The sequence below is a fragment of the Thermobia domestica genome, chromosome 4, assembly GCF_964235325.1.
Source record: "Thermobia domestica chromosome 4, izTheDome1.hap1.1, whole genome shotgun sequence".
NCBI lineage: Eukaryota > Metazoa > Arthropoda > Insecta > Zygentoma > Lepismatidae > Thermobia > Thermobia domestica.
Genome location: NC_137457.1, coordinates 218,918,427 through 219,062,605, shown reverse-complemented (window position 1 = coordinate 219,062,605; position 144,179 = coordinate 218,918,427). Strand labels below are relative to the sequence as shown.

Here is a 144,179-nt window from a genome sequence, read left to right as displayed (position 1 = left end):
ATTTTGCATGTCCGCCAAATCGGATTGTAATGTTTCATTAGGACCACTAACATAATGTTGTTTCCGTGGAAATGTTTTTCGTATTGGAGCGTGTATTGTATATGCATCTTGTGACGCTAACCATTCTTTAATTTTCTTTCGGGATAATTTTGTTTTACGTTCTAATGTACTAACACTGGATAAATATGCAGGATCTGAATACTTGTAATAGATTTTTGATAATTTTGTCATTTCTTATTTACATTTTATAATTTTTCCAATACCGAAACACGTTAGCTGCAATTGCGGGAGATACTGCAGTCGAAGAAGAATGCCGTTTTCGAATTTTACTGCCAGTCACTTTTGGGGTTGTAAAAGCAGGTGAAGACGGTCCTGGTGTACGTGAACTAATAAACTCCCGAGGAACATTAATATCATCCAATAACGTTTTAAACGACTGTAATCCTACTGGTTGTGTTGAATATTTCCGTGTACGAACGACATCATTTACTAAATCGATAATATTGGAACCGGGAATGATATTTCCATCGATAGCCACTGTACCTGTTTGATCCCACGAGATTTTCTGTGAATTAATGAGTTGTTTAAGTAATAAATCCGTTTTCGTTCGAAGTGTTTTTGGTACTGATTGTAATATGTCGGGTACAAGAGTTAAAATACCACTATCTGTACGACTACTTGCATTTTCTGAGTCAACAATGGGTAAGGCAATAGGATTTTCCGGTGTGGGACCCGATTTATAATGTAAATATTGATGTAATACTAGCTGATACAATTTCCATTTTTGTTCTCTACTCAAATCTGTACGATGTAAGATTTCGCTCATATCTTTATCTAGTCTTGATTGATGTGCTTCATGCGTCTTTAAATTAGATTGTGTTCTATGAAGTGCATTTTCTGGAACTAATAGCATTTTACGTAATTCCGACATGCTATCTTCCAAAAATTGTTGAGGCTAAGGCACCAATGAGTGGCCCGAGAATTAATGGAAGTAATGCACCACCTTTCTGTAGTAATAATTTCTTTTTCTTTTTAAGAGAAAGTTTTGAGGAGAGAGAACGTAAGATCTTCTTATGTCTACGGAGCCTTTGCTTCTGAATTAATGATATGGGGATATTTCCTTTTATAGTATTTTTTGCTACTTGTGATATGGTACGAATCAAATCACCCGGTGCGTTTTGAAGAATAACTTTCCGATCGGATGGCATGCATTTCGCAAGCGTGCAGAGCGTATTATAATGATGTTTTACCTTCAACATCTTGATGCCAACTAAACATAAAACGGTGTGGCCGCGTTTTTAACACTGCTGTACACATGCATTATTTCTCCGGGAAATATATTTGTTCTCAGTCGTAGGGCATCATGTGTTTGTTGTGTAAGATCAAACAATAAATACGTGTGTGGTTTTTGTGTTATTTCTTCAAAGACATTCACGAGTTGTTTGCTTTCACGAGGCATAATTTGTCTTGCTAAATATTCAATTTGTAACTTATCACGTGGATTCTTAAATACTACTATATAATGTGCATTTAAACTAATATCTCGAGCATGCCGGTTTTTTTGGAAATAAATTTTGAACAATAAATATTACGGTTAATTTCTTGTGGTGAGCGTACTTGGTAAATAATTTGGCCACATCGTCATTTGTTTCTGACATTAAATCATCTAATATGAGTAATGAATTTTCACTTATATCAAAAGTATTTATATCGGGGATTCCTTCCAGAAATCTTATTTTTGCATCAACGTCCAAGTTTGGTATAACTGCGCCATACCACTATACAATTTCTTTAAAGGAAACATTAAACATATCATTTCTTTCTTTGATTAATCGATTCACAAAGTGAATTTTACCAGCACGGGAAGGACCGGCTATGAGAATAGTGGACGGATGTTCAAAACGTAACATCTTCGTTGCATATGACACAATGTGATAGAAACTCTGCTTTTTATTCCCCAAAAAACGAGTCTCTGGCCAATCATTTATGAGATCTATAGCCATACGGAACAGTAACACTTTTTGGTACGTCAGTCACAATGTTAGCGTCTATTCGTCTGCGTTTACTGGTTACCATTCGATGTGTCTTTAGTTCTCTTCGAGAAAAGATGCGCAAATCTGGTTTCCGAACAATTTTGGATGGCATTTCGATTGGAGTTGCCTCCCGATTCCCCGTCACTAAATCATAAAAACTATCAAAATTAATTTTATCACTTGTTCTGTGATTTAATGTTATTCCACGTATTTTATATACATATTTCATTCCCCCACTAGCATTGCGTAAAGCGTAGGCGTAATTCTTTGCACCTAATGCTATTACTGTACGTATTTCCCAACCTTCGGGAACTTCATTTGTTAACCCACCCAAATACGAACTTAATTTTAATGGGAGTTGCTCATCTTTTCTTTGTATAAACATGATACTGTCCGTATCGCAATAGATTACATTCTGTTCTCCAACACTTGTTAGTAGATCATACAACCACACTTGTGCCCATGAGATTATAAATGCTGCCAGCACAACATTTGAAAATGCTAATGGAATATTTTCACTCTCACAGTCTCTATATTGCACAATTAAATGAGTTTCACCAACTGGTGTTACAGCTTGAATCTCATATTTAGGACCTATTAAATTTTTTAAAAAATCCTTTGCTGTATCAACCATTGTGCACTGTGAAAGGTCTGTTCTTTGTCCCCATTTCCCGTACAGCGAATTCAAAAACAGTTTCGCTGTAGTGCGCAGGCCTGGATGTTCTCATAATTTAACTGTATTCCCTCATGTCTGAAATATTCTTGAATGTACTTTTCCTGCTCTTCTTTTGTACTGCATTCTGCAGAAAAAGCCTGAAGCTTCTTGTTTCATTTGTAAAAAGGATTTCACATATGACCCAAATAATCCTTCACAAACATCTTTTTCCGGGACTAATAAATCAAACTCCCATATTTCATGAATTTCAATTACCTCATACCCATTGTCTAATGCTTTGTGCAGTTCGGGGGTACAGAACGTACCGGTAATGATACGTTCAAGATCTATGTGCGTACATTCATCATCATTTTGTTCATCCATGCACGATTTACACAATCCAAAGATTAATCTTCCTCCCGTAACATAAGGGAGGATTGGAAAATATACATCGGAGGGTGGAAGAACACTGCATTTTACAAGTCCATGAATGTTTCGCACATTGGGGAAATTGGGGCCATTGTGTACTTTAGGTACATTCACAGGCATGCCTCGTTTACACATTGTTGCGGGGTAAAGGGAAGTGACATCTACGTAAACTACGTATTCGTCCTCGGCACAGTCTACATATAACTTAAAATTTTCTGTTCTACCTCCTTGATAGGCAGATTTCGGAATGAGAGGATCACGAATATGTTTGCACCGTTGTTCGAGGATCTTCTGTATACGTTTATCACGTTTTAACATTGCATCCCATTCACATTCCCAAATTTCTATTAAATTATAACCTAGTTTTTTCAAATAGTTGCGGCAGTGCACTGTTTGTTCGTATCTCTTTTCAAAACTGTTGTACGCACCATTTTCTTTGCATAAAATGCTATTTCTATTATCTTTATAACAGCTTTTTACAACCGTGCCAGAAATATCCCATGAACTGATATATAGTGTTTGTTTTAGCGTCAAAACCATCGACTTTATATCTGCCAAACCGTTCCTCCAACGCATTATTCGAAGTAACAATAGATCTCTTTGTTACGTGTTCCATATACTTCAACCATTTTAATGCTTTAATACTCTGTTGTTGAGTAAGTTGGAACCCGTTTGGAGGAATAACTGGAATTGTGTTTTCAATCATGTGATGACACCGGTACGTCAACATTGCTAGACTAGCGATTGTTGTGCTGGAAATAAAACATTGAATACCATTTGTTTTCTCTTCAATCGTGGAGGTAAATTTAATTACTGCCTCCGCCAATATACGCACATCGTTCCGGCAGTACTCCATCAATTCTTTCTGAAAATCAAAAATATCACCATTCCGTACTCGCTCTTCATGCCACAGCATAAGTTCTGCCCGGTCTGCCGTACTACGTGAGTCCGGGTCATAATAATGCAATGCCGGCCATTCTCCAACATAATTTTGATGTTCCTCTGTATTAAAGAGATATGGAAAATCTCCTTTTTTCAATTCAACATTCAATCCTAAGGTTTTCGGTAATTTGGATAATTTTACACCAAGATAAAGAAAAGTATCCCGAAAATAAAAACGATTACTAATAGTAATTTGAAATATCTTTTGGCCGTGCATAAGAACATGTGGAGTTATTTTTTGTTTTTCAATAAGTGTCCGCACACAAAATAGGCCATCATATCGCGAATTATTGTGAGCAAGTGCCACAATGATCTGATACTTTGGCCTTTCCATAAGCACATGTTCAATAAACGCCTCCATGGTTGTAAAAGAAAACATACGGTTCCCTGATATTTTATCTCCGCACTTGAAACACAAAATATCTACTCTAGTATTTATGCAGTGAAAACATACATTCAAACAACAACACAAATTTACGGCATGCTCCCGTTCACCTATCTCATTGGTGCTAATAGCATGGTTTCCACATCAAATATAATGTACAAAAACCGTTCAGTGCGTTTTAGTTTACACTTATGAACGAAACATCGATCGCCAACAGTTACGTGCACTTTACAAAGACTACAATAGTAGTCGCCGCATACATGAGCTGATTTTCTTTTTCTCAATCGTAAATTACACCACATGCGTTACACAATTTCACGTAATCACATGTGGATTTTTTTACTTTATTTAGTGTTAAATGGTTATTAAAGCAAGTGCCTTCAGCAAAGTTTCTATTACATTGTGTACAATGTACCAATTTCGCGTTAGTTTCTTTACTATGAAAATGTTCACAGTACGAACATCTAATCTGACATTGGTGAGCCGCACGTGTTTCATAAAATCCTTCCAAACACGAAAAGCAAAACTTCTTCTTACCCATAAACGAAGTAATATTCTTAATGGGTTGGAAATGACCCACAGTATCCCCTCTCTGATACAAAATAAATATCTTTTTCTCCGCATTTATTCCTGGGTAGCGTACCACAGGTGTTCTGGAATTTTCCGGTAATTCATATACTACAATTTGATAATTCTTTTTCACTAAATAATTTTGAAATGCAACTACATCTTCCAAATCAAATCCCTGTTTCCGTTCAACGTACATTTTTGCATCATTACACAATTTTTCTGCTTTATTTTGCCAAGTTTTGCGTGTAGGCAAGGTCATAGTGTATAATGCATCCTTACTCTCTTCATGTTTTGTAATCCAATATACTATGGATTTTGGCAGACAAAGAAAATCACTAGCCTTTGTGGCCACCACATGATCCTTGAGAAAAATACTCATTTCTGCATATTTTCTTACCGCTGCGCGTTTAGGTATACCCTGTCCGTGTAATCCATCAACGATGTCAAACGGGAATTCTAATTGATTCCCTAAAAGATATGATTCATTGCTATTTAGTACGTTCTCCACCGTTCTAAGAGCCACATCGGTATTCAAATTTTGACGTTTTCGCCATGGAACAAACACTTCTTTATTCAGGAGATCTCTGTCGGAATTTATTCTTAAACCGACAAAATCGTTGGGACGTGTATCCCTCAGAACTGTAGAGAGCGCATAATCCATCATGGACGTAATATAATCCATGGGATTTGTAATTACATGTTGTACAGTTGGTTTTACAATAATTTCCGTCCACATTTCTCCCCACAATTTCAAACATATTACAGTCTCTTTCATTCCCTCCATACCCTCGCAATGGAGGGTGCTGAGAAGTTGTGGGTCGCATATCTTCTGAATAATGTGCATTATTCAGACGATTTACACGCGCATTTTCTTCCTCAATTTCTTGTAATTTTTGCCACAACATCTCTGTAAAGTCAGTTTCGGAATTTTGAATTTCTAATGGTTCATCCAAATTAATTTCATTTAATAGTGCCCAATCAATATGTAATGAATCATCATCATCATTATTATGTTCTGATTGAACATTTTCACGATTTCCCGTAAATGAAAAGAACGCGGATACACTTTTGTCATTCACTCGCTCTAACTGCCCCTTCTCAGTGGCCATATAATTTAAATATGACATAAATGCCGCATCATACAGTCGATCTTCACGGAAAAATCCGTGGTCAAAAAGCTCTATAATGTCCGCTGCTGAGCGAACATTATTCAGTATGATATATTGATTATTTTTATAATATAGATACAAAAGCGATAGTAGATCACTTACAATTTCAGACGATCCATTATACCCTGCTGCTTGCAGGTCCACTACCTGCTGCCACGTATGTAAAACACGTTCAGCAGTATCCAAGCCTCTCAATCTTCCCTGGAAATGGTTTCATCAATAACGTTAAATTACTCGAAGTAAAACTCCATTTTTTCTGTAAAATACAAGACAAAAAAAGTGCAATCAATATATGTATACAATGACTAAAAACCTGAAAACAAACAAAATTTTGAAAATAACAACAACAACAACAACAACAATAATAATAATAATAATAATAATAATAATAATAATAATAATAATAATAATAATAATAATAATAATAATAATAATAATACTTACCGAATCCCTGTTTAAGTGATGATCCAATTGAAATCCACGTCGCTCTCTGCTTTTTCTCGTTTCTATCACTTATTTGCTTCAGCACCTAAAACAGAAAAGAAAAAAATGCAATTAGTTACCGTATTACGACTTTTCAAATTACAAAATATGATATTCAACGTAGCACTAACGTTCTCAACCATATTGGCTTTGCATGTAAAAGAGCCATGGTTCGATTCGCGGTGCAGATTTTGTTAACTACATATCCAATATAAGTTTGTTCATACACAGTGAAATATACCATTTATAACTGACAAAAGTCTACAATGCAAGCAAGCGTGTGGTTTTCCATGTGGAACAACCCTGGTTCGAGTTCCGGCAGTGTTATGGCTCCCTGCTCAATAAAACTTCCTTCTTACAATATACTTTCTAAATACCTGTTATATCTTACACAATTCATAGCTACATATAAGTAACAACATCTGCTAAGCAAAATGTTTGTCGTACGGCTTTTCACGTGGAAGAGCTCTGGTTCGATTCCCGGGAGCGCATTCTGCTAACTTTCTGTACAATATAATTTATATATACCTGTTATGGCATACACAATTCATAGCTACATATAAGTAATAAGTTCACACTGCAAGCATAAAATTTAGCGTACGGTTCTCCACCTGGGAGAATACTCATTCTATTCCCGTTGCAATAAAAATGTTGATTCCCTCTACCCTCCATATTACATTATACTATATCTTAGTCAAGTTATAATTCCATAAAAGTACACCGAGTCATATCATTTTCAATGCCGGAAATTCCGCAATCAATTGCAGATAAAACAAAACAGTTCCGTCCCCCTTATACTCCCAATAATTACAATATGTCCCTTTCCCATATAAAAAATGAACAAGTATAATACAAGAAAACTACAACGTTAGTACTTACCAATCTTCCAATCTCTCCTAGTAGTAAAATATCTTATTCGCAAAGTTAACACTTGTTCTTGGTGGACTCTTCTTTCTAAATGTACAGATCATGCAAATGCATCAGTATTTATATGCCCTTCAATCTTTCCTCAACATCTACATGGAAATCACCAATAGACGGCGGAAGATATCAGATAAACTACGTTATGATTCAGGACAGGTATCGGAATAGCTTAAAGAACGCGAACACCCTTCCCGGGGCTGATATTTTCTCTGATCATAATCTTGTGCTGGCCGAAGTAGATATTCAACTGAAAAATGTAGGCAGAAGAAAAGTAGGTAACAAAGTGTTGAATACTGAAAAGTTGAAAAACGAGGAAATTAGAAATCTTTTCGCTGAAAAATTCGAAGAAAAATGTTCAAACGAGGAAAGGATAGGCGCAGGTAGTAACGCACGGTGGGAACATATTAAACGTTGCTTACAACAGGCTGCAGAAGAAACAGTAGGTTACCGCGAACACAAAACTGCTAAGAAACCATGGGTTACAGAGCAGATGTTGCAGAAAATGAGGGAGAGGAAGATGTGGAAACAGGTTGATACAGAAGAGGGCAGAAAGATGTACAGAAAGTTAAATAATGATTTACGAAGAGAAACAGACAAAGCGAGGGAAGAGTTTTACAAAAGAAAATGCGAGGACATAGAAGAATTAGAAAGAGTTGGGAAATATGAGGAAATGTACAAGGAGGTGAAATCTATGGAATTTCGGAGGAAACAAGGGAGTATCATGATGGCAGTAGAAAATAAGAATGGGAAGGTAGTCAGCGAGAGAAATGAGGTCATAGGAAGGTGGAAAGAATACGTTGAAGACTTATATGAGAGTAGGGATAGACCGTGTAGCCTAAATGTTGAAGTGGAAAATGAAGTAGGCGAGGATGATAAAGGATTTAGTATTCTTCGGGATGAGTTTGAAAAGGCTATATCTGAGATTAGGAATGGAAAGGCAACAGGAATAGATAACATACCAATTGAATTCATTAAAAATATAGGAGACAAGGGAAAGAAAGAATTGTGGCGACTATGCAATGAAATATATGAAACAGGAGAATGGCCAAGAGACTTTCTGAAAACGATCATGATACCGATGGCTAAGAAATCGAACCCAAAGAGATGTGAGGATTATAGAACTATTAGTCTCATATCTCATGCAGCTAAAATTCTGCTCCGAATACTGAACAGAAGGTTATATGGAAGAACAAATAAAGATGTTGAGGAAGAGCAGTTCGGGTTCAGAAGAGGCAAGGGCACAAGAGATGCTATTGGATTATTAAGGGTGATCGGTGAAAGATTTATAGAAAAAGGGAAAGAGGTGTATGTTGTATTTATTGATCTAGAAAAGGCTTTTGACCGCGTGAATTGGGAATTGTTGTTGGGAGTTCTAACAAAGATAGGGTTGGAATGGAAAGATAGAAGACTCATAAGAAACTTATACATGAACCAACAAGTAAGTGTTAGGATAGGGGAAGAACTGACGGAAGAGAGTACAATTGGAAGGGGAGTTCGACAAGGATGCTGCCTCTCGCCAACACTATTTAATGTCTATCTAGAAGAGATAGTAAAAAAGAGCCTACATGATGATGATGGCATTTCGGTAGGAGGTAGAATGATTAGATGCATAAGATTTGCAGACGATATGGCCCTTGTTGCAGAATCATAAAAGAAAATCAATAAAATGTTAGAAAAAATGAGAAGGGGCTTTGAAGAATATGGGATGAAAATAAATGTTAGGAAGACAAAAGCCATGGTGATTGGAACGAAGGGGTCTGTGTCAAATATAAAAATAGGAGGGGAGAAAATAGAACAAGTGAACAGTTTTCGATACCTGGGTAGTGTTCTTAGTAATGACATGAAATGCGAACGTGAAATAAAAGCAAGGATAGGAATGGCGAAAGAAGCCTTTAAAAGAAAGAAAAGTCTGTTTTGTGGGACCTTGAACAAAGAGTTGAGAAAAAGACTCATAAAATGCTTCGTGTGGAGTGTTGTGCTGTATGGGGTGGAAACGTGGACATTGCGTAAGGGTGACGAAAATCGACTGGAAGCCTTCGAAATGTGGGTGTGGAGAAGAATGGAAAGAGTTAGTTGGGTCGAGCGGAAAACGAATGAGAGAGTGTTAGAAATGGTGGATGAGAAAAGAACACTTTTAGATATTATTAGGAAGAGGAAGAGAAACTGGTTGGGACATTGCCTAAGAAGAGATTGTATCATGAGGGACGTCCTAGAGGGTATGGTGGCGGGAAAGAGAGGGAGGGGGCGAAGGAGACTACAATTAATGGATGATATTAAAACAGAAAGATCATACGCGAAGACGAAAAGGTTAGCGGAGGATCGTGGAGCATGGAAGCTTCTCAGCTGCGGCAAGTGACCTGCCAATAAAGGCAGAATACCTATGATGATGATGATGATGATGATCAATCTTTCCAGAAGTTTCGAGTGTGTTCTTTCCCCTATTCCAACAATAATAAATTTAAAAAAGATCTCTAAGTTTCCAGTACTTTCTTTCACTCATTCCAAGATTAAAATTCCAGAATATTCTCCAGCAGCGTTACATGTGATGCATATTAATGAGTCCAACAATCTATTACCTTATTCTACGTGTGTGATCTGCATATTTTATTTCCAAAAGGTCTTTTCTGTTTTCTGCTTGTCCAATTAGCATTTCTTTTTCACCGGAAACCATTTATTATGTGTCATGTTCTCTATACAACCTCCGACCGCACTTGCATACATTATGTGTCATTAGTATGCGGGAAAAAGTTGTATCCATTTTTCACACTGTCAACCAACTGTGTACTAGGAAGTGCTAAAATGTCAGAAAAGTTCTCACTCATGAATATTCATGAGTGACGAAAAGATGGTAACAAACTACTGGGCCAAGGTACCCCTGCCAAAATCTAGAGGGGCTGGTCCTAAGTACCCCTAGGTCATTGACCTCAGCCAAGGTCATTGACCTTTGACTTATGACGTCACAAAGGTCGGGGTCAAAGTCCAAACTTCGATCAAGTTGGGCCCATACTACTGCTAGAGATTGCGGCGCCCGGGGCGAAGTAAAATTCGGCGCCACCCACATACTTATCACATCAACCTTTTCCTTCATTTTTTTACTTATAAGAAAAGCAACAGCACTGTTATACTACACTGAATTTTTATTAAGCTGCTTTCGCAGACCATTGCAACAGCTGAAAGGGAGTTTTCAAGAGGCGTATTTTGGACTTTTTGTTAAACTTGACTAAACTACCTTTGGTTGTACACAAATCCATTTGGATAACACTTACGCAAATTTACAATACAACTATTCATACTATATTATCATACTATAGATAAGAAATGAAATGTCAGTACATTAGAAATCATACATTTAAAATGTTCAAAATGGGTGACAGCATTAATTTCTACTAATAATTGTAAACTTTTGTAATTTATTCTGTATGTGACCACACAAATAGCATTTTAATTTCGATTCTTTTAATATCAGCAATTAAACGGGTTCAACTTGTTAATGATAGACTTTCTTACCCTCATGGGTCGGTGGTGTGATACTACCGGTATTGTTTTAGATGTATATGCCCCAACAGAAGATAAGGATGCCGATATAAAAGACACGTTTTAAGATAGTATGACGGGTACTCGACCAATTCCCGCAATACTATATATAATTATGCTATTAGAGAATTTCAATGCGAAGGTAGGACTAAAGGGTGTTTTCAAACCGGTTATAGGGAAAGAAAGTCTGCATAAGAAAAGTTTTGACAACAGGGTTATTTTCGTGAACTTTGGAATATCCAAAAACTTTATCGTGAAGAGAACAGAATTCCCACATCACGACGTTCATAAATAGGCTACACATGAACCTCACCAGATGGAAGAATACACAATCAAATTGATCACGTTTTAGTAGATAGAAGAAGGCAGTCTAGCATAATTGATGTTCGCTCGTTCAGAGAACCCGAATGTGAAACTGATCACTATCTGGTAGCAGGTCATAACAAGAGAGTGAGATTATCGTTGAATAAAGAGAATATTCAACATCTGAAAACGGAGAGGTTTAGTTTAAAGAAATTAGAGGAGATCTAGGCGAGAGAGGAATGCCAGGTTGAAGTGTAACAGATTCTCGATTTTAGAATGCTTTGAGAGCTCTAATGTTGAGAATACTTGGGTTGAGAATACTTGGGAGAATACTTGGAAGAATACAGGAATGCACGAAAGTAACGGAGAAGAAAAATAGGCGAAGCTGCGTTGGCTACAAAATCCGAACGATATAACTACAGTAAATTTCGTTGATATCAGACAGGAAACTTCCAAAATGTTTAAAAGAGAGAAACGCGATTTTTTTGAAAGCTTACATTAATGAAGTCGAAGATAATAGTTAAAGAAAAAATTGAGACACATTCAAGGGCATCAACGAATTTAAGAAAGGGTATCAACCTCGCGCGTATATATTAAAGAGAGAGGACGGAATAATTCTTACTGATACAGATAGCACGTTGCATAGATGGAAATATTTCTTTATGACGATTTGCTTAACATACTGCCAAAAGCTAACGTTCGTGGGGCAAGGAAAATGCACAGCAGAACCATAAATTTCAGAATCTAGCCGAACAGAAGCAGAAATTGCAATAAAGAAATTAAAGAAACACAAATCTCCGGGTGTAGGCGAAACTCTGGCTGAGTTAATTGTAGCTATAGGGGGAAATTGTGGAACAAGATACACAAACTCATTCTCCTTATTTGCAACAAGGAGGAATTACCAGAAGAGTAAAAAAATGAATCATTGTTCCAATTAAAACAAAGGCAACAAAGCGGATTGTAATAATTTTTAAGGCATTTCTCTTGTTTCCAGATCCTATAAAATCCTCTCAAATATTTTATTAAGAAGATTAATCACATACGCAAATGAAATTATTGGAGATTATCAGTGTGGATTTAGATGAAATCAATCAACTATGGACCAGATATTTACCATTCGACAATTACTCGAAACGAAATGGGAATACATTACCTCGATACATCAATTATTTATTGATTTTAGAAAGGCTTAGGATTCTATTAGAAATTAAATATTATATAACATTCTTGCAGAATTTGGAATACCGAAAAAAAGCTAGTTAGATTAATTTAGATGTGTTTTAACGAATCCCAAAATAAAGTCAGAGTGGAAAATTCCTGTCCACGACCTTCGTCAAAAATGTCCTGAAACAACGAAATGCGTTGTCGACATTATTATTCAACTTTATTCTAGACTACGCTATAAGGAAAGGTCAGCAATCAGGGTCTAGAACTGTATGGTATTCACCAGATTTAGTGTTGCTACGAGACGAGACTTCAGGCTGTCTCGTCTCGTCTCGTGCAAAGCGTGTCCCGTCTCGAAAAAAATGTGCTCGTCCCGTCTCGTGTCTCGTCTCGAGAGGTTCTGTCCCGTCCCGTCTCGTCTCGTCTCGTCTCGTTTGTCTCGTTTTGTCTCGTCTTGTCTCGTAAAAAATATAGCAGCATACCATGGGAACGAAAGTAAAATGTAGCAGACTGTACTATGCTAATCAAGATACAACTAAGTTACAAGTATTACCCAGACCACACAAGACAAGAAATGTCACGCCTTCACCTCTGGTCTATGTGGTAGTCGGTTCGATCTCGGTTAGTGCCATGTCAGCTTTGTGATGGACAAACATTGAATGTGTGTGGGGACCGCGGGGGCTCAGTGGTAGAGCGTTCACCTCTGGTGCTTGGGGTCTCGGGTTTGATCCCAGCCCCGCCAAGTGAACTTTGTGGTGGATAAACACCGTGTGCGTGGGTTTTCTCGGGGTTCTCCCGTTTCCTCCCACTTTCTTCATTCCACCATTTCATTCATTACTCATCATCACTGTCTCCTTTAGCCTAACCGGCATAACCGTGGGACGTAAAACTCAAATATTTCATTTCATTTCATTTTTCGAATGTGTGTGTTTTCTCGAAGTTACCTAGTATCCTACCACTTTCTTCATTCCACTAATTTCCCCATCATCATCCATTCGGCCAAAGTTGCCTAAAGGTCTTAAAAATAAATTCAAATAAGCTCACAAGGCAAGGACAAATAGTTTACAAGATAATACATCTCTGCTGTTAGTTGTCTGAGGCTTCTCGATCCTGGCTTTTTTTTTAACCATTCTGAAACATTGAAATTTGTTTCACCAGTTTCAATACACGAATATACAGCAAATTGCTCATAAGTACGTCGAAGATGAAGACACTAATGTCAAATAATGTTTACACGACAAGGAAAGTTCGATGTAAAAGTGTCACTATCCCCGACACTATCGTATACTATCAGCCCACTTGCTTTATAGTATATATATATATATATATATATATATATATATATATATATATATATATATATATATATATATATATATATATAGAGAGAGAGAGAGAGAGAGAGAGAGAGAGATGGAAATATGTGTGTACACTTTGATTTCATATATTCCAGCCTTTAGGTTTCACAGTGTTAACCCATAACAATCCAAAAACTACTTTCCATTTTAGCATGTTTAGATTTGTTGCAATTATTTTTTTTTAAAAAAAAGCTCGGAACCAAATAATTTTATTGAGTAATGGAAAGTATTTGATTGAAATTTTATATGTTACTGCACAGTAACCTCTACTTAAAGTGCCATAGTAATGGGAGCTGAACGACACATCGGACAAAACAATGCTTGGGGCCAGTCTTCACCTCCATGGTTCAAATCTGTTCCCATAACCGCTTTGTGTGTGCTACTATGTGGTGGTTGTCCCGTTTGTGTAACAAACTCATGACAGTACACCCAGATTAGCTAGTGGCTAAAAAAAGTTGATTTTTGGTTGGCCATTTTGGATTAAAGTTTCTTATATTGTCGTGATCTATTCGCAATCATACAACGTACCTCTTCATACCAAGCCGAGCGGTCTGCGGCGATAGACCATGGCTTGAAGGCCCCGGGTTGAGTCCTGGAAGGGTCATGTGTATGGATTTTAACAGCATTTGTTTTTTCGTATTGTGTCAGGGGGCGAAATCGTACGGAATAAAAGGATTTCAGCCTGAAAAAATTGGAGAGAATATCGTCCCCAGGATACTTTCATGGGAGTAAGGAATTAGTAAAAATATAGGATATACATGTTATAGCAGGTTTAAAAATATGGTTTGGGTATCCTATTTCTTTTCTGTTAATTATGTTCTCCAATGTTCGAATTTTGATCATTCTCATGATATTTTCTGCTTTCAACGGAGTTCCATGAATATTATACCAAATGTTCTTTAAACTTATCAAGTTCGACAGGTTTTATATGCCTGTAAGAAACAATTTCTGAAGATAATTCAGGTCCTAATGATTATTATTCACTAGGAAAGGGAAGTATTCCCCTCCTCTCAACATGGAAGCAGAGGACAATTTCGCACTCTGGTCAGATCAAACATTTCCGCGTGACAAAACGAAGGTCCCCCTGTAAAACCTCTTCACCTAAAGTGTTATTGTTAGTATCATAAATTTGCTGAAAGCAAACAATTTGAAGGGTTCGTAGATAATATCTTTGCTTTCTTTGTCCTTCGCCTGCAAACGAAGAGTGAACGTGAATTTTACATGACTGCTGTATAATAAGCGAGCGATTGGAAAAATGGTAAAAGTATGTTTTATGTGTATGTGTGTGTGTGAGTGTGAGTGTGTGTGTGTGTGTGTGTGAGAGAGAGAGAGAGAGAGAAGACAAAATTTTAGTTGCAAGATGACATACTTCAATTGCCGTTTTCGGTTCATATAGGAAAAAGAATACCGCCACCAGAGAATAAAGACAAATGCAGTCTGTTCTGTTATCTTCCACCATCTCAGCCAGAACTTTCAACTACAGCCTGTAATGAGTGTAGACCTTACCCAGTTTTCAAATTGAATAGATGGTGGTGGTAGTTCGGTTTCTTGACCTTGTAAACATCTTCCCTGTCTTTGATTTTGTTTGTCATCATTCCAGCCAGAAATAAAAAAAAGAGAATTCCTCAGTTTACAACAAGGGGAATTGGGGACAAGACATTAAGGATGATATCCCTGGAAGCTCATGTATCACGATTGTTTCATTCAATAGACAGAGGACGCTTTTCTATGAAGGCTTTTCAACATGTTTTCTCACAAAGGGGATTTTCTTTTTGCAATCTACAGGTATATGACCACTGGCAATTTTAATCTTGGCCATTTCCGCCAGCGTTTTCATTTTCGAGACACGAGACGAGACGATACATTTCACGAGACGTCCCGTCTCGTCTCGTTTTCGAGACGGGACAAGTAGTCTGTCTCGTCTCGAGTCTCGTCTAAAAGGGTTCTGTCCCGTCTGGTGTCTCGTCTCGTAGCAACACTAACCAGATTATGGCATATGCTGATTATGTAAATCTGGTAGGAAAAGATAGGAGAACGTTAGAAAGAAATGCAGAGATCTTATTAAATGCTTGCAGGGACATGGGTTTAGAAGTAAATGCAGAGAAAACTAAATATTTACATGGAAGTTCACTGGAATTATAGTACTGCAAATTATGGATGTGTCAAAGTTTCATATAATATTTTCGATAAAGTAGATGCTTTCAAGTATCTAGGATCAATATTAATAGACCAAAATCATATCCACGAAGAAATTAAATGTCAACCGAAAGCAGGGAATTCGTGTTATTATTCAGGTCAAAATCTTTTGTCGTCGCGAATTCTGTCGAGGAATTTGAAGATCAAAATATATAGAACGATAATCATGCCTGTTGCTCTGTATTGTGCGAAACATGGTCGCTTACTTTAAGGGGAGAATGCAAACTGAAAATATTTGAGAATTAAATCCTGACACAAATATTCGGACCCAAGAGGACCGCCAATCGGGAATGGGGGAAACTTCATAACGGGAAACTGCATAATTTACACTCTTTACCAACCATTGTTAGGGTCATCAAATCTAGGAGGCCCAGGTGGGCAGGTCGTGTAGCGATAATGGAAGAAAGCAGAAGCGCTTTCAAAGTTTTGACAGGAAATCCAATTGAAAAACGTGCATTAGGAAGACGACGTAGATGCAGATGGAAGGACAGTATTAAGATGAACCTCGCAGAAATAGGAATACAAAGTAGAAACTGGATTCAGTGGAGTAAGGACAGAAGTCATTGGAGAGGTTTTATGAACCATCAGTTTCTATAGGCCATGGAGTTGGTTCTTTCACGATAAAAAAAAAAAAAAATAGTTTTTGAAATGCAACGGAAATTCAGAAGGTTTACGTATTGTCTGTATGTAGAAAGATGAAAGAAAGCACAACTGATACGTGTGCACAGAAAACATATAAGTAGTTGATGGAGAAATAATCCCAATAAATTCCTTCAAATTGGATGCATTTCATGTCAATGGAGAAAAAAAACACTGGTAGTGATTAGTCTTTGAAAAATACGAAATTCGTTGGGTTAAGTTCTGACCCTTTTAGCCCCTACTCTACAATTTCGAATATGTTATTATTCCCCTCATTTACCTTCATTTTTAATATTCCCGCGCAAACAGCAGCTTGCGTGTGTCTCTTCACTCCTCTAATGTTCATACTTTCATTCTCACCATTGTGATTAATCCGATTAAGTACAAAAGCGTGATTAACTAAGCAAACTGATCACCATCACAACGCTGAACACGTATTTCAGACTGACCGTTTCCAATTTTGAAAACACACCTGTGTACACTATACTCGATACCTTGTATACCACATCGTCATTAACAAATCATATACAATAACTTTTTTTAAGTAAGAAGTAAAAACTTGTTGTGACTCTTATTAAAATGTTTGGGTTGCGAGCGGAGCGAGCAAGAAAATTTTTAACAAGTGTATTTCTTTGCAAATCGACAACAATATTTATTTAATAGGGCGCCAATTCTTTTAGAGGGCGCGGCGTTTTTTACTTTTTTTCCGACACCTTTTCTTTCTTTCCCCCTCGCTATCAGCGCCCGGGGCAACCGCCCCGCTCACCCCACCCTTAGTTACGGCTCTGCACACCAGCGAACGTTTGTTCTGCAACTTCGAATGTGGCGTACAGTAGGATTGCAACAGGTCAAGCTCTTCAACAGAAATATCGGTTGAGTGGAACATGACGTGTCAGTGCTACATCGATGGTGTACCCAAAGCAGCAAGAAAGTTACCGCAGTAGACGTGCTTCCTGAGTGTGCTCACGATGCACAGAGGGCTGGGGGAACTCCTGGACAAAAGGATCTTTTGGGCCTTACTTACAAGACTACCTCTACAATCATACACAGTACTACTTTGGTTCCTATGTGAGAGAACTAAATAATCGTCTGTGGAAATGGATTTAAAGTATTTTCCGGCGTTTCTCTCCCACCATTGCTCAAGCCACCATTTCATTACAGAGAAACTCTTCGATGGTTTCATGGAAGACATGAGTGGTGATTCGAGTGGAATGTGGTGTTATTTAGCGATAAAAAGTTTTCTTTTTGTCTTGGATACAGTAAGAACAGTTTGCGTATCAGTATTTGTGTAGGTGACGTGTGCTTATACTCTCCATACTGGATCTATCTGAAATGGGCTAAAAGCCCACTCTAATAAGACATATAAGCCCATACCAAACTACAATTCATCCGACAAGTAACATTTATTTTACCTTACGTACTCTCCGTGATATTTTTTGCTTATTTTCAAACCAGACAAATAAGCATTGACTCTCTTACCATTGATTTCGAAAAGGCCTATGATGTCCTTGACCACCGTTATTTATTTCAATTATTGGAGAGATGATTTCCCTCTCTCCTGTGCTTTGACTCAACGTCTTCACACATCAGTTACATTGCACCTTCACATTAAGAGACATTTATGGTGTTATTCCTCTTCATCGAGAAATGCTCCAAGTATCTGCCCTTTCTATCTTCCTCCTTGTTCTTCACCCACTTTTGTATTCTCCAAATTTTGTAGCGACCTTATCTACAGTGTCCCGCACCTCTTTCCTTCTCTTAACACTTTTGCACGTGCAGATGATATTACAATACGCTCTGTACATTCATCTCTCACGTCACCAAGTTTTAGAAATTACGTCAGTTTCCGCAATATTCTGGCTTGTTTTATATCTCACATTCAGGCCCGTATCGTAGTGGAGCAGTGGCAGCCTAGATCCACAATTAGTCAAAGTTTTAATTTGCATAAATATGTAGCTGTAATGATTTGTATACGCCTCCTTTTAGTATATCAAGAATATATATCCACTTTACTTTGTAGTGGTGCATATCATGGAGCGGTCCTTCTTGCAACCGAGCTTAACATCAACTGCCTTGGGTTTTCTGACAAATCTTTTTTTTGTTTGAGCGTTCGGTCTTCTAAACTAGCCGACTCGCTCCAGAGATAGCGAATTTCAATTGAGTAATATACTTCCATCCCCAACAACGTGTAAAATATGTGGGCAATGACCTCTGCGAAAACCAAAGGAGCATGCTACAGAAAATACACAATTATTTCTATTACTAATTTATCTGAACACATTTGCATACAAAACAGTACATTTTGATTCTCTGGCTACCGGTAGATATGTTCCAATGTGCACGAAAAAATTAAATATACCAGATACAGTATATTTGATTACAGAAAAGAATAGCACTTCAAACATGAAAGTACAGCTCTTCACCTATGGATTGCATAATGCTTCGTCCTAGCGTAAATATAAAGAACGACCTAAGAGCTTGAAAAGACGACAGCTCAGATAACAACAAACAAGTTAACAATAACTCATAAAAAGAACTTGAATAGACATCAGATTACAGAGAAAACCTATATACATTCTGATATTATAACAATTAAGCATCATATACCTATAAGTATCAAAACATTATGGTTATGTATGTACAATTAAGCATCCTCTTCCTGTTCCAGAAGGAGAAACTCCATTGGACACTCTCACCTCAGAATGCGCTGTCTGAGATTTTAAGGTTATTAATTTCGAAATAAAGAAAATAAAAAAGAATATAAGAGTAGGGCGCGTTAAAAACAAAATAGTAGTTATTAGAGCAGGTTGCAAGCTTATTAAATACAGATATCTGCAAATATTTGATAATGATAGGGGAGCTGTTAGTAACAAGTATAAGAGAGTAGCAGTTTACTTCAAAATTAGAGTCCAGTCATTAGAAACCGATGTTTTGTCCAAAAATTGTGCGAAATTTTTTTCAAGCTTGTGAGAGGCATTGTATTGCTTTGATATTTTACCGTATATCTGCTATCTATTGAGATTAGTTGAATACAAAAGGACACATAACAACAACCTGACGACTTGTACTAGTAGTACAATCTGCTCGCTAGTTACTCGAAGTTGCAGCCCATGCATATTGTTAATGATAAAAACTTCTTCATACTTATATCAGAAGCGAGTTGGCACCAAACCTATCTCTATGTGTTTTACATCCTAGCTCACTTCAGGGAAAAGGAAAAAATTGTGTTTGCAGTTCAGTTAGTTCTTTCTATCAACTGACAATATTTTAATATATTTCACTAAAATTTCTGCGTCTTCTTCTCTTAATATTCTTATGTAAAATTTAATTGCCGTTGCAGGCTGCTTCACATACCGGTAATATTAAGAAAGTTCTTACGTAATTCATAACTAATTCCACTATAAATACAAAATACATATAATAAGATAGGGCAATGAGGTATATTTGCAGATATGCGTACCTGAGCATATAATAGGTGTCTATAACATTAAAACATATAAAAATTAATAATAAAATATGTAAATAAACTCTCGTATATAAAACTTATATATAGATATGGAAGTTATAGCTATATTTACATATGCGTATGTTAATATTTAGAGGAAACACTTTCAAACTTGAACGACCAACTGAAAAAAAAAACATGCAAAATGAAGATAAGTAAGAAGAAAACCAAAGTGATAAAGTATACAAGAAAAGGACAAGGAGGGGCAGACGTATGACTAGAAGGAGAGAAAATCGAAGACGTTAAGACATTCCCCTATTTAGGAAATCTAACATCCTCGGACGGAAGAAGCAAAAAAGAAATAACTTCCAGAATAGCGCAGGTTAAACAAGCATTCAATAGATAAAGAGGACTGCTAACATCAAGAAATGTTCGAAAACGATTTATTAAAACTCTGGTATGGAGTATGACGCTTTACGGATCAGAGACATGGGCATTGAGAAAAGTTGAAATATCTAAGCTGGGAGCATTTGAAAAGTGCTGTTGGCGCAGAATACTGCACATATCATGGACCTAAAGGAAAAGGAATGAAGACGTACTAAAGGAAGCTAATGAAAGACGACAGATAATAAAGATAATAGAAAAAAGGACAAACAGCATGCTTGGCCATCTTATTCGACACTCCGATTGGATTACCGTGTTCATAGAGGACAGGCAGAAGAAAAACCAGGAAGAGGAAGACCAAGGATGGAATATCTAGATGCAGTTACGAAGAAGAGACCTTATAAAAACATAAAACAGCTGTCCTAAGTGAGCGAAAAGTTTAAAATTTCAATGTTGCCCACCAACCTATGGTTGAGGTGAACAAGAAGAATATTTATAGTATCAATCCTGACATTCAAGTACCAGAAGACTAATTTATGAACAAGTGGTAATAAATTTGATTCGGCATCTTTGCAGTTTGTATATGGAATAAATAGTGGTTACAGTGAGGAGGTTCAGTAACTGGAATAGTAACATAAGACTGCCTAAGTAATCGTAAAATTAGGAAAGCATATTCTATATAACTCGCCCAATTCAGCCGTGAGAACTATAATTAAGATTTGCTGAGTGTCAGCTTTTACGTTGGTGATACAAAGCAAAATTTTTATATTGCGCAGTTTTACAGTATGTCCTCATTTTTTTTTCTTAAATCCTCTATTCGTTCTATATCCAGATAACCGCTTCCAGTAGACTTTTGGGAACTACTTACGTCATTTTTACAGAAATATGATGCAGAGTCTTTTCAATGAGCGAATTTAAAGAACTTTTAGAGTTCGTTTACTTCGTTAATATTGGATAAACAATATATGCTATTAATTATAACATATATATAGATATAGATCTATCTATCTATCTATCTATCTATCTATATCTATATCTATATATATATATATATATATATATATATATATATATATATATATATATATATATATATATATATATATATATATATATATATGTATATGTATATATGTATAAATATATTGTTGTGTGTGTTTTATGTTCTAATTATAATATTTAAAGACAGGCTTGCGTTCAAATTAATGTTAAGATATGTTATAATTATCTATTTAGTTTAAGAAATTTCATAATTGTATTGTAAAATATTGTATATGATTTAGAGACTAACCCCCATTAGGTCTAATATTCAATATGTAAATTCAATTCTAGAAGTTGGTTGTAGCTTTAAGTTTTATCCTCTGATTTTTTTTTTTTTTACTTGAGAGTCTGGTTAGAGGCTACGAATAGAATTTTCCCTTTTTTTGTCGTTTATTCCTTTCCCTCATAGTAGTTTCAGCTATCTAATTTTTTTCATGTTGCTGCGTAGAGAATTTTTAATTTTTTTTTTTTTGCAGATCAGGGAGCGTATAAAAGAGACCTGCGATGGCGCAAGGGTCTGTGTTAGGAGGGACCGATTGAAGTAAAGTTGGTCTCCTCGCCAGGGACAGGTTACTCTTCTTGCGACTCATGACAAAAAAGGAGCCCTGTTGCCAGAAATATTCCCGGTAATTTTGATACTGGAATGCCTCTGGATATTCAAGTCCGAAGCATGTCCAGTCTTCTGCTAAAGCTAAGAGAGCTCTGGCCTAAGATATGTTATTCCTATATATTATTTGGATATTTAAATTAATTTAGTATGATAGATCCTACGTCTATGAAGCAGACAAATGGGTCTAATTATTTCTTAGAAGAAATAGGTAGTGAGCTGTTATAACACAATTGGATTGTGTTGGGTTCGGTTCCGGTTTGTGTCTTGTTCGGTACGCCTGTATTAGGATTTCGCTAAGTATGATTATTTTATTTAGACACTGAGAATTTCCATTTGTAATGAATGTGAATGATGGAACGGAGTATAAGATTCTTTTTTGTGTAGTAGTGGTTAGAGATTGTGGGATGAATTGCACATAGTCATTAATTAAGGTGGGTTCGATCCAAGTCAATATATGCGCGTACCCACGCTCAGTGACACGCCCGATACACATCCGTACAATTTCTACACCAACCAAATATTCTTACCGTTCCAGTAGTGGTTTGCGTGAGAAACTGGTATGGAGCAACTGAAACATAATACATGTATGATATTGATTTACTTAAACACAAGAATTATACATACAGCATACATACTTACTTCAACGTTTTAGTTTGATACCTCTGTAATTTTTATATTTTAGGATTTTCTTTTGTCATTTACCATATTGAATACAAGCCCATGAATTTTATTGGAAAAATAAAAAGAATAAAAAAAAGGTATTTTGAACACTTGAATTTGAATTTTGAACTATAACGACGATGCCGGCAAATTACTTAACAAATCACCAATTCACACACGCACTGGGGTTTTGGAGATTTTGACAAAAGGGAGGGGGAGGCCAATAGATGTATTGGGAGGCTGTTTTCTAGAATCTTCTTTCCATTTTTCTTCAAAGGGATGTCCTGTTTTCCAAGTTAGTTTCTATTTTCATTATTCAGCTGTGTAGTTGGCAATGTACTTGCCTATGTTTCCACTGATTGACAATTTACAAAATATTTTGATCTCTTGTTTTACCTATGTTCCTTTATCATAAACATGAGTGAAACTCAACATTAGACTTGTTATTTAGAGCTGAACAACAACGCCGTCACAAAACTGAAAAGGTGTGCTCGTACTTAGTTTGAGCTGATTTGAGGCATTTTGTATTATTTTCGTAGAACTTCACTTTAACTTACGTGAATTATAAAATAACACAATTTCTGCAGTTCACTCCGACTTATATTGGTGCGATTTCACAAAGGATTAGTAAATTGACTTAGGATTTTGATGCTGTGCCATGTACCTCTTCTATTCATCACGGCATCCATTTTCGCGCACACTTCCCGCCTTCTTCCTCTAGCGTCGGTTAGCTTACTCCAATCACACCAAAGAATTATTTTAAAAAAAAAATATCCATAAGCAGTATTGTTAACAAGAAATATGGATCACGGGTGTTAAATAATCTTGCCATTAACATATAATACTTAAAATTCTGAAATCAATAAAAACAACTTAGGATGGCTTTTGAAACTGCGGTACTATTTTTTGGAACATCACCATATCACGTCCTTTTTGTTCGGTCAACCGGAAATACAAGTTACTGCTCACAGCACTGCCAACTCATAAAAAGGATGAAACTAACACAAAGTTTGCGTCGACGTATAATCCATGCAGCCTCATTCCAATTCAGCCAAGGAAAACTGGGAGAATTTAAAATGGAATGGGAGTGAGGGGGGCCACACGCTCACAAATGGCGTGCGACATGGACGATGATCTTCTTTGAAGATTATCGGAACCCTGGGACCTTGGGTTTCCTCTTCTTAGAGTTATTTTTCCGGTTATTATTCCTCTTCTTTCTTCCGTTATTAATATTTGATCCATTATGGTTCACTAACATTTTACACAAACGTAGATGGGCTTTTATTTCATGGGCTATATACTTTAAATGGGCTTTCCTTTTGTATGTGTAAATATAAGATTACATGTGTTTTCATAATATAATATTTTTATACAAGTTGAATAATATTGATTATCTATTACATTTTCATTTTATATTATATCTTATTCATATTTTATTTATTAACATCAAACCAATATATTTCTTACACTATTACTTAAATCAAAATTTTCAATTTTTTTTTTTTTTGTAAGTATCTGACTCGTATTTTAACATCTTACACTAAATATTCTTATCGTACTAAACACATGAAATTTTCAATATTTTGAGAAAAATGACACATGAAATGCAAAAATAACCTTTTTCATTAATATATACTTCCTTATAACTAATTCTCAAAATAACTCCTAATAATATAATATTTCCATTCTTCAAACCTTTAAAATACAACATTTAAACAGCACTACTAATTAGTTAGTTAACTTCAAACACAATACAATAATACAGTAACACGAATATATGAAATGAAATCTTTCATTCGTAAACAAATTTTTAGAACATATTACATATTAAAAACTTTATTTCACACACTATTGAGTAATATACGTTTTGTCGAGATTTAATAAAATTTATCGGCGCCTTAAAGATTCACAGCTAAATTTTTACAACGTAATAATTTAGTTATGACTCTCTCTGATCACTCGACGGGATCTGCCTGGCTAAATTTCGAAGGAACCTACCCACAATGAATTATTTGTTCTACCTTCCCGAGATGAGGCCGAATTAAAGAATACAAGGTTAAAAACTTAAAATAATAAAGAATGGGATTTACCAAAATAGCTTACTCCGAGCGTTAAAAACATGTTACATTACCCAACACACATATAAGGGGGGGGGGGGAACCTCATCTCCATGACTTGGCATATTTCTTTGCTGGTTTTTCCATTGCTTTGGAAAAGAAAATATCAACGGCCATCTGGAAGTCGCATAGCTGGTCACAGATGCCTGCATATATCATATGAAACAACTTTTTTTTTTATATTCCTTGTACTTGTTTATTTTGTGCCACATAAGGATTCTGTAGATTTACTAACGCGAATTCCAGCACATCAGATGAACACAAATTTTTACAGTACAGAAAATTCAAATACTTATCAATATCTAGCAATTTCTCCAATATTTTATGTATTCGTTAGTTATTACTTCTGGATTGAACACTCTGAGACAAACATACTGGTGTTGTAGTTAATGCATTGCAAAGAACAGTTTTAACACTGCTTTCTAGATCTGAATTTTTAAATTCGCTTGAAATTACATCATGGTATTTCTCAGAACTATGTTTTACTGCGAGATTTAACCAGATTTTACGAGTTTGTTTCGTAGGTTTTTACACCTTAAGTCTATCCACTGAATGTGAACCAATTGATTTACCAGTTAAACGATCTAACAATTCGCCAATCTTTTCAATTTCTAATTTCTTTACATTTTAAAAACAAAATATTTAATTTTGCATTCATCTTTTTTTTTTTTTTGTCATATTCAAGAATCTTAAACATTGCTACGGTCAAATTTCCAAAATATACACAGTCCAGTTTTCTCGCAAGCATATCTTTATCCAATTCCTACTCTTGGTTTCTCAAGTACAACAAGAATTTTGAATTTTATTCCAAAACGTTTAATAAACACGTCTTCATAATTACCTGTGTGTTTTCTGCAACAAATATTTACTTTGGTAAACACTGGCTTTCCATACGCGTATGATTTTTCACGATCAGCAGCAACAACAAATCGTATATTGGCAGAAATTTTGACTTTCGACTTACCACATTGCTTCACTAACATGCAATTTCCACATATTTTGTAATTATGTTTACTGCACTTATTTTCGTTCAAAATTTTGTTGCGTGAACTTTTCTGCCTAATTATGTATGAAGCATTGAATTTGCTTTTATGATCAACCCAGTTTTTCATTTTCCCTGTATGCTTACGCGTAGGTGCAGTTACTGAATGCTCGTGCCACCTAGCACAAGTTCGTTGGACTAACCTAACTTTTGCCTTTTTCCCGCATTTGTTTTGAATTTTCGACGCCTGGCTATGACACGGTTTTCTCATCTGATTTCCACATTTTTCACGGACAGCATCATAATTTTTAACGACTAATTCCTGCATGTCGTTTCCTTTTACATTGACTTTTAACCTTTTGAACAACTTACAACGCTTACTAGGTTTCAAGTTTTCATTTTGCTTTTCACTTACATTTTCTGATTGTGCTTTTTCTGGAGTGACTACATTGCTTTTTTCATTACTACTTACCACCATACAATTGCCTTTGTGCTTACATTGGGTTTTCTTAAAATTCCTACGGACAAACTTTGACATTCTTTCAAAAGATCGCAATATTTTGTGCATTCCTTTTATTTTTCGTTTCAATTTACACAACTTTCGTTTCTTATCGGACGCGTGCTTACTACGTTGTGACCAATATTTATACTTGCTGACGGATTTACTCAAAATGTACTGCAGCTTACTAAAATTATTTCGACAACTTTCAACTTGTTTGTGCCATGACATTCCACTAACATTATTCTCTTTGATGCTACTAGTGCCTGAACTGATTTCATCATTCATTACACATATTTGGGTGCATAGAAAACAATAAAACCTTATGCGCTTGAAATTTACAACATACATATTTATCACCACCAAGTGAGAACTGTTACCACTGTTTTCCTTCTTGTCAATCTGAACCCTAACTATGTTCACGAAGTACGAACATATGTCATTACTTGGAATACATGCTAACTTATCTGTTTGTAACGTGCTTTGGACGCATCTTAGCTCCATTAAATTCAACATATGACTAATGAGTAAAGAGCGCATTCTCTTGCCTCCATTCATTAATATTACTACATTAGTACAATTACACGTACAAAACCTATCAGTGCACTTTCCTCCGTAACATGACAAATATTTTCTGTTCAACGCATTTACTTTCTGTTTAAACTTCGAACGAACACTAGGCCTACATGACGTAACAGTTTGGCTGACTAAACCTTTACATTTGTATGACACTGGCTGACTACTTGTTTCTTTACCATTGCAAGCGCTAACAAAAACTGACTCATTTACTACCTTTTGGCACCCTTGTTCTACATCTGCACAACTAGCCTTTTCAATTGGAGCTTCAATTGATTCAATTTTTTCAAGTGCTTGGACCCCCTTTTCTTCACTTTTACCCCAGATTTCTTTCTTTGCAACTTCTATTTGTGCCTGGAGTTTATCGTTGATCTGCTGTTTTGTTGCCTCTGAAATTTTTAACATCTTGTTTTCTAAGGAATCATTGATCTCAACAATTTTGCTTTCTAAAGACTCATTAACTTTTTCAATTTTGTTTTCTAAAGATTCACGTAAATTTTGCATTTCTTTATTAGTTTGTTCAATGAGTTCCTCTTTGTTGGCTTTAAGTGCGTCCAGCACTAACTTAACATTACTTTCATCCATTTCTCGCAATTACAGAAAATTTCTAAGTACGAGTCAGATACTTTATACCTTTACGTTTCTACACATAAATCACTACTTTTTACATGTACGGTGAAGGAGTTCTGTTCCTGTTTCGGAGCGCCATTTTTGTAACACAATGGGTTCGATTCTCGTTGGTCCCTGTTCGGGATAAGCCATTTTTATAACACAATTGGATTGTGTTGGGTTCGGTTCCGGTTCGTGTCTTGTTCGGTACGCCTGTATTAGGATTTCGCTAAGTATGATTATTTTATTTAGACACTGAGAATTTCCATTTGTAATGAATGTGAATGATGGAACGGAGTATAAGATTCTTTTTTGTGTAGTAGTGGTTAGAGATTGTGGGATGAATTGCACATAGTCATTAATTAAGGTGGGTTCGATCCAAGTCAATATATGCGCGTACCCACGCTCAGTGACACGCCCGATACACATCCGTACAATTTCTACACCAACCAAATATTCTTACCGTTCCAGTAGTGGTTTGCGTGAGAAACTGGTATGGAGCAACTGAAACATAATACATGTATGATATTGATTTACTTAAACACAAGAATTATACATACAGCATACATACTTACTTCAACGTTTTAGTTTGATACCTCTGTAATTTTTATATTTTAGGATTTTCTTTTGTCATTTACCATATTGAATACAAGCCCATGAATTTTATTGGAAAAATAAAAAGAATAAAAAAAAGGTATTTTGAACACTTGAATTTGAATTTTGAACTATAACGACGATGCCGGCAAATTACTTAACAAATCACCAATTCACACACGCACTGGGGTTTTGGAGATTTTGACAAAAGGGAGGGGGAGGCCAATAGATGTATTGGGAGGCTGTTTTCTAGAATCTTCTTTCCATTTTTCTTCAAAGGGATGTCCTGTTTTCCAAGTTAGTTTCTATTTTCATTATTCAGCTGTGTAGTTGGCAATGTACTTGCCTATGTTTCCACTGATTGACAATTTACAAAATATTTTGATCTCTTGTTTTACCTATGTTCCTTTATCATAAACATGAGTGAAACTCAACATTAGACTTGTTATTTAGAGCTGAACAACAACGCCGTCACAAAACTGAAAAGGTGTGCTCGTACTTAGTTTGAGCTGATTTGAGGCATTTTGTATTATTTTCGTAGAACTTCACTTTAACTTACGTGAATTATAAAATAACACAATTTCTGCAGTTCACTCCGACTTATATTGGTGCGATTTCACAAAGGATTAGTAAATTGACTTAGGATTTTGATGCTGTGCCATGTACCTCTTCTATTCATCACGGCATCCATTTTCGCGCACACTTCCCGCCTTCTTCCTCTAGCGTCGGTTAGCTTACTCCAATCACACCAAAGAATTATTTTAAAAAAAAATATCCATAAGCAGTATTGTTAACAAGAAATATGGATCACGGGTGTTAAATAATCTTGCCATTAACATATAATACTTAAAATTCTGAAATCAATAAAAACAACTTAGGATGGCTTTTGAAACTGCGGTACTATTTTTTGGAACATCACCATATCACGTCCTTTTTGTTCGGTCAACCGGAAATACAAGTTACTGCTCACAGCACTGCCAACTCATAAAAAGGATGAAACTAACACAAAGTTTGCGTCGACGTATAATCCATGCAGCCTCATTCCAATTCAGCCAAGGAAAACTGGGAGAATTTAAAATGGAATGGGAGTGAGGGGGGCCACACGCTCACACTGTCTCGAGGGTTCAGTCACGACGAGTGTGAATCGCTGTCTAAAATGTTTGTAATCGCTCCTTAGTGAAGAGGATTAATTTTAGGAATCCAGTTGCGATTGGGTTCAGTTCCCTGATCAGATGCCTGTCTTTGGAAGTTAGAGATTTAACACTGCAACTTCCATTAAGGGAAGTAATAGAGTGTTTTTACTCTACCTTGATCCTTAACCTTGACTTTAAGGTGAATTATAAACTGGGCTAGGAGAGATGGCTGTTTTCCTATCGTAATACCAAACCTATCCTTGATTTTTAGTTAGATCCTTATTCTCGAGTTCTCTATGTACAGAGTTTCCAACGCAGGAGTAGGCCGGATTGTTCCCTGAATCGAGGCAACGGTCTTGAAAGTGAATGAATACGGAGTCAGAAAGAGTACTGGCCTTCATATCTCCGTAGACCCACAGAATTAAGGGAAAGCTTATATGGACAAAATAGGATCACTGAGAATGAAACATAGCTCCTCTCTTAAATTATTGGGGAAGATGAGCAAAAATTTTTAAAGTTTAACGAGAAATAAATAACGTTCCCTATGATATTTCTAGTCTAAATCACTAAACCAAAATTAGATAAATTTATTTATTAATAAATCAGTTAATTTTCCAGTCTAAAGCCCTCACTTTTATTTACTCTCTATGAACAAAAACTCCTTGAGATAAACGAGTGTAGCCGGAAGATTTATTAGTGGTAAGATATGCGAATCGATTAGAGAATCTGCATATCCAAATAAATTTTACCTGGAACAAATTACTTCACACACAAATAAACCTACATATATATAAATATTTTATCTTATATATTTTTTCCAACCTGTAGAGAAATTTGAGAGGCTGAAAAGAACAGTGGTGTAAATGACTCTGTGGAACAAAATGGGGTTTCACCTTTGATCAGTCGTTGGCACCCTGATGCATTTCAGAAACAGAAGTGTAAGTCATATCTGAATTCTACTGCCCTCTATACAGAATTGTGTTAACTGAAATTCACAGAAAACGTGGTTTCTGTCAGAGCAAAAGTGGTGTAAGTTACACAGTGATCGCTGTGAAAGTTTGAGTGTTGTAGTGCTGGATGTAAATCTTGTATTAACAGAAGATGAAATTGATGTAGCTTTAGACGAGAGCCTGGAAGGTACTGATAATGATCCAGAGTATGATCCTAATGCAGAAGGTAAGATATTAGATGCATAGTGAGCCAATAACGCATGTTGTCCATGTAGACCATTGTTTTATTAGCCATTGGCATGTTGGCCCATATTAGTAAAGCGCGTCGACAGCAGTTTAATGTTGTCAAGATGAAGTTGGAATATCTTGTGTCAACAAATGCTCTGGATACCGTGATATGTGAGCGGAAGAGTGACACAGATGGAACTAAGCTAGAGTGACTGAATATTCTGTGAATGAAATTTGAAAAACACCCTCCTCACACCTTTTTGTTCAAGTATTCAATGAATGAATTTGTGGGCTTTCACACAGTGAGCTGGAAGCTGAACATTCGTGGACGGCCAGCAAATCCATCCAAGAAAGTAATGTAGCTTCAAAACACCAGTTTTTCCATTAGTGCAGAAGAATTCCAAAACCTTATGTCTCTCTTGACATATTCCTGCAGGCCACCATGCATTTTACAGGCATTTGCAACACGGTAACGTCGAAAACCCAGATTCAAGCGAGGCATCAGAAAATGAATGAAAGTATTAAGCAGGCAAGTGCTTTCTTTGTATTGTATTTTTGAGGAATAAATTATGTTTCTTACAATTCCTTGGCAATTGTTCTCTTTCACCAGGTTCTGGTATTTAAGCTGCAATGATAGCAGAACGTTTATTACTTTACCATCAAAGTTCAAGAAACAATCATGGAAGCGTAAATACTCATGTTTATTGAACAACAATGAGCGGAAAACCTTGCGGAACAATGGTGTAAGTAACGCGGAAAACAATTACATTGCATATATGTTTGAACACTATGCAAGTAAACACATTTTGTTTTTAGAATATAATAGCAAACTATTGTAGCTATTCAATTGTATTTGTTTAAACAGAATATGTGATTCTCCTGAATTCTGAAGGGGTCTCAAAGTATACAACTGCTTATATCAAAAGTATAACAATGTCACGTATATTACTGTTTCAGCCCCTCATTTATCCTCCCTCCATTGTACCAAATACATCGACTTGAGCAGGACTCGTAGCAGCTCGAAGAGTGGTAAAACAAAAAGAATATATCAATATATTAGATAAATATAGCACTGTTACAATAGCAATTGTATCAAGTGACTCATGGGGCTGAGAGGTTAATTTTTCGCCAACACATACAGTATACTAAAACCGAGAGGATCTTGCATCGTTTGGCCTAATCCTGGTTTCGCCTAACAAATTATCTGACACTTTTATGACAGATAAGTGATAAGATTTGTGTCCGCCATTTTAGGCGAAATAAGGATCCTCGTTTTGCCTAATCCTCGTTTTGCCTAAAACGATGGACTATAAAGAAATCGCGAAAATACAACTGGAGGGAAATTTCGAAAGAATGTTCCCTACTATGTGAACAACTGAGAAATATTTGATTTAATCATAACTAATTTGTAATTTAGAAAATGATTTGAGAGTTGCGTTAGGTTATTTTTCCTTTCCATTTTGAGAACAGCTTATTAGATATACCTCTCATTTAAATTTAATGCTACCACAGTGTGTATAGTGGCTATATTTGAGATGAGAGAAAAATAAAAAGTTACACGTAGTTTATTCCCTGTTATTAATTTCGTTTAAACATGAGTGTTTAAGTTTGTAGTTAGTTTCAAAATATCTGATATTGTTAAATAATACTTAATAATAATCATCTAGAAATGAATTCGCAGAAGGATTTCTTAGAAGAGAGAGACTGGGTGAGGGAAGGTGATTAGGATATTGATAGGAATACCTTCAATTCGACGTATGGGCTCAAAAGTTGACACTCCTCGATTATCAAGACTGATGTCCACAGGCTCGGCTCCTTGCTCTCTCAATGACTCTGGTGGTCCGCTAGTGTTGATATAAAATCAATTAATCAATAATCCGAGACTAAGAAAGGCGGTGATGATGATAATGAACGAAAATGATGGGATGAGCAAAGTGGAAGGAAACGCATGAAGCCCAAGATAAACCTTAAATAGTTTTGTAAGGTGCACTTGAGCGTGGTTTCAAATGTATCTATTTCGTCTTCCTTAGCCTGAAGGGCATAATTGTGGGACGTTAAACTCAAAGATTTTTTTCAAATGTATATATTATTTGTGTAGTTATTTAGTCACATAATCTACTGTAAAGGCTTTTTTAGCAAGTATATTTCACATGACATTGGACTATTTTTTAGTATTTACTGAAATTTCAGAAACTCAAATGTAGGAAATGATTTCAAAGCTCTTTCACTACCAGGAGCGTCATTTCAGACTTCGCTTGAGGGGGGCAAGAGCACCACAGACATACGACTTTCACGTTTTCTACTAAGACTAGCAGCGTTCACCCCGCTTCGCTGCGGTCACCCCGGAACGCAATAAACTTTGTTACTTAGATAATTTTTACTTTTTCGCTTTCAAGTGATATGATAAAAACCATAGAAGATTGCAGTAAATGTTAACATTATATCGCCTGTCATTTATGTTAACCCGCCCCGCTTCGCTGCGGTCACCCCCGAACGCAATAAACTTTGTTACTTAGATAATTTTTACTTTTTCGCTTTCAAGTGATATGATAAAAACCATTATAACGCCTGTCATTTATGTTAACCCGCCGAGTGACACGGTCATGCGGGTTGCATATAAATACGTTTATTTTTATACCTATGATGAACTAACAAAGGATTTGTACGTAATGGACACCTGAATGGTCAATTATCTCAAGACACTGGTAATTGAAAATTAAAGTGATATGATAAAAACCATCTAGGGTCCAAATCCTAATAACCCCCCAAAAATAAAAGAAATTGGTTCAGCCGTATTAGCGTGATGAGCGGACAAAGGATTTGTACGTTCTCTTTTATATATATAGATAGATCTATTCCAGGCAACCTGATAGGAAACTCCCCTTCCTCCCACCACTGTCCAGTACGGAGGGGAAATCAAGCCGTTGACCTTCACAGGGAGGGAAGCTGTTCTAATAAACAAAATCGTGTACACACTAAATTCGTACGTCAATTCGCTCGCACCTGATGGTGAGAAAGCACTGACTGCTGTTTTTACCTGTCAACCCCGAAAAACAAATAATTACTGTTTTTAATTGTTGTCTTTAAGAAAAGTATTTTTTACTATTTATGTATTAAAGTTTTGGCTTTAGTCCTATTTATTAAATTGCATTTCTAGAAATAAGAACTAATTCGTTATAAAGTTAATTTCCATCATTGTTTCACTTAAGAATCGGGAGAGAAAGCAAACCAATCCTGTCGACATTCTGTCTTTATTTACAATTTCAAGAAAGGTAATCTTCTGGCTGTCTGAGTATCGAGTGCGCAGACTATCGACCTGTGCAAATATTGTATGAATTTAGCGTGTGTGGTAACTATATTATATATAGTGTCGTGTGAAATTAGTTTATATTAAATTGTATTCTGTATCCATTATGTTTTGTATAGTTTATATTATCTGAAACAAATTTTAGTGCATATTAAATTGTAAATAATTGCGTATTTAGTGCTTTGTGAAGCGACAATTCATGATGCTTGCAGTAGTTCTGCGATAAAACATGAGCCCGGGACAGCGTTACGAAGTGGTGAGAAGCGTTGCATTTTGAATATCTTCCATGCTTTAAGAGAACAACTGTTGAAGAATTCGCCAACATGACTGGGAAACAGACAAGTGTAGGAAAGGCAACTGTTTATAGAAGTAGGCGGGAGGCTAAATTTAATGAAAATAAATTAAGAAGTCCCAAAAATACGCGTACAAGTATTTCCCCTCTCGGAAAACTATGACGACTTCACGAAATCGGCAATTCGATCAAAGGTTCATCAGGTCTTTTCCCGTAATGAATTGCCAACGTTAAATAAAATTCTGATAGCTATAAATACCGATGATGAACTGCCCTGCTTTTCTCACTCAACTCTCCATAGACTGTTGAAAATAATGAAATTCAAGTATGTATAGCACCCATTAATTGCATTGACCTCCAGACAAGAGTTCTGTGAGAACTAAAAAGTTTTGTTGGGGCCGTGGTGGCTTTGTGGTAGAGCGTTCACCTCTGGGGCATAAGGCCCTGGTTCGATCCCAGCTCGTGCTTAGTGGGCTTTGTGGTGGACAAGCACTGTTTTTGCAGATTTTCTCGGAGTTCTCCTGTTTCCTCCTACTTTTTTCTTTGCACTGTTTCATTCATTCTCATCACAGTCTCCTTTAGCCTACCCGGCATAACTGCGATACGTAAAACTCAAAGATTTAATTTCATTTCCAAACATCTGTTACTCTCCCTCCCCCTCAACGGTCGTCAGGACTGTTGACAACTCCGTTTTTATTAAAATAGTCAAGTAACAATTCAAAAGTCAGTTTCCTCTATTATCAATTGGCTAAACTCAAGGCCAACGAAAGGGCCGGGTGAGGATTGCAACCACACAAGGCGCCAAATTTTAGGGGCGTCAAATTCACTATGATGGTTAAGCTCCAATATTATAATTTTGCTTGAAACGACAGACTCAGACATGGGCCTGTTCAAATTACGTAGCATCTGTAGTTACTATTTCGTGTCAGGCTTCAATCAATCTGGGATTGTTTTTCTAAGTCCACCATAGCAAATTTTCCCCCTTAATAAACACAGAAGACTTCAATGTTGATGAATCTTGTATGTATGATGCTTTACCGTAAATTTATCGCCGCGTATTAATAAACAACAAACAAAAAAGGATACTTTGCCACCATCACATCAGGTGTACGTACGAAGAGAAAAACGTAGGAAAATGATTTCATTGAAAAATAATCAATAGAAACCAGGGCATTTGCCTGAGTTGAGGCGCCCGGGGCGAGACGCATTTATTCACTATTATCAGTGTGTATACATATGGTTATTTTTCTTCTGGTTCTTTTTAATGTAAGAACACATATATATAAGAGAGGAAACAAGAAGTGTATTATTATTATTATTATTATTATTATTATTATTATTATTATTATTATTATTATTATTATTATTATTTCAGGTTCTATTGTTATTATCTTAACGCACTGATAATTTACCCATACATACGTATTGTACTTGGTTTCCGATTTTATATTATGAAATTCATGTATCAAAGCAGTAAATACCAATTCAATTACCAACCCTGACATCCCTTGCCATTCCAACATTATGTCATAAATCCGACTGCCAAAAAAGAAGGAAAATAAACAATACAACTGTTCAATAAAATTTCCATTAAAATGACACATGTGCTACTTACTCACTAATACAGGTAAATGTCATTAAGTGTTTTAAAATACTCAATGTTATTATGAAAGTTGTAATTTATTATTTAGGCCTAGACATATTTAAATACACTCTATACCTCCGTGTGCGGGGGCTGATGGTGGAAGACGGAACACCAACATTCACCTGCACTTGAGCGTGGTGGGGGAAAAAACTTCTTCTTTTTCCTATCCTTTTATGTGAAACAGAGAATAGTATATTAGTAGAAAAGGATTGAAGTATATGTACTGCTCAAACTCTTAGGGGAAGGGGAATTTCCCCCTCCTGCCCCTCCTAAATGACGCCCCTGTTCACTACTTTCAGTATTTGTGTTTTCTTTATTGCAAAATGTTCTGAAGTACATTAAAGTCAGCTGTGCACGAACACATAGGAAAGGAGCTCCAGATAAACAAGTATTCTTCATATTCTAGTAGTTTTTTTTATACGTCTCTGCTTCACTTATGCTTTTGTCGTCCCAATGCATTAATTTTGAATTTTCTTAATCAACTACTTTTTATTTTCATTGGTGAAACTATATATTTCGCATTTCTTAATACTTCTAGGGAATTTTCTCTTGTAATTTCCCTCTAATTGAATTTCCACGATTTTTTTCATTGTCCACCATTTTAGGTGTAACGAGGATTAGGCCAAACGAGGATTCTTTTTTCGCCTAAAATGGCGGACGCAAATCTTATCATTTATCTGTCGTGAAAGTGTCAGATAATTGGTTAGGCGAAACGAGTATTAGGCCAAACGTGGCGACACGAACCGAGAGATACCCGAGCTAGAGCATTTCTTATACAGCACATTAGTATTGCCATTCACGAGGGAATGTGCCTGCTATTTTAGAAACTTTACCGACTAGAAAAGAAATAGAGGAGGTTTTCCTTTTGTAGGCAATTTACGAACTATTCGGGAGAATATTTATTCAATACAGAGCAACGTTCATTTAACTACAATGTTTTAGAAGTTTATTTACGAATAAATGATTTGTAAATTTACTGAGAAATCGTAGTGTAATAACAGTATTTATATTTGAAATTTATATGGAAGGTTAACACTCACAGATTTTGATGAAAACAGGAAGTGATCAGGGTCAATTCCAAGTGGGAGCACATGTTCGGATTCACTCTCACATAACCTCGCTGCTGAAAGGGACGCTAAATTCAAATCAAATCAATTCGAAAACAAGTGGTAAGAAGATCTCTAATAATCACGAATTAGATGTGTAGAAAACAGAAAAATAAAAACAAAACTAAATACTATATGAAGTCCAGAAGAAAAGGAAAACATGTATTTTTGAGGTAAAATTGTGAATAAATAATGACATCTAAAAGACATATATATATATATATATATATATATATATATATATATATATATATATATATATAATCTGTATGCATTATATTAAATTGGAACAAACAAAAGAGATAGTTGAAATGTCTATTTTCTCTTCATTGAATGACAGTATCCGCCTTATGCAGAATCGTTTTGACGTTATGATTAGCGTCATTCTAAAAGCCTGACTACTGCAGGGGACATATGTTAGTCGAACTCTTTAGTATGCCACTAATCAAACATCAAAACGACTCTGCATAAGGCCCTATATTTCTAAAATCAATAGTATGTTCTACTATAACTTAGGAAATTTATAGTGTTTCATCTGGTATCAATGTATGGTGCTATGTTGTCAACACAGTATAGAATCTGGCCAGACAGTGCTTGCTGTGGAATGTTTGCGATTATTTTTTATTCAAGTATATTGAGTAAAATAAATGTATCGTATAGTGAATATATTTTAAATATATGAAGACGCTACATTACACATTAAAATTGAATTGACAATAAAATTCTGAAGTAAATAAATATAAACTACATAACATTATCTTGCTGACTAAATACAAATACTGTCTGAATTTCATACTGTGTCGTGGTCAACATGGTGCGGTGGGCAGTTTTGTTTTGTGTTTTGATGGTGACATTTAGTGAGATACTAGCGAAAACATACAATGATGGAGATCCGGTTTGTATATAAGAATACATATATTAAAGAAATAGAAGATGTTCGGTATACATGTTAAAAATCGTAGTGTTATCTGTTAAAGTAATGTGTAGTGTTGAGGTAACCCGTCTGCTATCTATAAAGCTAACGCGACAAAAAGCATAAGAATATACCGACTGGGAAGTTTATGCTTGTTATGTGTGAACAGTTGTCTGATTAATAGTTTTATCGCATATGTGCTTAAAAGCTTATCAAATATGATATGAGGTCATTAAACTTACATACATAAACAACCGTGCAGGTCAAGTTCAGGCACATCACTCGAAATAACTGTTGAGAAATTATAATTTCCTTACTGTCCTGCAGAAGATTTGCAGTGGGCGACGTGACAATACCCTACTTAGCATAGATGAAGTTCAACGGGGCTACGACAAATAATTGTTGAAGCATTAAAATTATTTCATGATTTGGGGGGGGGCGGTGGCTCAGCGGTAGAGCGTTCACCTCCGGTGCTTGGGGTCCCTGGTTCGATCCCAGCTCGCGCCGTGTAGACTGTGTGGACAAACACCGTGTTCGTGTGTTTTCTCGGTGTTCACCCGTTTTCTCCCACTTTCTTCATTTCACTCATTTCTCACCACCGTCTCGTTTAGCCTAACCGGCATGATCGTGGGACGTAAAACTTAAAGATTTCATTTTATTTTCTTTCATGATTTGCTTATAAGTATAGAATCCTAGTATGTACTATCAAACTACAATGCAAAAGACAAATCAATCCTGCTAAGTGACTACTAAAAAGCACGAATGTCTCTAACCAAATCGGGGCAGGACATAGCCGTTGGGTTCTGCTTTGTACACTGCAGAACTACTACGCCGCCGGAGAAGGGATCTACTACAGTATCCGGTAATTGTTTAGTAATGGTGACCAACACTAACGAAGACAGAAAACAAGGTGCCCCGCGGTGCTCTAACCAGCCTTCACTCGCTCACGCTCGCTCGGCAATACTGTCTGATTTAAATGTTATTAACCTATCCTAACCGAGTGTGAATAAAATATCGCAAAAAAAGTGAGTTAAAAACCCGGCCCCCCAAAGCTAAACAATAACCCAGTAACCTTTCGTATGCACTCACTTATTTTAACAGTCGTAAAGCACTGGTAATGATTTTACACCAGTAACGCTACGTTGTAAACATAAAATACGGGTGTATTACTTACTGTATAATTATGCCACCTGCGGAAATTCGTTTCGGCAAAAGTGCATTTTGAGCACAACATTCATAGGAACCGATTCACAATAAATGGCAATACGAGAAATAACACTATTAATTTTAACAAAATTGGTCCAAACTTCTCCAACACCAAGCTAACTCGACCCTATCTTATCTTGCCACATCCTGTGACCAAATCGCATGTTCTACCTAGAATGCACTCTTACAATTTGTTTCTTACAAATATATATTTTTATGCAGAGTACTAAATTTTACCTGTAAATGTTGTAGTTTTTTTTAAGGGGCTGTATATTTGACAGTGAAATAATGATGATTTAATTATATTTCTGAAAGAAAATGTCAAAAATTAAAAGGAAAAAGTAAAATATCTATAAAAAAGAAATGAACTAATTCCAACTAGCACAATGTAAAGGATTGTAAAACAGCAATGACAGCTCTTCCTATTTTCATTTTCATCGATTTCCGTCCCAAAATCCCGGCATCGTGATGTGGTGCCCCCATCACTCAGATCTTCGGAATTACATTCAGCTCCTCGTCCTCCAGGTTGGGGGTTGTACCGGGCCGATCACCCAGCATTTCAAACCTGCGATCGAGCGAAGTAGTACAAAGGTAAACCTCGGATGTGGACTGCTTTCTCTGGACGCCACCCTCTCTATTATCTGTTTCTGGTAATGACGGAGGAGTGAAGCGCATGCACACCCTGCAGTACCGGATAGAGTAGTGCCCGAAATGCAGGGTTTGAAAAAAACGGTTATTTTTGAAATAAACCAACCCACCTGGGCCCTTATGGGTTTTTTCGAAATATTTCAATGCCTTTGGGGTAAAAGTGTTAAAATGTGATTTATATTTGCAATAATTTGCAACAATACAATTGCAACAATTTTCTGTTCACTACTGTTTTGACAAAATGGCCGCCATTTTGAAATTTTATATTGAATCGCCAAGAAAATCTATACAGCAAATTTAAAACGTCTCTTGCTTCTACCCTCAAAATTCCAACTGTAAAGTTCGAAGTTCTGGATACACTAGGGTTGCCAATTCTGGAAAATAAAAAACCGGCACCCCTTCAAAATATCCTATGCTATAAGTCTAAGTGTGAAAGTATCTCTGTTCGTATCCATCTATGGGAAGGAAATGTACTATCTTGAAAAAAAAAAAAAAAAAAAAGCGTATTAGCACCTGTATTCTGCATATCCTTAGTACATTCACTAATAAGTTTAATAAATTTAGATACATTATGCTATAAATGAGAAACTGAAATCGGCGTTATGGTTAGTGGAAGTCTTGGGAAGTGAATGGTCTGTGAAGTTTTCCTCCATATGGAATGAACGTGCACCCACCTCGGACTGCTGTTATGTGCGACCAGTGTTCGTGCTTTCTGACGTCCAAGTTTGTGAAAATATAAAAAATAATAATAAAAAATATTAAAACATAAGAGCAAGTAAAAAATAATAAAAGGACCTAAAGTTTTAAAAATCTCAACATTTTCTTCTCCTGTGGGCTGGTAAAGTCTTTTTTTATTGTTGTTCGACAGGTTGTTTCTTTTAGCTCCAATTCTTCTTTTCCCGGGGCCATGCGTTTCTGTCGACGAGAATGGTGTTCTTGCACGCCATTTCCCTTGACAACGTCGGGCCCACGCTGATCCTACTAGGATAGCCAGGAAAGTAGCATAAATTCTTCTCGTAAGTGCCCCGATATGAAGTTACAGCGTTCACACACTTTTTTAAAATATATATTTAATACCAACTTTTTATAAGTACTAAAAATGTATACTCGAGTCTGAGCTCACCCTCTCGCAAAAAGCTCAAACCAAACGAAAATGAGACATATTCTCATGTTTTAGATAGTGTGGAAAATACAAGTTTCGTGATGCCAGTAGTCCATACGTATCTTGTTTTTAATGATAAAGATGCTGATAGTGTCAGTGCTAAAGCAAATTGTACAAGTGCATTAAGGTCTTGTCCCCTGTCCTTATTAATAAGGTTATAACTTATAAGTTCTTGATATCTTTAACGTCGGACAGATTAAAGACATCAAGAAATTACAGAATGACACTTTATTGGTGGAAACGGTCGACGAAGAACAAACAGCATTGACTATCATTGGACCAATTAACGTGACCCCACTGTCTACTGAACGTCTCTCGCGGTGTAATATCATGTTGGAACCTTCTAAATGACACCGAGGAAGAGATTAAATCGGAGCTGGCTGACCAACATGGTGTAGATGTAGCTCACATCAAAAGTAAGAAGTCAAGTGTTTTTTGCTACTCAGTCACTAATTCTTACTTTCAGTTTGTCTACATTTCCGAACTACGTGAAGACTGGTTATTATCGATTTACGATCCGTCCCTATATTTCCAATGCCCTGCGATGTTTCAAATGTCAACACTTCGGGCACACGAACATGTCGTGTAATGCTAGTGCTGCTTTTTGTGCGAATTATAGCCAGGACAGTCACGGTGTGGAACCCTGTACAGCAGCCAAACCCTTTTGTGTCAACTGCAAGGGAGAGCATTCTGCTTGGTCTCGGGACTGTTCAACCTTCCAACGTGGGAAACGTTTCCGAGAGCTAATGATTGTTGAGAAGATATCTGCTGCTGATGCTAATCGTCACGTAAAAGAAAGCATCCTTTCCTCGCTTTCTGTGCCATTTGCTACTGTTGCAGCTACCCCTTGTAAATCTGTGGAAATCCAGACGTTCGACGTTTCCACCCAAACTGATCTTGTTCCCGTTTCGACCCCAATCACTAACCAACCTTACGTGTTTCTATTAGTGGTGCTCTTGGCGAACATCAACTCATCGCTGCCCACCTTTTGTCGCCGGTCTAAATGTTAGGCAGCATATACGCCGACTCAGTGATACAGTTCTTTCGCCGAAAAGAAAAAGATCTACACATGTTCGTAAGCAACTGCAGTTTCTTTCAAAATCTGACATGGTGGAAGATGAACTAATGGACACTGAGTGGACGATATTTGGCCCACGTGGAAATATTCGCCTCAAACGCTAGTCTCTCCAATTGTGGCTCTTCTTTAGTGGAACCTGAATGGCTTTAGTAGTCACCTTGAGGAATTGACACAACTTCTCTCAGAGCACTCACCAGTCCGTGCATGTTTGCAGGAAACTCATTTCAGGCCTACCGAGTCTTCTCTTGTTTCTGACCATACTGTTTATACATGTGATGAGCTTAGTGCTGGTCGCGCTGCTGGCAATGTAGCCACATGTGTCACCGATTCTCGACAGATTCAGATAATTTCCCGACTGCAAGCTGTTGCGGTGCGAGTTTTCTTCTCTCGCTCGCCTTACACATTCCTTAATTTGAATCCTTTACGATCGCCGATCTGCTCCGGCTCTATCATCAGCTTAAACCGCCACTCTTGCTTGTTAGAGATCTTATTGCCTATCACCGTCTCTGTCCGCACTGACGATCGTGGACGCCAGCTAACAAACAGACTTTCTTAAAGAGAGCGAATTGCTCATTCTGTATGATGGCAGTCAGACTAATATCTCCACTGCCCATGATACATATTCCTATATCGATCTCTCGATGTGCAGTACTGGTCTGCCTGACCTCATTGATGTGGAGACTGCATCCTGATCTTTGTGGCAGTGATCACTTTCCGTTATTCGTCGAAGAACTCCCTGTTTTTTCTCAGTTTCCTCTCCGACGATTCAATCTGAAGCAGCTGACTGGTCTAACTTTCGTGCTCTCAGTGAGTTCCATTGCTGTCATTATCTCTCTGTAGCTGCTGTAGCAAAGCCTTTCTAGCAGACTCTTCTCAATGCTGCTCGTGGTTTCATTTCAGAATGCGGTGGCGACAGCCCCTGTTGGCCAGTTCCTTGATGGTTTGCAGAAATCAATGGGACTGTCTTGGTTCGTCGGCGGGCTCTTGATACTTTTAATCATCATCCAACTGACGAAAATCTTTAGCATTTCGCGTTCTGCATGCTCGGGCTCAACGCCTTCTAAAACTCTCGAAGCGCCAAAGTTGGAAAAATTAGGTTTCATCCCTCACTTGTTAAACACCTGTATGGGGTACCAGTATGAAGACCTACTGGGGTAAGGAGGATGAATTTCATTCGCTAGATTTCCTCGGAAACGTTCAGAAATTTTGTTCCTGTGTTTTTATAGATCAATGCATCATTAATGGTTATTCAATATTCAAATAATATAAATTATTTGAAACAAATTCAGAAAATTTAGTTTTTGTAATAACAAACAGATATTTACGTTTCGGCACTCTCAGTTGACATTAGTGTGATCATACGTTTCTCTTATTTAAAACTTTATCTTGTAAAGTTTCGTTAAAAGATAAATGCTTTAGAGAGAATCTTGGATTAAGAATATTTAAATAATGATGTGTTTTCTCTGCTTTCTTTTATAGGTGACGTTATATGTAAATAAAGTTGGTCCATACTTCAATCCACATGAAACATACCATTACTACAAGTTACCAGTATGCAGACCTACTAAGGTATTTTGTAATTAATTTATTGAAACAAAGGAATAGTCTTAAGTCTTAACTTTGTAGCGGGGCCGCGGTGGCTCAGTGGTAGAGCGTTCACCTCTGGTGCATGGGGTCCTTGGTTCGATCCCAGCTCGCGCCAAGTGAACTTTGTGGTGGACAAACACCGTATGCGTGGGTTTTCTCGGGGTTCTCCCGTTTCCTCCTACTTCTTCATTCCACCACTTCACTCATTTCTCATCATCATCGTCTCCTTTAGCCTAGCCGGCATAACCGTCGACGTAAAACTGAAAGATTTCATTTCATTTCATTTAACTTTGTATCTTGAAATTTTACGTGTCAACATATATATATTGTCTTTGCTGGTTAATGTATATTAATTTCTGCAAGTAATATAAAAGTAAATTTACAGTTATCTAGAATTTTATTCCAATTTTCGCGCACAAGATGGGCAAAGATTTTAAATTCAGTGATTAGCATGTAAGTTGTGCAGCATATTTTTTCCTAAGAAACATTTTTCGTTTGAATTATGGAAAGTGATCAACGGCTATGTGGAACTCCGTTGCTGTTTTACTCACAGGATGGATAAGGATCTAAGATTAGTAACAAACATTTTTAATTGTACAATACATCTTTTTCCGAAAAGCAAAAAGAATTTACTATAGGTTTGCCAATTGATTTTTTTTTTTTTTTTTTTGGAGAGTTCCACAGGAAGGGAGGGCTTGAGCAATTTTGAAACGCTACTGTACAAAGTTTCAAAGAACACTGAGATTGTGTTAGTCAATCACAAAAATGCGAGATAAAAGCTAAGACTGTTCTTATTTGAGGTGAGTATCCTATAGCGTATATCTGCGAGTAATTGATAGATTTACAGCTATTGAGACGAATTTTGTTAAGTTGTGGAGTATCAGAAATATAATTCAGTTTCTTTCCGTATCTTCATTTCTGAATTAACTGCTTCTGTTAAATAAAATTTACCATTTAAAGGTGCATTTTCCTATCGCAATGCAGACAGAATCAAAGATCAAACAAGACGATTGCGCGAATAGTTTCACCGATTGCAAGTTATTTTTTGCATTTTTGACAAAATATCACAATCCTTAATTTTATTGTATATGCAAATTGGTATTCGCAGATAAGAATAGGATGTATTACCTAGCTTTGTGTATCTCTCTCGTAGCTTTCGTGTCTTTTATACGGGAGACCGAAGTTGATTCCCGGTGGTAGCTCATATGGTTTAGCTCCTACTTTAAGCTGTAGGTCTACGTCTCATATAGCCTCGGTGCTGAAAGGGAGGCTAAACCCCATTCTAACCAAGGAGCGTTGTGTACAGTTAAATGAACAAATAATATACATATAACCAGAAAAGTATATCTGTTCTCTGTAATGATAGCTGAATGAAGTGTTCATTCTTTGTTCCGTAACATATGAAGCTAATGATGATTATTTTGTGAGATATAGACACTCTGGCTTCTGACTCAAAAACCTTGCTTACGTCAGTTTAAATTCAATGGAGTTGAGAATCGCTCACCTCTGGTGTGGAGGATCACTGGTTCTTATTCAAGGCATGCGTGTCCGTGAAATTCTCGCGGTTCTTTCGTTTTCTTGTACATTTTTGGTCCATCAGTTCTTCGTTAATAATTCTCTTGTATTTATCTATGTCTCATTTACCCAAGAAAGCATATTTGTTGGAAATTAAACAGATATTCATTTCGTAGAAATCAGTAAGCACCCAAAAGAGTCGAACAGATATTGAAAATATAATTCTGTTTTCGCACACCCCGTTCCACTTTTATGCCCTTGACCAGCTCCCTAAAACCTCTGGGTAGTGAAGCTAACATACAACAATAAGATTAAGTTATATACACCACGAACTAGAGCCGTTAGAGTTTTATTATATTATTGTTCAGTGGCGATTCTCGAAGGAAGTCACATGGGTAAAATTTAAATTTTATCGCTATAAGCGAAAGACATAAAACTTCAGGAAGCTGTAGTTATTACATTAGATAAGCTTTCTTCCCTTAATAATTACTTAATGACCTAATAGGGTGTATATTAATGATAGGTCACATACTAAAACAACACTGAATACGTTTTAATTTAACGTATGCTTCCGCTAGTTTGTTCTGTTCGAAAACCTAAGAGGAGGAGGAAGGTAAAAATACATCTTTATTGACATTAGTATCGAACCACGATAAATTATAAAAGGCTAACAATTGCAAATTTACACTGACTCAGGACAACATTAAGATTTTTCTGTACAATTGGAGATTACCGGTAGAAATACTGTATATAGTTCCACAAGCAGCTTATTTTCTTCCTAATAAATCACGCATAATGAAGTGAAATGTAGCGGCGGTACTCCGTCTTTACAATTAAGTGCTTCAGTGAGTACAAACATTTTTCAAACAACATGCAAACATGCTCAGAATTTTAATAATTATCTTAATTACAACTGTGATTCATGAAAATCTTTGCTCATTTTATCTTTGGCTCTCCTGTAGATCTTTGTTCACGGAGGATAAAATGCAGTTGTCTTGAGGGTTATATAAAATAAATGGGTACCTTTTATTGAGTTGGTGTGATCAGATTAAAAGGAATACACGTTTCGACAGACCTGAAACCGAGAACATTGACAAAAACTGAGTCGGACTACGTATGTTCCCCAGATTGACAACGGCATTAGTTAAAATTTTAACTCAGTAACCCCCAAAAAATTTGGACAAGAATATCACCCCCTTTAAAAGCTATTTCAACGGTCTTAATGAAAAATCAGGAGTTCGTACGAGATAAAGTGCAGTTGTCTGAAGAGTTACATACACATGACAAACTTAAAAGCGCGGATAAAGCAAGATCTTAGGGATGCTAAGGTACAATACCTGGTTTCAGGCCTCTCCAGACATTTAGAAAAAACAACACAACATTATTGATTCAAAAATTTTATTTGGAGTCAAAAATGAAATAGAGAGACTTGTTTTTGGCAATGTCTTTATTTTCTTAAAAAATCAAAATCTTAACATAGATGAAAGTGGTTAAACAGGGAGTGAGAGACAGTAATTAAAAAGTACATACAATATTGGCACACACACACACACAAAATATGAACCGGCAATCTTTCTTACATGAGCAAAAGAATGTTTATATTGAGCCCGCCGTTCCACGGTGTGCTGAACCACAATTTGACGTATGACTAACAGCCAAGACAATGTATTCTTCGTGCGGCTCTAACCTGGTGAGTCCGCTCTTTTGTATTTTGTCGATGTTTTTATTCATTTTCATCCTGTTTTACCCTTCGTGAACAAGACCCTAGAGGAGAGCCGAAAGCTAGGAAGTACAAAAGATTCTTAGAAATCACAAATTGTAAGTAATTAAAAATAAATACTTTTATTATATTCGTCCCTTAGGTTAGCGATAAAATTCAGTTTTTGTCAGTGCCTTACTTCAAGAGCCCCCCACTGTTGTTATTATTATAGATTACCTAAATTGCTTATATTTTGTGTATAGGTATTGGACAACATAATATTCATGATTACCTTATTTGATAGAAACTATAGAGGCAAAAGTGTGTTACAAAGAAGGCACGGTAACTCAGTAGTAGAGTGCTGACCTCTGGTGCGTCATTACATCATATCATTCACGCATGTCTCCCTTAGCCTTGGTTTGCGGGACGTTAAGAAGAAGAAGAAAAACCGCTTAAACCACTCAAATATTTTTATTTATCTTAAATCTTACTCACCAAAAGCTTCCTTGAGCGTTAGGTGGGTTTTAGCAGCAGTTCTCTTTAGCCTGAAACAAAACTTAACTTAAATCCTGTGCTTCTTGATATCAGTCATTTCGAAAATTGCAGACACAGGAAAACACAATATAATGAAACCATTAAACTGCTAGCTACAATATGTACTAAGAGCCAACTAGTGGCAGAAGTTCGCACTGCCACTAGTTCGGCGAAATATTATAGTTCTTAGAAATTTTGGGTAGCCCTTTATATATAGATACATTAAGTGCACTGATAATGAAATAAAATCGGAAAACCAGTTGGAAACTTGTATATGTTGATTCTTATGGAATAATTTTTGTTAGCTACTGAATAATAATAATAATAATGTATGGAAAGCCTGGATAATATTAAAGTGCTAACTGTTAATTTCAATACAAGTGGTGAAAGTATATCTCAGGTTATATATTGTAAAACTTCAGTGAACTCTTGCAGTGCCCTTAATTGTAATATTACTAGCTAACCTCAAACGTGATCTATTTAGCAGATTTTTTTTTCCAGTACATTCAGTTTATTCCGCGTATAATTTTATTTGTTCTTCTATAGCAAACATTCTGACACTTTTATACTCTTGTATTGGATATATTTGATCATTTGAAAAGTGGACTTGTCTCATTAGCAAATTTTTGCTTTTAAATGATATTTCTATAGAAACAGAGGGTCAAGAATCATAGTCATAAATTTATTAAAATTTACCAATTTTACAAATCTATTATAAAGCAAAAACTTATATTGTGAGTGATGCTAATATTTAAAGTTCAAAACATTTAAGAGTTATAGGTTACATAAACATTTAGGAAAATATTTAGATATTTTTAATCTTTAATAAACACAAGATACCTCTCATTCTTGCTAACTGTGCTGCCTCTTTCATGACGTCAAGAGATTTCACTAGCGTGCAGATGAGTCACAGGCTTGAGGACAGCAATTAGTGCCGGTAAACACGAATGTATTACCAACATATTATTTCAGCTTACTTTTGCAGAAAAAGATAATATCCATTTGGATTCGAATGCCAGTGGTGTTCTTCAAGATTAAAGATAGAGGAAAGAGGTAAAAATTTAGGTATAAATCGAAGAAAGAATCCGTTGTTTGGGAGTGCCTACTTAAAAACTCGATGTTTAAATAATAATAGTAATAATATATTGTTCTTTCGCTTTTTACTTAAAATTTACCGAATTACTTACTCTTTATTAGTAATTCTAATGAAAGACACTTGCCGTTCATGTGCACAGGGAATAATTTTTATCACGAAAAATGCGTTTGTATTTTTGAAACTAAAGACGTGTCATTACTTATATTGTCTACAATGGACAGTATAACTAAGTTTTTGTTTCTTTTCCAGATTGAACATCGCAGTTTGACGCTCGGAGAAGTGTTGGATGGCGATCGAATGGCAAAGTCAATGTACAGCATTAAATTCAAAGGTGGGTAGGATTGTAATAGACCTTTTTCAATAAAATCTTCGTTGAATGTACATTTATACGTGTGAATGAGTAAGTAAGAAATGTTTGTATTTTAATGCACTAATTTATATAAACGAGCAAAATATTGATACTTGCTTCGGTGGGTTGTAGAGTTCATATTTTGTTGTTATATTTCACAAACCTCAGTGTTTGCTTTTTCCAGCCAGTTTTTTTCTGTGGATTACTTCTGAAACCACTATACATACATATGTTTATATTTAATTTTGACTTTAAGTGCTGAAGTTATTCTTTTTACCGTATACAAGAGTTACGACGTGTATACAAGAAAGTACAGATTTATATGTACCTAGTTTTTGAAAAGAGTACTGTAACTTTTAGATTATACCTAGTTTCTTGCAATTCTTGACTTTTTAAAGTAGTCAGCTGTCGTATGGCGTGTGTTGAGTTATTCATAATTTTTTTTTAATTTTAAATAATGTAATATTTACAATAATACGTATGAATAATCATATCATTGGGAAATACAGCCTGGAGCTTTGTGGAATTGATAATGGTGAAAGAAAACTGCCCTTTATTCACTGTTGTGATGAATGTATACCGACTTGCGAAAGTCTGTGCTTCGAAACATATAACAAAAACATAGAGTCTACAAACAAAATTGTGGCAATATAAGTAAAGTACTCACCGTTGTATTCCGTAAAGCAAAGGAATAAATTTCGTATTTTTCGGATACATACTCGAATATCCTTTCTTGAGAGTAAGGTTTAATATATTTTGTATCTGGAGTTCTTCACATAATTGTAGTTTATGTATCAGTGGATATTTTGAATTGTAAATCTACTAGTGTGTTTTATATACAGTAAATTCAAACACTTGGCTCTCATAAATTAGTGATTTGTGAGTACACACTTAGTTAACGTATTCCAAATGTTATTTCTATTTTTCAGACTAATAGAAGTACTGTGTCCTCCACTTATCTTAATTTAACTTTACTACCAATTTGGAAACAAAAGCTAACAACAATGAACTGCAGTCGGAAGTCATATCCAAAGGTGTCCAAACTCATGAGGTTGGCGCTCACGAGTTCGGAACTCACGCTTACTCGACCTCAGCCTCAGGAAGTGAGCGTGAGGTCAGACTGGTTATGTGAACGTGAGGTCAGACTGGTGAGGTTAGCGTGAGGTTGAGTGAGCATGAGGTCAGACCGGTGAGGTGAGCGTGAGGTCGAAATGAGTTTGTGAGCGTGAGGTTGGATCGAAGTAGACACCTGATTCTTCTAATAGCAGGGAGAAGTATATTGTAATTCGAAAACACTGTAGATTTTTTGTTCCCTATACAAAAGCTTCTTTTTTTCTATCTGAAGATAATACCTGCTCTGAAACGACCATAGGTAAGCAGGGAGTATCTTTGGTCCGCTACCTTTTCTTTTTTTCATTTCATTGGTCAACTTGGGATAGAAGTTTTAGTGTTTTTGTCATCAGGTGTTTCTTAGAAGCAAGTAGGAAATAATCATGGAATGTCTTGATGTTTTGTCAGGCACACTGGAGTATTTGGCCTCGAAATCCGGTCAAGAATATTTATCATTTAGTATTGTAATATAACCGATTAAATTAAATTTTATTTACCTACATTTTTATTTACCTACATTTTTAAAGATACATTACCGCCAAAACTAATTTGAATATTTTCCTTTGTCTCTTTAACTACTATAGTTTTCTCTTGTGATCTCGCTTGCCATTGTTTAATAGGGATTTTGTAGGCTAAGTCAGTGTTTTATTTACGAATTTTCTAGAGGGGAAGGGAATCTTGAATCTTGGGCTGTCAGTTAACCACATAAGAATTGCAGCCCATCTCTCCAACTACTTGAACGCAATTTCCCCCCGAATATACTATTCGCCCCCAAAACAGAATGCTTAAAATCTTAGCGAGATTCCCCCTCCCCAATGAGTTTCCACACTGGTTCGCATGTCGAATACATTGCAGGCTACATCACTTAGTAGCCTTTGTCCACTCTTTCTAAACAGGATCAATCTATACAGTATTTTCTTCCACCTTCCGTCATAATTTTATCCTTTCAAGCCACAGAAAACACATTCATTCACCTTCACAGTTGCCGTTCTTAAAAGGAAAATTATAGTATAATTAAAAGCGCGATTCTGTCATTTTGAAAGAAAATATGCCTTCCCCCCCCCCAAAAAAAAAGTCTAACGGGTGCAACCAACGCTCTAAAACCAGCCTGTGGGTACTCCTGCCTGCTCCAAATAGAAAATAGAATTTACATATTTTCTAAGCGAGTGTTTGAGAGACGTTATTACATCTTGATAAGAATATAGAATTTCATATATACCGACTATTTACTTGGAAATAAAATTCATATAGTTAGCAAGTAATTGCTTTTGTATAAATATAACTACGCAGAACAGCCATAAATACATGTTTTGTATTACTGGAGTAAATGTGCCAGTCCTCGACCACGTAACTCATTTTCCTATAATCCTTTAATCGTTGCACAGAGAGCAGAACAACTTAGGAGGATGCAACTAGCTCACGTGTGTTCCTAAAGCTATATTTCATCTATATTTTATCCAAAACGGAGATAACTTATACCATTTATGTAATATTAGTCGGACAAACACAGATGATTGAATTATTTTTAGTGTTCGACCAGGGCCGGATTTAATGTTTTGCCGCCCCTAGGTCCAAAAGCGTTTGGCGCTCCCCTCCCCTCGTCTATGAACAAAATTTACATAACAATACAAAATAATCATATAGAAAAAACTTATTTTATAAATATCTTAGTTTTTGTACAAAATTTAATGCATTTTCACTTTGTATCCTGTAAAGAAAGATTTGAAATGTAACAACTTCATTTCTTTAAAGTAAATTTACAGAGAATGATTAATTTGAGTTTTACAATACAAGCTAGTTCAATAATGCAAGAAATTCGTTTCGAATTTTCGACTGCACGTAATAGTTTTAATATTGAAACTACCGAGAGTGTCTCTAAAATGACCAGAATAACTGTTTGGACTGTTGAAATTTATCTAGATAGAGATTAGTAAGGTGGCAGATGTCGAGGATCACATGCGAAAGAGAACTTAGGGGAGGGGGCGAAGCGTATCATACGGACCGGCCTCTTTGCAAATGTACTGCAAGTATAAGGTTAAAATTTCACTTAACTTCGACCAATGATTCAAGCCATAGATTTGCAAAATCAATTATTTCTTGGAAAGCTTCATTTTTACTTTTATTATTATTATTATTATTATTATTATTATTATTATTATTATTATTATTATTATTATTATTATTATTATTAAACTTTGACTCTTTTGGCGGCCGCTGTGGCTCAGTGGTAGAGCGTTCACCTCTGGTGCGTAGGGACCCGGGTTCGATCCCATCCCCAGCCAAGTGAACTTTGTAGTGGACAAACACCGTGTGCGTGGGTTTTCTCATGGTTCTTCCGTTTCCTCCCACTTTATTAATTCCACCATTCATTCATTCTTTCATCATCATCGTTTCCTTAGCCTAACCGGCATAACCGTTGGACGGAAAACTCAAAGATTTCATTTCGTGGGCTATTCCCGAAATAAGAATGTGATGTGTTTTCTCCTTTCGACTTCACAGTATGATATACTTTATAGGTAGATTTCTTTTCTTATTACTGCTGCAACACAGCATAACATGTTTATTAATACGCAATCGAACAATATCCTGCAGCAATAGAATTAGTGAATGTGTAAGCAGTGCTGCCCAGAGAGAATATTGATCTCCAGAAAGGGAGAAGTTACAAGACGACTATTTCCTAGGTAGCCATGTCATTTTTACTACTAATGATAAATAATTTCCATATGTACTAAAAGTACATAAGGTATATTTTTAATATTTTTAAGGGAACAGGATAATTCAATCAGAATAGTCAGTTATGGAATTCTGTTCATGGCTATTTTTGATCTCCTTCCTTTGTTCACAGGTCATTAATGAATGTTTTAGTAAAAAAAAATCTACGATTGCTCTCTTTAGATAAACATTGGTAATTTGTTGAAATGATAATGGGAGAAAAGAGGAAAACTCACGGACATAAAGTTGTTTGTGAAGGCTTAAACAAGGAAGAATCCGGGAAAATGTCGGATGGACGCGGCGAAACCGACGACTGAATATGGGTGGCGAAGCCACTAGTCAGTGATCAATAGGATTAGAATATTTGTTAAGCCTTGGTCCGAAAAAAAAGATTTAAAAAACAAAATTCAGTTCTATTTCATCCTTCTGGTCTCGGAAAGGGGATAAAGCGACCACCTCTAGTGTGGTTATACTTAGTCTGTACTACAAGTTGGCTTTGATTAGATTTTCGTTTGGCATCGTTCTTCGGCAGCGAGGCTATATGAGACATGGACCTACAGTTTAAGCGAAATCCGAATCACCATCGTTCAATGCTCTCGCACCAGGAATAGAACATTGGATCCCGTGCACCAAAGGCACGCGTGCTAGCCACTAGACCAGCTGGGAGGGCTACAAGTTGTATTTGCTGAGACGACGATAATAAGTGAATATCGTTTCACAGTGTGAAACTATAGTAGACTTCCGAACATTACAAATTCAATCTAAAACTAGATATACAACCTTCTGTTGCAATAGAGGGATAAGATCAGACAAAAAACTTATTCTTGAAGCGATTTTTGAACACCGCTTTTCGACATCTCTTACCGTTTACCATCTATGGAAATCAATATTGAAACCAGAACTAGCAGGAATTTACACCATTTCCAATTCTGATAAAGAGATAGGTGGAAATGGTATATTTCTTCGAGACCCCGAATAGATTTCCGAAAACTTTTTGTCGCTGGTTACTACAATTTTTGTGCTATGACCATTACTGATGAAACCATAAAACAGTTCATTTCAACCCAGGGTGCGAAATCGTTTGAAAATGGTGAGGGGAAGGAAGTTCGACTTATTTGTCTGAAAATTTTCATTACAGTTATATTTTCATATTAAGGTATACCCGCATGCATAAAATTTTTGGTGGGGGAAATTCCCTCCGCCCTCCCCCCCCTCCGGATTTCGCACCCTGTTTCAACCAGTTCCGGTTCACGCAGAAGATTGTCGCACGAGATTGAATCTGTTCTTGGAATGCTGAATTGATTCCTGGAAACTGTTTGTCGTCCCCGGAAACCAACGGAAACCGAAAAAAATAGGGGGGGGGGGTCGACATCGTCCGTCTGATCATTATCGAAAACGATTGAATTGTTTGAAATGACCTTTCAAATATGGTTAGCTTTGGACTCAACCTAGGATTTTATCATACGAGTTTCTTTAAAATGTGTATCGTAATGTAGTGGGTTAAAATATGATAAAATTAAGCAAAGTCAAGAAGATTAAACTAGGCAGGAGCGCACACACGGGAGTGGTGCACCGGGTCCGGACACCCCCAAAAAATCGTAACTCAACAGACATGTACACAGTTTCGTAGTAAAACTATGGTTGCTTAGAAGAAAAGATTGATATAGCCTAAAAATGTAGTCATACATTTCCTTTTCTTATAAGAACAGTCCAGTTCTATCAGTTTTCGTCAGAATGTAGGTCTGCACTTAAAAATTACTTGTTTTTTTTTTTTAAGGGGGGGAGGTGTAGAATAACATCAGTTCAATACTACATAGACGTAATATCTTGTAGTATTAGACCCACTTCAAAACTTGGACCCCTTCAACAATAATTTCTGTGCGCGCGCCTGAAACTAGGTAATATATATATATATATATACCCGTTATTTTAAATAAGTGACCATGCGCCCAAGCGTTTTCGAAAATTCCACTTATAAAGGTGTCAGAGGGTATATTTCTAAAACAATTTAAGTTCCCATTTTATATTCTTAAAATATCCAGAGTTTGGAAACATTTGAACCGTTTAAAATGAATTTTTGAACATGATTAGCACTTGGGTCGACTTTTTGTTATCAACTCACTTTGAGTGAAAAATGGATCCTAGGCGCGGTAACAGAGACTATATTTCTTGAAAAGAATGAGGGCTTCTTTGTAGGAAACGAATTTTTTAACATGGGTCGGAGTCGGACTGAGGTTTTCCTTTTTCACTTTCATCGAAAGGAGTTTCAAATGTACGTTACACATTCCTCACAAACCTATTCTTTCCGTGTGGAAAATGGGCTTTCAGCTAATAATAATAACAATAATATTCATATTCTCATAATTTATGTTTATTCCCAGCAAGGCTTCTCTATACCGTTGTAGTGTAGTGCAATATTATATTTTACTAACTTTGTTCTTAACAAAATCATAGTTCTTGCTAAACAGATACTTCGTACTTGTAAGGTATTTAATTTAACGCCTGTTTGCTACAACATTCGTAATGAACTTGAATTGATTGATTAGTTTGAGTTTAGCGTTCCATTTAGCATTGAGGTTATATGAAGCGTGGACCTACAGCTTAACGTGGGATCCGAACCACATGACCTCCCATCGGGATCGTAATGAACTTACTTCTAATTTTGAATGTAGATTAGTTCTGTTAGAAGTTCGTGCCCCCTTGCTTGCTCTTCAAGCCCCCAGGTTGGGAACCACCACTCTAATGGAACCGATCGTTTTATTATTGAATTTGCATAGAGTGAAAGTCTAATTTCGATTCATACTGTGAAATGGAATTCACTTGTTTCTATTTCGTTATTATCAAGTAAATAAATTACAATTCTATTTCATTTCAGAGTCATAACATTTAATTCTGTCTACTTATGGCGAGTTATGGCCATCAGATTATTCGTTGACATGGGTAATACACATCAGCATGCTTTGCCATATATGGCACGTATTTTTGTTCCACCTCAGCTCCGATTTGAGTTATCAAAAGCGACTAATTTTTGTTTCATGTGTTGGGTGAGATGTTGATATCTATAAACAATATATTTTGCTGCCGTATGGTGTTTTCTTTGTTACTATATTAGGTAAGGAAGTGGTCACATGCGGTTTTTGAGAAGTATTTTTTTTTTCAGCACCAAAAAATCATGCAGTAAGAGTTTAAATACAAATTACGTTAAATATTGAGCGTTTACACGCTTTATGGTAGGTTTCGATTTTACTAATACAGTCCTTCGATGCCCTGTACATTATACACCTTGGTGATTCTTGCTGAATTTGCTTCAATGAAATTTATTGCATTTCGGCATCTACGGTCTTAAGCCCTTCACGTTAAAGGCATGACGTCCCTCGGCTCTGAGGAAGCGAGAGCTTGGCTGGCACACTCCCATATGCCTTGATATATCACCGTCCCAGAAAAAAAAAAAAAAAAAAAAAAACTTCTTGTTACATCTCTAAATGAGAGTGCGCTCGTGTAGGCGCTAGCCCTTCAAGGGGATGGCGGGCCACCACCCCAATATTTTTTCTCGCCCCCTCCTTCACCCCTCCTTCTCCCCCCCCCAATTTTTCTACGTATAACTGGTGAACTCATGATCAAAAAACTGCTGGTGTAGAATTTGCCATTGAAATCTATATGACCTCGCCATCCCAAAATTTTTCTTGCCTCCCCTCTTGCCCCCCCCTGCTATTACGAGCCTAGCGCCGCCACTGGTTCAAGCCAGCACGGATAAAATTAAATTTTTTGTTGCTTCAAACTAAAAGAAGAAAACTTTCCTACTATATTAATTGTCGTATACAACAATCAGGGCCGGACTTAAGCGGCTTGGACCGATTGCTCCCAGTCGGGTCCCGCGTTAGAGTGTAATGTATTGTACTATCTAGTACTGCCTTAGCAGCATAATGAGCCCCTGTGAAAACCAGTGTGGCTCCTATGACTAAATTCTGCAAGTAATACATGTAATCAGTGGCGTATTTACGATTTTGTTTCGGGGGGGGGGGGGGGCTTTGCCTGAAAATGTGAAAATTCTGCAAGATATTTCATATACTTTACTATAGTGAGATTTCGGGGGACTTAAAACCCCCTTAATACGCCACTGAATGTAATTAATACATTCTGCTTGCGGGACCCTCGGCCAAGTGATCATCAGACTGTTAGATGGCTCTCTTACTCTTGGCTTGTGAAGTGCTCACAATAACATATTGCAATACATGTACATCCATAAATATAAACAAGGGAGTGTATAGCCTGTTGGTGTCTATCTAGAATTTGAGGGATTGAATAGTTTGTATTAAGTTTCTGGAAACAAGCAATATTTTCTAAAGTTAATTCTGTAGTAGTTTCTTTATTTCTTTACGTTTCCAACTTCTGATAAAAAAAAAGGCCTATTAAGTGATATGACACCTCCATGAATACCGGGATGGTATAGTCTCAATGCGATTTCTTTACATGTTTTTCTGGAACCTCGAGGCCCATAATAGTGTTCTCAATTGAGCTTGCATCTTCTAAATCCATTAGATTACTTTTTCCCCTTACTTTGAAGCATTAAAACTTTAATTGTTTAACGGTGTGACTTCCTTCAGGAGCAGCCTCTACTTTTAATTATGCATTTGAAGGCATATTGTTCGGCTAAAACACATTAAATATGAACATTTCTTAATTTAGACCAAGTTTAAGAGTATTAAAACTGAAAATTTGAAAGTATGCGTTGATTATAGCCTGTATTTTGTTAAAACAACACCAAAGAAAATTAAAAGTTAATGAAAGCTCAATAAAGATGTTTATGAATGAAATTTACGTCATAACATCAGTTTTAGTCGAGAAGTTATGTGTAATACTTTTGAAAATGGTAAGCATAGTGTGGTTCTAGTTTTCAATTCATCTTTACATTTCCTTATGTCTATTAAAAGCCAGTTCTTTAATGGCGTAACATAACGGATAGGGATGCGCACGAGACGAGTCGAGACAGAATTTTCCTGACAGAATTCGAGTCGAGACATCACTTTCACAGCACATTTTCGAGACGAGACAGCCTCAAATCTTGTCTCGTGCGCATCCCTAATAACGGAAAAATAGTACGTTATATAAAATGAGGTAATATTAAGGACTGCGTTAAAAGAGGAAATGTAATTATGTCAATTTACAAAGCTATCGTGAAATTTAGAGTGTTTTGTTTGTTTGTTTGGAGCTTAATATTCTTTTTCATCAGTGAGTTTATATGAGATCTCGCTCGTCTGGAAGATGAGAATACTTACCACTTATTCACAGTGAATCAATATGAATAAGTGCCTTGCAACCCTTAGCTGTTTCGTCAGGTATGTGCTAATATTCAGGGTAATTAGATATGATAAATCCGCAATGAAAATATTGTGTCAAACAACATCAAAATCGAGTTGTAACCAGGAGTAAAAATGGATCTGAAAAGATTGGGGAACGCATGACGTCATGCCATCCCCTGTGCTTATCTTTGCCCACTATATTTTTTAGGAAGTGGAGAGACGCCATAGATATTTTTGGAAGTGGGAGATGACGTCCCCCATGTTTTCCTTCACTTTTATCTCTGGTTGTAACAAACGACACGCCATCGTTTCAGGGTAGCTTTCGAAAAAAGACTTTAATGAAACGATGTGTGTGTGCCGTATTTTTTTTTTTTTTTTAATGTTGAATTGCTATCTTTCTTTTTTTTAAAAAAAAAACATTGATTTATATGAGGAAGTATTTTTCTTTTAAATAAACGAGATTTTAATCATTCAATTTTACTAATTTCTCCCTCTGGCCTATTTAAGAGTTCAATGTAATATTGTATTTATTTTTTATTTATATATATTAAAATTACATAATACAGTCTTTAAATTTTGCATGGAATACATTTAAAGATCTCAAGAAGAAGTAGTCAGTAAAATTAACTGACTAAAATTCTTTTTATTTCAAAAAATTAAAACAATGTTTCCTCATATAAATTAATGGCCTGAATAACCATGATGGTGCAAGTTATCAGCATTCTTAAGAGCTACTCTTGTTTATTGGGATTTAAAGAAGCTACGATTAAATAATACATAATTATTTCGCTCGACTTTTCTATGAACGCACAGCTTCATTAGTTGCTAGTAAATAAATTTCCTACTTCGCAAGATAGTTGAGTTGAGTTGATTGTAGTTTAGCGTCCCTTTCAGCAGCGAGGCTATATGAGACGTGGACCTACTGATTAACGTGGAATCAGAACCACATGAGCTCCCTCCGGGAATCGAACCCGGGTCTCCCACGCCAAAGGCGCGTACGCTAATCGCTTAGCCACGGAGGAGCTCTACTTCACAAGGTAGTTTCCTTACTCTATGATCTCACCAAAAAAAAAAGTCATGGAAGTTGTTACTAAAACAACAAAAACAAATACCTGCCTCAAAGAAATACGATGCACTCATAATAACCATGAAAGAGTCGGTTCTCTATCGAAATATGTTTGAAGTCCTCTGAACAATAAAATGACAGCTCAGACCTCAAGAAAGTGCTTTTTCTTTTTGTAAAGTTGTTTCAGTCTTCCTTTACAATTCTGCACATGGAATGAGTTTCCTATCTTTTTGACTCTAAAGCAAGTGAGTCCACGTGAGTGTGAAGTGGGCGCGGGCTCGCACTCAATTTAACTCGCGCTCGCTCGGGCTAACGCTCACTTCTCTCAACTGAGCTTGCGCTCACTTCGCTCAACTGGGCTCGCGATCAGTTCTCCCAACTGGACTCGCGATCATTTCTGTTGACTGGGCTCGCACTCACTTCTCTCGATTGGGTTCGCGCTCACTTATTTCATTAGAGCTCGGGCTTAATGGGGTTCGCACTCAATTATTGAGCCCGAGCCCGGTTGAGCGTGAGTGCCGAGCTCACGAGCGTCGGGCTCGCGAGTTTGGACACCTCTGCTACCCACTAGACCAAACGAGGGTCTAAGTTACTATCACTTCCCTTTTTAGTAGATATATAAGAATGGAATTCTATCGTATATACTTGAGATGCTCAATTGCTTGCATGAAACCCCTTTCTTGATGTCTATTACCATTTTTCATATTTGGTTGCATTAGATAGTAATCCTGTGGAACAGATAACGTTGAAGTATTGAAAATCTAGGTCGTATTATATGAATAGTTTTCGTTATGTTGAGAAAGTGGTATCGGTATACCTTGATATGGAAAACAAGAAAACATCGGAAACTATCCAAATACTGAAAAACGTCGAAAAATCCCGACATTTCAAATTATCGATCGATACATCGAAATATCGCAAGGCCTACCCACGACCGTGTGCACCAAAGGTGCGCGTGCTAGCCAATAGGCTAGCGGGAAGAACTGCGTCGAAACTCACGAAATCGGCGCTCAACAATTCGGAACTCATGTTCACTCGACCTCAACCTCATGAAGTGAGGGTGAGGTTGAGTGAGTGTGAGGACAGACTAGTGAGATTAGAATGATTTGAGCGTGAGGTCAGACTGGTGATGTGAGCGTGAGGTCAGACTGATGTGAGCGCGAGGCCAGGCTGGTTATGTGACCGTGAGGTCAGACTGGTTATGTGAGCGTGAGGTCCGACTGATTATGTGAGCCTGAGATCAGGCTGGTGATGTGAGCCTGAGATCAGGCTGGTGATGTGAGCGTGAGGTCAGACTGGTGATGTGAGCATGAGGTTGTGTGAGCGTGAGGTCGAAATGAGTTTGTGAGCGTGAGGTTGAGTGAGGTTAGGTCAAAGTGGTCACCTCTGGTCATATCAATAGTGTTTAGGAGACGTGAAGTTAAATCAAGAACGTTTAGGACTTAATATTTCTTTTGGCCTAAAATATAGAAGTAACATTTGGTATACATCTTGGCCTAAAATATAGAAGTAACATTTGGTATACATCAAGTGGGAGAGCACTCTTTCACAAATCGTTAATTTAGAGGCCAGGTGGAAAACGTGTACATAAAATACGTTACTAGGTTTATGGGTCAAAATATCCACTGATACAGAAACAACAATCATGTGAAGAACTCAAAGAGAAAAGATGTAAGCCTTATCATTCCTTGTCAAAAGATACCCGAGCATGTGTCCAAAATATATGAAATTTATTACTGCTTTAAGGAATACAAGGATTAATACTTTAGTTATTTTGAAACATGTATGTACTATCAATCATGAAAACTTAGGCACTTAACATTTAGGTTTCCAAGTTGTTCAGAATTTACTACAATGCTGCTTTTGACGGTTGGATAATGCAACATCCCTGAAGGAACATGTTCTATTTGCAATATTGCAGGACCGGCAAAGATATCAAATGCTATGTGAATCGAAGAAGCATTATAGCTGTCTTTCATAAGTGAGGAATTCTTCCACAAGGTAGAAAATCAATGAATAGACCTCGTACTCCGTACTAAACTGTAGTAGTCTGTTACATTCACTGTTGCTAGCTAAAAGTATGTGATAAACGCACTTATATGTAGAATTAAGCTGAACCTTTGAAGATGTCCGCACGGGAATAGTTGGACGAAATATATAAGAATCAGTGCAACATGAAGGTAGAAAGATTTTATTCGTTATGTGTATAAGTTGCGTACAACTGAAATATGTAATAAATATTCTTGAAACTCAGCTTACTATTTCTCAAGAACGCATTTCACATACCGCAAGAACAACGGTTGTACCTATTAAAAAAGAAAAAAAATCGCCATCTGACCTTTGGGACGTCCTGTACTAGGTTTGAAAGATCCGGAAGCCGTCTGTTCTCAGAACATGAAGGGTTGCTCGATAAGCATTTCTTGACTGTGCTAATCCATTGTATGCATCAATGGAAGATGTAGTCTTCTGTTTGAGAACTCGTTTTTTTTTTTTTTTTTTTTTTTTTTTTTTTTTTTTTTTTTTTTTAATCTTCTTTTAGATACAAGTCAGATCGGTTTCGTTTTGTTTGTGTTTGTGATGTGAAATATAAAAATGAGTTTCCTCTACACAGTTGCGTTGGACACCAAAAAGCCTCCAGAGGAAGTGAATAGGTTTTAAGGACCACTTAGTGTTTCTGCAGCTGATATTACAAAAGTTGGAGACAACCTTGAATAGTTTTACAGACCCCGCCACGCGAAAGATAGGAAAGAGGAAGAGGCTGCTAAGACTAAAGAGTTATTCCGAATTCCATTATAGAAACAGTAATTCCACTTACCACATTGACAACTAAACAGGAGATCGATATGCATTATATGCAGTTGAATACCAAGCCATTAGTTACGTCACTAGCACCTGTGCCAGTTTTTAACATATTAAAAGGCCACAACGAAATTAGAAATGTTAATAAAGGAGAATAAGAAAAAACTTGATTTTACCTTCATGAATATTTATTTTTGTTATACAGAATGTTTACGTATTCGGTTACAGTAGTAGTTCCCAACCTGAGGGATGTGACGCACGAGTAAGGGGGCGCAAGCTAGTGACAGAAATAAACTACGTTCGTAATTACAAATATTACAAATGTATTAGTTCCATTAAGAACAAAACTGCTAAATCAGGGATGTAAATAACCACTCGCCCGGGTCGAGTGATTCATCGGTGCTGGCGAGTATTTAATATCATACCGAAGGTGAGGAATGATTTCTATTGTGGGATGTGGACCAGTAGCTTTTTTCCTTGGGCTAGTAAAATTTACTTGCTTATTTGCATCCCTGTGCTAAATAGTATGCTGAAGTTTTGCAGGAAACAAGTATGAATTGGTGAGAGGTATTATTATTATTAGTATTAGTGTTGATTTGAAAATTCAATGGTCATCTGATATCGCAAAAGAAGTCAGGCCAAACAAGATTGGGTATCATTGTGTTACAATATATCGCCTACTTGACAAGAGAGCACGTTGGTTCAGTGTTAGAGCTCTCAAATCTAGTGCTAAGGATCTCTGGTTTGATTCCGGTTGTGTGGGTTTGTGACTGAAAATATCATTTTCTTCGGTTTCCTTACGGTTCTTGGATCTCTTCTCAGATTCGCATACCACTCATTATGATTCACTTGCGGTGATCATTCGTTCCTTTAGCCTAGAAGGTTAGCCATGGTTTAAATTAGAGATTTCGTTTCATTTCGGCTAGCCTAACCAATGCGTACTGCTTTACTTATAGTATCATCAAATAAGTATCTATGTACAACGAAATATTCATGATGTTTTTAAGTGAATAACTTGTACTGATAAAAATATGCTGTTAATAGTATTATTATCGATGTAAGGTATGCTTGCGAGCCACTTACCACAAATTTAGCAAAATAATAGCCTTCATGCATTATAAAATAATATGAAATTCCTAGTTTTACATCGCATGGTTATGCTTTTTAGGCTAAAGGAGACAGGTGATTAATTACATTGAAAGATTATGAAATAACTGGTGCAATGTGAATATGGGAGGAAACAGGAATCTCGAGAAAATCCACGGACTTGATATCCTCCACAAACTTGCGTAGCCTGGTATCAAACCAGGGATCTACTACTGAGGCACCTTGCCACAATTTCTCATACATGATGTCTTATGCTGCTCTTTTCGTTCTTCTAGAATCAGTGACTATTTATAATTACTTAAAGAATGTAAAGAACATTTACCGCCGTATTCTCTGAGGATAGATGTTATGAATAATCTACAATATTTCAAAGTCTAATCTGACATCTCCTCACAGCAACAGGTTGAGTATTTTTAACTACTTACGTTTTGAGTTCGGTGAAAATCCTTAGAACTTTTACGGAACAGATTTATAAACTTGGGGGAAAGTTAACGTAAATAACTTTATAGAATAAACTTACTAATTTGATGTTCCCAGCTAGCTAGCTTATAAATGCAGATTATTATTTTTAGGTGCACCTAAATACGAGAATGGGAAATTTTTATAGTGGAAACACTTCTGCAAGTTGGAAATGAAACGGAACTAATTATCTTATCTAGCCAGGGGCACACCTATGGGGAGAGGGAAACATTGGGTCTGGAGACCCGTAAAATTTTCATAACTCTTTTTGAATAATATATTTGTGTTTTGTCTGCACCATGGGCGGAGAAGAACTTGTGTTTCACGGAGTTCCATTGGGTGGAGTACACTTTGGACTTTGGAAACCCGTGTGGGTTATAGGTTTCAAGGAGGGCAGTGCAAGTATGGCAGACACGGTACGGTCAGTCCTCCTTGAAAACGTTATGAGCAGTACCCTCCTTGAAAGCTTTAACACATCTCGCCACTCCTCTGTGTGGTAACGCCGCACGCAAAATCATCATGACATTGCTTGCTGTGCGTCCGGGACTACATTCAATTTTTTACCAACTTCACTGTTGTATTTTATTAGCATGGTGAATGCACAGCACACAACTCTTTAGACCGCCACTTCACATATTATTATAGTCGTCTTGTCATAGTATCTGCGCGTTGCGTCGGAAGGTCGATTCTATTCGCTGTGAAATAGTTAAGGCATTGACTAACGTGTGGTAGAGGTGACAATATCTAGTTACGTTTTATTTCACATTTTCAGCAGTGTTGCCATTGTTGAATTTCTAATCCTAGTAAGTAACCACTTTCCACAAAGCACAAGTAACTTATTAGGTACCAAATCTGCTGTTTGAACTAATTTGTGGTTTCGTTTATATATATCGACACTATTAAAATTATAAAGAACGTAGTTATGTAGTATAATATACTTATATCCTACCATTCTTGTTTCCTGGTCTTTTTCATTTACATCAGTGGAGTTTATCTTATTTGGTGATTTTTGTCAGTCAAAAGAAGAATATTAATTCTGTAGGCTTCTGTCCAATTAGGCTTTAAAACATTGCAGTTATTTTTCATAATAATTGTACTCAGAGAACAAGGAGATGAACGTTATAAGTAGATTATGTACAAGTCTAATTTTAAAAATTCCGTTATTTCAGAGGCAGTAGATCATCGTGAACTATGCACAGTGAAGCTTAGCAGCAGCGATCTGGAGCAGTTAAGATCAGCCATTGAAGATCTCTTCTATTTTGAATTTGTTCTGGATGATCTTCCCATTCGAGGATTTGTAGGCCATTTGGAGGAAAGTGGATTTGTGCCACATAGGCACAAAGTCTTCCTTTGGACCCACATACATTTTCTTATAGAGTACAATAAGAACCAGGTATGTTACTATTTAAAACTTTTTTTTTCATATTTATTTTCCTGTAAATAATCATTTCGTATGAGTTTTTAATACTAAAACATAATTACTGTAATAGTAATAATAAATACAAAAATAAACAATATTGTTGTTGAGTTGTAATCAGTTGGCGTATGTATTGTGCTCCCCAACTTTCACATAAAAAATTGTTTGGTTTCCGAATTTCTCTGGAGAATTGTACTAAGAATGGAAAGGCTACCATTTGGTTCTTCCCAGCAATAATTCTAGATTCAGATATTGTGTCTTTATATGAAGATTGGAGGCATACCAGGTAAGCAGTGATTACGATTTGACCACTGTCCCACCGTTCTCTTATTTCTAGAAGTATTTTTGCTGATAAGTTCGTAAGGATTCTGTTGTTTTTGCATGAGAAGCTAATCGAGTAATCAAGTGTAATTGTAGTGTAAACATCTAAAAATAAAAAGTGACACATACTATAATTTTTCTACATTACAGTCTGGCAAATTCACTTACCACCAGTAGATTAGAATCTTTTACTGGAGAATCATCTCACATCTCAAAATGAAATATCGTTGCACTTTTGTCCGCGCATTTGAAGAGGGGTAAGATCTTCTAATTAATTTTTATTTCTTAATTCTTACTAATTCTCAACTTAATTCTAATTTGAACACAGAAGTCTTTTTCTTCAGAAACTTTTCAAGTTGGGTACGATTTCCTGTCTCGAAACTACTCTTCTTTGATATTCACAAAATGGAATATAGCTTTCTAATACATTGCACACTCCCTGCCGTAAATTTCATTTCAGCAAAATTTTTAAATCAGTGATGACTTGAGACAACATAGTGCACTAAATTCTAGGTTTATTAGATCAGGGTGCTCGATAAGTTCATTTGCTTTGATTTTTAGGTATAGGCGGACAGTGGTATGTTGGTAAGTAATCACGTACGCGTGTTCTCTTGCTGAGACCTAATATAACTGAACTCAACAAGTATACCCCAATGGACGTCAATGCACTTCCGGACGCTTACGACCACATGTTGCGCTTCATATCACAATGCATCTTGATGTACTCTCGTGCGAGATCTCGTTTTCTGAATATCAACTTCCTGTTTCAAATACTTCTTATACCGGAGTGCATGTGGGTAAGGTCAGATGATCGAGGAGACCAAAGACTTACATGGAACATCCGTAAAGTGTTGCACGCCGATTTCAACAAAATTTTGCAGGCAAATACTACACACAAAATAAAGTGACCATATTTTTTTGTTTCTGCGGAAAAACGGTTTGAAGGGGCCTAAACCCCTCCCGAAGTATTTTCAAAAAAGCTTGAAATCTCCAAAAAGAACATGAGTAATTTGCAGAAAAAGGCTATACACGTACTCGACAGAAAATAAAGGAATACGGGTTTTTTGTTTTGTGTGAAAAAACGGTTGCAGGGGGAACAGCAGCCCCCATTTAAATATCTCCAAAAATAATGACAAAGGCCAAATTCGACAAAAGGGTACAAGCGATTCCGAGGAAACTATGCGTGCAGATACTAGACTTAAAAGAAAGAAATACGTATTTTTTCGTTTCTGCGGAAAAACGGTATGAAGGGCCTAAACCCCTCCCGAAATATTTTCAAAAAAGCTTGAAATTTCCAAAAGAACATGATAAATTTGCAGAAAAAGGCGTATACACATACTAGATAAAAAATTAAGGAATACGGGATTTTTCCTTTGTGTGAGGAAATGGTTGCAGTGGAAGGAACGGCCTTTATTCAAATATCTTCAAAAGTAATGACAAAGGCCAAAATCGAAAAAGGGCACAAGCAATTCCAAGGAAACTACGCTTGCAGGTACTAGACTTAAAAGTAAGAAATGCGTATTTTTCATTTCTGCGGAAAAACGGTTTGAAAGGGCCTAAGCCCCTCCCGGAATATCTTCAAAAAAGTTCGAAATCTCCAAAAGGACAGGAATAATTTGCAGAAAAAGGCGTATGTGCATACTAGATATATAAGTAAAATATACGTATTTGCTATTTCCTGCGGAAAAACTGTTGCAAGGAGAGCCACATCTCCACCAAATTCATTCAAATAGTTTAGAAAGGTCACGATCCACAAATGATCACAAACAATTCGGATGAAAGTATAAATGCATATGTTAGACGTGCAATGAAGAAATACATATTCCAAGTACTATCCACCACTTTATAACACAGACCAACAGTTTTTTTAAGCACAATATCTTACGCAACAAATGTGTCACAATAATGATATCCAAAAAAAAAAAAAAAAAAAAAAACTATAAACAAAGTGATCTCTTACACCAACTACAACGAATCACAGCAATATGTCCACAAATGTCACATCTCGGGATATGATTCGTGGAAAAGGAGAACTCTGCTGGGTCTGAAATTGTGCCGGTTTGTCTGTTGTATAGCCAATGTGATACCACGCGTATTTGATGACATCTTTGTATCTTGGAGAGGAGAATTGATTATGTGTCAGAGACTGTAGTTTGATTATGTTATCCCGTAGATGCAAATTAATATCAGACTGTTGTAAGATAACATTGTCCGAAAAGCGGCGCACAAATGTCTTCCACAAGCGAAAAAGGTACACATCTAGTGGTTGCAGCTTCCAAGTTAAACCTTGAGGTATTGTAAGTAGCACAGTATTTTTCTCTTCCGGTTCAATGGAGCGTAGGGTATTTTCATAATGTCCACTCCAAGCGTCCAATAGAAGAACTGTTTGACGCTGTGGTGTAGAAAAATAAAGGAACGACGATAAAGTTCCTTTGTGAGTTTTCCTGATTTTGAGGCGGCAAGATATACGTTACGCGGGCGAAACACAGTGTTGTGCACGCGTGGGCCGAACTCACCAGTTAGCTCCTTCAGAACAATGAGTAATGGTGCTAGCAAAGCACCATCGGCAGAGATGATCGGTTATATTGTATAACTGTGTGTTGTCGCACTCACGGATTGGACAACTGTTTCCACTTTCTTCATTCCCTCAGCAGCCAAGGTTCGACCGCCATGCATTTCTAGTTGGAAACCACTTTGATCGGAGTTGTACACATTACCTGGGCCGAATTGGATAATATGATGTTTTACATTGTCAATAAAGACATTTACGGTTCTCAATATTTCCTCTTTAGCTTCAGACGTATGTGTCGTAAATATAAATTTCACCTTTCGCGATACTATTTTGTGTGTTGTTTTAAACTCCCACAGCCAGGTATTTGATGCCTTAAATGATGGAAGGTGAAATCTATTGCTGACCTGCAGAGCCCATCGTCGTAGATCAACATCGTGTACTGGAAAGTGTGCCTCACGAGCGTCTTGGAATTGCCGAAGAACGTATCGAGATACCTGCGATATCTTATCCTTCCGTGTTCCTCCACCAATGACTTGCTTTTCCCAGCGTTCTAGGTGCTGCCTTGAGGTTACCTTTCTAAATTTTGCTTGTACGGATCGAAGGGATAGCGGTCTTTTAATACCACTTCTCCAGTAGTTGACAGCCTTTTGTTTGTATGCAAAGGTGATGTCTGCTTGACCATGTACGGTTGTTCCGCCATCGCACTCTTCTACGTCGTCATCCACAGGAGAATATTGGGTGGTATCCTCTTCCCTGTCGTCCTTCTCAAATGCTAGGTATCCTCTTCTCTGTCGTCCTTCTCAAATGCTAATGTTAATATTTCTTCTGTGTCCAACGTAACCATATCGTCCATCCAGTATTCCAGCAAGCATTGTAATATGCGTGCTGTATCCCTGTCCTGTGTTGTTATTAGCGACTCTGGTCGATGTATCACTTCAAAAGCAACAAACAGTAAATGCAGAATGTTAACGGGATTCATGCTGGATTTCTTTTCTTTAACACGCTGATGGAACAACAAATTTATATCATACACATATGAGTATCTGACGCAATGTACTTAACTTCTTGATTACATATTATGTACACAAGATAGATATTGATATCTCATTTTGCACGTGTGGCTCATTATCTTGAAGTGTTCTTTTGTGGCATTCATGTATCATTATCACAAGTAAACAAGTTATTGCACAAGCCAAGGGCCAGTTGCACACCGCCTTGTCAATTATCGGTCATATGTTTTGCACACACAGATAAAATTACTATCGCTCGAACTTATCATATGCAGCGATGAGCATGACCACCTCGTAGGCTTGCTACTGCAAGATAACATTATACACATTTAATAATACAGCTTGATATCTTCTGCTGCCCAATTATATGCACTCAGCCTTTGAAACGGTTCTTCAGAATACACATCTCTCGCATTGTTTGTTCAGTAAATGACACTTTAACAGCTTCCTGACTGTGAGACGTAAGATATTCGTATGTCGTTTCGGAAGTTCTTTCTTTTACGTGTAGTTTCTCCATGAGTGGGACATATACATTGGCTCGTAATAGAAAGATATACGGGCCCCAGAAATATATGTTGGGTATGTGAAATATATGCTGGAAATTTCTGCAAATTGCTTGTGAGGTTTTGGAGATTTAGAGCTTTTTTGAAAATATTTCGGAAGGGGCTTTCTCCACTTCAAAGAATCTTTCCGCACAAAAGAAAAATACGGATTTCTTTCTTTTAAGTCTAGTATCTGCATGCATAGTATCCTCGGAATAGCTTGTACCCTTTTGTCGAATTTGGCCTTTGTAATAATTTTTGGAGATATTTAAATGAGGATCGCTGCTCCCCCTGCAACCGTTTTTTCACACAAAAGAAAAAACCCGTATTCCTTAATTTTCTATCTAGTATGTGTATACGCCCTTTTCTGCAAATTAATCATGTTCTTTTGGAGATTTCAAGCTTTTTTGAAAATACTTCGGGAGGGGCTTATGACCCTTCAAACCGTTTTTCTGCAGAAACGAAAAAATACGGGTCACTTTATTTTGTGTCTAGTATCTACCTGCAACATTTCGTTGAAATCGGCGTGCAGCACTTTACGGATGTTCCATGTTAGTCCAACTCGACAAATCTATCGATGTGGAAACACACAGTTGGGATGTTGCACATTCCTGATACAATGTGCCGAAGCTCCCTCATGACGTGTGTATGGCCAAAGGAACGTCATCAACGATAGTTGTCTGCGAGAAGTGGAGATTTGTGTCACCAGTCAAAAATAGGAGACCAATCAGTATATCATGGATAAAGCCACACAACACATTAATTGCAAATTATTATCCTGCAAATGAAACGTAACCGTATCATGGGGATAGTTCTCTGATAAATTATTGTAGCAGTAACGATGATTTTTTATGTGTATGGATGAATACTTAATACTAATGCAACCCATACTATTGCAATGCATTACAGTTATTATGGCATGCTACTACAGTATTGAGAGTAGAGAAATCGCAACTGCCACGATGACGAAAATTCTACGTACAAAGTTATTAACGTTTAAAGGGAAAAATTGTCCTGAAATGAGGCATGTACCTCCATTATATGGGTATATTTCAGTATCAGATCCATTATAAAATGAGCACGAAAACAATACATAATACGTTAAATGAGATATAGCCTAAAAGTATAATTAACTTTTAAATTTTAATCTCTCTTTAACTAAATTACTGTCTTAAGATAAGACACATATATCAGTCGATAGAACACATTTAGCTGAACAAGATAACATGCTTGTTGGCCTACTCTTATGTGCAATTGTCGAGGAAGATCGAAAAAAATGTTTTAATGGCACTAAAAAGTATGTCGTTCGTTGGCAATAATAAATGGCAGTTATTATTTGTGAAGAAATTGTCATTTACAATATACTGGGTGATCCTGAAATATATGTACAAACTCCGGGAGGTGATTTATGACATCAAAAGAAGACAAAAAGGCCTCTTGCATGTTGTTGAATTCCGCTTCGTGTACGAGTGACAGGGGTGCCAACCTGGAATTGACAATTGGAACGGAAGAGAAAGTGTACACAAGCTATCTCTATGTGTGCAACTGCCTACTGTGCTAGTTGGCTGATGTTAATAACCACATTTAACTAGTTTTGATGTCACGAATCACTTCCCGCAATTTGTGCATATCTTTCTGTTCCGTTCCAATTGTCAGGATTCGATTATCGATTCCAAGTTGGCACCCCCTGTCACTCGTACACGACGGGAAATTCGACAACATGCAAGAGTACTTTTTGTCTTCTTTTGATGTCTCGAATCGCTCTCGGAGTTTGTTCACATTTTTTAGGTTCACCTTGTATATAGCAAATTACACTGTTAACTAACAGATTGTATCTATTGGCATTTGCTTTCCTAATGGTGACACATATATTCCTTTTCGTACATGGGGCCGCGGTGGCTCAGTGGTAGAGCGTTCACCTCTGATGCATAGAGTCCCGGGTTTAAACTCTGCTCTCACCAAGTGAACTTTGTGGTGGACAAACACCGTGTGCGTGGGTTTCCTCGGGGTTCTCCCGTTTCCTCCCACTTTCTTCATTCCACCATTTCATTCGTTTCTCATCATCACAGTCTCCTTTAACCTAGCCGGCATAACCGTGAGACGTAAAATTCAAAATTTCATTTTCCTTTTCGCACATACTACTGTAATATATTTTGTAAGCGCTGAAGTGTACCACAGTTAAACTTTTGTCGAAAGAAGGGCAAATTTTGCGACGGGGTGAGGGCGGCAGAGTCAAAAGGTCCAGTTCACCATAAGTGGGATATGCAAGTTGAGTGGTCTGCGGTAGACAATGTTGGAACGCGTGAGAATGGCTTTTTCAGTTTCTAATGATTTGTAAGTACATCTAAAGCAAGCACATGAGTTTCTGCAAAGAATGAAATGAAATGAAATGAAATCTGTAAGTTTTACGTCCCACGGTTATGCCGGTTAGGCTAAAGGAGACGGTGATTATGAGAGATGAGTGAAATGGTGGAATGAAGAAAGTGGGAGGAAACGGGAGAACCCCGAGAAAACCCACGAGCACGGTGTTTGTCCACCACAAAGTTCACTTGGCGGGGGCTGGGATCGAACCCGGGACCCCAAGCACCAGAGGTGAACGCTCTACCACTGAGCCACCGCGCCCCCTTCTGCAAAGAATGTAGGCTAAGTTCTTAATGTGTAAAATTAGGAATGAAATCACACACACTCACTCACTCAATCACACACACACACACCTACTCCACTTTGTGTACACTTTATGATACCCCAGATCTTTCACAATTTTCTGAGCAGTACCATAACTCATGTTTAACCCGTTCGCTACGGATTGAATACTAATGCGTCTATCCGCAGCTATAGCCGCATTCACCTTTTCACGCGTGTCTTCTATGGCAGCAACATGGGCTTGACCAGGACAGGGTCGAGGATAATCAGTGGTTTGTTGACGCCCCTTCCGAAACATTCTGGCCCAGTTCACCACTGTTGTTTTGGAGACGCATGCATCACCATACACGTCTTTCATACGCTGGAACACGTCAGCTGGTTGACAACCTTCGACACTCAGAAACTGAATGACGGCACGCTGGTCCTGTTCGGACGGATGGGGATCTTGAACGCCATCTTTCACTCGTTATATGCAAAACAGAAACACGTATCAACAACATTCCTACACCCAACACACAGGGGCATTAGCCGTTACACACTATTAAACAAACAATATCCTCCTGCACACTATACCAATAATACATGAAACGAACGGGTTTCAGTTCATCACCCCTTATATATATATATATATATATATATATATATATATATATCCAGGACGAAGAAAAAAATGACTCATTAGTCCCAGAACCTGTCAAAAGGTCGAATTATTTACTTAATTGATTACTGTCTACCTACCTACCTACCTAACTAACACTAACAACAACAACAACTACTACTACTACTAATAATAATAATATACTTTATAATTGCATATAATATTTGATTCTGGTCAGTTAGAAGCTGAATCACAATGAATAGTGATTCTCGTGATATTTCATTGGCGTGTTTTCCCGTTTTAGATTTTGGGTTTACATACTTTAGCTTGACTCTCACCTGAACATACCTGTAGAATAGTTACGCGATGACCTGAAACGATGTGTTCATACATGTTGGTTTTTGAATGGTGATTATTATGATTATTACTGTAAATATGTAATTATTTGTACCAATTACCGGTCACGTTTTTACAGATTGTTGCTGTAAATATGACTACAAAAGATCATAATCCTGTAAATATTGATAACGTTGAATCTCCGTTCGCTGTGAAGCATACTTACAGTGTAACCTGGTATCCAACAGAGTAAGTGTTCAATTTCTACTACTGATATATAGTGTTTTTAAAAAATGATATGTAATCTTTAAATTTAGTTTATTTAAGCTTAACAATTTTACGACGGAAATGTCTTTATATTTAATATTAGTATAATACATTTAAAACCATGTATTAGTTTGAAGTATCTTAAATTGATACATTATATTTTGACAGAGATAAAATCTGGTATATTTTGGTTGATTTGATCGAAGTTTAGCGTTTCTTTTTAGCACTGAAGCTATATGAGACGTTGACCTACAGTTTAAGGTGAAATCCGAACTACTATAATGTGTTCAAATTTCAATGCTCGTACACCGAGAATCGAACCCGAACTTCGGGCACCAAAAGCATGTACATTAGCCACTAGACGAGAGAAGAAGGCTGGGCACGTTTTCGTTAAGATTAACATCCACTAACATTTTTATATGCCTTGTGATTCTTATTCTGGTGACTACTTTACTGAAATTATTTCAACAACCAATCCTGTTTCTATCACAGGTGACGATTGAAAATTTTTTGGTTCTAAAGATGGTTATGTTTTCAGATTTTTGTGTTTTTCTTTTTTAAGAAAACAATAATACCAAAGGCACTTCCAACTATTGGTGATTGCTTATGTACGCTCGCTGAAAACTTGAAAGTGCCGGTTATATACAAATAAAACAATTGATTGCTTGATTAATTGCTTAATATTAGTTAATCATCAGAATAGGAGTAATAGATCACATATAAAGGATAGTGGTAGTTAATCTTGGGACGGTGTTTGTTTACTTATCCAATTATTCTTTCCATAAGAAAAAAGCTGAGTCATGAAATAATAGAAAAATGTATCCGGAATTCGAACGACGATATCAGGGCAGTTCTAGCAACTAAGCTACCAGTGATATGACAAGTTTCTTAGTACCTTCAGCATCTCATTCCTCAAAACTCTGCAAACCAACCATTGTCGGCAGTTTGTTGAAATAAACCAACTCAGTAGATATTTTAATTATTGAAGCTTTGCCGTGCTGCATTCAGTGCATAAAAATAATTTAAATTATTTTATTGAAATATCGATTTAAAGAGAAAAATTAATGCATCTTATTGAAAATTGAAAATGATTAACTAATATTAAGCTTACACTTATTCCGTAACAAGAAGTTAATTCTAAACTATTTCAGTAGTTTTCGCTACTACCTTTGTAAACAGAGTGGGTTCCTCACCAGTACATTGATATTTCATATGAAACATTTTGAACTTTTATAATGCAAATCTGGATAATGTTGAATTCACCAATCTTTAAAACCTGGTTTCTAGTTCAGAATTAACTTCTCGTAACGCAATAATGGTAAGTGATCATTTTTATTTTTCAAAATATCTAAATGTTTAAATAAGGTAGAAGTCTCAGTTACCAATATCGTTCAGAAATACAACTCATTTTAATGTTGACAAGCAAACTACTGAATACCTGAGTAGAATACTGAAGTAAAGAAGAACCAATCAATTTTCGCATGGCTTCCCTATAGTTTATGCCCCTGTCGCTAAGCTGTGTTAAAGTCTCAGCGCTGTGTCTGCTACAAATATGAGGAAATTATTTTATGTTATGATATTGCGTTTTGAGGTCCGTAATCACCATGCAACATTCAGTGAACCCCCAAAGTAGCAGTTCAGTTCTTGTGTGATACACAGTTTATTTACGGAAGTGTGTTATTTCGGCAGTGAATACTATCGAGCATTCGTGATGTAAACATTGAAGATTTGCATGTGTAGAAAAACAAAAATATTGATTTTTTTTTCTTTTTTCCGTTTCAAGAAAGACAGCCATTGATATCACCAAAGAAGTGCAGTACTTTACTTGTAATAATCTTCTTAAGCCTTGGAGAATATTTTGGAACGTGGTGTGTAATTTTATTTAGTTGCATGACACGGAAAATAAGACGACTGTTTCTAGGACGATAACATAAACAGAAGGGTTTTTGGGAGATTCAAGTCCAATGGTTTCTTGAATATTTGAAGTATATTCATAATATAAATATATAAAATAAGTATATATATATATATATATATATATATATATATATATATATATATATATTTGTACCATCGATCACATAATCTTTATTATTGAATAAATATTCTTTACTTACTACTTGATTAATTGTATTGGCAACATTTTGTAGGGCTTTCCAGTGATCAATAACAAAAGAAAGAAAGAAAGAAAATACTATATATCACAAGAATTTCTTCTCAGTTCACATCTGATGGTCGAGCCTTCTGGTTTTTCTTCTCATTCTCAGGCTTATCTTTAGAAGGTAAGCCTCGTCAGTACTACTTGTCGCCTTTTGAGAACGAACAGCCTTCTTAGATGAATTTTCATTCCTATCCGTCTCCCTTGGAAATATTTTCCTTTGATGCAATTGTAGGACGAACAGAAGTCAAAAGATGGAAGGTGTGGTAAACGTTGATGAGAAGGGTCTTCAAAGAAGTAGTCCAAGCATGTTGGACTTCGAACGTAGGTTAAGGGGAAAATTACTGAATGAAGCTTGAAAGGGCGTTTACTGGAAGAAAGCCGACAGCAACTAGAACAAACACTATTTAGCAAACATGAAACAGAGAAAAATTTAGATAAGGAGAAGCAACTCTTCTAACTCAGCTGAAATAGGCTCTCGCAGCTGCTGGAAGATACGAAAGGATCTGAGAGAAGTAAGGAACACAATTACAACAAATAAACTTCAGTTGGAAACTGTAGTCAGGGAAAGGAAAGGATCGGGCAAGACATGTCCAGATGAGGAATTAAGGTTTAAAATTCAAAAGTTGGAAGGCCAGTTAAAATATCATTCGTCCTATCAAGATAGTAGAGTGCTCTTCAGGCGAAAGTCAAAGATGCATTGGAGGAAATCAGAGCGAAAATTCGGACACTGAGGTCAAAGACTCTCCTGAAGTCAGATGAAGCTGGTACATACTTAATACCTCACCTAAAACAACTCACCACTTCAGTTGTGTTCAGCAGAATACAGGATAAAAAACAACGGTGAACTTGAACAGATCAATGTTAGGCGTAGAAGTGGACATTTGTTGGCAAATGCTGGAAGAAGAATTTGAAAGGACATGAATTATCGCAACATAAAGAAGAGTAAAAGACATCCCTTCCAGAGAGAGAAATCTGTCATCAGGGAGAAGGTGAAGATTCGGCCCATGTCAGAGGCTCTTCAGAATGTTCTTCATGTCCAGCTGTAAAGTCCGATAAAACACCATTCGCTTCTCTGTTTATAGACCTTTTTTACCTTAAGTAATTTAAGAATGATCCGATATGCTGTATCTTAGATACTAGTTTCCATTGTTGTAAAAATGTTATCAAGTTATTTCTGTAGAAATATAGTCGATATGGTTGAAGAGCTGCGACTTTTAAATCCTAAATATCTCAATCAGGGTGGATTGATTTAAATCAGTCTGATTTAAATCACGATATAAATCAAGATTTAAATCACTTGATTTTTTTAAATAAAAATCGTTGATTTAAATCGAATTCCGTAATACAGTGAAACCTCTACTAACGGACACCTCTATAAAGCGGACACCTCCCTTAACGGACATATTTTGTAATCCCCAAACATTGGAATAGGAAAAAACATATTGGCAAACCTCTCTAAAGCGGACACTCTCTAGTACGGACACGGACAGTCTTTTCTGTCTTTTATAGGTATTACTTACCTCCGTATTACGGACACTTTCTCTAGAAATAAGTCGAAAAGTGTAGTAAAAATACATTTTTAGTAATTCATACATGTGTCACCAAGGAAGCATTGTGACAACATTTTGCCCCCTCAACTGTCTGCTCAGCAACCCAGACGAAGCGTCTCTGTTTAACAACACTCTTATGTCCTTTGCTTGCATCCCAATCCCACCCAAGCTGTTTTAGACACAAAAGTGATTGACAGTTGCCCGCCGTTAGGGATGACACGTTATGCTACTGTCCCGTTGGAGTCTAACCAACCAGAAGACAAGTTTAATAATTTTTGCACTCAGGTATGTATATTGTCTCAAAAAAGGACACTTCAGGACTGCAATTACCCCACAAATTAAAGCGCCATACTGAAAACGAAGGAAGTACTGATAAGTGTAAAATGCAGAGAACTATAACATGTTATTCCCATGTTGTGCTTCGAACACAGAGTATTTGATGACAGAGGATAATGCATGTAATATTCGTAAATACGTGATTCATGCAAACTTTTTTTTTTTTTTTTTTTTTGTAATTGTATATTACCTTGCTCACTAATTTACATAACAAAATACTGAAACCTCTTGAAGGCGGACACCTCTCTATAGCGGACAATTTTTTATTCCCCACGGCTGTCCGCTTTAGAGAGGTTTCACTGTAAATGAATTTAAAGTGAAAATAAATAAAATCCCGTTTCTGTTCTGTTATTTCGATTATGCAAGTTAATAATCATAATACAATGAGACTCAAATGTACAGTATAGTATGAAAACAAGTGCCATGCAGAGGATGATTAGGGAAAATTCCGTTTTGAACAGATAACGGAGCAATTCTACTTTCTTCTTTTCGTAACATTGGATTTGGGTTTTAAAATCGTTAACTATTCCAACGAGGAAATCACCACCGACATTTAAGACGAAAATTCTTTTTTGTGCGTGTCTTTGTTTGTTCCCAGATAATAGGGCGTATTTAGAGGGGTCCTATCCCCTTTCCATTTTTTTTTATTTATTTTATAATTTTAGGCGAAATTTATGTATTTCATGCCGCAAGCTAGTTCTGAGTTTTTAAAAATAGGCCCGTAACAAATATCAGTAACTTTTGTGATAAAACGTGTCATTTTGATAAACGTTGTTATTTTTTCCTTAATGCTTAACCTTTTAAATTATATCACCTATTTTTAGGTGATAGGGCAGAGTCTTCATTCGATTAAAAAAGTACCAATAAGGCTTTTTACTTCGTTTTCTTTAAGACTGGAGGTATTTTAGAACACGTTACATATGCTTTCATGCCTTTCTGCGTTAAGGCATAGTGTGTGATGACGTCATAAATTTAAAAAGATATTTTTTGTTATGCGTATTATTATTATTTTTTTGGCGGGTTACATTTTGCATTCAGAAGACTGAAATTTTACACACTCGTTCAGTGCACCCCTTAAGAATTTTCAGATGTTTTCAGATCTCTGTATAGAGACAGCAGGGTCCAGAGGGGCAAAAATGTTTTTAAAAAAAAGGATATTTTTAACAAAAAATAGCTTTTTTCGTGATTTTCCCGTCTCAGATGGAGACATATGAATGGTACCGTTTGAAAGGTTGTTCTGTTCTGAAGAAAATAATGTACGTACTATGCTGCTAGTATACATAGTGATGTCTCAGGAAATTGTTACCTGAGATCCTGTTTTGTACGGGAATCTGGGGGTATTTGGGGAATATTATTTTTCGCGGGCTTACTTTTGCACCTACAAGATTGAAATTTTGCACATTTACTCATGTACCTCTCAGTATTTTTCAGATTTGTTTCAGATCTCTGCCTTAAAACAGGGGGAGGGGTCCACAGAGTTAAAAAAAAAAAAAATAACAGAAAATTCCTTATTTTCGTGATTTACCCGCCCCAGGTACATGGAGACATTTGAAGGGTACCGTTTGAAAATTTGTTTTATTCTGAAGAGAATAATGTACAAACCATGATCCTAGGATAAATAGGGATGTCTGAGGAAATTTTTATATTACATCCAGGTCATCTGAGGCATTGTGGGATGTTCTTAGCTCATTGTTAAATAGTTTCCTCACCCTTACTACTCAAGATAGAAGCTTGAAATTTTGTACACACATTTAGTACACCCCGTAGTATTTCCCAGTTGATTTTGAGATCTGTGCGTTAACACTGGGAAATCCAGAGGGGATAATTTTTTTTTTAAAGTAAAAAAAAAAATGACGATTACTCACAAAATTTCCCGCTTCAGCGACATGATAGGGAAATGTGAATGTTACCGTTTCAAATGCTGTTCTTTTCTAAAGAGAGTGATGTATGTACCATGATCCTAGGATAAATAGGGATGATGCTGTAGCTGCTTGACTGAAAATCTATAATTTACCTTTAAAAAGGGCCATAATTTAAAACGGTTAAGAAACAGTGTTTGGGATTGTTATAGGTTAACGATTGGAGATAATTCAAAATTCAACCCCAATACTTTCACTTAAATGGCATAATTGGCATTTAATACTAATTCCTAATGCTTTTTCTTCAGTTCGCGACTTGTATTATACGAGGAGAAAGATTTGATTTAAATCAAAAAAATCGATTTAAATAAAAAAAAAATCATGATTTTTTTCCCATCCTGATTTCAATTGACCTTCAAGAAAAAGAAGAATAAATATTATTATAATTGAAATATGAATACCAAGTACCTTACACAAAGCCGAGCACTGAGACATCACGATATGTTGGGTGGGAAGACGGAAGGAACAATTAATCATAATGTAAAATAACATTAAAAGAAAGAAAAAAAAATAGAGAAAATTTGTTAACAACCGTATGTTTAAAAATGAGACAGGGTCCATCTTCAACGAAACCATTGTTAGCATTGAATAATGATAAAAATCAAAATGTAATTTGTGCTATATTTACAAACCAGTAATGTAAGAATGTAAGAAAAAGTATGTATATATATAATTGCCTGGAAAGAAAGAGAGAAAAGAAAAGTACAATATTTACAATAATTCAGGAAAAAAATACAATATGCATTAAAATCAAGAAGGAAAAGGAAAAAATGAATTATTAAAAAAACAAATAGTATTAGTGTATATGTCGCCACGAAACAGTGTGTCGCGTCAAAATACAGAAGGTCGATCCGCGTATATGTGTCCAATTTTACACCCGTACCCCTGACCACAGAAGCGATCGAACCAAATGGTTAAACGCGTGTGCTATACCTGGAAGTCCATTCTATCGTCTGCCAAGCGAAACTGTGTATCGTGTGCATCATGGCTCCAAAGGTGAACCGTTTTTGGAAGGGCTACGTAATTGGACTTTTCCACGCCAAATATTCGGTTTCTAAAATTCAAAAGCAGTGCGAAGAAAATGGTTGTGCATTGGGTTCGACGACTATCAAGAACATAATCAAGCAGTATAAAAAAGAATACATACCAGGTAAGCATTCACCCACTAAGGGGACGAGGAAGCGAGCGTGTACCACAGTGACTCCACAAGTAGCTCAGAAGTTGCGGCGAATGGCCTTACAAGAAAATCCCCCTCCGCAACGTGTGATGGAAGCTCGAATCCACATACCACAGTCAACTGTTAACCGCGCCCTGAGTGGGAAATTAAACCTCTGGAGGGACTTTAAAAGTCATGGACATTACTTAAGTGCGGCCCATCGCCGTGAGAGAAAGACCAACAGCAGGCGCCTCTATGAACGCCATCTATCTGGGGAAAAATGGAAGTTTGTGGCCACACTAGAAGAAGCATGGGTGTATCTATCAGATTGTGGCAAAATTCGCTCGATAACTTACACTTCGCGAGATGCAAAAAGCCATCCTGCGTTCATCCGTCATTGCAAAGCAACTTTCTCAAAAGGATTTATGGTTGTCGCCGGTTACTCTTATCAGGGCAAGTTAACAATTCGTCAAGTCCCTAAAAACTGTAAAATCAACTCTGCATTCTTTCAGCAACATATACTGACCCCAATTTATACAGAAGATCTGCCTCGTTTGTATGGGCATGCCATAAAGCAAGTGTCTGTGCATATGGATAAGGCCTCCTCACATACATTTCGTTCTACCCAGAACTTTCTGAAGCAAATGGAGACAGACACCGGTATTCGTGCTATTCCATTTCATGATATACCAGTGAAATCACCAGATGCCAGTCCCATGGATTTCTGCGGGTTTGGTCTACTGAAAAGGGCACTTTCTTCTCGTCGTGTCACTACTCTCGGGGGCCTGTGGAAAGCCTGGCGGGAGGAATGGGAGAAGATTCCCTTCCTGTACTTCGTCGTAGTCTTCTGCAGTGGAAGTTACGGTGCAGGGATATTGCGAGAACACATGGCCATCACATTGAGGCCAACCGATGGTGGTCCCAGGGATTTTCATAAGGTTAGTGCTATTTCAAAATTGGACACATATACGCGGATCGACTTTCTGTAAAAGGTTTTTTTTTTTTTTTTCTCCCTATAGACAGATAAGAACTGAACTGGAATTAGAACTATTGTTTAATTACGGAATTAAAATGCTCGTTAATTGCCACTAGTAATAGAGTGTTCACAGAAATAGTTGTTCAGTCTTACATAATTATAACAAAGGAATTTCAAAATGGGAGTTATGATTAATTACAATGATTTCCCCCATACACTTCTCATTCATCTTATTTCCCATTATTGTATAATTATATATTTATTTATTATTATCTTATTAGTATTTACTAGCTGAAATACCCGTCTTCACAGCGGGAGAATCTGTTTATGAAAGTATTTGAACCCCTTTCCCCCTTTGGATACTCATTTCAATAGAAGTGTGAGGATAAGAACCTGTAATGTCTCCTTCTCCTTATACCCACACTCACTCCATGCCTTGAGCATTACCGTTCCCACGCCTTTGAAAACAAAGGAATGAGTGAATAAATAACGGAGAGCAGCGCCTTCGGCGTTGCCACCCATGTCGATTTCCAGCCCAGCTGACATTCATGGGAATAATAAAGTTTATACAATTTTTCATAATAAAGAAACGAATGAAATATATAACGAAGGGCAACGCCTTCGGAGCTGCTGCCCTTACACTTTCGTTGAAAGGAAGTAAATAGGTGAAATAACAATTCTTTCGTTAATAGTAAAAAGATGTCTTAATTAATTATTAGTGAAAAGGAACGTCTTTGGCGTTGCCGTCCGTGTTGATTCCCAGTCCAGCTAACATGCATGGGAAGTATAAGGTTAAAAGCAACGACTTTGGCGATTACCATTCCTATGCTTTCGTTGAAAATAAAGAAATAAGTGAAATAACGATTGGGTGTTGACCCTGTCAATTCTCAGGCCATTTGATACACTTCTTCTTGCCTAAACTTGGACTTAACTGTCATCAATCATCTCAGCAACCCCGAAAACTGTGGATTGGCCACTAATATCGGTTGTTTTCGATTGCTTTTTACATGTCACCTCTTCTACTCCAACCCCTAACTTCTATGTCGATTATGGATAAATTTAGACTTGAACGTCATTGTGGGTGTCACCATTCATTTCAGCGACCCCCAAAACTATGGATTGGGTAGTAATATCAGTATTTTACATGTCACCACTTAACTTTTTGCTTAAATTATGACCTCTCCCCGCTTAAAACAGTAATTAAAAAAAAAAAAAAAAAAAAAAAAAAAAAGCTTGAACATGGGTCTGTATTATCATTGGAGAGTTTACATACCGGCTTTCATCTTCTACTTGACGAGGTTCATGAGATAATCAGTTTTTGCGTAAATTATAAAACCCTCATTCTTTGCCTTAGGATATGGATTTTCATAAATTTAATATAATCCTTGGTAGACCTAAGGTTGATAATCATACCAAGTATCATTTAAATTGATTTAGTAGTTATTATGTGATACGATCAGACAGGAACTCACATTCACTTTTACGTATATTTTCTTTTAATTTATTCGTGTTTTCTCGAGGTGCTCCCGTTTCATTCCACCAATTCTTCCATCATCATTCACTTGCCTTAGTCATTCGTCTTCCTTAGCCTAAAGGGCATAATCATTTACTATTCCTGCACTCTTACCGATCTACCTTCCCCAATAGTTTTACATTCTTTCCCTAAAGCTCGATGAGATAGGAAATAAAAGATTTCAAAATTGGCTGTAGTAATTGACGTAATCTAGATGAGCGCTGTTCGATGAAGTTCACGGTTAGATTTCAATATCTCCAAACTCTGTGCTCATTTCTACATGCAAATGGTAATTATCCGGTAAAGGTACTCGCATTTTATCTTAATTACCTTGGTCGGAGTTCATTGGATTTAACATTGTTTTTCATCTCGCGATATTATTAAAATGCAGAGTCCTATGTAGAACCTAAACGACTTCGTAAAATTTGATAAATGATGTGTCTTCATAGATATATCATGACTTCAGTGTGACTGAGTATATGGCGTTAATTCAATACGATGGACAATAAACTCAGATTCTAATGTTGGACCTAAACAGTTGATTAATTGTTATTTAAGAATATGAATTGAGGCATATTTATTATAATTTGTGAATTTACTCTTATTTACTGCGTTTAATGTTCAACCTCTTCACGACCAAGCATCATATTTGTTCCATTTCTTTAAACTGTCCTAAAATGTACAGGATCGTTTAAAATACTTTAGTTTTCGTGTATTGAATGTTAAAGATACAGGAACTATCTAAATAGCTTTAATATAAATATAAATTGCTCTATAATAGTTTGCAATGTTGTGTATTTTTTACCAGCTACTTACAGATTTATAAAGTATATATGAAACACTACTATTGGCATACACAAACATAATTACTGACACTATTTAGAGAAGTATAAAAAGCTTAAGAAAACTTATCAAAGGAAGAACTGTTTATGCTTATTTTCTCCTAAAAGAACCTTTATTGATCATAAAGACATTTGTCCCAAACTATAACTAGGTAATCGTTGAAGTGATCAATTTATGATGACGATCTTTGGAGTATGTACGTCATGCTTAGCCTAAATAACTATTAAAAAAAGTTCTAAAAAAAGTTACCCTTGCCTGCAATTCTTATGGTACTGAAGGGGTTTACTGTTCTGTTTTGATATTACGTGATAACCTTTCTCAGCAGATCTGAGTGACTCAGGTGCAACTCATCTCACTTATTAGAATTTTTTCGAACTGTATTTCGTGTGCACTGTAAATAGTAATTGAATTCTCCAGGAACTTGTATACTGTGAATTGTACTTTGACTTTTCTAAAAGAAAGAAATATATTGTAATGTTCTAATCAGAAATTTCGTGTAGTGTAAGAGTATACATCTGTCTCGACTTACGGAAATACTGTACAAACGGAAAGAAATTGTAAAATTTCTCTACTCAATTCCGCAGTGTGTAGAAGATAGTGCTTACTTGAATAGTTCGTGTGGTCGATACATTTCCTATTCTCAAAAAATACATCTTCAAGTAAATTATGATTGTCGTAATCTTAGATGAAGCCATTATTAAAGGATACGTATTCAAGTAAATTACAGTGTCATATGCATGGTGGTTTAAACCAGCTGTTTTCTTTTTTCTTTTTTTAAAAAAAAAAAAACCAACTGGTTTAAACCAAAAAATGAAAAATGTTCTTAAAAGTGTAAGTGTTTGTAAAATCTTGATGAACACACTTTTGTGGGTTATCACGTTTCACTCCTGTATATTATTCGTATTATATTCAGACCTAAATCCCCCATTCATTACTCAGAAAGATTATACTACAAAAGCAGCTTTTGTTTTTTTATAAGTTTATGAATGTTTTTTTTTCTATTTTTTTTATAGTTTATTATTATTGTTATGTAACTGCAATCAAAGAAAAATTCTAAATATTTTTTCGTTTCAATAATGTTTAGTATTGATAAAATACATCGAAATGCCGCTTTTTTGTGTATGTGTGCGGGGGGGGGGGAGTCATACAAATCCCACGAGAGGCATTTAGGGAAATGAGAAGTATCTTTGGTATCTATTTATGTATAAATAGCTCAGAGCCAAAGTATACTCAAATAATTCGTATCTTTATTCACTTTTTTTTACTGATATGCAAATTAAGTCGTTGTATTTCTTTAACTTGGATTAATAAAAGTCGTTGTTAACTAACTTGGACTAAATTAGTTCTTCTGTACTCTGTAGTACTTTGAAATTGTCCATATGTAATTCTGTATAATGGTTTCACTTCTGCAACTGTTTTCTTTTTGTCCTTCTAAAATGACTCTTGACAATTATATTAACAAGTAGACCTACTTAGGATCAGTACAACGTATGTTTATCAGGAGTCCTTCGTGAGTGAGTCGGCAGACATATCGCATTTGTGGCCAATTAGTCCTGGTTCCGAGTTCAAATAGAGGACAATTTCTCTCGGATGTAAGTCGAGAAGCGGTTTGGATTCCGCTTTAAGCTTATGTGACCCCTTCCAGCATAACCCGGTCGTTGCTTAATTACACCAAGGTGAAACAAACTTATTTCTGTCCATATATGATATGAATACATAGAGCAAATTATGTAAACCAAAAAAACCTGGTTTAAACCCAAAAAAAACTGGTTTAAACCAATAAAACGTTTTTTTTCTTTTTTTCAATAAAAAACATGGTTTTTGCCAACCTTGGTCATGTGCTTAGATGACACCATTTTATAGGAATATGCCTTAAAGTAAATTTTGATATCTTAGGTATAGAAGACACCGTTATCAAAGAATAGTCTTCTAGTAAGTTATAATGTCGTGTGTTTAGATAACGCCACACCGTGCTCGTGGGTTTTCTCGGGGTTCTCCCGTTTCCTCCCACTTCCTTCCACCATTTCATTCATTTCTCATCTTCACCGTCTCCTTTAGCCTAACCGGCATAACCGTGTTACGCAAAACTTAAAGATTTCATTTTTAGATGTCGCCATTTTATTGGAGTATGTCTTGAAGTAAATTACGATGTCGTAGGCTTAGATGAAGCCATTTTATAAGAATACATCCGTAAGTAAATTATTGTGTCGTAGGGTTTGACGACACCATTATGAAAGGATACTTTTTCAAGAAAATTATGATGTCATAGGTTTAAATAACACCATTATCAAAGAATAAATCTCTCAGTCAATTATGATCGCAGGCTTAGACGACGAACTGAGCAAAAACGAAGTCAGTACATCTCAAAGCATTGAGTAGTATTTTGTACTTACTAGGAATTTACCCAAAGGAATTTTAATATCATTCTTCAATTTATATGGTTCAATATTATTAAAATATTGGAAATGGAGCTGATGAACACATTTACTGTAGGTTCCATTAGTACTAGGTATATGGAACTTGTAATGGTTAAGAATAATGTCAGCTTATATGTAGATTGTTTTGTCCCTATATATTGGATTCAACCCCCTTTTTCTTTCTTTTTTCAGTTTAAGCTATGACGATCGTTTGAAACGTTTACAGAATACAAGCTTCTTTCCTAAATCATTGGAGATTCATTGGTTATCCATAATTAACTCCATGGTACTCGTTTTTCTCCTAATCGGATTCGTAGTCATTATCTTGGTAAGTGATTTGTTTCTTGAATTCTTATAAAATTAATTTATTACGTTTTTACTTAAGTGTGTCTGCAGCCAGAGATGAAAATTTTCCGATTCATAAAAACATACTCCACTTATTTCTACATCGTTGTATAGCCGTGATGTGAGGTGGAAAATTTTCTTCTATACTTTTCCGGTAAATTTTCCGTTCTTAACAAATATCAGTGATCAAATAACAATTCCTCAGTATTCATAAATTGATTAAATTCATGTATAGAAATGTTAAAAAGTGAAAGATTGTTTAAAGAATCTGAAAATTTTCATGGCTCAGACAATTTTCAGTACTATGTAGGAACAAGTGAAACAATTTTTCATGAATCGAAGAATTGTCTGTCCTTTACAGTGATGAAAATTTTCCGATACATAACATACTCCACTTATTCCTACATCGTTGTTCAGCCGCGATATGAGGTGGAAAATTTTCTTCTATATTTTTCCGGAAAATTTTCCGTTCTTAAATATCAGTGATCAAGTAATAATTCCTCAGTATTCATAAAATTGATTGAATTTATGTATAGAAATGTTAAAAATTGAAAAATCGTTTAAGGAATCTAAAAATTTTCATGTCTCAGACAATTTTCAGTACTATGTAGGAACAAGTGAAACAATTTTTCATGAATTGAAGAATTGTCTGTCCTGTACAGCGATGAAAATTTTCCGGAAAATTTTGAAACGGAAAATTTTTCGATTCATGAAAACATACTCCACTTATTCCTATATACCCTATCGCTGTTTAGCCGTGATGTGAGGTGGAAATTTTCTTATATATTTTTCCGGAAAATTTTCCGTTCTTAACAAATATCAGTGACCAAGTAACAGTTTCTCAGTATTCATAAAATTGATTAAAATCATGTATAAAAATGTTAAAAAGTAAAAGATCGTTTAAAGAATCTGAAAAGCTTCATGGCGCTCACAATTTTGAATACTATGTTGCAACAAGTTAAACAATGTTTCATAAATCGAAATATTTTGTCTTGTATGGAAAAATTGAAGAACTTTTGTATGAGTCGAAAAATTTTCATCATTTTGAAGAAAAACGTAAAACAACTTTTTGTAAATCGGAAAGTTTTATTGATCTGTAGAAACAAATGTAAGAAATTTTTATGAATCGGAAAATTTTCATCACGTTGTAGAAACAAGTGGAAACACTTTTCATAATCCGGACAGTTTTGGATATTATGTATAGTGATGTTAGTTGGAATATTTTCCACTATATTTAACTGCGCATTGAGATATACATTTCCTGTAGAAGAAAATTAGACAGCAACAAATTATAATTTTCCAATTAGATTTCGGGAACCAGAAAATTTTCTAATATTTCAAGTTGTAAAGTAAAAATTTACATAGTGTTTCTCTCTCTCTCTCTCTCTCTCTATTATATCTACTTATTTATAAATGTTGCAAAATGTAAATCTATAAAAGTAGTAAAGCTTTGAGAAAACCGTCTTATGCGTATTAAACTGACGAAATCTAATATTGTAAGATCAAAGGTGAATTTTGAGGGAAGAACGCATTGAAGTTTTTGAAACATTCTTGAAATGAATGGTTAGATCTTCACTTCTTGAAACTTTGTAAGACAATACTTACTACCAATAAATTCTACGGCTAAACAACGATGTAGGAATAAGTGGAGTATGTTTTTATGAATCGGAAAACATTCATGACTTTTAATAAATTGAAATTTTAAATAATAGAATTGGATATTTGTACTCTACGAACTCATGTTCTCTGCACTTTACATACACACACACACACACACAGAGAGAGAGAGAGAGAGAGAGAGAGAGGAGTTGAATTGAGTTGATTTTGAGTTTAACGTCCCTTTCAGCAGCGAGACTATATAAGACCGGACCAACTGATTAACGTGAAATCGAAACTACATGAGCTCCCGCTGGAAATCGAAGCCAGGTCTTCCATGCCAAAGGCGCGTGTGCTAACTGCTTAGCAACGAAGGAGCTCGCAGATGAAGAGAGAGAGAGAAACACTGTGTAAAAGTTTACTTTCCAACTTAAAATATTAGAAAATTTTCCGGTTCCCGAAAGCTAATTGGAAAATTATAATTTGTTGCTGACTAACTGTCCTCTACAGAAATTCAATTTTGTAGCTGAATGTGCAGTTAAATATAGTGGAAAATTTTCCACCTAACATCACTATACATAATATCCAAAATTGTCCGGCTTATGAAAAGTTTTTTCCAGTTGTTTCTACATCGTGATGAAAAATTTTCCGATCTATGAAAATTCCTTTCACTTGTTTCTCCAGAGCAATAAAACTTTCCGATTCACAAAAAGTTTTTACTTTTTGCTTCAAAATGATGAAAATTTTCCAACTCATAAAAAGTTCTTCAATTTTTCCGTATAAGACAGAAAATATTTCGATTCATGAAAAATTGTTTAACTTGTTCCTACATAGTACTGAAAATTGTCTGAGCCATGAAAATTTTCAGATTCTTTAAACGATCTTTCACTTTTTTATATTTTTGCACATGAATTCAACCAATTTTATGATTGCTGAGGAATTGTTACTTGATTACTGACATTTTTTAGAACGGAAAAATATAGCGGAAAATTTTCCGAAATGGAAAATTTTCCACCTCACATCACTATCTGCAGCTTCAGTTTGTCAGGAGCTTGAGGAACACTTATCTTCGAGATACAAGGATAGTTATTTGCTTGTTTGGAGTTCAACATCCATTTTAACTACTGGGACTGTATAAGACGTGGAGGTTCAGTTGGACGAACTACACATATTCAGACGGATATAAAACCCAAATTTTCAGTGCATAAGGGAAAGGAGACTACAGTAACCTCCGAAATGTTACCCTAGGTCTCACAGAATTAAAAAAAAAAAAAAAAAAAATCAGAGTGATGATTTGTGGAGGTCATGAAATAATTGTTTTATTGCAATTTACGGCTAGTGTCAATGATAATTTGATCAGACAAGTTTGATAGTAAAAGATTTATATCATACTTACCTAGACCACGGTGGTATCTCAATTTTTCGCATGTTTCATTTTGATTTTGATCTGGTATTTTAAGACAAGTTCGGTAGTAAAACATTTTTATTGTGCTTACTTATACGTCAGTGGTATCGCAATCTTTCATATGTTTCGTTTTGATTTCAATCTGGTATTTATAACAGTCCAACATACTATTAGTTATCATCAGATTCAGGTCTATTTCTAAACGAAACTCACCTTTCTGTACTCTTGAAAAAATAATAAAAGTAATAAGAGCACTTGATCGCTCTGATCGAACTTTGATTTGCGAGAGATAATATTTTCCATCGCATATGAAAATGGAAACGTGACGTGAATCAAAGTTAAAAAATGTGTGCACGTTTGAACGTAATTTGCTTCTGATGTTATGTAACGAGTGCTCATGCATGTTACTAAGATGTACAAGGTCCATTGAATAAGTAACCGGAAAAGTGGGGAAATTAAACAAATTTTTGTCAGGAAAATAGGTAATCCTTTGTCAGGGAAAGACAGGGAAAACAGTTTACAAAAATCTGTGAGAACTCTGAGTAAGAGCTCTTAATTGTTACATTGTTTACATTTATTTATTTATTTCCTCCCAATTACTTTCGGTTATACAATGTTCAAATCTAAATATGATTACGGGCCTTTCTTTTAATTATAAACAACAGAGCAGTTCATGTTCATTATCATTGTTATCCGTTTTAAGTAATTAAATGGAAACAATACAATTTAAATCGTCATAATATAATACATCTTCTTCTTCCCCACCTCACCCATGAGTAGGTGGGCAACATGGAAATTAACTTTTCTTTCCCTTGAAAGAGTTGTTATGCTTTAATAAAGTCTCTTCTTCGTAACTGCATCTAAATATTCTATCCTTGGTCTTCCTCTTCCTGGTTTTCCTTCTGCGTTCTCTCTATCACCACGGTGATCCAATCGGAGTGCCGAATAAGATGGTCAAGACACTACATTTCAAATGCTTCCAGCTTGGATATTCAGCTTTTCTCAATGTCGACGTCTCTGACGCTCCATACCAGAGTCTTAATAAATCGTTTACGAACGTCTAACGACACATTTCTTTATGTTAGTAGTCCTCTTTTCTTATTGAATGCTTGTTTAGCCTACGCTATTCTGGAACTTACGTCTTTTTCACTTCTTCCGTCCGAGGATATTAGACTTCCTAAATAGGGGAACGTCTTAATGTCTTCGATTTCTCTCCCTCTAGCCATACATCTGACTCTTCTTGTCCTGCTCTTATGTGTTGTATCACTTTGGTTTTTTCTTATTTATCTTTATTTTACATGTTTTTACCAGTTGGTCGTTCAAGTTTGAAAGTGCTTTCTGCAAGTCAGGGTTGGCAAAAGCCGTGGTTTTTACTGAAAAAAAAGGAAAGAAAACTTGGTTAAACTTTTTTTTTTTTTTTTTTTTTGTTTAAATAATTTGCTCTATGTATTTATATCACATATGGACAGAAATAAGTTTGTTTTGCCTTGGGCTGTTATACAACAACCAGGTTATGCTGGAAGGAGTCACATAAGCTCAGTGGTCGAAGTTGAGACGGTATGCGGTGGTATGCCATACCGCCTCTGGTTTTTCAGTGATAAAGGCATACCGTCTCTGGTTTTTCAATGATTAAAACATACCGTCACTGGAAAGTAGATGATAAATACCTTCACTAAAAAGTAGATGATAAATACCTTTAATAAATCCAAATTTATACATAGTACTTGACGAATAGCTTTGCAGATAAAAATATTTTATTTCTTATGTAGAAATGATTTCTAAGTTGACAACACCGACATTTTTGTTCCTTTTTCCTGCCTTTTGTTTTTAAAATGAGGTGTCTTCAAAGAAATTACCTATTTTATATTTTGATGTCCCATATTGAATTGTTTCTTTTTTTTACGTATATGTATGTATCCTTTTCCATGAATGCACATAAATGTCGTGTTTTGAGCATGGGCGGATTTAAGGGTTGTCTGCTGTGAGGGGCGGACCTCCCGGGGGTTTTGAATACCCCCACAGTCGAGTGGGAGACTGGGAGTTTTCCCGCAGGAAATTAATATCTTCATTTTGTTATTCAGCATTTTCGTGTATAATTCTCTATAATACAACATAAGGGGAATTTTTTATTTTATTTTTTCAGAAAGTTGTTGGCGGGGAATCAAAGTTTCTCCATAACCCCCCCCCCCCCCTTCGTTACTACAGAGTTCTCCAATGGTTTTCAGTCATTATGTAATTTGAAATGCAATCTTTTAGGCAATACACCCTCACTGCACTTCAACATTTAGATAGCCGGTATGTTGAGTCAAAATCGTAATTAAACATACCGCCTCTGCTTTTTTTTCCACTTCGAACACTGCATAAGCTTAAAGCGGAACCCAAATCGCTTCTGGGCTTACATCCGAAAGAAATTGTCCTCTATTTGAACTCGAAACTGGGACTGATTGGCCATAAATGCGATACGTCTGCCGACTCACTCACGAAAGACTCCTAATAAAAAATACGTTGTACTGATCTTTACATACTTGTTAATATAATTGTCAAGAGTCATTTCAAAAGGACAAAAAGATAATCACTTGCACAAGTGAAACCATTATACAGAACTACATATGGCTAATTTTAAAATACTGCAGACTACAGAAAAACTAATTTAGTTCAAGTTAGTTCACTACGACTTTTATTAGTCCAAGTTAAACAAATACTACGACTTAATTTGCATATCAATAAGAAAAGTGAATAAAGATACGAAACCAGCCAACCCTACTGCAAGTCTTGTTCGTTCTCCATTATCAGTGCTATGTCATCAGAAAACTTATTGTGCTGAAAACCTGGCCATTTACTTTTGCGCTTTTTTTTTTTTTTAATTTATTTATCAAAGAATTCTTTCATAACCTCTTCTATATAGTTAAACGTTGAATAGGAGAGGTGAAAATTCACATCCTAGCCTTACTCCTTTACTTATTCTTGATTCCTTCTAATCTCTTCCTATAATCTGTCTGGTTCCTGTAAAATTGGTATATTATTCTTCTGTCCTAAAGTTGGTACATTATATTACTATAGAAATACACAAATATGAATGCTCAAATCTAAATATGGTTTCGGTCTTTGTCCTGTTTTCAAATAATTATTAAAGCAATACAATATTTAAGTGGGGGAAATTGCCTGTATGGTAGCGACATCTATTAGCATCATACAGGCAAGCGATAGTACAGGTAACGATATTTATTAGCATATCTGTTTATTATTAGAAATTAGCGTAACGGACTAAGATGTTTGCCGTTTGTAAATAGGATTCACCAAGTATCATTAGGTATAGAAGAATCTGGCATTAAGTTGCTTGGTAAAACTGAAATTAGATTGAGTCAATCGAGTGCTCAATTTATTTAGTGTTAATGTATCATTGTTACTATCTACTTCATCCTAGTGCCTATGAAATCTACATTGAAGCATACATTAGTTTAGTTTTAACTTCAATACCATATTTTAGCATCTGCCCAAAATATGAATAAAATTCGATTGTTTTGCTTAAGTGTATAGTACAGTGATTCCATTGTTTTTCAGACAAGAATTCTTCGCAATGACTTTGCAAGATATAATATGGATAGTGAGGAGATCAGGGATTTAGATGCTGACGAGTATGGTTGGAAAATAATACACGCAGATGTATTTCGGTTTCCACCGTACAAGAACTTATTTTGTGCTGTTTTAGGTAAGTAATTATATGAGTGACCATCATTGTATTTATTGATCATGATAGCAATTATATTTTTCTCTTCTCATTGTAGTTCTGTTTTTTGCTGTATATTATTTTAATCATAAGATGCTTTCAATTCAGTTTCAGTTCCTATTATATGTGTTTTAGTTCCGAATATAGTTAATTGAAATTGTTGTCATTTGTACTTTTCACCAAATTCAGAACCGCTACAGATCTGAAGTTTTAGGAATCAAAAAAAGACTAGGCAACTTTAAAAAATTAATCTGAGTCTTATTCTTCTACATATTTGTTCCATGCGCGTAGTTGTATCTTTGTACTTTTTCAACATTTCCTCAGATCATTTATGTTCCTTGCGATGCTAAACATTCATGTGATTTTTCTTCCTCGTTTATTCTTCTAACTCTTCCTTTCATAACTTGATACGTTAAATAGTATAGGAAACAGTACGCTTCCTTGTTTTAGATTTCTTTGCAGTTCGAAACGTTGATTTAGTTTGGGCCTTTCCTGCGTACTTTGCGTTGTTAGTCTTTGTAGAATTGTTTGACGCACCGTATTTGTTTCTTCTCTTTTTCGAGCCTGCTGAAGTTATTTCTATATATCTGTGATTGCTTTAACTACAGCTGTTTACTGTGTAACCTTAGGACATAATTTTTCAATTAGTTGCCTCATTGCGAATATGGAATCTAGTAGTCATCTTCCGTTCCTACAATCTGTTGCTCTTTGCACATATTCTCTTCGCTTTTATCATGGAATCACTTCCGTAAAATTAGGCATATTGTCTCATTAATATTGTTATATAATAGTCCTTATATGTTTTATTGTCTCATTTTTTTTCTTGTTTCCACCTTTTTCGGTGCTCCTACTTATGTCAAGCTAATGTCTGTAACTTTTCGTGCTGATGTTTGATGTCTTTTCATTCTGTTGTGTGGAATTTCTATTTAACACGTTTGTTAATTGCTAGATCGAACAAAGTAGGTAGCTGGCTAAAATATATGCCATGAAATCCACTTGCCAAATATTAGATGTATGAATATAACTGCTGCTGCAAGAATTCCGTAGAGGAGTAAAAGTATATGACCAAGGCCCTGTAGTATGCATACAAATAATATGAGTCGCACACTACTCTTACCAAACTACCTAAGCGAGAGCAATACATTGTCTATTTGTCACAAACACTTTATTTCAGTTTATATATATATATATATATATATATATATATATATATATATATATATATATATATATATATATATATATATATATATATATATATATATATACAGATGGTGATTAGAAAAATGGAAACACCTGAACGAAATTGCAACTTACCAGATTAAGATGGTGTCGGGCCACCTTTCGCCTTCAGAACAGCCTTGATGCGACGTGGGATGGAGGCATAGAGGTCGTGAATGGTAGCAACTAGAATTTTACACCATTCCTCGTGCAGGGCATCGGCCAGTTCTGTGAGAGAGGATGGAGGTGGAAATCGTCGCCGGAGTCGTGTTTCCAAGACGGACCACAGATGTTCAATTATGTTGAGATCTGGGGATTGGGCGGGCCAGGGGAGGTGTTGAACTTCATCCCGATGTTCCTCAAACCACGCTGCAACAACGCCAGCTATGTGAATGGGTGCATTATCATCCTGGAAGATGGCGTCATTGTCCAGGAACAACATCCGGACCAAGGATGCAAGTGGTCTCCTAAAATTGCGACATAATTGTTGGCAGTGATTCGTCCGCTAAGTGTGACCACAGGACCCAATGAAAACCATGATATGGCGGCCCACAGCATCACCGAGCCGCCGCCATGTTTCACAGTTGGGCGGAGACACTGCAGATCATAAGCTTCTTTGGGCGTTCTCCACACATAAACACGGCCCGTGGTTGGGAATAGGGTGAAGGATGACTCATCCGACTATATCACACGTTTCCAGTCCTCAACGGTCCAAGTTGCATGGTCGCGGCACCATTTGCGGCGTGCGAAAGCGTTATGGTCCCTGATGAGCGGTTTGGCCCGTGCAACACGACCCCGTAAGTTCATGTCATGTAATTCGCGGCGAACTGTGATTGTCGAAACAGGGTGGGGGAGGTGCTGATTGAGTTCCTCCGTCACTTGCTCCGCAGTGGCACGACGGTTCTGCGTAACAATGCGCTTTAATACCCGGCGTGACCTATCACTCATGATTTTCTTCCGCCCACTGTTCCGCTTCCCCGATGTGGTTTTCCCGTCTGTTGTGTAGGCCGTCATCACCTTCGACACTGTCCCACGCGACACACCTAACACAGTAACCACTGCCGTCACACTCACTCCACATAACCGCGCACCAACAATTTGCCCTCTTTGAAAATCTAAGAGGTCTCCCATTTTACACTACCTCCGTCTGCTGCAGCCACTGGACACTGCTGTTCCACTGCGCGTGACGTAGTATGGAGACCGACCTAACACACCACCACCAGCTGTCCGGCGCTGCGGGCGCCACGACACCACTGCCAACTCATACATCTGACGTGTTGCCAACTACAGGTGTTTCCATTTTTCTGATCACCATCTGTATATATATATATATAACCATATTCCTAGGCTTCCCACTCATCCGTCAATAAGACTAAACACATTAGCCTCAATACATAAACCATTACATCTCTGCAAGAGGATACGAACTTCATACAATCCTCAAATATTTCCAGGACTAGCAACCATTTGCATCACAGCCATAATAACTTTGATTACATCTACAACTGTTGCCACACAATATCAACCTAGAACATTTTCGTAGCTAAGCGGTTAGTGTACGCGCCTTTGGCGTGGGAGACCCGGGTTGGATTCTCGGTGGGAGTTCATGTAGTTCGTATTCCACGTTAATCAGTAGGTTCACGTCTCATATAGTCTCGCTGCTGAAAGGGACGCTAAACTCAAAATCAACTCAACTCAACAATATCAACCTAGTCAACTCAGTAAAATATGTATCTGATTCATAACACACTTCTCGTAATACAAATAACCAATAATACAATATTGATTTTGAACCCACGTAAGCACCCGTGTTTGAAAGTTGTCTGTATACGTTTCAATGACTGGTTGTCGTGATCCTCGTTACTATCCACTAAAGAATTTTATATGTTGCTTTGTAGATTCATTACCGGTAACATTCCTATGTACGGTGCTTTACAACAATCGTAACCCTAAATTTATTTATATTACTGGTAATATGAGTCCACAAGGCAATATGAAAAAAAAAAAAAAAAAATCCTTAATAGATAGTACTAAGTATGACGACAAGCAGTCGTTGAAACGTATAGGGATAAGTCAAATACACGTCTGATTAAGTGAGTTCAAGATTAATTTTGTATTATTGAGTATGCATCCTACCAGTCCATTAAGTAATTACGGACGGTCAGCTTCTACATTCAGCAGAAGTTCTCAAAATACTTCATTTTTTTCTCCTGTACTTCCCCCCCCCCCCCCTGTTTCGGGGTAGTATTCAGTTCTTTGCTGTTTGAACTTTCTTGTGGGAAGGAGGTTGGAGGGTATGTTCGTTCCCAAGATTTCAAGTTACTTCTGACCATGCCTCGTCTTTTTTGTATTACTTTCTTATTTCTTTTTCTTCGCTTTGTTTTTGTCTTCAGATTCACAGATAAATTTTCGAGTAATTTTGTCCATTGCATTCTCTCGTTGTGTATAGTATTCTTTCGTTTCATCATCTTGTTTATCTTTCTTTTTCCCCATTTCGATTTAAGTTCTTGCTTTGGTATTTGATTTGGTTCTTACTTTTTTATTTATTTATTTATTTATTTATTTTTCGTACTGACTTGTCCTGCAGTTTCCATACTTTTAGTTTTCGTACTGAATGGCTGAATACCGATCGGAAGAGTAAGAATGTGTGCCTGGTAGGAAAGCGTACTGAGTAGCATAGTGGTTAGCGCACTGGCACATTAATCTATAAACTTATTCGATCCTTAGTCCGACTCTGAATTTCATTTAATTCTCACCAGTAGAGGACACATGATAGGAAAATAAAAAGTTGCTTGCTTCCTCCGATTATCAATAATACCCAACCAATAACATATGAGCACCATTTATTTCTACTCTACGAATCGACCTCATATCTCTGAGTACTTGTATTCATATTCGGTAGGCAGTTATGCAGTCTTTTCACTGATTTTATCTTCTTTTTTTATTTTAGTTTAACGTACCACAATTATGCTTCGAAGTTAAGGAAGACGGTATTGATAATAAAGAACGAAATACTAAAATGAAAAAAGTGGGAGGAAACGGGAAAATTCCTAGTAAACCCGTGCGCATGGTGTTTGCCCACCACAAAGCTCATTTAGCGCGGGTGGATTCGAACATAGGATTCCACGTACCAGAGATGAGCGCTTTATCGCTGAATAAGTTACCGTGATCTCCGATTTGATCTTTCCGTATTTTTTTCTAGGTGAAATTTAAAAAGATATAGAGATGCTATTATTCTTAATTTATTTATTTATGATTTCTTTTACGTGGCGAAGTTAAGGCTCTGCAGCCTTCTCCGAGCACTTAACCACGTGCACACATTGTTCCTTTTTTTTTTAAATACCAATACATAGAAAAAATTAACAATTACGAAAAAAAAAGTATTGAACCACATAAAAAAAGAATATACTACTTAAGTAAAAAAAAAAATATTTGGCAAACCTAAATTAAATATTGCATATAGCGGTACTAGAAGTATGAATATATAAGCTGTACAAATTAACGTAGGTTACCAATTGGTTGTGTGTTCATATATAGGTACCATATATGGTTTTTGTTGTTGCTTATTTTTATTTCTAACGTTAAGTTGATTTAAGTATTTTTCAAATATGGTAAAAACATTGGTTTAATGGTAAACAGGTACATATTTAACTTATAATAAAACAGAATTGTATTTTCTTTTGCAGGAGTTGGTTCTCAGTTTTTAGCAATAGCTTGCGGTATTCTTGCGATGGCATTTTTTGGTCTCTTCAATGTTCATCGACATGGAGCAGTAAATTCTGCAGCATGTTTCTTATATGCCTTGACATCATTTGTAGCAGGATTTGTGTCATGCTACATGTACAAATGTCTTGGTGGAGGGCATAAATGGGTTAAGAATGTCAATATGGTGTCTTGTTTGTTCTCTGGTAAGTTAGTTTTGATAAGTCAAACTGTATATAAGGTCATCACTGGCAAGAGGACACTTATTCGGGGAATTTAGAGCTTGTTCTGGAAATTTTGATTTTCGGAAATTATCAGCATGATATTAATGTTACTGAAGTACAATTTTGTGATAGATACTAATTTTTTTTTTTTTTTTTTTTTTTTTTTTGATACATAATAAACTACAATAAAGAATGGGAAAATATGATTTGCATGTATCACCATAGGTTTTGAATAGATAAATGGTAGAAAATCAGGAAAAAGTAAATAAAGGAATTTACTTTTTTACAAGATATACTACAATAAATGTTGCATATTAATTGTAAATTTTAATTAAGTATCAAACAATAAATACTCGTAATTGCTAGATTGTTCAACATCCTCACTGCATGTATAGTAAACTTAATGCTGGAGTGAGTAAGAATTGTCACATTTGACATACTTGTTAAAGCAAGAAGTGAAGGACAAAATTCCGTCCGAAAAATGACATTGTCTTAAGCAGATAAGTCGAAAAGTCAGAGACGATGTAAAGGCAAAATTTAGGTAATAGATAACGTGAATATCTTGTTTCTGTAGGTGGGCTGTGAAAATGTTTTTGACTATATTGCAAAAGCTAGTGCTTAGCTATTGCAAATCGTGTCCATTAAATAGAAATGCACTCGTATAGTAGGACTATATCTGTACATACTCAAGAATAAAAAGCCAAATACAAATATGAAATCATGTAGATTGATACACTTCTAAAATATCCAGTTTACCAATAAACTATACCTAAATGATCTTACTAAAAACAGACGGTAACTGATATTATAAACAACTTATTCTAACGCTGTAGTGTATGAAACATCCACCCAAGAATAGTGAATATTGCCAGAAGAATTTTCCATCAAGAGCTCACCCTTCTTCAAAGAAGAATTACAAAATAAGCTTTGTCAAATACGCACTGAAGCCGCTAACAAAAATTTTACGTATTTAACCTAACCTAACCAGTAATAATATTTGCAACCGCAGCCTAACGTAACCAATGGTAGCCTAAATCTTCTTCCAGGATGTCAGGAAAATTCTTCCGCATACCCTCATACAAGACACTTGCAACACTTCCACCAAGAATCTCAATTTACAATGCCTTCAGCAATACAAGATTCATCCATCATGCATTTGGCGATACAGGAAACATATCCACGACACTTTCAGCAATACAAAATTTCTATTACCACCACACTTCCAGCAATGGCTCCACTATACAGAATAACCAAACCAATTAAGTGTCACCCTGTCATGGTGATAAGGAATTTATGCTTCTATTTTTCGATTCCCAAACAAACATTGTCATCTCTCATCCAGCTCAGATTAATGTTAGTACAGCGCATCTGATCTTCTACATTACTTGACATAAAGGAGATATAACTACATTTCACTTCCTTTTCTTCTTTCCTTGCTAAGATTTACTTCTGCCGTTTGAAATTTAGGAGCATGAATCCTTTGAATGCGACTTGGTCACAGAATATATTGTAAAATCTAGTGTTTAGCTATTGCAAATAATGTCCTTTAAATAGAAATGCACTCGTATAGTCGGAATATATTTTATACATCTTTTCCAGACGGTACATACTCAGTAATAGAAAACTAAATACAAACATGAACTCCTGTAGATTGATACACTTCTAGCAGTTAAGTTTATCAATACCATACCAATAGAATCTTGCTAAAAACAGACGATAACTGTCATTATAGACAACTTATTCGAAAACCACAGCATACAAAACATCCATTCACAGCTAGTGACTATTTCCAAAAGCATTTCCCATTAACAATTATAGACATTCACTCCAGTATCATATAGTGATCGTTACATTCGGTAAACCTGAAGTACATTTATAAATAACTTAATACTAGAAAATAAATTATTAAGTAGAATTAATTTTATGCAAAACTGTTTTCAATTACTTTAAAATTACGTGATTTCTCTGTAAATGCCGAGCTGCCTACGTGGTAGTGACAACCCCTTCTTCACATATTTCCGCCATCAGTAGGTTTTAATAAATTTTACAGAGCAATGTTTGAAATGACGTAACTGGGATTTTCTCATCTTAAAGAAGATACGGTGTAAATGTAACTTAAGGGTACATTTTATCCGTATGGTCAAGCGGCAATTTAACGTTGCGTCATCACTGAGAGCTTAAGGATATTAACCTATTCGGCAAATGTGACTGAAGATAATAACAGTCATACATCAACTGTTTGTGACTGTGGAAACATTGTAGATGTTATTTAGTTATATGTAGAAAGTCTTTGAATATTTAGAATATCTTTTTAAAAGTGTCTCCATTCCATATATATATTTACGTTTTTGAGATTTATTTTATAATTAAAAAATATACACCCAGATATTAAAAACTTCGTTATTCAGAAGGCAATATCATGTTTCGAAATCACCAAAGGCATATTAAGAATTCTACTTAGAGCCCCCTTGTGACTATATATTTAATATACGCGCCGGCGATGCTGAATACCCGGGTTCGGTTTCCGGTAGGATCTTTCATATTTCGGATCTCTTGTTAGCAACACGTCTACGTTTCATATAGCCCTCCCTGTTGGTGAAAAACGATGCTGAACTCGGAAGCAGTCAACAATACTACTTGATACTGTGCTCAAATCATATCACAAGCGCAGAAATAGAAGCAGCAAACTGCTTTACACGCTGCTGGCCATTAAAATGTCAACACGAAGAAAAATGTACCTGATCAATCGGACATTTGTAGAATGTCTAGAACATTAGAGTGACATGGCTATCAGCGCAACTCATGCATATCATGTACGCTGACCAACACATCATGCTATCAGAAACTAAGGAAAGGACAGAAAGCTGTGGTTACGTAGTTGAAATGTGTTTTATTTATATTAATGTGCTCTAAAGATTAAATTATTCATCTTCGGCGAGGTTCCATACCATTAGACTTCCGTCTTTCATCGCAGAATTCTACTTGGCGTAACTGTGGGTTATTTCTTTGCTAAATTGGTACATATTTTAAACGGAATGCAATTATAGAGATGCGAGTACGGAATCAGTGGCTCTCGTAGAAGGGTAAACATACTTGTAGCTACATCCTGTCATAGCACCGAGTTGGAGGACATATATCTTGTATGCATGGCTATTACATATCATAGACATAAATAGACGACTGTCTACAATGGGATTTTTTCCACAACGCCCATTATTGCGGCTCCCTGTGATTTCACACCATAGGAATTTACGCTGGCGGGTTGAATTTCATGTTATCCTCTCCTTTGACTAGTTTTGTTTCTGCAGCATTATGATAGTTTCATCCGTTTCTGGCGGTACCGCGATAACAGATTTAGAGAGCTGTATCACCCTGGAGCCAGTTGTTGTAATACGGGGTGCCCTGCTCGTTCGAGGTAATGCGCATTAACGGGCAATTCACAAACACTGTTCCTCGCTGATCTATTGGAGCCTGCTGTAGTTCAACTTCTAAATTCCTGAATGGGTACACTTCTTAAGAGAACAATGCGCGACCACATGTGTAGCACGCAACATCCGGCAATTCCTAGATGAACGCCATGTTCCATCACTTCCTTCACACGTACATTTACCTGACCTCCGTTCTAGTAATCTTGTTGGGTCCATGATGGCATAGCCATTCACGAAATAAATAAATCACGAATAGTTTTGCATGTACAAATAACTACAGTTTGAGAAATATCAGAGTCACCCATCTTGGCTTAAAACTGTACCGAAATGTACTACAGATTTAAGAAATACACTCTTTGGAAAATGAGTGAGAATAATGAAGAGACCCTTGGAAAGTGCCGTTTCATTTGTGCGAAAGTGCTTTACTTACTTCAAAGAGAAAGCTTCCCGAACCTCACAAAATTTTATTTTTAATGTTACAAATTCTTTTCCCCATCACCGTGACACATTGTTGCAACACAGGTTTAGAAAACACGCCCCGAATAGGTGTGTGTTGACAGCAAAGGTTGCAGGTCGTCCTGGAGGTATGTGAGACGCTGCCTAGTCTATTGCGTGAAGGAAAGGACGCAATATTGCCATTTTTGCACCACAGTGCCAATCTCATCACTTTTCTGACTTACCTTATATATTGATTGTATATAAACTCCTGTATAATAATCGTATAAAACAAAGTTGCATGTGTTTCTTCTGATGTGAAGTTAAGATCATGCTTCTACCTAATTTAGTTTTGTTTGTTTATTGAAGTTTAAGTCCCTTTTCAGCACAGGCTATATAAGATGTGGATCTAAAGTTGAAGATGAAGTCCAATTCATCGTAAAGCTTTCAAATATCCATGCTTCCGCAGGAATCGAATTCGAAACCAGGTATAGCAATGGCCCACGCACTAGCTATTACACCAGAGCGGCAGGTTCTGTTTTTTCACAATACACTTTGAATTGAATTGAAGTACGTATAGAAGAACAAAAAATACATGTAATTTCTACAAATTGTCTACATTGGACCTCCAATGTATTACGCTAATACAGTCAAATTTTATAATAATGTAAGATATATCAGTGTGATACATTCATATTGGTATGTAATTAATACATTTTAAAACATCATCACTTTATAAGAAGGTAGTTTATGTAATATACAAAAATAGTGTAATATGCTTCATTTTTATTACATCTATGTTTCAGTTCCGTTTGTCATAATTTGGAGTGTTCAGAATTCAGTAGCTTGGGGCTACCATTCTACTCAAGCATTACCATTTTCAACAGTTCTCCTTCTTGTGATGGTATGGCTGTTTGGTAAGTAAAAATACTTTATAAATAAGTGGAAGTAGATGTTAGAAAAGCAAAATTTCGGGACGTTGTAAAGCGGACCAACATATTTTGATGTATGAAGATTGTCTCTCTTTTTGCCTTCTATGTCTTTTATCTCCGTACATACACTTGAGTCAACTAAAACTTCGAACCCTCAGTTTGACCGTTTTGAAACAGTTTCCCATTTTGCATCAGCACTGTTCGCCTACTTCGGCTATAGAGATCATCTAACACGCCGTTAACTGACAGACGCTCCACACACCCTCAGTATTACGTTACGTATTGTAAACTACATGCTTTTTCTTTATCGTTCGATGAGTACGCATCGAGATTACTGGAGACGGTGATGATGAAATGAATGATAATGGTGGAATAACGAAAGTGGATGGAAACAGGAAAATCACGAGAAAAACCACGCGTAATGTGTTTGCTACAAAGCCGACTTGGCCCAGACTGGGCTCGAACCAGCGAGTCCACACACCAGAAGTGTACGCTCTATCACAGCCACAGCGGTCCCAGACTACAGATGGTTCCATTGTTTGATAACCATCAGTATGTAAGTGTAGTTTGTGTTTCGTAATAAAATTGCCACTTCTGATAAATAATGAATGTACTATGACAACCGTATACGGTCAGATTAGTTGTTTTATCGTGATCAACGTCCAGAATGTTTTCTAAAACCACTCCTCCAGAAGGTGTTGGTGCTGGTTTTGGTAGTCCAAGGTGTGAGTAATTCATTATGTCTTTCTCCATCGAGACGAAACCATTATTGCAGATAGTGTAGTGCTGAACTCCATGAAATGCAGCGGAAACTTGTCTGCAAGCATCTAGCAATGGCCAGCAATGTCCTAATGTCGTATGACAATGCAAACCCACAGGTTGCTTAATGTACTGTGCAGACTTTCCGTCAGTTGTAATATGAAACCCTTCTTCACTCTTCGTATTTTCCTGACGTCTCTTCCACCGACTATCACCTCTTCCGACATCTCCATCGGTTCTTGTAGGGAAGAAGTTTCTAAGACTGGCGGTGAAACGTGAGGTTAAGTATTTCTTTGCATCGCAGGCTTCAAATTTCTTCCGTCGTGAATTCGTTGGTGAGCTGTAGCAAAAGTGTGTGACAGCTACCGGAGACTTCTTTGACTAACCAGATATTAGAGTTTTCATTTTTAGGGCTTTGAAAGTGACATGTCATTCAACCATTTCAGTCGCATCAATCCAATAGTTCATGAATTTTGTGTAAGTTTCGTGTATATGTGACAAATATTCAATATGGTTATGTGTTATGAAAGTATCAAGCACCATATTAAGAAGTAGTTGTCGTATTGACATTTTCGTTACTGTTTCTTAATTTAAAATTGTAAGTATGTCTTCTTAAAACTCTCGTAATGGCAATTATTACTTCTTACTTCGCACACGGAATACATGATGTTGTATCTACTTACCAGTAGTATTCCTTTTATGTGCCGATACAAATATCATACGTTAATTTGCTTTAGAAGAAATACTTAATTAAATCTGCTACTGATTTTATTCATTTGTGCTATATCTTTCATTGATCGTTTTTAAGTTCCTTGTAATGGAACTCATAAATGCAATATCTAGAAATATTCCCACCTTTATACTCTTTTCTACAGCTTTTTTCCTAGAGTGTTAGTGTTTTAAAATTAAAAATCTCAATTGAAAAAAAAAAAAAAAAATCCTTTATCTCAATTTAGTCGTGAGATGTTTCGTACTCCAGTTTTGTTTGTTTGTTTGTTTTGTTTGGCGTGTGGTCCAGAAAAGAATGCTAAATTCAAAGATTTAGATTTTTTTTTGTAACGTAGTCATTTTTAAATTCGAGATAAAACAGTCATAAAAGCAAATTGTATCTTTTCCTTTCAGTTGGATATCCTCTGACTATTCTTGGAGGCATATTCGGTCGTAACCTGTCTCATGATTTTGAGGCTCCATGTAGAACAAAAAATATAGCAAGAGAGATTCCTGCAGTTCCATGCTATAAGTCTTGGGTTGCTCATTGCTTGATAGGAGGTTTCTTACCCTTTAGGTAAGTAGATCTCAAGAAACCTCAGTATGACTCTAGTTCAATACTAATACATATGTATTAATCGAGAGCGTGTTAATATTAGTTTGTGTCTATTTAAGAAACCATGCATAAATTGTGATGTCTAACGTTACTTTCATATGAACATTGAAAAAGTTTTAAATATTTTCTACTTACGACATAGTAAACTTTGCATTTTATATTATGTGACTATAGATTTCTTATACAGAAAGATCTTCAAAACGTGGGAATGCTTTGAAGTTATGCTTTGTAAGATAATTAATTACTTTTAACTACATTATGTAAGCATTTAACAGAAAGAAGCTTTATTGAACTTGGGAAAGATACTGAATGAAACACTGAAAACAATTACTCATATGTACTGTAAACGATCATTTCACATGCAGTTATTATCTCTGTGACTTCAAAATGTAATTTCTGATAGATCACTATAAATCATACCTTTAGATTGCTTTCCGATTTTTTATTTCGATTATTACTTAATATTTGGATCAGCTGACCTGATAAAACAAATTATTCACCTACTGATCTTTCTCAGTCAATTTTTTCTTCCAATATTTTGAATGCTACCTCTGGCACTCCTTCTCAGGGACAAACACAGACTTCCTTTTTCACAATAAGGTCTTTACATTATTTTTGTACTAACAGTTTTTTGTTTTTTTTTTAAATAATTACCAATATTTAATCAGTATATGTGATCACTAGTCGTTCTAAATAAAATTATAGGCTACTCCTATTATCTTACTACATATAACTATTAAAAATATATGTAGTTCGTGGGTAGCTCTCGAAATATTGGAAGAAACTCGTAGGTGAGTTATATCATAGTGTGTTCCATATATCATAGTGTTATTAGAAATACAGAGGCTGTTCCGCGTATATATGACCAAATTGTACGTATCAAATAATTACAGGTGCAGCAGTGCCTCGGGAGTATGGTCTGTATTCCAGTAGATCCCTTCTTATTTTGGTATAATGCGAGGGATAATCTTGAAGTGTGCGGCTGGGTCCCGTTAGGATTTTCTGTAAGTGGGCCACTTTCTAGTGGAACCAATTGTGGGCAACATAAGTTTTACTGTATTTGATCGTTCAGTTAGGTAACACAAGTTTTGTAGAAGTGACAGTTATTATTTTGTTAGTCACTTTATATAAAATTCTGATTTTGAAACCTCAAGTAACCTGGAAGAATAAAACGAATTTCTTCGAACTATCATCAGTATTAATTACGATTACTTTTTCGGAACATTTTCTGGAAGTTCTAAATATATCCCCTTTGCTGATAAATTTTGGGCCCTCTCCTTTATTTAGGTTGGAGAATTATAAATTTATTCCACCAACTCGTTGTTTTCCTGTGTAATCACAGTTTCATATCACTTTCGGAAATGGAAACAAAATTAAATTTTTGGAAATGTTAGTATCAAAAAGTAAAACGCACACGGGAAACCAAGAGCAGATTTATCCTTCCTTTTTTCGTGAACACTTATTTCGACAACTTTAATTGAGAGCTGGAAAGCGCTTATAGCAGTGACTATATGCTGTAATTATACATGGTAGTCATATGTGATATTTTTCTGTTACAGTGCCATATCAGTAGAACTGTACTACATCTTTGCTACTTTATGGGGCAGAGAACAGTACACGTTGTATGGAGTGTTAGGAGTCATGTTCGTCATCCTTCTCAGCGTAACAGCTTGTGTGTCAGTAGCTTTGACCTATTTCCAGCTTGCAACAGAAGATTATCGCTGGTGGTGGAGAAGTATTCTTAGTGCAGGGTAATTATATTAATTATAATAGCGTATTCGGTAGAATGAAATTGGTTTTCAAACTTAAGGAACTTAGAAAAGTTTCGATATTTATTTATTTTTAATTTAATGTTAAGTTTGAATGTATAGCATTGTAAGTTTAAAAAGAATGTATGGGACTGGGAATCGATGAGAAGCTGCAATATATATGTGTGCACAGACTTCTGTAGCCAAAGAAGATCCACTCCATAAAATAAAAATTCTGATCATTTGTTGATAATATGCTAACACGCTTAGGAATGCTAACCTCATTTCACTTGAAATTGTGATTCCTGAAGTTCTTTTTACTTTCAGGCTCTCGGTTTTCCACTTTAACCGTGTTCTTGGAGGATAAAAATAGGAGTAAAAGTAATAAAAAATCCTCAGAATTTCTCATTAAGTACTTAAATATAGAGCATTCCTGCAAATTCCTTGTACTTTCAAGCTCAAGGGCAAAAGTAATAAATACATCAAAGAAATATAACGAAATGGACTCACCAGGATAGAGCAACGGTAACACTTGTCAGTTGCTGCCGGTCTACATCAAATGGTAGGGCAGTATACTGGGATCTAGCAGGCTGTAATTGTGTGTAATTTTTGTTCAGGCATATGTTAATGGTTTTGTTGTTGTGGCAAAAGTGGATGTATTTTTTAATCGGAATGTGTCTTTACTTCAATTGTACTGTCTACAAATTCAAACTGAGCTTGCGGCTAACTTTTCATATCTTTTCTCAATGCGATAAATAAAAGCATGGTAAATACAATGTCCACATTATAAAATACAAAGAAGTTAAGTATACTTTTAAGTGCTACTAGCAGAATGACATTAAAGCAGCTTTATTTCCTCCAAAAAACATTAAGGAAAATCTCACAGGTTATGAAAGCTTTTCTAATCTATTAGATTCTGCTGGAGTTCACCAAGGTATTTGCAGTTGTTAATGGTTATGCCCTGGTTATGAGCAAGACCGAAAAAAAAAATAGAAAAAACGAGAATAAAGGATATAAAGTGCTCTTGTTTTCTTAAAAATTTTGTGTGGAACTTAGTGAACATCAGTTGTGGTGGACAACCTTATCAAACCGAAATCCAACGAATTATGACAGCCGAAAAATACTATAAATTGTTCCTACAAACAGAGGATATCAGTAAAATGGATTTTTGACTTTAAATTAAACTACTCTTAAACACATATAAACTTTAAATTACTCTTAAACATATATTTAATCTTTAAAAACTGATCTGTAAGCGTCCTAAAAATCCTTATATAAAGTTATCGATGGGCTGATGGAACAGTCTGTAGCTATGCACAAGGTTTTCTAGGACTCTTATAGGTTAGTTTTTAAGTAAAAATAATTTATTATTATTATTATTTTAAATCCTCACCGCGCGTTTAACGAAGCCAAGGCAAAGTAAAAAGGTCCTCCGTAAGATAATAATGAGTAATCCTCGGAGGTTTGTTTTTATTATAATATGAAATATTAATGCTTGACATAGTTTCATTGTGTGTATAATTCAGTGTATTTATTCTTTATTTCAGCTCAACTAGTGGCTTTATATTTTTCTACTCAGTATTCTACTACTACAAGCGTTCGAATATGTCTGGCGTGCTGCAAACTGTTGAATTTTTCAGCTGTACCCTCCTTACTTGTTACGTATTTTTCCTTGCGCTAGGAACAGTGTCTTTCTTTGCGTCTCTTAAGTTTGTTAGATACATATACAGAAACATTAAGATGGATTGATGAATTTGCTCAAACTGTCCTAGATGAAGCTGTTTCAAACTATGTTATTTTGTCTTTAGGTAATTTAATACCTAATAAATATTCTGTAAGTTGAGAAGTATATTTTGTGACTGATAAAGATGTCCGTAGGCGCTTTTTTGGCGGATGTCCTCTACATCTAGGTTTTATAAAGAGTTTTTATTTGCATTGTTAAATACAAATCTAGTGGCATTATATTTAAATATGTACATATAAATATATATACTGTTATATCGGTATATATACGTATGTATTTACGGATGGAACTAGGATGCACAAAATGTATGTAGTGATAATGAATCTGACGCCAAAGATATTGCATAACATATATTGCGTATACAACTACTTCTGGGTATAATATTTTACAAAAAAAAATAGTTATTCCGTGTGCAATACATAGTTTATGGTATGCATAGTATATGAGTAAGGTATGCATGTGTATGGATAAATGTGTATTTGTGTAGGGTTATTGGTATGTTCGGCTGCCAACTACCATTAGTATTTCATATGTTGATAGTGATTGCTCATTTGAATGCATTTGCATTTAAAAACCTTACTAGATTGCTCCAAACAACAAAAACCTAATATTGCGTCTGGAGGCATCAGACATAGTCTAAAGTAATGTGGAGAAAAAGGGAAGAAGATGGTGGTGTGAAGAACATGGCGGATAGGCAGCTTTTCTTAGTAGTGAAGTAATCAAACTGTAATTTAGATAATGTGCTTTACTAGTAGTTAAATGTGGAGAAGTAAAGGCTACATGAGAGAAGCCACGCGGCCCACAGCGGCTCAATTTAGCTGTGGTGCGTGGGTTCCCTAGTTTGATCTCAACCCGCGCCAAGTGAGGTTTGTGGTGGACAGACACCGGTGCATGGGTTTTCTCGGGTTCTCCCCTTTCCTCCCACTTTCGTCATTCCACCATTATCATCCATCTCATCATCACCTTCGTTTAGTCTTGGTACATAATCATGGGACGTTAAACTAAAATAGCTACTTGTTACACTTTTTACACCATCTTTTTCTTCCTTTCTTAACTATGTTGGCACAACCAGACGGAATTTTGTTATTTTAATATTGAGAGCAATCAAGATCTTTTGATTTACCTTCAGTGTTTCGTACAGAGAAATTGAAGATATTGGAAAAAGGATTTTAAGTCGTAACTCCTGTTACTAAGTAGAATAAAAAGATTTTGATCGAGAAACTCTGCGTGTATGAGCTACAATAGAACTCCTGTTGTTAAGCCCCGGAAGCCCTTATTCGACCAGAGGCATTACGTGCAGCTGGACGGTGAGTAAGGAACCCTTTGACTTCCAGCACCATTATTTTTGGCATTTGCTACTTTGTAGTTCAAGTAGTTCACTATGTTGGGTTAACTCCAAAAAGCGTGTACCTTGACCGGAATCGAACACAGAATCGCACCTATCTATTCAACCACACATATGTACTCTTAAGGAGTTAGGTTGGACAGAAGTGAAGAAGAAAATATCGAAAAGCGATAACCTTGAAAAAAAATTTATTAATCTGGAGCAATTAACAAAGGAGAATGATGAGCTTCCATTAAGCTCTAACTTTACTCCTTTCCTCTCCTTTGACATAAGCCTTCCTTAAAAGTTCGCAGATTCAGTGAACCATCTAGTGAGAAAGACAGAGAGATTTGTCTGATTTGATTGTTAGTGTACCAAATATGTATTGTACAGTAATTCATGAAAATGTACCCAATATGTACTGTAGATTTTTTCGTAATCGTTTGTTACAAAAAATGGGGTCATCTCGAATTCAAAAATATTTGGTATTTATATGCGTGCTCATTGCAAAAGAAATGGATACTGTGAAAGCAATTCCGGACGGAAAAACAAAGGAAGCAAAAAATATTCTCTCGCCTTTCTTCTCAAATCATATTTTCTCTTTGAATATTTTTTTGATCTCATTTTGTGAACTCAATTTCCTATATTGAACATTATCGCCATCTATTCTTTTCAGATTTACACAAATTTCGACATTCTTATACTTCTAGCTATTAAATGAAGTATTTCTCGCTTCACTTTTTAAAATTTCGTTTATTGAAAAACACTGTTCACAGTTTCTCATTAAATTTTGAATCACCGTGTATTTAGATTTAGCCGTTGATTGGTTTGGTTTGTGAAATTGTTAACATTAAGCAGTGCTATAATCCTGTGAACGTATTTGAAAAATTTTAGTACGTGAGACACGACTTTCCGGACACCATGTAGGTGAAAAATAACTGTGTATTCGTAATACCGTATAAAAATTATAGTATTACTGATTTCATATTCAAAAAGTACCATAGTATAAAGCATTTTGTAAGATGCCATATTGCCTACTTCACTTAGTTCAAGTGTTGACCGCTAAAAGCAGCACGCGCTATGTAAACAAAAACGACGGGTCGCTTATTTGTTTATGAAGGAGATCAGATCGCTGCGCTGAACCTCACGAATAGACAAGCAACAAGTCCAGATCTCTCACTTCGTGTGATTTTTCTTGTGGGACTATATTAAGGAGGAGGTGCACAAGTCCAAACCTTACACAGTGGAGGAACTGGAGAGAAGGATCAGGAGGTTATTGCCAACATTCCAATTGATTTCCTTCAGAAAAGTTTCACTTGTATCCCTAGCCGTTTAAGGAAGCTGGTTAACAACACAAGTGTTGAGCTTTTCTTTTCTTATCTAACGAAGTCATATACGTACGTGTTTTTCTAATAAATAAGGATCAATATCAGTGACGTCTCGTGACATAATTTTTCGGTATTCACAGCCGTTAGAAAATTTTAATCCTATAATTCTTTCAGTGTTCTAAATAAGAAAAACGATCAAAATCAATGAAAGTAACCATATATGGTATATTTACATATAATAAGAAGTACTAATCCATAGAAAATGCTCCATTTCATTCGTATATGAAATCACTTGTGATGTTCTCGGCAATCTACTTGTCCATAACCCTTTTGAAGTTTAGTTTTGACAATTTTTTCTCTGTTGATACTATAGCTAATGCACTGAGGCTATTTTGAACTACAGCACTCCTTTAAATGCTTTTATATTCTTTAAAATGGTAAAATAAATTTTAGTTTCTGAAGTTTGCATCGGATTATTTACTATGATTTTCACGAATTTTGTTGATGTCATTCTATTTCAATTTCAACTTAATCATCAATTTCACGACAATATACTAAATGGAATCTGCATTAGACTGCAAACGTCTGCTATCTTGTATATTTAAATTACCAGGTATGCTGTTTTTGAACGGTTAACACTATACACGAAGCATGCAATGTATCAAATTATTATGATAGTTGCAGAGACACCTTTAATTACGAACGCTTCGTCCATGTGCTTTTGCATTGTTGTCTCAAGACACTTCATGACTTATTTTGTATTTAAGTTCTCTGTTAGAGGTTAGGCTATAGAAGACAAGATTTAGAGTTTAAAAAGGAGATTAGTGTAACGTGTTTGATGCTCTCCTACCTGAAATTGAACTCGGGGCCAGTCCACCAAAGACATACACTAGTCACTATACAAATGAGGTGGACAGGACACCAGGACACTTCATTAAGTCAACCAAACCACGGAATATATCTTCTTATCCCTAATAATGAAATGCGAATTTCCCCGAAAATTAGGAGTTTTAGATCTTGAAGACTGTCAAGCTATTGACGTAGGTTCTAGTAACAGTTGCAACGATGACGCGTTTTATTCTCAATTTAATTATTTAATCTTGTGATAAGATATATATTTACAACTATAATTTGTACTATTGAAGTAGTGATGCTGTATTTTAATATTTAATTTGTGTTGCAAGAAAAGATAAACATCAAATATTAAAATATTAGAACTTAACACAAGAAACACTCGAGAAGAGGAATATTCCACACAAAAAGGAGAAGTTTTGAATCGTAGTCTAAGTTAGTTTTGTATTCAATGCCGTAACGAGATAAGTTGAACAACTTTTAACTTATTATACCTACTCCCACCTAGGTAAGAATTACCGCAAAGTAGTGAAATTACAATAAAATAGTAGGGAACAATATTATTAGTAAGTAAACTAGCGACACGAGGGTAATTAGTAGTAATTTGAAAAGCATAGTATTCGAAATACTTACTATTAAAAATTAATATAATCAGTTCGAGTTGTAGGTTTCTATTCAATGGTGTTGGCAGCCTATACAGATAAGGTGAAATGAAAAGGAAAATATGTTTCTGTTATATTAGATGTGAAATTATTTTTCTGTACATACTTCTTGAGTGTGAATGTTTCTTTGTGCGAAGTTGTGTTGTAATTGTTAATAAAAGTAAGAGAGTTATGTACCTTTATAGTGTCAGTTATTTATCTTTCTTGAAAAATATCTTCGTTAAGAGGAACGGAATAAATCAGTTCCAGTTTCAAAACTTTTAGCGTTGTAATAAATAGCGTGAAAATTTTTGTATAGAAAACTTAAAATGTTGCCAATAATTGTTCAATTTTATTACAAGTTCTCACTAGGTTTAGCTAGTAGTAGTCTTATATATTAGATTTATATTTTTACTGAAATATATTTATTATCATCATTGAGAGAGCAGTGAATAATTGAGCGGGTGGGCACATGGACTTACGCTGGGACATACGTTCCTAAATAACAACAAGATTTTCCTGTGATGATGATGATAATTGTGCTCTTCAAGCTGTTTTATGATGTTTCTGGTATGAAACAATTAACAAGAATTCGATGTTTATATAATGCTTTGTTAATATGGATACACTGAATTATGACCGGAGGTTTAATATAAATATGTTCTAAGAAATATGGTTACTCTTATGAATTTTTTGAAAGTATTCTCGACTATTCAGTATCACGTTTCGTAAAATATCTAATTTGAATAAGATGGAAACAAAGGAATTAATCCAGGAGTACCTAGAAAGATGCATGAATGCATTATGTCATGTTGCATCATGTTATATTTAACTTGATAAGGTCAGCTTACAGTAGTAGAGTTATTATTAATCGACACTAATATCACGAGATTTATATTGCTTTTTTTCTAGCATTTAACGTCATGTTTGTTTTTTGCTTGTATTCAACTTTTGTTTTAGCACCCTACTTCCTCAATGTACACTCATGTCCAAAATGATTGTCGCATATCTATAACTGTCTTCTTGTAAGAATATAATTTGATAATGATTTTGTAGGGTACTTTGAATACTGATACTATGTGTATAATCGGAAAATGTATATTTGTGGGAAATTTCATAGGAAAAGAATTATAAATACGAAAATTAGATTGAGTGAAAGAAAATGTTACTAAATGGGCAAGAAAGTTTTATTTTTGTTTTATTGTTCTTATTTACTGCTCTTTTGATATGAAATTTGCCACATACATGTCTTTGCCGATTATACACATACTAACATTATAAGAAATACCGGGAGAATCCGTTATCAAATTATATTCCTACAACAACATATTTATAGATATGCGACAATAATTTTGGGCATGAGTACAAAGAGCAATGCAATATCAGATTTTCATCGTGAAAACATTAAACGGTGTTTACGTATGGGATCCATAAAACATCACAAATAGCTTTATCTACATCAAACATCACCTACATGCTTAACGTCCATACTAAAACTTGTTTCACAGTATTGGAAGATCTGCCACGTCAGTATAGCATATGCAACAGTTCGTCCTGTATCATAAGTTTTTGAATTACATGTTCCTAAAAGCTTAACCAATTTCTCATCAAAGGTCCATTTTTAGTATCCACTATGCATCTATTTTTAGTAAAAAGTTCCCAGAGCAACGACGAATTGCGCCCGGCAAACATACATGTTCTCAGATGTCGCCAAATCTATCCGCGTTAAGACTTGTAAAGGTCCTGCCATCATATATTTGTGTGCAAATGTTAGAGATTATTTGTTTTACAATTACGTAATGGAAATTGCATTAGAAAGAATACCTCACAGTGGTAATAATAATAATTATTATAATAAAAAGATAAAGTTCAAAGTTCTTGATGTTGAACAACTCCTTATTTTAATTCTTTACGATCATGCATGTATGTATTCATTTTCTCTTGCCTTTGCCCCTCTTTTGTTTTCCAGTTACGCAATCAGGTAATCACAACACATTATATAACATTTCTTGTCTGTATCTAGATGCGGGAGATGGTTCTACCTTGTTTGATTTTTGGAAATGTGCCACCATCCGCGACACAGTACATTATTTTAAAGTAGACAAAGGTCATACTTTTTAGGTTACAGTAATTAATCTGGGTAACAAAGAATGTGTTAAGTTGATATCTCGTTTATACAGTCCCCGTCAGTTTTGACCGTTTTCTTTTTAAACTCGATTTTAAAGAGAAAAAGGTCAGTCGGTCCTAGAAGAACAGTTGTGACACCACCGTTAGTGAAGGGTGTTTCACGAGAACAACCCTTTCATCTTATCAGTATTTCATTAAGGAAGATTCTCCGTATCCATAGGGGGTTTCCAAGAATGTAAGTCCTCATGGATAATTAGTCCAGAAATCAGAGGATAAGAAGAAGAAAAGTTATGTTGAATATAATTTTAAAAAATAATTAACAAAATACTTTGAAATTTTCAATAATTAATGAATCGTTTACAGAATATAGATAAGAGAAAAGGCAGATGAGAGAACATCAAAATTCTGTCGATTTATTTCGCTGATTAGCCAGATCAGTTTTAGAAAATGTTTTAAAAGAAAGAAGAAACAAATGGTATGGGCCACAGAGAGTGTTGCTTAAAAGAACAGAAAGGACAAGTGTTGTAGATATGGAAAAGTAAATTAAACAAAAATTTACTTTTATGACGGTCTTACAATATTCAGTATTATTTGTTAATGGCTTTGTATATACTGTTTGTTACTTAAAACACCATTAAAATATTTTAATTTTGATTTATATTATTAATTACCTGATTCGCGAGTGAATTTTTCTTTTCAGTACCATCGTGAAAGATCTATATATTTTACTTATATTAATCTCCTTTATCTTTACATGTTGCATTCAATACTTAATCCTGTACATCAATGCTCAGGTTATTTTTCAGACTTTTATGTTCATTGTGCAAGATTCTTATTATTTTAGGTGAAAATATGCTATGCTTTGCTTCTCTTAATTCTGTATTTTCCTGAGATCGTCTGGGTATTCATCTCTTATTTTATCTTCCGTAAGATTTGAATATGAAGAAAACTTTTTTTTTTTTAAGTCCTGTATTTTCTAAAATGTAATCAGCTCATAATTGTTCCTTTCGAATGTAATAATATCATTAAATTTTGTTTAATTAATGTTTATGTAAAGAAATAGTTAAAATCTGAAGTGACTGCTTTACTTGTCATATTTTGTCTCTGACTGAAATTGAGTCTGTGATAAGATCAGAATTCAAATTCCCCCCCCCCCTCTAATCTCAGTTTAAATTGTAATATAGCAATTAAAAACTTTCTTTTCTTCATGAAAAGAATAGATATTTAAATAAATGAAGGGGCACTTTATTTGTGTGTGGAAATTATTTGTTTTAAGGCATCAATGAGATTGTTTCTTTGAGTTATTATATTCACCCTCACTTAAACGCTAACAACCAGAATATTTCTTAATAATTATACATTTCTACGTATGATATTCTATAAAATATTTTGTATCTATGTCAAATGCTATAGTATGTATTCGTTCTCAAAATGGATATGTATGTAAGGAAGTTGTTGATTTTAGGTAAAACTAGGAATGTGTTCCTCAAAATTGTGGTCCTGTAATAGTATAACTTTTGGAAAATTAGTTAAGACAGCCAATAGTAACTTTGTTATGTTTAAAAAAGACGAAAAAAAAAAAAAAAAACTGTATCTGATACTACCAGTTATCACATATTAATTGTTCTTACTAAAATTATTGAAATAGCTGCAGTATTATGAAATATTGTGGAATATAAATATATATAATAATTTCGAGTAATTTCTTTCAGACAAAAAGATTTGTGATTAAAAATAGTAAACTACTCTGTTTAGTACAAATAAATGAATCAAAATGAAACAACGTATTTGGAGTGGTTCAGACTGAATGCTTAACTTTTTTTGCAATTCTTTTTGTGCATAATGATTTTAATATACTAGAAATAAAAAATAAATAAATAAAAGAATCCATAAACTTGCTTTACTCACTCTCCATTAAGAAATGGTGGCAATTTCTTCAAGCACTTATTGAATTATTGTTTTCTGTTTCAAACACATCGGTAATCGTTTGGGAATTTCAGCGGTATTAAGTCAGAAGTTGAAACATTATTCTATCGTAATCTGAAGTATGCTCTTTGTTGTATTTTTATTTTTTATTAGTATTTTAGAGATAATTAATCGCGAGATTTCTAACCAGATTTTTCGGGAAAAACAGTTGTACCTTTTGTTGATTCAAAGATATATATGAACACTAAAATTTGTTAGTGGGTGGATGTTTTTCGACCTGTTAGCTTCTATGCCAATGAGGTAGCAGAGTCTAATTCTAAGGCTCCGTAAGAAATAAATAAAAAAAAAAAAAAAAAAAAGGATAGGTTTAGCAATTTGATTCTACATAATTATATTCTACATAATTTTCTACTTAATACATTAAACTTTTGGAGTTTGATCCGTGTTTTATTTATTTTAACTGATGGTGCAAGCGCATTGATTGTGTTTATTATCAGTTATACTAATTTGGTGAATTACTGTACAATTACCGTAATCTGATTGTAATTGCTACATTTTTAAAATATAATATTTTAACATTGAACAATCAAGTATTATTTATTTTACAATTTACAGTTTAATTCAGATTTATAATACCATTTTCTTTATTATTATTATTATTATTATTATTATTATTATTATTATTATTATTATTATTATTATTATTATTATTATTATTATTATTATTATTATTATTATTGCTTTCGTTCTTTTTTTACTTTTTTACTGTAATAAAATTGTCCAATTTCACTTAAATTTTCGTCTTATGCAATGTGATTTGGTTTCAGCTTAGCGTCCCTTTCAGCAGGGAGGCTATATGAGACGCTTAACGTGGGATGCGAACTACATGAGCTTCCACCGGGAATTGAACCTGAATCTCCCACGCCAAAGGCGCGTACGCTAACTGCTTGGCTACGAGGAAGCTTATCTTATTCAATGTGCTATCGTGTAATTTTATTTCAGATTAGGAAATATAAGATTTTAACAATGTAACAATTAAAACTATACCTCAATAATTGTACAACAATTATCCAGATTAATAGAGCTCTAGTGATGAATGCAGTCAGTGTGTTAGAAACATCAATTAAAACAAATAAAACACGGATGAAACTCCTAATGTTTAATCTACCTAATTATAAATCTGAACCTTGTAAACAATAAAAGGTCCAAAAAGAAACCTGAAGTTTTCTGTAAGCACCACTATTACATTGCAATTTGTAAATAAAATCTAACTCTCATATTATATTCTTTCGTATTATAATAAAATATCACTGGAAATTACATTTATCTTCGTTACCAAATTTACTTACAAAGACACATTTTAGGTTAAAGGTAAACAAAGCAGCATGTGTGTATATAGTCCTGCTAAGTATATAGATCAAATTTACTTGCTAAACCGACTGTTATAACATATTAAAAGTACGTAGCATTGAAGACAATGTGACGAACATTCAAAGGAAAATAGCCATCATTTCTGAACGGAAAACAGTGAAGACAAAATAATGGCGTTTAATATGTAGGAGTTATCATTATACAGAACATTAAAAAAAAATCATATTAAAATGTAGCTAACCAACCAGTCTGGACAACTTAAGTTGACCTACTATAAATTATATAGAAAAGATCGGTATATGTTGAATAAATTATCTTGTAGAACATATCTTTTGACAGGGCTTATGATGTCGCACTTTATATGCTATGTGTACAGAATGGCCTCGGTAAAAAAAACAAAAAAACTTTGACCCACTGTAACCGTAATCTTTTGAATGTCTTCCTAGTCCTAACAGACAAATATCAGAGTGGTATCTTTGGTAAAGATTCAAATTTTGTCACTCTCTTTATGTGTGTGAAGTTTCTAATTAAGATTGTTAACTAATAAATATGTATAAATGACTTAAAAAAGATGAAGTAATTTACATCCATTCAGCACTATTTAAAGAGATGATATCATTGCAAAATATTTCAGCTTTTATACTATGTATAGATACTTAATTTGAATAATTCATGTTTGCGTTTGTCGGAATATTCCATCTTAGTTCAGGTGTCTTTCTTCTATCATTATCGTATTAAAACTAAAAGTAAGTAGATACAAGGTCACTTTTTGAAGAAATATTTACTGCTGGCTGGTATGGAAAATAATTGAGTCAGTCATTTCGAAAAGGCCATATGTCCACCAGAGTAAATTGTTGAGGAGATAGAAAACACTTTGGATTTCAAACTCGACGTGTACAATGGCATCGATAGTATTGAGCCAGTAGTGTAGGATATGTAACATAGTGTGACCATATAATTAGGCTGTTCACAGGGAATGCGCAAATCATAAAAAAATCATGTTATTTGATGTACAAAACTGCCTTATCAATAAGAAAGTGATTATATTACATTTTTATAATTCTAACAAAATCAGGAGAAAATTACAAAATCTATTTATTCATTACCGACTCTATAATCGAGCGTTATATAGCGTTATATAGACATTATACAACGCCTTTTCTTCTTATACGTCTTGAATTTGCACTAAAATGAAAATGTGGTGGGGATGGACATATACCCTTTTCGCAATGACTGATTCGATTATAGAGTCGGTAATGAATAAATAGATTTTGTAATTTTCTCCTGATTTTGTTAGAATTGTAAAAATGTAATATAATCACTTCCTTATTGATAAAGCAGTTTTGTACATCAAATAACGTGATTTTTTATGTTTAACTAAACTGGTTCCATGTATGCCCATATTGAGTATAATATAATTTTCTTACTGTTATTCCATAAGTCAAAATTTATACAGTCATCACAACCGTAAATACCCTTCACTACAGTTTTTCATTTCAGTATTTTTTTGAAATGACTAGTTATTTATTTTGTTTACTTTGGTGCACATTATTCATTTTTCTGAAGCAGGCCCGCAACTAGAGGGGGCTAGAGGGACCTGCCCCCCTAAACTTTTCGTGGCCCCCCAGGCCTCAATACAAATTTCTATTATTAATTCAAAAAACACAATTTAGATATTTGTAAGACAATTTTTGGCGACTTGGCCTCCCCCAAACCTCTGTGGCTGGTTGCGGGCCTGTTCTGAAGATTTGTGTGTATGAAATTGTATCACGGGTTATGTACTGTATCACGTGTTATGTGCTTCATTATATAGACACTTGTTGTTTCATTAATTTATTTTTCCCTTGAAAAATATTCAACTTTTTCAATTTTGTGAATATATTTAATGTGATATTTTTATTTACGGTATTCTTATATAAGTTATATATTCTTGTATATTTCTATTCTAAAATTGACTAGATCGTAAAAGTGATTAGTATGATCCGTGTTTATGAAGAAATTAGCACGTCATCTTAAAGAACTCATACAATGTAAACATTGTAGTGCAAATATAGAGATCTAACTTGTCGGTTTAAAGTACTTCGTGCGACCGGGATGGCTATCCATGTTTCTGAAGTGCTGTTAACGTATTTCACTGATACAAGAATACTTCAGATAGAAAAAACAGATTGATGCTGTTGTATCTCCATGCTGAAGTAATTTCGTTTATTTTAGTTGGCTAGAAGTACGTTGCATCGTGACAATATAGAACTTTTTTCTTTTTCTTCTAAGTTAGGACAATAAATAAGATTAATTTTAATTATGGTTAGAGACCTGATAATTTCATTTATTGAACACGTGTATAATTAATTTATACTAAACAAGACACATGAATTAAATTGAAATAAAATATTTTGTTGGAGTAGTGACTATTGGATATTATACTACCCTATATTTCAAATAAAGAAAAAAAAAAAAGACTGAAGATCACTAGAAATAGAAAAACAAAAGTAAAAAAATTGTGTTAAAAACTAACTTTTTTCTTTAATGATTTCCCTCCCTCTCCAATAATAATAATATTAATAATAAACCGAACTTATCCGATCTGAACCAATCTTTGCATGGTGATAGTACGCATATATAATACTATACGCACGCCTTTTGTTCCTGAGTTACGGACCATCAAACTTAGGGTTGGTCTTTGATAATAATAATAATGATTATTATTATTATTATTATTATTATTATTATTATTATTATTATTATAAAAGAACTTTTTAGAACAAATACATTGAAGAAACACGATATAAAATGTTAATTTGAGACATAAGAAGGTTAATAATGAAATGATTGATTAGCTGTACTGTAAATGCAGTTCTGTACAAATTTACTTTAAAAAAATGAATGAAGAATATTTTTTTCCCCGCAATACGAAAACATTTTACTATCAATCTTACAGCAGATACTTGTTAAGATATTTTGCCTAATACTTAGACCCTCATCTGTTTTCTCTTTCTTCTTTTTTAATTGGGTAAATCCCATGATAATTGAGGAATGTAAAAATTATACTATTTTGATAATTAAGTTTACTAAGAATGAAGAAAAAAAAACGCATTAAATCTCATAATGAAATATGTCTTCTGATGTAGACTTCGAAATGAATGTTATAGGTTTTTATCTTTGTTTTTCCTAAGTCGTTTTCGCATCAGCATTGAGAATTGTGAGGAAATTCTCGCTAGAAATTAGGCATTTATCATCTCTATTTTTATAGTTTAAAAGAACTAGGTGTTTCACATGGTAACTGTGAAACGTACGTACTGTGTTATTTTAGTAGTAGAGGAAAAATGTTTGTTTGCTATTATTTTTTTAACAGAAAATTGTCATTTTCTAAAATAAAAGTAATACATTTGTACCTTCATAACTTCACAGATTTGTAGTAATGTTAATCAGGTGGCCAGGGAAGCAAGTTGTACTGTATGTTCTTTTAAATTTTGTTGTGAGTTGTTTCGCATCTCAGTGTGTGACATTGGTATTTACCTTCTTTGAAAATAGTAATTAAATCTGAATTTAGCGATCCTTAGTTATAGTGCTTGTGTTTATGTAACTTTTATGGAAGTAGTATTTATAAAATTTTGTAACCAACTGTTGAAAAGGTAACCAGAACTAGTATTAGCAATATCTTGTCGTGTTTTATATATTTTGAACTACAGAAAATGATTGCATTTAGTAATACGTTGTCAGTTGCTGTTTTTATATATAATTATACAGCATCACATGATCACCATATCCATATGGCCTACTTCACCATGGTGTGTGCATTTATTTTAAAAGTATTAGTACATCTTGGCGTCTTAAATGTTGTTTTCACTTTTGTATAGATTGTAATCATGTAGTCCATGAAAATACGTATAAAAAAGAAACCAATGTAGCTTACACAATATGGGATAATACATTTTCTCATAGTCTTTTAAAAAAAATCTCACAGATGTTCAGAGTATTTTCATTTTTCTGCTAATATGCAATATTATATCAAGGGGATCAGAAACCTAGGTGAAATATTCATTTTTAGAATGAACACCAATATCAGAATATATGGACGAAAGGTAAGGTGCAGCCATCCAGTGTTCCAAAGGATGTTTTTGAATAACTTTATCCTACTTAAGATCATTATGAATAAATAATAATAATAATAATAATAATATAAAATGGACAGATTCCTTTTCCACTGCGACATCTACATTAATTCAACACAAATTTACAGGCAAAAAGTAAGAAATGTCTAATTAAACAAGGGAAGCGTGTAAGCGTAGCAATATGAAGTATAGTCATTCAACATTTATTCATCTATTCATTGTGCAACTGTTTGTTTTAAATAAAGGTAATATTAAACAATTCTCATGGGGCAGTGATACCTTAAAAAGATGGTATACATAATTAAAACAAATCCTTAATAATTGCAGTTCTTTTTTAATATTTTATGATGAGAGAGAATGTATCCTAACTACGAGTTAGTTCTTTATTTCTCGCATTGGAAAATGCACAAAGCTTATTTAATTGAATAACGCTCATTGGTTACTTTCAAGTCGGTATCATGCTTGACTGATTACGTATAGTATGAAGAGTAGCTTGCACATCATCTGAGTGATAAATTAATGTAATAATAAAAATACTTATAAAACAGAATGAATTTCAATTATATACATTTTAAAAATAAATATAGTAAACAAACAAAATTTTAATTCATTATGCTGAAAGTTCCCAATGCGTTAAAATGAAATATCTTAACATACATTAAATATGGCAAAGGGAAAGGGCCTAAAAATAATTTTGCAATTCGAAACATTTCGTTATACTCACATTCATTACGCATTTTACTGTACTACTTGCTTATTTAGTATATCCATGGTTTCTCTAGGTGCGAGCACAGTTAAATTTTACGGGTAAGAAAGTGCATTTGGGCCGAGAATGGAACCTGGGTCTCCATTTGGGTATGTTGGTGCACTAATTACTACACTAGCCAATCTGCCCTAAACTGGTCACATATTTCCACTTTTGTTGTTTGTGTGCGACTTTTCAGTCCACATGACTGTTCGGCTACACTACAATTGCTGTTCCGTTTCAAGTTCGAGTGTGGTTCATGTGGACTGAACGATTCAGCAGAGATCAAAAGTGAACATTTGTGCATGCGTCTTGTAGAATAGATCGAGTGAGTGTAATGGTTAATTCACCGGGACAGTAAGTCCGAGAACTCGGCTCAACTTCCGGTCTCATGACTATTTTTTAGTATTTGAATGTCATTAAAATTCAATATATATATATATATATATATATATATATATATATATATATATATATATATATATCCATTATTATTTTCGTAATTCAGGAATATCCCACCATGGAACAGAAAGATAGGATTAAGTTGACTGCACCAGTGGATAGCCCTTGGTCACACGAAAGTCACGTATCCATTCGTTTTAGAGAAATATCAATGTGAACTTTGAATTATCAGAATGGAATGCGCAGGTCACGAAACTGGTATTGTTGACATGCCCCATGCAAAAATTTGTTCTAACTTATCTTCAAAGGCACAACTTTAAATAGGTTACCATTTTGTACTGCTCTTATTTCAAGATTTTTTTTTTCTTTCTTACAAGTTTAGATTAAGTGTATTGATTTTAAAACACTGGAGATTGGTAAAGCTTTTACTTTGGTGATGGTAGTCAATATGACAACTAGACATAATTAACTTAAACAGCCTTTCTCAAGAGTTTTTCCTTCAATGATAATCAAAGGGAAACGAGTTTGTTTCCTTCTTGTGATTCTTCCCGTGAACCACTGTATGATCGAGACTAAAATAAGATGCCGTTTATGTTTTTCTGTGTATGCATCATTGGATCAAGATCTATGCAGTGACATAGGCAGCTTAACCTGTTTTTTTCTTACTTTCTTTCATTTAATAATCAGGGCATCATATGAAAGCTTTCATTGCATCACATCTGAAACTCAGCTTTACATATTGATTTTTAAAATACCTAGGCTCTTTAGTTCACTTGATACGGTCAGTTATTTATTTTATATTTAACTTTTTTTTTTCAAGTCTTGTGAATTATCTGTGAGATTATGTACATAAATATACTTTATAATATTTTGTTCCAGTTAAATCTATTGAAGTTGACTGTTAATAAATAATCATGGTCTTGGTCGTGGGAGTACAAGAAGGAAGTACTTTATTTCATTGAGTGTAATGAAGATACATGAATATTAATTGAAAGCAACTCAATCTTCGATTTACACGATTATAAAAAATCCATAGTAGTTCTACAAAATACAGTATAATAGTTACTCTAGTTATGTATTGTGCACCCAATGTAGAATATATCGTCGTATTCGATAGATGAGTAATATGCAACAGACGTCAGAGTGTGAACAGTTAAAGCGTAATTCATTCCTGAACTAGAACCCATTTTTGTTAATATAAATAAAAAAATTAAAAAAAGTGCCGTGTATGAGGAAATCACACCAAATTCCTGATCAAGTCTCGTGTTGTCCAGCATAATCGGTTACAGACTAGCAACTAGGTTGTGATCGTCGCTGTCCTATTATGCATTATGTACTTACGTCAATATATATATATAGTGCACTTAGTGCCTTCAGCAGATTTCCTCGTGTCCTGAAGTATGAGGCCGATCAAAAAAGAAAAGGGACTAGTGCACCGCAGATGCTATGGAAAGTGATATGTTCAAGATCGAATTTTCGTCTATATATGCATGCAGTAACGTGTAAGATCATGTTTGCCAGTATGTGGATAATGTTAGTGCGGGTGCCTCGTGTCACAGTGTGAGAAAATAGAACTGAGGTTAAGGGTGGGAAATCACCACAAAGTGATGGGAAGGATCAGGTGTTTAAAAACTTCACACTAGTTGATATGGAATATTACTACTTCGCCTTTCGAAACTAACTCGTAAGTTTTGTTTATAGAGTTACCAGATCATAATTAACTCTTATCTATTTTCTGTGTCTTCACATACCCCTAGTTCATTCGTTGATTACATATGAAATATATGTTAATTATACATTAATTACTGTAATTCATTTGGAAACTAATATATGAAATTAAGTGAGTTAAATTCCCACATTGTATGTCCCAAGGATTTCGCATCCTGCTAAGAACAGATAAATCAGTTTAGGCAGAGGAATCAGAGCCAGACTCAGTAAACGCACGTGATTATTCTGGCTAGCAGTATGACTTAAAAAAAAAAAAGTCTAAATGTCTAATGTGCTGGAATATGGACATTTAAAGGAAAACTGCAAAATTTGGTCGTAAGCAAATGATTCATATTAGTAAGTTCTCGGTGATGTTATTTTTAAAAGTTGTCTGATTTTACGATTATTTCAGAATTTCTGAGTGTTCTTCACGAAATAATAATAATAATAAACGTAAGTAGAGTTCATCGTGACGCACTCTTAATTTCAAATGTCTGGGTACTAATTCTTCCTCATCTTCAAGCTCAACGTTGTTTCTTCCTGTGACGCGAAGCACCTGCACTGAAATGTTTCATTTCATACGCAGAATAACAGTCATGTTCTGAATGAGTGCTTCTTCGGATATGACAAGTTAAAAGTTCTACAATTTGCGTGACAATTATGTTACATCCAGTTTCACATATTGTCTTGAGCGGTGCCAGTCCTGTCATCTTTTTTAATTCAACCTCGTATATTTCTAAATTCTTTTTCTTGTTTATATGAGTTGTATATTATGACATTCGGCAGTATATAATAATTACAATATTTATCCTATTGGTGCTTTTAGATATCGAGCCTTAAACATTTTGTAGTCTGCATTGACAATATATTTTACTATCATGTACAAGGAAATGTGATACCATTAACTGATAATGCATGTATTATAAATTGTTTTTTTAAGTTGATTACCTGTAAATGCAATATGTCGTACTTATATATTAAATAATATGTATTTGGGTTTATACGATTGTTTTTATTCATAACCCCCACATTATAATCATAGATGGTAAGTGTATGATAACATTGCCTATGTTTTGCAAACTATACTACCAGTTTCCAAAGAGTAAATGCATGTAGCGAGGTGAGAAGAAGGAAAAATAATAATAGTATTGGGAAAATAAATAGATCCGTTCAGTTACATCCAGGAACAAAGGACAAATGTATCCATGCTATGTCGAAACATCTATTCCTCCTTTCACCTTTTCACTGTCATTACTAGACGAAAAATTTACAGATTTCTTCCTTCAATGTTAGCGATATAAAGGGCCAAACATTAAAGGGTAAGCGGTAGGGTGATGATTGTTTCTCAAGAGCTACTATGTACAAGGGCAAAACAAGTAAATACGATGGAAAACTGAAATATACATATTGAAGTACATATATTACTTCATCTCTCCATGAGATGGCAGGTGTGTATATATCGTGCATACTCAACTCCACGTGCGCAAACTGGCATCTGGCTCGAGACTTTCAAATCGGTAAAGCTGCATTGTGTGAATAGGTCAAAAGGACAGAAACTGAGGGGGGGGGGGAGTCCGGACCCGGTGGACCGCACGTGGGTGCACCCCTACTGCACATGCTTGTTAAAGTCAGCATAGTGTTAATGTGTTCCTTAGAGTTCTCATGCTTCTTATTCAATCAGATGTCTAAAGTATATTACAACTTTCAGGTCTACTGCTAATTTCCTTCAAATAACAGGCAAAGAAAGCAAATCTGATAATGTCATGTCATTCATAATCTGTCAGCCATTTATTGCTTTAAATCAACCTTGAAATTTCGACACAGTTTAGTGTTCACCTCCTGATAATAGTTAACTTTGGTCTAATATGTTTGTCCTAACTTCTTGCTAAACTTTCACAATCTGTCAGTTCACTAAATGATATACTGTAGCTTGCAATCGTTAAACATAATTTCCTACACAAAAGAGTAATGATAAGATTTTTGCTACAGGAAATCTTTCGAAATATGCTTCCGTGTCAAATAGGCCTTAAACTCAATAGTATTGGGAGAGTATTTTAGGAAAACCTAAGATTACAGATCTAATAAGGATGTAATGGAGGGGGTACGGTATATGTTCACCTAATATTTTTATAGTTCAGCATATATTTACTTTAATTCAGAGATGTAATGGAAGTATAAGCTGTATTTTCGAAAAAAAAAAAAGTCGAGCATATATCTACCAAAAATTCAAGCAATACATAAGTGAAATCTATGAAAAAGAAATAATAAATGTGCTAAAACCACTTTTATAAATCAGTCAGTGTACCACCACACAACACATTTCGACTTTTACCACTTTGACTTACATTGAGAGAATTACTCAGCGCAACAAGTACAATCTCTGAACTGAACAAAGTTACGCCAAAAAAAGTCGTAAACGTGGTGTGATGATGGAATGCATATATGCAAGAGAGAATAGCAAGCCGAGAGTCTAAAATTTAAAGAGAACTTCTGGTGACTAATGTTAGAAGAAAGAAAATAACAGAAAGAAACAAGATAACAGGATACTCTAGATGTTATTAAATATCTTAAGGAACAATAAACAACGCACAATATTTAGTGGTTCACGTGCTCTTGTGAATTGCATAAGACGACGCAACTGAAAACCTGCCACTTGAAAGATATTGGTAGCAAGGTAGTGTGTAAGAAGCTTATAGGTTTTGTGGTGATTCTCAAGTCAAGACATTATTTAGGTTTGATCCTCTTGTGTATATTTTAAAGATCTTGAATTACCAACATAAAATACTTTTAAAGTAGACATTCATATGCACTTTTCACCCAATGTTATGCTCACAAAATCAGCCCATATCCCTGTATTTGTCTAAATATGTGCCGCCTTAGGCAGAATCATTTTGATGTATGATTAACGTCATACTAAAGGCCTGACTACTGCAGGAAGAAATATGTTAGTCGAACTCTCTAGTATGGCACTAATTACGCGTCAGAACGACTCTGTATAAGGCCCGTGATGTTCATCTTAGATAACTCGTTTTGCGCATATTTTAGGTCTTCAGAGTGAAGTTCGGTATTTCCCAAATTTAACAGGCTGGGCCAACACACACCAATGAAAATTAAGAGAAACTGACCAAATATTTTTGCTCAACATTGCGACACAATTAAGTCCTTTGTAAACTTGACTACAATTCTTAATTTTCAACAAAACATGACTTCAAATGTTTAAATTCAAATTCTATCGCTCCCTGATCGAAGAAATATCTTTAAAACTTCTGTTCATTGTTTTTTCATGCGCTTTTTCGTTCTTCAGTTTGCAACTCTGATTTTTTAAAAGAGATTATTCGAATCTTGTTTTCACAGTTATAGCTCTGAGCAAGGTAAGAAACCACAGAATCAACAAGATTCGTCATTGTTCCCTTCCCTCTAAAAGACTTTTCTTTCTAACAGTGTTCACCTTCATATTTACCTGTGCCTCCATTAACAGTCATGAATGCGCACAATGATGAACAAAGAAAGCGGAACTAGTCTTGAACCAACAATGGCTTCTCGTTGTGATGAGATGTTGCAACATAGAGATCAGCTTTAGCTTACAAGATAGACTTCGCAGAAGTGTTTCAAACTTTTGCATTAAAATGATCTTAACTTATAATAGTAAGACACATTCAGTAATTTTCTGGTTTAACTTCGAGTAGATCGACGATGATGTCATACTATTTCAATACGAAAACATTTTCGCTTTACTGAAAACTGCGAGTTGAGGTCGTATTTAAAAATAGACTTATAGCTAGCCGGTTAGCATGCGCGCCTAATGCGCAGGAGATCTAGATATGATTCCCGGTGGGAGCTCACACAGTTCTGAATCCCTCGCTAGGATGAATATCCACGTTTCATAAAACCTCGGAGCCAATTAGGTGCATTAATTGAAAATTACTCCCCTAAATACAGAGCTTGTTCAGTTTACATTTGGCCAATTTCGACTTACCTAAAAATTTAGAAGAATTCATGCTGCCAGGTCCGTAAGTGCTCGATGTGTTTCCCTTGGTTCCTAACAATAGTCCAACAGCGTAATTTCCACTGTAATAGGCTTCTCTGAAGAACTGGGAGGGGAATCTTGTCCCATTCCCTTTGCACAGCTTTCCAAAGTCCTTCCACAGTTGTCACACGCCGTTTTCCCCAAGCCCGCTTCAGCAATTCAAATCCACAATAGTTCATAGGACTTGCATCTGGAGATTTAACAGGTACCTCATTGAAAGGTATCACCTGTATACCACTTGCCTCCTCCATCTCCCTGTAGAAAGCGAGGGACGATCGTGAGGTATGTGATGAGGCCTTGTCCATGTGAATGCGTACCAGATTGGCGTCATTTCCGTACATTGTTGGAATCTCATGCCCATAGATCGGCCGCATGGTCTGCTCCTGAAAATACTGCGAATTTATTGTGCAGTTCTTCGCCACCCTACGAATCTTCAGTTTACCTCGGTAATAGTACTTAGTAACGACCATGAACCCTTTTGGGAAGGATTCTTTATAGACACGGACCCACCTTCTGAAGTTCTTGGCGCCTTTCTCTCGGCACATGATGGCTCTCGGTTTACCGCAGTCGGAAAGGTAAATCCATGCTTCATCGAGCGTTACGACGTACATTCACTTTGTTTTACCAGATGCCGTTCGTACAGCTTCCGGGCGTTACGCTTTCGTTCCTTTTCGTGGGCATCCGTGAGAAGATGGCCGCGAGCTTTCATGACTTTCTCCAGCTAGAGTTGATGTTGTAACGTCCGGCTCACAGTCCCCAAAGATACGTCAAGACGATTAGCTATACACCTTCGTGTTGGCGGATTTTGCATTGCCATTTTGCGAAGTTTCCTCTGCATGGTGGAGGTGGCCTTGGTGCATTCCTGCTTCCTAGGCAACTTCGTTGGTGATCCAAATGGTGGAGCTTGGTTGCCCTTGTACTTTTTAATAACATTTTTTATTCAACTTAAACTGATGTTGCAACCATTCTTCTTGCATTGTTTTCTAATGACAGAAACACTAAAGGGGGCGTTATAAAGAGCTGCAACATAGCCTCCCCAAAACCGGCTCAGTTTGGGCGGCATATTGGTCACAGAGCGGAAACCAAAAAAAAAAAAAAAAAAACATTGAAAACAAATTTAACACAACACTCACAACAATGGTCCTGTTTTGTGCGTTATTATCGTCCGCGCGGAAAAGCACCTTCGTTCCCAGGCAGCCACTGCACAACACTGCAGGACGCCACGAGCCAAGTCGGGTGAGTCCATTCTGCCCGGGAGGGGGAGGGAACGAAATCGGCCAGACGTAGGCTGAACAACCTGTGTAATAAGAGACCTGCAAAATATGGTTACCGATATCAAGGGACGCCTTACTAGTACAAAAAACATTTTTCTAATATTTCTCAGAATGTTCAGAAACTAATGAATATATCAATTAACGCCTCATTATCATAGGCATTCTGCCATTATTGACAGGTCACTTGTTGCAGCTGAGAGGCTTCTATGCTCCACGGTCTTCCGTTGACCTCTTCGTCTTCATATACAATTTTTCTGTTTTGATATCGTCCATTAACTGCTGTCTCCTTCGCCCTCTCCTTTTCTTTCCTGTCATCATATCATCTAGCACGTCCCTCATGAAACAGTTCCTTCTTAAGCAATGTCCCAACCAGTTTCTTTTCCAATCCTTAATAATATTTAAGATTGTTCTTTTCTCCACCACCATTTCTAACACCATCTCATTCGTTTCCCGCTGGGCCCAACTAATTCCCTCCATTCTTCTCTACACCCAAATTTCGAAGGCTTCCAGTCCTTTTTCATCACTTTTGCATAATGTCTGTGTTTCTGATCGTTACGGTACAACACTTCTTACGAAGCATTTTATGAGTCTTTTTCTCAACTCTTTATTCAAGATCCTACAAAATAGTATTTTCTTCCTTCTGAAGTTTTTTCTCCATTCCTATCCTTGCTTTTATTTCACGTTCACACTTCATATCAGCACTAATAATACTGTCCAGATATCGAAAACTAGTTACCTGTTCTATTTTCTTTCCTCTTATTTCTATATTTGATACCGACCCCTCCGTTCTAATCACCATGGTGTTTGTCTTTCTGACAGTTATTTCATCACATATTCTTCACAATCCTTCCTCAAGTTTTCTAACGTTTTATTGATTTTCGCTTCAGATTCTGCCAAAAGTGCTATATTATTTGCAAACTATATGTACCTAACCATTTTACCTCTACTGAAATGCCATCTTCATTATGTAGGGTCTTTTCCACTGCCTTTTCTAGATATACACCCTCCATTCCAAAAGAAACCGAACTTTTGAAAACAAATAGTATCACTAGTGCCATCTGTTGTAATATTTTACCGGTAGATGGCGTAGTCCCTCGTTGACAACTGGTATAAATGTCATGACATTTGGATGCACGGCAACAAAGTTATTGCGTTTCAACTGTCAGTGTGTTGTGTACATCGGTCGGAAAATGAGTTTCAAACAACGAGCTGCAATTGAGTTTTGTGTTAAACTGGGTAAAACTTTTAGTGAAACGCACCAAATGCTACAAAATGCATATGGGGATGAGTGTCTATCCCGTACGCAAGTTTACCAGTGGTTCAGGCGATTCAAATCGGGTAGAGAGACGCTGGATGATGACGAAAGATCAGGCCGTCCCAGAACCGGATTATCGGAAGAAAGCATCGAAAAAGTGCGTGAATTCATCAAACATAACAAAAAATCGTCGGTGAAAGTTATTGAAATGGAATTAGGCATTCCTCAAACAACCGCATACCGCATTTTGACCGAAGTTTTGGACCTTAAGAAGGTTAATTCGCGGTTTGTACCACACAAACTCACCGAAGACCAAAAAGTTGATCGACTTGCGCATTGCAAAGACATCGTTAAAAGTGCTCGGCAGGATCGAAACTTCTTGAAATCGATTGTAACTGGTGACGAGACGTGGTGTTTTGAATATGAGCCCGAAACAAAGCGGCAAAGTGCTGAAGCGCCGGATGAAGGAACACCCAAAAAAAGTCGCTTGGTGAAGTCAAAAGTTAAGGTAATGCTGATTTGTTTTTACGATTCAAAAGGAATTATCCACAAAGAATTTGCTCCGCCCGGCCAGACAGTCACTGGAGAGTTTTACTTGGGCGTCATGAAGCGTTTGCTGGCAAGAATTCGTTGTATTCGGCCCGAATATCGCGAAATCGGCAGTTGGACTCTTTTGGACGATAATGCACCATCACATCGTTCGCGACTTGTAACTGAATTTTTGGTCAAAAATCACATTATTCGGTTGCATCATCCGCCATATTCAGCAGATCTCGCTCCGTGCGATTTCTATCTGTTCCCGAAACTGCATTTGGCGATGAAAGGAAAGTGGCACGCATCGATTGATGCCATTGAGAAGGCGACGACCGCCGTCCTAAAGACCATTCCAATAAAGGACATGGAGAAGTCGTTTGACAACTTGTTGGAGCGTGCAAATATGTGTATCGATGCAGAAGGGGAATACATTGATTAATAAAAATGATTTGTTCCAAAATGTACATTGCTTTTTTGTTTTTTTTAAAACGTTCGGTTTCTTTTGGAATGGAGGGTGTATATATTTAAAAATGTTGGTGAGAGACCCTGTTGAACACTTCCGGTTGTATTCCCCTCATCATTTCCTCTCTTATTCTAACACTTACTTGTTTGTTCTTATATAAAGTTATGAGCCTTCAATCTTTCCATTTCAATTCACTTTCTTAAGAACTTGCAACAATAATTGTCAATTCACGCGATCACAAGCCTTTTCTAGATCAATAAATACCTCTTTCTCTTTTCTCTATAAACCTTTCACCGATCACTCTTACTAATCCAACTAGGTCTCTTGTGTCCTTACCTCTTCTGAACCCGAACTGTTCCTCCTCAACTTTTTCATTTGTTCGTCCATACAACCTTGTCTTCAGAAATCGAAGCCAAATTTTTGCTGCATGAAATATGAGACTAATAGTCAGGAGTAAAAGTGGATCTAAAAAGGTATAGGGACACATGACATCACGTCGTCCCCCGTGCCTATATTTCCCCATTAAAACAGTTTAGGAAGTGGAGGGATGCCATAGATATTTTTGGAAGTGGGTCAACGGCATCCCCGCTTTCTTCCTAAATTTTACCCCTCCTGTATAACAGTGGTCAACATGATTTTTTTTCACAAAAGAAGTGATTGCTGATTCTGAAACAGTTTATTCTCCTGAATTCAGAAATGCAATCAAAATGTTTCCATTAGACACCATTTTGTTGTGACATTCACTTGCTTTTTCACCCTTATATACGAAATGAAACGTATTTTCATAAAACATCCATATGCTTGAATCGGCATAGCGCATGGTTTATTAATGTAGAAGGATAATTTAAGTGGCATATTACTGGGAAAGAGTAAAAGTTTCATCTACTGCAAGATTTGTGTCATCAATGTCTTGGGGATGGGGATGGGAGGTAATTGAATTTAGGTAAATATTGTGGAAATTGTAATTTTATTTCAATTGCGCAATTCCTCCCTTACCTCTTGCCGCACCTCAACGACGGCCGATAAAATTATAAACTTACATAGCTTATGAGATCCACTTGGTGTATAGGTATTCGAGTTGCCGAAAGTTTCTTTGTTGTGCAATAAAAAAGTGGAAAATAATGGAGCAAACGTGTTTGTTTTTGTGGGCTTTACAACACTGTAAATGTCGATCAAGATCAGACCTGTTTTAGCAGAAAGACATTCGTGATCGTGTAGTGAGCTTCGCAGGTTTTCTTTCTGTGTAAGTGGAGTGCTCTTTGTTTCATTTCTTGTGTTGTTAAAAAGAACTTGCATAATACCAAGAAAGTCTTTGAATCATCCGGACAATGTCTGCTACATTTGTGGTGAACTAACGTTTAAATCTCAGGGGCGAAATTTTACGCCACTTGTAAAAAAGTGTTACGAGCTTTACTTTCGCTGCAAAGCGGGTGATTTAGATAATCCATGGGCTCTGAATATATGTTGTGTGATATGTGTGCGGCTTCTCACAGGATAGAAAAAGGCACACATCATATGCCTTTTGCAATTCCCATGATCTGTAGGGAACAAAAAGACCATTCCAGTGACTGCTACTTTTGTTTGACAAACAAAAAAGGAATTACAAAGAATAAAACAACTTACCGTTACATATCCAAATTTGCCATCTGTCATGAGGCCTGTATTACATAGTGACGAGTATCCTGTGCCGAAGTGTCCAGACTTTGTGACCGTAAGTGAAGACTCTGACTCCGAGGCAGTGCATACTGAGGAAGAAACTCATTATAGAGGTGATCCTACATTCGAGGCTTCTACATCAAAACCCTACCTACTAACTAGCAGACCTCAATGATCTCATTCGGGATTTACAGTTGTCGAAACAAGACGGATCTCTAGCTTCGAGGCTCAAAGGTTGGAATCTATTACACAAAGAAACAAGGATATGCGTATATCGTAGTCGCGATAGTGATTTCAAAGAATATTGTTCGACAGAGGATGGTATCGTGTTCTGTAATAATGTTAGTGCAGTTATGGAGGCTCTTGAAAATGAACACTGGAGGCTGTGCTTCTGCATAATGGAAATGAATTACCATCAATATCTGTGGCCCATGCAGTTGACATGAAAGAGACATCAGAATATGAAATTGTTAGATAAACTCCAGTACACAAAATATAATTGGAATATCTGTGGTGATTTAAAGGTCATAGCTTTACTTCTTGGCTTGCAACTGGGATACACAAAATTTTGCTGTTTCTTATGTGAATGGGACATTAGAGATAGGAAGTCGCACTACATTAAGAAGCAATATCCTAAACGTGACACTCTTACTCCTCGGAGCAAAAATGTGTCTCACACTCCATTTGTGAATCCCGAACGAGTGTACTTACCACCGCTGCATATCAAATTTGGCCTTATGAAAATTTTGTAAATGCATTTGACAAAAATTCTCCTGTATTCATGTATTTGGAATCTAAGTTTTTCAAAGTCAGCGACGCAAAACTGAAAAAAGGAATATTTGTTGGGCCGCAAATCACATCATTACTGGATGACGACAAGTTTGCAGAGCTGTTGGATCACCTAGAAGACAAAGCGTGGAAAGCCTTCGTAGGTATCTGTTGTTGTTCCCTTGGAAAACATAAAGCAGAAAACTATCGTGAAATAGTGAATGATCTTGTGAATTCGTACCAAGCTATGGGATGCAATATGTATTTAAAGATTCACTTCTTAGACACTCATTTAGATTTTTTCTCGCAAAATCTTCGCTCAGTAAGTGATGAACATGGCGAGCGATTCCGCCAGCAACTTTCTACAATGTAGAAGAGGTATCAGGGCAAATGGAGTCCCAGAATGCTAGCCGCTTACTGCTAGACATTGAAGAGAGACATCCCAGAAACTGAATACAGCCGATAATCATCATTCAGGCCTACAACTTCTTAGGTAAGTTGAAGTGATATTTATACTGTAGTCGTATTTGTGTTTTCTTTATTGTACAACAAGGACGAAAACGGCAAAATAAGATGTTCCCTTTACTTTGCCAATCTATTGTTAAAATACAATGGAAATGTACAATTTCCACATTTTACACAATTTAATGACACCCTCCTCCCTTCGTATGGAATCGATGACAACAAACTCCAATATCTTTGTCCTTCCACTGACATCAACATTATAAGCGTATGTTAATAAACAGCTGAGCTATGCCGCTACAAACACAATGATGTTTTAAGAAAATATTGTCCATTTCGCGTGCAAACGGGAAAAGAAACAAATGACTGTCAGAAGAAAACCGTGCCTGATGGGGAAATTCTGATTTCATTTTTAAATTTAACAGACAAGTGCATTTAAACATAGTAACACTTGTTCTTGTGAAACAATATATATATATATATATGTAGATCAGTGTAATCATCTCATCTCTCTGCTTTCGATTTCTTAGCCACCGGTATAATGATTGTCTACAGAAAGTCTTTTGGAAACTCTTCTGTTTCATATATCATTTCAGAGTCGTAACAATTCTTTCTTGCCCTTATCTCTCATATTCTTTATTCTTAGTGGATTCGCTTGGTATATTATATAGCCTATCCCGTTTGCCTTTCCATTCCTAATCACGGATATAGCTTTTTCAAACTCATCCTGAAGAATACTAAATCCTTTATCATCTTCACGTACTTCGTTTACTATTTCGTCTTCTGTTTTACAGATATAAACATGGCCATAAAAAGGGCCGTCACTTCCCAACACAAAGTAATCAAAAAAGTTAAGAGTGAGGATTATCTTTCTACTACCGTGTTGCCTTTCATCCGCCACATCTCTGGCAAACAGCAGAATACTTGCAAGACATGGCATAAGAGTTATTAACAAAACTCCAGCCAACATCAGATCGTTACTCAAACCAGTGAAAGACGACCTTCACATGCGCACTCCTGGTGTGTATAGTATACCATGTGAATGTGGTAGATCATTCATAGAGCAAGCTGAACGTATCATTGAACAACGATTAAAAGAACACAACAGCTACATAGGATTTCAGCAACTCGGAAAATCTTTTTGAAACCGTTGGAACATATATTTCCTTATTTCTAATGAAGAGTTCATATGCTGAGTTTGATCTCTCTAATGCCAGTAATTCGTGAGACTATTTTGGGTGGAAAATTTTGAATTCTCATTTGCACCTCTTAGAACGAGTATTTCCAAAAATCCTTCTATATCCCTTACTTTCGACACGAAAGGAGTATTCTACCTAAATTTCTCGTTAATAACTATAGTAGTATGGCCTGGACAATGGTGGGTCACCCACTTTTACACTTTTACATACTAGTGTAGACCAGTGATTCAACGTGGGCGTTAACCCCCAAGGAGACGTTCTCGATCACAAAGGGAGCGTTGGGACATAAATAAGGCGATTAGAGGCCGGTAGACTATTTAGGGTGCGTTTCTGATCTCATGACCTATTAGACTTTTTTCTTATTATTGGACGTAAGTTGTTATGCATTTTTAAAAATTATCTAGTTTAGACTTTTTTACGTATAATAATAATAATAATAATAATAATAATAATAATAATAATAATAATAATAATAATAATAATAATAATAATAATAATAATAAAATAATAATAATAATAATAATAATGTGTATTTATTATTATTATTATTATTATTATTATTATTATTATTATTATTATTATTATTATTATTATTATTATTAGAGATGAGGGTAGTATAGTTGACTCAACTGCTATTAATTTGGAACCTCCTAGCGTCTCATCTTCTGTGCAGAGATACCTAGTACATTCAATTGGAAAAGAATGTTGCATCATGTCGGAGGCTTTGGTTGCACTTTGAACATAGTTGGAGACTAGATACAGCCATGACAGCGTATTTTTCCTACAGCGTAGGATAGTGTGTTTTTTAAAAGTTTCAGAGGTATGTATTCTAGGTGATTTCTGTAAATTATCAGTTCGTCCCATACTTGTACACTGAGAAATAACATTAAGTATAGGTTGGAGATATAAAAAATGATAGCTCTTTTCTCCAGGAGAATTGTTTCACTGTATGCCTAATACCTGGATAACCAACATGACAATAGAGACATTCCTCAAAACATGACATACCAGGATATTCCTTCATTTGGAGCAAAAAAGAATTAATAGTAGTTCAGCATTACTTAGAGAAACAAGATAGGCATCCATTAACGTTAAGTTATAAGAGATAGGAATTAATGCAAAGAAAATAATAATATGCATCATGCAGAGACATAGAAAGCATAGAAAGAGCGAAAAAAGAGGAGAAGAGAAGCAAAGAGGAAAAGAAAAGAGCGAAAGACAGGAATAATTAAATTTTAGCGTTTAAGAATAAACATTCTGCATCTTTTCCCTTTATTTTCTCTCTCTCTGCCTTGCGCTTTTCTCCCATTATTGATAAATCTCTTTCAGCAACAATCGCGAAAATCATCAATGCTTAATTCCATGAAAAAATAACTGTAAATCCAGAACTGGAATCGAACCAAGGAGTTTTTAGAGTAACAGTCTGAAACGATGTCCACTTAGCTACACAGACTATATCAGGTAAGTTGATAAACCACTCGGCGAGTTACATCCGGTTCCACTTGAAGTTTGAATTTTGAATTTTGTATACGGGCAAGGATACTGGGAACTTACTGTTGCACCAACGCATATGTATATATCTACATCTATCTATCTATCTATCTATCTATCTATCTATCTATCTATCTATCTATCTATCTATATCTATATATATATAGTGACGGATCCACGGGGAGGACTATAGGGGCTATAGCCCCCCTTGACGCTCAGGTATACACTGGATAAAATGGGCTTCAATCCTGCTTTTCACCGGATAAAACGGCAAAATATGGTTTAGCCCCTCCCTTGATCATATCCTGGATCCGCCCCTGTATATATATATATATATATATAGGATTAATCGATGGTTAAAAGAGTGATTTCGTAAATCTACGAAACGAATCCTAGTTCTTGAAGGAGGTAGTTGCACGAGCGAATAATGACATCTTGTAGGGTTGTTACGTAACACACCCGCAGTATAAATAGAACTTCGAAAACGCTTTAAGCAAACTCTGACGTGGATAAGTCAGTAATGTGTCGGCTTGTTGAGTAACATACCCGGCTTCAAATCTTTGCCGGTATGAGTTACTTTTTTCTTTCAAAATACATTTTTATATGTTCATATTTGTTATTAATAATTGGTTTCTTGCATTTTTCGTAGATTATCTTTACACTGTTGATTCTGGACGTGTTCTTAAAGAAAACTGCTGTGTATATCACGCGGATGTATTTTACGAACGAATTAACCGACACCGACGCAATCAGAATAGCGAAAAATCAAAATTGGGAGGTAGTAAATGGAATTTAGCACGGTTTCTACCAATTATTCACTGCAATAAATTCTCAGTTGGCGTGTTGTCGAGTTCTTTGTCGGTGACATCCCTCATAGGATGGATCTGGTGGAATCAGTGATGTACACAGAGTAACTATGGCCAAAATGCACATTTCGATCATAATACTCCCTTCTTCGGCAACTTCTGTCTCCGAAATTATGTAACCTTATGCTTATATTCATAGGATCTCTCTTCTTGTTATGTCCCAAGTTTTTCAACATCTTTATGTATAATTCCAATTTTCAGGAGTCTATTTTGGATTTCCAATTGGAAAATCTGTATGTCATACATGCAGTGGTATTCGATAAAATTCAAGGGGAGTTATTTTACTTGGTTCCATCTCAGGAATTACGTCCCAAAGTTTATCAATATCTTTCCCGGTTCACCCTGTATATGTATGTGCGTACCAAGGGCGCCGATACTGGGGGAACGGGCTCCCCCAAAGCTGATGTGGGCCCCCTATTGTATTTATGAATATACAATATTTTGCATAATTTGAATTCAATTTGTCTTAAAATCCTCATATATATATACATTCTGCATCTGAATGCCCCCCCCCGCAAATTTACAGAGAAATCGGCACCCTTGGTGCGTACTGAGGAGAAACAGAAAGGGAAGAAAATTGGAAACGAACAATATTTTATTCTAAATTCATATAATTTTTGATCATTTCAATATATACTGAAACTATTTTAGAAAGGCGCAGAATCACAGAACAAGTCATGTGATATTAATTATTCAGATTTCTTGAAAACAAAAAGCCCCAAAGCATGTTGATTTATGTTTTAACATTCTTTTATCCGTTGCGCATATATTTATTGTGCTCTGGACTTCGCTTTAGTAGTTTAAGAGAAGAGAGAGCATTGTATCACACAAAAAAGAAAGGCTCAGAGCATGGATTCAAAGGGCCCCAAAAGGCATGGATTCGACACTAATATCAGTCTATTCTGATTATATGTTTCGTTGCACCATTTCCCCAACACCAAGGATACTAATGGAGTTGATCTTGGACTTAAATAGCACAATAAGTGTCGCTGTTCATCTCAGCAATCCCCAAACTATAGACTCTACACTAATATCAGTCGTTTCGAATCATTTTATAAGTTACTCCTTTCCACTATTCCTCGGTGTGCTAGGGAATCTTACTCTACTGCAAGCTGGACTTAAAGGTTGTTAGAAATGTTCTCAATGAACTTAAGGTCGTCGGAAAAATATGGATTCGACATTAATATCGGTAATGTTTAATTATTTTTTACATGTAACAATTCTAAACACTCCTCCAATATGCTCATTGGGGCTGCACTTGAATTTAAATGGTATCTGAAGTGTCACTCTTTATCTAAACGATCCCCAAAATCATGGATACGACACTAATGTCGATCGTTATTTATTATTTTTATGTCTGCCTCTTCCATTCTCCCTAGGTGGTCTCAAAGAGTCTTGCTACCACTGAGGCTGAATTTAGACTTAAACAGCAAAAGACTGCTACAAATTAACTTAGCGACGCTGAAAACTTACAATTTCACAGTAATATCGATGATATCGATATGTTTACGTCATTACGTCACCACTCTTTCCCCTGAGTGCAAATAGGAGCTTGAACCAGAGTAAAACGGAATCGGAATTTATCTAAGCGACAATGAAAACTATAGATTCGACACTAATATCTATCGTTTTCTAGCATTTTTATATATAGACCCCTCCCACTTGCCTTAGTATGTGAGAGAGCCTACTCTGACAGTGCCCTTTTCCAAACCGTAAGTAACATGTGCACGAAGTTTGATTTCAATTACTGCAGGCATACCACAATTATGCTGAAACACACACACAGAAACATGTACAAACATAAATCAATTTTTAAACGGGGTGTTAACAGGCCGGTAGCCAGCTCAAAAATGTAGGGGGGGCGGCCGAAGTTAGGGGGAGCCCGATCTAACTATATTATAGTTCATCACCATGTTATAGTTCATTTGCAAGCCTAAAGTAAACATTTTAGGGGGGGCAACGAAAATTTAGGGGAGGCAACGAAAATTTAGGGGGGGCGGCCCCCCAGACCCCCCTGGATACGGGCCTGGGTGTTAATGAACTATACCGACAAACTGTAAGAGGTGATTTCTCACATCAAAATAAGTCAAAAAGTTTGTATGGACCTATGGGGAAAAGTGCATAGTTTCAGAGCTAGGGCTGTCCAAAATCGCGAAAAAGCCCAATTTCAATGACATTTTTCTGTTTGTCGGCTCTTTTATACTTTAGCTCAGGTAAGAAAAGAAACTTATTACATACCTTTTTACTGACCTTTGTTGACACGCCCGCTACTCCGGTGCCGCCTATTTTCCTGGTTGTTTGTTGTCGTCCGATGGTTCATTGATGTTGGCAATCTTCTTTATGACGTAGTAGAACTTGCAGCGCGAACCGAAATCGAAGCAATATTACGATGGCGCAACTGAAATTTATGGTTTTTAGGGTATACTTATAACATCGGTTCAGTATTTTGATTCAGATCATTACTGAATTTAATAAATAATTGCGTGAAAATATGAATTTGATAATGTAATTTTATGAAAACTATAAATATTATGCATTATTTATTGAAGATTTTTTTTTAAAAAGTGCGAAAACTACATTATTGCAATACGGATATTTCTATGATGCGTGTCAGGTATACGGATACTATCCGGAACTAGGTATGTTTACAAGCTAACGTTTGCATGGTGGTACTTGTATGTTACTCTTTTTACCGGAAGCATGACTTGTTTGACACTGATTGCGGGCTCAGCATTTGATTGTGGGATATTTGCTGCTCCTTGCAAGTTTGAACTATGTTCTTTATACACAACACGTTGCATTGTTAATACAGTTTTTATTGGAATTTTCGCTTATATCCAATTATTATTATTATTATTATTCGAATTATGAAAATAAGTATTATCTTACATAAATAGGATAGGAACTTAGGCTCTCTGAATTACTAGTCCGTCATGATATTTACTATCTGTCATGATATATATGGCTGGGAGAGAGTTTTTGTATGTTACAGGAAATTATTATAAATATGTGATTGCATTTTTAGTATATGAAACTGGATATAGAAATATCAGTACTTAACATGTAGATGTGATCGGTTTTTATTGTATGCCCGATTATTTAGATGTGAATTACACGTTACAACTAATTGATATGAATAATACAGCTAATAACTAGAATCTCATTCTAATTAGAGTCTCATTCTAAAGGTTCTTGGTTCGATTTCAAGTCTGGATTTACAGTTATTCTTCCATGGAATTAAGCATTGTAAATGATGTTCGCGATTGCTACCGAAAGAGATTTATCCATAATAGGAGAAAAGCATAAGGCAAAGAGAAGGGACAGTGGGAAAGATGCAGACTGTTTATCCTTAAGCGTTAAAAATGTCATTTATTCCTATGTCTTTCGCTCTTTTCTTTTTCTCTTTGCTTCTTTTCTCCTCTTGTTTCTTTCTTTCCATGATTTCTCCGTCTCTGCATGATGCATATTATTATCTTCTTTTCATTTATTCCTATCTCTTAGAACCTAACGTGAATGGATGCCTGTCTATCTCTAAGTGATGCTGAACTAATATTTCTTTTTGCTCCAAATGGAGGAATATCCTTTCATGTCATGTTTTTGGGGAATGTCTGTACTGTCATGTTCGTTATCCAGGTGTCAGTCATACAGTGAAACATTTCTCTTGGAGAAATGAGCTATCATTTTTTATAACTTCAACCTATACTTAGTTTCACACTGTACATGCACTGTAGAAACACTGAAATGTGTTTATTCGCTATTGTTTAACACAATGAATGAAGCATGTTCGGTAAGAGAACATATGTTTTAAATATGGTGATGTCGGTAATATGGGACCTTTTATTTAATCTGTTTACTGACTCAGATTTTCTAGCCTCTGAACTTACTGGTGCTCTGGAAGAAGTTACGGTCTTGAGAATCCAAGTCTTCAATTTTCTTCTCAGAAGATTCCAGTGGGACGTGATGCATACAACTCCTTCACTGAATATCAATCACCATCAAGTTCGGGATCCGTAGTATCTCATACACAAATTTGGCCACTTCCAAGCATAGCCGCTATACTGTTATCTAGCAAGGGCGCAAGAGAAACTCAGAGATTATAATGAATTCACATACAAAAGTAATCTACAGAATAGTGCGAAACATCTATTTCCAAAATCTAAAAGAGACTTCTATGCTCACGCTAAAGCATCAAATAATAAATAAAAAAAGTGTTTCTCAGAAATCTTGTGGTTAATGCCCTGTACGTTAGCAAAAACGTGTCCTCAGTACACATAATGATGAGGATACGAAGGACACTTCCATTACAATTTCTAGACATTCAATGAATTTTTAGAACTGTCAATAACTGAACCTTGAAGAACCCAAAACGTCACATGTCAATTTTGAGATAACAAATTATCATATGATAAAAAAGTGAACTTTGGATTCTATGTGTAGCTTGTAACATATGGAGTCACAATGAATGTGCTAGATTTGTGACTTTTTTAATTAAGCGAAGTTAAAAAAAAGTCTTACAGCTGTACTTACAGCTCTATATATTTATTGTAAGACTATCAATATTTTGAGGCTCCATATTACCATCACATTTCTTTGATTGTCTGTTCTGGAATTTATTCAGAAAATAATAATTATAAAATATATTTGCTCGTATTTCATAATTGCAGAAAGTTATATTGATTGTGATATTATATATTACATGTCACAAAAATTTAGCTGCAAAATATTATGTCTGTCAGAAGATATCAGAGATAAAGAAACTACGGTTCCATATTCCACATTGTCCTTTACTTAGATTCCTTTAAAAAAAAAAATCTGTCAGAGAAACGGTCTTGGTCTCTTTCTTTTGGAAAGCGAGGAGGATAAGCATGTTTTTTTTAAATAATAATAATAATAATAATAATAATAATAATAATAATAATAATAATAATAATAATAATAATAATAATAATAATAATAATAATAATAGTAATAATACATTTTTTGAGGGGAAAATGTGGAAAAGATGGCTAATGTAAGATAAATTATAAAACAAAATTTCCTTCGTTTAGTCTAATCATCAAGGCATACATACAGGGGCGGCGATTAGGGGAGGGGCAAGAGGGAGCAGTTACCCCCCACTTTTTAATTAACCCTTTGGGTATATAGTTTCATTTTGAAATGTAAAGATTTTTTTTTGTATGTATTACTGGTTCATAGGAAAAATGGTGCTATATAATGTTTGCCGTTGTGTGAGTACGTAT

General features: G+C 35.7%; 1 protein-coding gene across 1 annotated transcript; it reads left to right on the top strand.

Moving 5' to 3' along the window:
* Nucleotides 1–37,548: 37,548 nt before the first annotated feature.
* Nucleotides 37,549–125,945, top strand: LOC145683867 (transmembrane 9 superfamily member 1-like). Its single transcript, XM_081755487.1, has 12 exons — nt 37,549–37,857; nt 43,449–43,538; nt 48,650–48,731; nt 64,472–64,695; nt 72,821–72,930; nt 86,012–86,147; nt 92,727–92,874; nt 97,800–98,021; nt 102,709–102,819; nt 104,716–104,878; nt 106,477–106,668; nt 108,213–125,945. Exons 1-12 carry the CDS (start codon nt 37,774–37,776, stop codon nt 108,412–108,414), a joined length of 1,764 nt encoding a protein of 587 aa, XP_081611613.1. The 5' UTR covers nt 37,549–37,773; the 3' UTR covers nt 108,415–125,945.
* Nucleotides 125,946–144,179: the final 18,234 nt, after the last annotated feature.

Coding starts and splice junctions, on each gene's coding strand:
- LOC145683867 (XM_081755487.1), top strand. CDS start 37,774: ATGGTGCGGTGGGCAGTTTTGTTTTGTGTTTTGATGGTGACATTTAGT. Junction 92,875..97,799: donor CTTATTTTGTGCTGTTTTAG/GTAAGTAATTAT, acceptor TTTCTTTTGCAG/GAGTTGGTTCTCAGTTTTTA. Junction 106,669..108,212: donor AGAAGTATTCTTAGTGCAGG/GTAATTATATTA, acceptor TCTTTATTTCAG/CTCAACTAGTGGCTTTATAT.